The sequence below is a fragment of the Kogia breviceps genome, chromosome 9, assembly GCF_026419965.1.
Source record: "Kogia breviceps isolate mKogBre1 chromosome 9, mKogBre1 haplotype 1, whole genome shotgun sequence".
Lineage (NCBI taxonomy): Eukaryota > Metazoa > Chordata > Mammalia > Artiodactyla > Physeteridae > Kogia > Kogia breviceps.
In genome coordinates, this window is record NC_081318.1 from 105,629,261 (window position 1) to 105,773,439 (window position 144,179).

Here is a 144,179-nt window from a genome sequence, read left to right on the forward strand (position 1 = left end):
AATGCACAGCTTAGGAGGAAAGATTTACCCGCATGCTACGAATTTGATCACTTGATGGTGCCCCGGAAATGAACTCTGGCACTTGTACTTCCCAAGTGAGCTTAGCCGGGATCTTCACGAGACTCTATCCACAAAATGGACACCTTCAAGCTGGCTGCGAATGCACAGCTTAGGAGGAAAGCAGTATCCGCATGCTACGAATTTGATCTCTTCATGGTGCCCGGGAAAGGAACTCTGGCACTTGTACTTCTCAAGTGAGCTTAGTCGGCATCTCCACGAGAGTATAACCACAAAAGCAACACCTTGAAGCTGGCTGCGAATGCACAGCTTAGGAGGAAAGCTTTACCCGCATGCTACGAATTTGATCTCTTCATGGTGCCCCGGAAAGGAACTCTGGCACTTGTGCTTCACAAGTGAGCATAGCCGGCATCTCCACGACACTCTATCCAAAAAATGAACACCTTCATGCTCCTGCGAATGCACAGCTTAGGAGGAAGCAGTACCCGCATGCTACGAATTTGATCCCTTGATGGTGCCCCGGAAAGGAACTCTGGCACTTGTACTACCCAAGTGAGCTTAGCCGGCCACCCCAAAAGACTCTATCCACAAAATGAAAACCTTCAGGGTGGCTGCGAATGAACAGCTTAGGAGGAAAGCAGTACCCGCATGCTACGAATTTGATCTATTCATGGTGCCCGGGAAAGGAACTCTGGCACTTGTACTTCCCAAGTGAGCTTAGCCGGACTCTACACCAGAGTGTAACCACAAAACATCAACTTGAAGCTGGCTGCGAATGCACAGCTTAGCAGGAAAGCTTTACCCGCATGCTACGAATTTGATCACTTGATGGTGCCCCGGAAAGGAACTCTGGCACTTGTACTTCCCAAGTAAGCTTAGCCGGCATCTTCACGAGACTCTATCCACAAAATGGACACATTCAAGCTGGCTGCGAATGCACAGCTTAGGAGGAAAGCAGTACCCGCATGCTACGAATTTAATCTCTTCATGGTGCCTGGGAAAGGAACTCTGGCACTTGTATTTCTCAAGTGAGCTTAGTCGGCATCTCCACGAGAGTATAACCACAAAAGCAACACCTTGAAGCTGGCTGCGAATGCACAGCTTAGGAGGAAAGCTTTACCCGCATGCTACGAATTTGATCTCTTGATGGTGCTCCGGAAAGGAACTCTGGCAGTTGTACTTCTCAAGTGAGCTTGGTCGGCATCTCCACGAGAGTATAACCACAAAAGCAACACCTTGAACCTGGCTGCGAATGCACAGCTTAGGAGGAAAGCTTTAACCGCATTCTACGAGTTTGATCTCTTGATGGTGCCCCGGAAAGGAACTCTGGCACTTGTACTTCCCAAGTGAGCTTAGCCGGCATCTTCACGAGACTCTATCCAAAAAATGGACACCTTCAAGCTGGCTGCGAATGCACAGCTTAGGAGGAAAGCAGTACCCGCATGGTAGGAATTTGATGACTTGATGGTGCCCCAGAAAGGAACTCTGGCACTTGTACTTCCCAAGTGAGCTTAGCCGGCAACCCCAAGAGACTCTATCCACAAAATGAACACCTTCAGGGTGGCTGCGAATGCACAGCTGCGGAGGAAAGCTTTACCCGCATGCTACGAATTTGATCTCTTGATGGTGCCCCGGAAAGGAACTCTGCCACTTGTACTTTCGAAGTGACCTTAGCCGGCATGTCCACAAAACTCTATCCACAAAATGAACACCTTCAGGCTGGCTGCGAATGCACAGCTTAGGAGGAAAGCAGTACCCGCATGCTACGAATTTTATCTCTTCATGGTGCCCGGGAACGGAACTCTGGCACTTGTACTTCCCAAGTGAGCTTAGCCGGACTCTACACCAGAGTGTAACCACAAAACAACAACTTGAAGCTGGCTGCGAATGCACAGCTTAGGAGGAAAGCTTTACCCGCATGCTACGAATTTGATCACTTGATGGTGCCCCGGAAAGGAACTCTGGCACTTGTACTTCCCAAGTGAGCTTAGCCGGCATGTTCAGGATACTTTATCCACAAAATGAACACCTTCAAGCTGGCTGCGAATGCACAGCATAGGAGGAAAGCAGTACGCGCATGCTACGAATTTGATCCCTTGATGGTGCCCCGGAAAGGAACTCTGGCACTTGTACTACCCAAGTGAGGTTAGCCGGCCACCCCAAGAGACTCTATCCACAAAATGAACACCTTCAGGGTGGCTGCAAATGCACAGATTAGGAGGAAAGCTTTACCCGCATGCTACGAATTTGATCTCTTGATGGTGCCCGGAAAGGAACTCTGGCACTTGTACTTCCCAAGTGAGCTTAGCCGGACGCTACACCAGAGTGTAACCACAAAACAACAACTTGAAGCTGGCTGCGAATGCACAGCTTAGGAGGAAATCGTTACCCGCATGCTACGAATTTGATCACTTGATGGTGCCCCGGAAAGGAACTCTGGCACTTGTACTTCCCAAGTGAGCTTAGCCGGCATCTTCACGAGACTCTATCCACAGAATGAACACCTTCAAGCTGGGTGTTAATGCACAGCCGAGGAGGAAACCAGTACCCGCATGCTACGAATTTGATCTCTTGATGGTGCCCGGGAAAGGAACTCTGGCACTTGTACTTCCCAAGTGAGATTAGCCGGACTCTATACCAGAGTGTAACCACAAAACAACAACTTGAAGCTGGCTGCGAATGCACAGCTTTGGAGGAAAACTTTACCTGCATGGTACGAATTTGATCACTTGATGGTGCCCCGGAAAGGAACTCTGGCACTTGTACTTCCCAAGTGAGCTTAGCCGGCATCTTCAGGAGACTCTCTCCACAAAATGGACACCTTCAAGCTGGCTGCGAATGCACAGCTTAGGAGGAATGCAGTACCCGCATGCTACGAATTTGATCCCTTGATGGTGCCCCGGAAAGGAACTCTGGCACTTGTACTTCCCAAGTGAGCTTTGCCGGCATCTTCACGAGACTGTATCCAAAAAATGAACACCTTCAAGCTGGCTGCGAATGCACAGCATACGAGGAAAGCAGTAACTGCATGCTACGAATTTGATCCCATGATGGTGCCCCGGAAAGGAACTCTGTCACTTGTACTACCCAAGTGAGCTTAGCCGGCCACCCCAAGAGACTCTATCCAAAAAATGAACACCTTCAGGGTGGCTGCGAATGCACAGCTTAGGAGGAATGCTTTACCCTCATGCTACGAATTTGATCACTTGATGGTGCCCGGAAAGGAACTCTGGCACTTGTACTTCCCAAGTGAGCCTAGCCGGCATCTCCACGAGACTCTATCAACAAAATGGACACATTCAAGCGGGCTGCGAATGCACAGTTTAGGAGGAAAGCAGTACCCGCATGCTACGAATTTAATCTCTTCATGGTGCCCGGGAAAGGAACTCTGGCACTTGTACTTCTCAAGTGAGCTTAGTCGGCATCTCCACGAGAGTATAACCACAAAAGCAACACCTTGAAGCTGGCTGCGAATGCACAGCTTAGGAGGAAAGCTTTACCCGCATGCTACGAATTTGATCACTTGATGGTGCCCCGGAAAGGAACTCTGGCACTTGTACTACCCAAGTGAGCTTAGCCGGCCACCCCAAGAGACTCTATCCAGAAAATGAACACCTTCAGGGTGGCTGCGAATGCACAGCTCCGGTGGAAACCTTTACCCTCATGCTACGAATTTGATCACTTGATGGTGCCCGGAAAGGAATTCTGGCACTTGTACTTCCCAAGTGAGCTTAGCCGGGATCTCCATGAGACTCTATCCACAAAATGAAAACCTTCAGGCTGGCTGCGAATGCACAAGGTGGGAGGAAACCTTTACCCGCATGCTACGAATTTGATCTCTTCATGGTGCCCCGGAAAGGAACTCTGGCACTTGTACTTCCCAAGTGAGCTTAGCCGGCAACCCCAAGAGACTCTTTCCACAAAATGAACACCTTCAGGGTGGCTGCGATTGCACAGCTTAGGTGGAAAGCAGTACCCGCATGCTACGAATTTTATCTCTTCATGGTGCCCGGGAAAGGAACTCTGGCACTTGTACTTCCCAAGTGAGCTTAGCCGGACGCTACACCAGAGTGTAACCACAAAACAACAACTTGAAGCTGGCTGCGAATGCACAGCTTAGGAGGAAATCGTTACCCGCATGCTACGAATTTGATCACTTGATGGTGCCCCGGAAAGGAACTCTGGCACTTGTACTTCCCAAGTGAGCTTAGCCGGCATCTTCCCGAGGCTCTATCCACAGAATGAACACCTTCAAGCTGGCTGTTAATGCACAGCCGAGGAGGAAACCAGTACCCGCATGCTACGAATTTGATCTCTTGATGGTGCCCGGGAAAGGAACTCTGGCACTTGTACTTCCCAAGTGAGATTAGCCGGACTCTATACCAGAGTGTAACCACAAAACAACAACTTGAAGCTGGCTGCGAATGCACAGCTTTGGAGGAAAACTTTACCCGCATGGTACGAATTTGATCCCTTGATGGTGCCCCGGAAAGGAACTCTGGCACTTGTACTTCCCAAGTGAGCTTAGCCGGCATCTTCAGGAGACTCTCTCCACAAAATGGACACCTTCAAGCTGGCTGCGAATGCACAGCTTAGGAGGAATGCAGTACCCGCATGCTACGAATTTGATCCCTTGATGGTGCCCCGGAAAGAAACTCTGGCACTTGTACTTCCCAAGTGAGCTTTGCCGGCATCTTCACGAGACTCTATCCACAAAATGGACACCTTCAAGCTGGCTGCGAATGCACAGCATAGGAGGAAAGCAGTACCCGCATGCTACGAATTTGATCCCTTGATGGTGCCCCGGAAAGGAACTCTGGCACTTGTACTTCCCAAGTGAGCTTAGCCGGGATCTCCATGAGACTCTATCCACAAAATGAACACCTTCAGGCTGGCTGCGAATGCACAGCGTGGGAGGAAACCTTTACCCGCATGCTACGAATTTGATCTCTTGATGGTGCCCCGGAAAGGAACTCTGTCAGTTGTACTACTCAAGTGAGCTTAGTCGGCATCTCCATGAGAGTATTACCACAAAAGCAACACCTTGAAGCTGGCTGTGAATGCACAGATTAGGAGGAAAGCTTTACCCGCATGCTACGAATTTCATCTCTTGATGGTGCCCCGGAAAGGAACTCTGGCACTTGTACTTCCCAAGTGAGCTTAGCCGGCATCTCCACGAGACTCTATCAACAAAATGGACACATTCAAGCTGGCTGCGAATGCACAGTTTAGGAGGAAAGCAGTACCCGCATGCTACGAATTTAATCTCTTCATGGTGCCCGGGAAAGAAACTCTGGCACTTGTACTTCTCAAGTGAGCTTAGTCAGCATCTCCACGAGAGTATAACCACAAAAGCAACACCTTGAAGCTGGCTGCGAATGCCCAGCTTAGGAGGAAAGCTTTACCCGCATGCTACGAATTTGATCACTTGATGGTGCCCGGAAAGGAATTCTGGCACTTCTACTTCCCAAGTGAGCTTAGCCGGGATCTCCATGAGACTCTATCCACAAAATGAAAACCTTCAGGCTGGCTGCGAATGCACAGCGTGGGAGGAAACCTTTACCCGCATGCTACGAATTTGATCTCTTCATGGTGCCCCGGAAAGGAACTCTGGCACTTGTACTTCCCAAGTGAGCTTAGCCGGCAACCCCAAGAGACTCTTTCCACAAAATGAACACCTTCAGGGTGGCTGCGAATGCACAGCTTAGGTGGAAAGCAGTACCCGCATGCTACGAATTTGATCTTTTGATGGTGCCCGGGAAAGGAACTCTGGCACTTGTACTTCCCAAGTGAGCTTAGCCGGACTCTACACCAGAGTGTAACCACAAAACAACAACATGATGCTGGCTGCGAATGCACAGCTTAGGAGGAAAGCTTTACCCGCATGCTACGAATTTGATCACTTGATGGTGCCCCGGAAAGGAACTCTGGCACTTGTCCTTCCCAAGTGAGCTTAGCCGGCATCTTCACGAGACTCTATCCACAAAATTAACACCTTCAAGCTGGCTGTGAATGCACAGCTTAGGAGGAAAGCAGTACCCGCATGCTACGAATTTGATCTCTTCATGGTGCCCGGGAAAGGAACTCTGGCACTTGTACTTCCCAAGTGAGCTTAGCCGGACTCTACACCAGAGTGTAACCACAAAACAACAACTTGAAGCTGGCTGCGAATGCACAGCTTAGTAGGAAAGCTTTACCCGCATACTACGAATTTGATCTCTTGATGGTGCCCGGAAAGGAACTCTGGCACTTGTACTTCCCAAGTGAGCTTAGCCGGACTCTACACCAGAGTGTAACCACATAACAACAACTTGAAGCTGGCTGCGAATGCACAGCTTAGGAGGAAAGCTTTACCTGCATGCTACGAATTTGATCACTTGATGGTGCCCCAGAAAGGAACTCTGGCACTTGTACTTCCGAAGTGAGCTTAGCCGGCATCTTCACGAGACTCTATCCACAAAATGGACACCTTCAAGCTGGCTGCGAATGCACTGCTTAGGAGGATACCAGTACCCGCATGCTACGAATTTCATCTCTTGATGGTGCCCCGGAAAGGAACTCTGGCACTTGTACTTCCCAAGTGAGCTTAGCCGGCATCTCCACGAGACTCTATACACAAAATGAACACCTTCAGGCTGGCTGTGAATGCACAGCTTAGGAGGAAAGCGGTACCCGCATGCTACGAATTTGATCTCTTCCTGGTGCCCCGGAAAGGAACTCTGGCACTTGGACTTCTCAAGTGAGCTTAGCCGGACTCTCCACCAGAGTGTAACCACAAAACAACAACTTGAATCTGGCTGCGAACGCACAGCTGTGGAGGAAAGCTTGACCCGCATGCTACGAATTTGTTCACTTGATGGTGCCCCGGAAAGGAACTCTGGCACTTGTACTTCCCAAGTGAGCTTAGCCGGCATCTTCACGAGACTCTATCCACAGAATGAACACCTTCAAGCTGGCTGTTAATGCACAGCTGAGGAGGAAAGCAGTACCCGCATGCTACGAATATGATCTCTTCATGGTGCCCGGGAAAGGAACTCTGGCACTTGTACTTCCCTCGTGAGCTTAGCCGGACTCTACACCAGAGTGTAACCACAAAACAACAACTTGAAGCTGGCTGCGAATGCACAGCTTAGGAGGAAAGCTTTACCCGCATGCTACGAATTTGATCCCTTGATGGTGCCCCGGAAAGGAACTCTGGCACTTGTACTACCCAAGTGAGCTTAGCCGGCCACCCCAAGAGACTCTATCTACAAAATGAACACCTTCAGGGTGGCTGCGAATGCACAGCTCAGGTGGAAAGCTTTACCCTCATGCTACGAATTTGATCACTTCATGGTGCCCGGAAAGGAATTCTGGCACTTGTACTTCCCAAGTGAGCTTAGCCGGGATCTCCATGAGACTCTATCCACAAAATGAAAACCTTCAGGCTGGCTGCGAATGCACAGCGTGGGAGGAAACCTTTACCCGCATGCTACGAATTTGATCTCTTCATGGTGCCCCGGAAAGGAACTCTGGCACTTGTACTTCCCAAGTGAGCTTAGCCGGCAACCCCAAAAGACTCTTTCCACAAAATGAACACCTTCAGGGTGGCTGCGAATGGACAGCTTAGGAGGAAAGCAGTACCCGCATGCTACGAATTTGATCTTTTGATGGTGCCCGGGAAAGGAACTCTGGCACTTGTACTTCCCAAGTGAGCTTAGCCGGACTCTACACCAGAGTGTAACCACAAAACAACAACTTGAAGCTGGCTGCGAATGCACAGCTTAGGAGGAAAGCTTTACCCGCATGCTACGAATTTGATCACTTGATGGTTCCCCGGAAAGGAACTCTGGCACTTGTCCTTCCCAAGTGAGCTTAGCCGGCATCTTCACGAGACTCTATCCACAAAATTAACACCTTCAAGCTGGCTGTGAATGCACAGCTTAGGAGGAAAGCAGTACCCGCATGCTACGAATTTGATCTCTTCATGGTGCCCGGGAAAGGAACTCTGGCACTTGTACTTCCCAAGTGAGCTTAGCCGGACTCTACACCAGAGTGTAACCACAAAACAACAACTTGAAGCTGGCTGCGAATGCACAGCTTAGGAGGAAAGCTTTACCCGCATGCTACGAATTTGATCTCTTGATGGTGCCCGGAAAGGAACTCTGGCACTTGTACTTCCCAAGTGAGCTTAGCCGGACTCTACACCAGAGTGTAACCACATAACAACAACTTGAAGCTGGCTGCGAATGCAAAGCTTAGGAGGAAAGCTTTACCTGCATGCTACGAATTTGATCACTTGATGGTGCCCCAGAAAGGAACTCTGGCACTTGTACTTCCGAAGTGAGCTTAGCCGGCATCTTCACGAGACTCTATCCACAAAATGGACACCTTCAAGCTGGCTGCGAATGCACTGCTTAGGAGGATACCAGTACCCGCATGCTACGAATTTCATCTCTTGATGGTGCCCCGGAAAGGAACTCTGGCACTTGTACTTCCCAAGTGAGCTTAGCCGGCATCTCCACGAGACTCTATACACAAAATGAACACCTTCAGGCTGGCTGCGAATGCACAGCTTAGGAGGAAAGCGGTACCCGCATGCTACGAATTTGATCTCTACCTGGTGCCCCGGAAAGGAACTCTGGCACTTGGACTTCTCAAGTGAGCTTAGCCGGACTCTACACCAGAGTGTAACCACAAAACAAGAACTTGAATCTGGCTGCGAACGCACAGCTGTGGAGGAAAGCTTGACCCGCATGCTACGAATTTGTTCACTTGATGGTGCCCCGGAAAGGAACTCTGGCACTTGTACTTCCCAAGTGAGCTTAGCCGGCATCTTCACGAGACTCTATCCACAGAATGAACACCTTCAAGCTGGCTGTTAATGCACAGCTGAGGAGGAAAGCAGTACCCGCATGCTACGAATTTGATCTCTTCATGGTGCCCGGGAAAGGAACTCTGGCACTTGTACTTCCCTCGTGAGCTTAGCCGGACTCTACACCAGAGTGTAACCACAAAACAACAACTTGAAGCTGGCTGCGAATGCACAGCTTTGGAGGAAAGCTTTACCCGCATGCTACGAATTTGATCCCTTGATGGTGCCCCGGAAAGGAACTCTGGCACTTGTACTACCCAAGTGAGCTTAGCCGGCCACCCCAAGAGACTCTATCCACAAAATGAACACCTTCAGGGTGGCTGCGAATGCACAGCTTAGGAGGAAAGCTTTACCCGCATGCTACGAATTTGATCTCTTGATGGTGCCCGTAAAGGTACTCTGGGACTTGTACTTCCCAAGTGAGCTTAGCCGGGATCTCCATGAGACTCTATCCACAAAATGAACACCTTCAGGCTGGCTGCGAATGCACAGCTTAGGAGGAAAGCAGTACCCGCATGCTACGAATTTGATCTCTTCATGGTGCCCGGGAAAGGAACTCTGGCACTTGTACTTCCCAAGTGAGCTTAGCCGGACTCTACACCAGAGTGTAACCACAAAACAACAACTTGAAGCTGGCTGCGAATGCACAGCTTAGGAGGAAAGCTTTACCCGCATGCTACGAATTTGATCTCTTGATTGTGTCCCGGAAAGGAACTCTGGCACTTGTACTTCCCAAGTGAGCTTAGCCGGCATCTTAACGAGACTCTCTCCACAAAATGGACACCTTCAAGCTGGCTGCGAATGCACAGCTTAGGAGGAAAGCAGTACCCGCATGCTACGAATTTGATCCCTTGATGGTGCCCCGGAAAGGAACTCTGGCACTTGTTCTTCCCAAGTGAGCTTAGCCGGCATCTTCACGAGACTCTATCCACAAAATGAACACCTTCAAGCTGGCTGCGAATGCACAGCATAAGAGGAAAGCAGTACCCGCATGCTACGAATTTGATCCCTTGATGGTGCCCCGGAAAGGAACTCTGGCACTTGTACTACCCAAGTGAGCTTAGCCGGCCACCCCAAGAGACTCTATCCACAAAATGAACACCTTCAGGGTGGCTGCGAATGCACAGCTTAGGAGGAAAGCTTTACCCTCATGCTACGAATTTGATCACTTGATGGTGCCTGGAAAGGAACTATGGCACTTATACTTCCCAAGTGAGCTTAGCCGGGATCTCCATGAGACTCTATCCACAAAATGAACACCTTCAGGCTGGCTACGAATGCACAGCGTGGGAGGAAAACTTTACCCGCATGCTACGAATTTGATCTCTTGATGATGCCCCGGAAAGGAACTCTGGCACTTGTACTACCCAAGTGAGCTTAGCCGGCATCTCCACGAGACTCTATACACAAAATGAACACCTTAAGGCTGGCTGCGAATGCACAGCTTAGGAGGAAAGCGGTACCCGCATGCTACGAATTTGATCTCTTCATGGTGCCTCGGAAAGGAACTCTGGCACTTGGACTTCTGAAGTGAGCTTTGCCGGACTCTCCACCAGAGTGTAACCACAAAACAACAACTTGAATCTGGCTGCGAACGCACAGCTGCGGAGGAAAGCTTTACCCGCATGCTACGAATTTGATCCCTTGATTGTGCCCCGGAAAGGAACTCTAGCACTTGTACTTACCAAGTGACCTTAGCCGGCATCTTCACGAGACTCTATCCACAAAATGAACACCTTCAAGCTGGCTGCGAATGCACAGCATAGGAGGAAAGCAGTACCCGCATGCTACGAATTTGATCCCTTGATGGTGCCCCGGAAAGGAACTCTGGCACTTGTACTACCCAAGTGATCTTAGCCGGCCACCCCAGGAGACTCTATCCACAAAATGAACACCTTCAGGGTGGCTGCGAATGCACAGCTTAGGAGGAAAGCTTTACCCTCATGCTACGAATTTGATCACTTGATGGTGCCCGGAAAGGAACTCTGGCACTTGTACTTCCCAAGTGATCTTAGCCGGGATCTCCATGAGACTCTATCCACAAAATGAACACCTTCAGGCTGGCTGCGAATGCACAGCTTAGGAGGAAAGCAGTACCCGCATGCTACGAATTTGATCTCTTCATGGTGCCCGGGAAAGGAACTCTGGCACTTGTACTTCCCAAGTGAGCTTAGCGGGACTCTACACCAGAGTGTAACCACAAAACCACAACTTGAAGCTGGCTGCGAATGCACAGCTTAGGAGGAAAGATTTACCCGCATGCTACGAATTTGATCACTTGATGGTGCCCCGGAAATGAACTCTGGCACTTGTACTTCCCAAGTGAGCTTAGCCGGGATCTTCACGAGACTCTATCCACAAAATGGACACCTTCAAGCTGGCTGCGAATGCACAGCTTAGGAGGAAAGCAGTATCCGCATGCTACGAATTTGATCTCTTCATGGTGCCCGGGAAAGGAACTCTGGCACTTGTACTTCTCAAGTGAGCTTAGTCGGCATCTCCACGAGAGTATAACCACAAAAGCAACACCTTGAAGCTGGCTGCGAATGCACAGCTTAGGAGGAAAGCTTTACCCGCATGCTACGAATTTGATCTCTTCATGGTGCCCCGGAAAGGAACTCTGGCACTTGTGCTTCACAAGTGAGCATAGCCGGCATCTCCACGACACTCTATCCAAAAAATGAACACCTTCATGCTCCTGCGAATGCACAGCTTAGGAGGAAGCAGTACCCGCATGCTACGAATTTGATCCCTTGATGGTGCCCCGGAAAGGAACTCTGGCACTTGTACTACCCAAGTGAGCTTAGCCGGCCACCCCAAAAGACTCTATCCACAAAATGAAAACCTTCAGGGTGGCTGCGAATGAACAGCTTAGGAGGAAAGCAGTACCCGCATGCTACGAATTTGATCTATTCATGGTGCCCGGGAAAGGAACTCTGGCACTTGTACTTCCCAAGTGAGCTTAGCCGGACTCTACACCAGAGTGTAACCACAAAACATCAACTTGAAGCTGGCTGCGAATGCACAGCTTAGCAGGAAAGCTTTACCCGCATGCTACGAATTTGATCACTTGATGGTGCCCCGGAAAGGAACTCTGGCACTTGTACTTCCCAAGTAAGCTTAGCCGGCATCTTCACGAGACTCTATCCACAAAATGGACACATTCAAGCTGGCTGCGAATGCACAGCTTAGGAGGAAAGCAGTACCCGCATGCTACGAATTTAATCTCTTCATGGTGCCTGGGAAAGGAACTCTGGCACTTGTATTTCTCAAGTGAGCTTAGTCGGCATCTCCACGAGAGTATAACCACAAAAGCAACACCTTGAAGCTGGCTGCGAATGCACAGCTTAGGAGGAAAGCTTTACCCGCATGCTACGAATTTGATCTCTTGATGGTGCTCCGGAAAGGAACTCTGGCAGTTGTACTTCTCAAGTGAGCTTGGTCGGCATCTCCACGAGAGTATAACCACAAAAGCAACACCTTGAACCTGGCTGCGAATGCACAGCTTAGGAGGAAAGCTTTAACCGCATTCTACGAGTTTGATCTCTTGATGGTGCCCCGGAAAGGAACTCTGGCACTTGTACTTCCCAAGTGAGCTTAGCCGGCATCTTCACGAGACTCTATCCAAAAAATGGACACCTTCAAGCTGGCTGCGAATGCACAGCTTAGGAGGAAAGCAGTACCCGCATGGTAGGAATTTGATGACTTGATGGTGCCCCAGAAAGGAACTCTGGCACTTGTACTTCCCAAGTGAGCTTAGCCGGCAACCCCAAGAGACTCTATCCACAAAATGAACACCTTCAGGGTGGCTGCGAATGCACAGCTGCGGAGGAAAGCTTTACCCGCATGCTACGAATTTGATCTCTTGATGGTGCCCCGGAAAGGAACTCTGCCACTTGTACTTTCGAAGTGACCTTAGCCGGCATGTCCACAAAACTCTATCCACAAAATGAACACCTTCAGGCTGGCTGCGAATGCACAGCTTAGGAGGAAAGCAGTACCCGCATGCTACGAATTTTATCTCTTCATGGTGCCCGGGAACGGAACTCTGGCACTTGTACTTCCCAAGTGAGCTTAGCCGGACTCTACACCAGAGTGTAACCACAAAACAACAACTTGAAGCTGGCTGCGAATGCACAGCTTAGGAGGAAAGCTTTACCCGCATGCTACGAATTTGATCACTTGATGGTGCCCCGGAAAGGAACTCTGGCACTTGTACTTCCCAAGTGAGCTTAGCCGGCATGTTCAGGATACTTTATCCACAAAATGAACACCTTCAAGCTGGCTGCGAATGCACAGCATAGGAGGAAAGCAGTACGCGCATGCTACGAATTTGATCCCTTGATGGTGCCCCGGAAAGGAACTCTGGCACTTGTACTACCCAAGTGAGGTTAGCCGGCCACCCCAAGAGACTCTATCCACAAAATGAACACCTTCAGGGTGGCTGCAAATGCACAGATTAGGAGGAAAGCTTTACCCGCATGCTACGAATTTGATCTCTTGATGGTGCCCGGAAAGGAACTCTGGCACTTGTACTTCCCAAGTGAGCTTAGCCGGACGCTACACCAGAGTGTAACCACAAAACAACAACTTGAAGCTGGCTGCGAATGCACAGCTTAGGAGGAAATCGTTACCCGCATGCTACGAATTTGATCACTTGATGGTGCCCCGGAAAGGAACTCTGGCACTTGTACTTCCCAAGTGAGCTTAGCCGGCATCTTCACGAGACTCTATCCACAGAATGAACACCTTCAAGCTGGGTGTTAATGCACAGCCGAGGAGGAAACCAGTACCCGCATGCTACGAATTTGATCTCTTGATGGTGCCCGGGAAAGGAACTCTGGCACTTGTACTTCCCAAGTGAGATTAGCCGGACTCTATACCAGAGTGTAACCACAAAACAACAACTTGAAGCTGGCTGCGAATGCACAGCTTTGGAGGAAAACTTTACCTGCATGGTACGAATTTGATCACTTGATGGTGCCCCGGAAAGGAACTCTGGCACTTGTACTTCCCAAGTGAGCTTAGCCGGCATCTTCAGGAGACTCTCTCCACAAAATGGACACCTTCAAGCTGGCTGCGAATGCACAGCTTAGGAGGAATGCAGTACCCGCATGCTACGAATTTGATCCCTTGATGGTGCCCCGGAAAGGAACTCTGGCACTTGTACTTCCCAAGTGAGCTTTGCCGGCATCTTCACGAGACTGTATCCAAAAAATGAACACCTTCAAGCTGGCTGCGAATGCACAGCATACGAGGAAAGCAGTAACTGCATGCTACGAATTTGATCCCATGATGGTGCCCCGGAAAGGAACTCTGTCACTTGTACTACCCAAGTGAGCTTAGCCGGCCACCCCAAGAGACTCTATCCAAAAAATGAACACCTTCAGGGTGGCTGCGAATGCACAGCTTAGGAGGAATGCTTTACCCTCATGCTACGAATTTGATCACTTGATGGTGCCCGGAAAGGAACTCTGGCACTTGTACTTCCCAAGTGAGCCTAGCCGGCATCTCCACGAGACTCTATCAACAAAATGGACACATTCAAGCGGGCTGCGAATGCACAGTTTAGGAGGAAAGCAGTACCCGCATGCTACGAATTTAATCTCTTCATGGTGCCCGGGAAAGGAACTCTGGCACTTGTACTTCTCAAGTGAGCTTAGTCGGCATCTCCACGAGAGTATAACCACAAAAGCAACACCTTGAAGCTGGCTGCGAATGCACAGCTTAGGAGGAAAGCTTTACCCGCATGCTACGAATTTGATCACTTGATGGTGCCCCGGAAAGGAACTCTGGCACTTGTACTACCCAAGTGAGCTTAGCCGGCCACCCCAAGAGACTCTATCCAGAAAATGAACACCTTCAGGGTGGCTGCGAATGCACAGCTCCGGTGGAAACCTTTACCCTCATGCTACGAATTTGATCACTTGATGGTGCCCGGAAAGGAATTCTGGCACTTGTACTTCCCAAGTGAGCTTAGCCGGGATCTCCATGAGACTCTATCCACAAAATGAAAACCTTCAGGCTGGCTGCGAATGCACAAGGTGGGAGGAAACCTTTACCCGCATGCTACGAATTTGATCTCTTCATGGTGCCCCGGAAAGGAACTCTGGCACTTGTACTTCCCAAGTGAGCTTAGCCGGCAACCCCAAGAGACTCTTTCCACAAAATGAACACCTTCAGGGTGGCTGCGATTGCACAGCTTAGGTGGAAAGCAGTACCCGCATGCTACGAATTTGATCTTTTGATGGTGCCCGGGAAAGGAACTCTGGCACTTGTACTTCCCAAGTGAGCTTAGCCGGACTCTACACCAGAGTGTAACCACAAAACAACAACTTGAAGCTGTCTGCGAATGCACAGCTTAGGAGGAAAGCTTTACCCGCATGCTACGAATTTGATCTCTTGATGGTGCCCCGGAAAGGAACTCTGGCACTTGTCCTTCCCAAGTGAGCTTAGCCGGCATCTTCACGAGACTCTATCCACAAAATTAACACCTTCAAGCTGGCTGTGAATGCACAGCTTAGGAGGAAAGCAGTACCCGCATGCTACGAATTTGATCTCTTCATGGTGCCCCGGAAAGGAACTCTGGCACTTGTACTTCCCAAGTGAGCTTAGCCAGACTCTACACCAGAGTGTAACCACAAAACAACAACTTGAAGCTGGCTGCGAATGCACAGCTTAGGAGGAAAGCTTTACCCGCATGCTACGAATTTGATCTCTTCATGGTGCCCGGAAAGGAACTCTGGCACTTGTACTTCCCAAGTGAGCTTAGCCGGACTCTACACCAGAGTGTAACCACATAACAACAACTTGAAGCTGGCTGCGAATGCACAGCTTAGGAGGAAAGCTTTACCTGCATGCTACGAATTTGATCACTTGATGGTGCCCCAGAAAGGAACTCTGGCACTTGTACTTCCGAAGTGAGCTTAGCCGGCATCTTCACGAGACTCTATCCACAAAATGGACACCTTCAAGCTGGCTGCGAATGCACTGCTTAGGAGGATACCAGTACCCGCATGCTACGAATTTCATCTCTTGATGGTGCCCCGGAAAGGAACTCTGGCACTTGTACTTCCCAAGTGAGCTTAGCCGGCATCTCCACGAGACTCTATACACAAAATGAACACCTTCAGGCTGGCTGCGAATGCACAGCTTAGGAGGAAAGCGGTACCCGCATGCTACGAATTTGATCTCTTCCTGGTGCCCCGGAAAGGAACTCTGGCACTTGGACTTCTCAAGTGAGCTTAGCCGGACTCTCCACCAGAGTGTAACCACAAAACAACAACTTGAATCTGGCTGCGAACGCACAGCTGTGGAGGAAAGCTTGACCCGCATGCTACGAATTTGTTCAATTGATGGTGCCCCGGAAAGGAACTCTGGCACTTGTACTTCCCAAGTGAGCTTAGCCGGCATCTTCACGAGACTCTATCCACAGAATGAACACCTTCAAGCTGGCTGTTAATGCACAGCTGAGGAGGAAAGCAGTACCCGCATGCTACGAATTTAATCTCTTCATCGTGCCTGGGAAAGGAACTCTGGCACTTGTACTTCTCAAGTGAGCTTAGTCGGCATCTCCACGAGAGTATAACTACAAAAGCAACACCTTGAAGCTGGCTGCGAATGCACAGCTTAGGAGGAAAGCTTTACCCGCATGCTACGAATTTGATCTCTTGATGGTGCTCCGGAAAGGAACTCTGGCAGTTGTACTTCTCAAGTGAGCTTGGTCGGCATCTCCACGAGAGTATAACCACAAAAGCAACACCTTGAAGCTGGCTGCGAATGCACAGCTTAGGAGGAAAGCAGTACCCGCATGGTAGGAATTTGATCACTTGATGGTGCCCCAGAAAGGAACTCTGGCATTTGTACTTCCCAAGTGAGCTTAGCCGGCAACCCCAAGAGACTCTATCCACAAAATGAACACCTTCAGGGTGGCTGCGAATGCACAGCTGCGGAGGAAAGCTTTACCCGCATGCTACGAATTTGATCTCTTGATGGTGCCCCGGAAAGGAACCCTGGCACTTGTACTTCCGAAGTGACCTTAGCCGGCATGTCCACAAAACTATATCCACAAAATGAACACCTTCAGGCTGGCTGCGAATGCACAGCTTAGGAGGAAAGCAGTACCCGCATGCTACGAATTTTATCTCTTCATGGTTCCCGGGAAAGGAACTCTGGCACTTGTACTTCCCAAGTGAGCTTAGCCGGACTCTACACCAGAGTGTAACCACAAAACAACAACTTGAAGCTGGCTGCGAATGCACAGCTTAGGAGGAAAGCTTTACCCGCATGCTACGAATTTGATCACTTGATGGTGCCCCGGAAAGGAACTCTGGCACTTGTACTTCCCAAGTGAGCTTAGCCGGCATGTTCAGGATACTTTATCCACAAAATGAACATCTTCAAGCTGGCTGCGAATGCACAGCGTGGGAGGAAACCTTTACCCGCATGCTACGAATTTGATCTCTTCATGGTGCCCCGGAAAGGAACTCTGGCACATGTAATTCCCAAGTGAGCTTAGCCGGCAACCCCAAGAGACTCTATCCACAAAATGAACACCTTCAGGGTGGCTGCGAATGCACAGCTTAGGAGGAAAGCTTTACCCGCATGCTACGAATTTAATCTCTTGATGGTGCCCCAGAAAGGAACTCTGGCACTTGTACTTCCCAAGTGAGCTTAGCCGGCATCTCCACGAGACTCTATCCACAAAATGAACACCTTCAGGCTGGCTGCGAATGCACAGCTTAGGAGGAAAGCAGTACCCGCATGCTACGAATTTTATCTCTTCATGGTGCCCGGGAAAGGAACTCTGGCAATTGTACTTCCCAAGTGAGCTTAGCCGGACTCTACACCAGAGTGTAACCACAAAAGAACAACTTGAAGCTGGCTGCGAATGCACAGCTTAGGAGGAAATCTTTACCCGCATGCTACGAATTTGATCACTTGATGGTGCCCAGAAAGGAACTCTGGCACTTGTACTTCCCAAGTGACCTTAGCCGGCAACCCCAAGAGACTCTATCCACAAAATGAACACCATCAGGGTGGCTGCGAATGCACAGCTTAGGAGGAAAGCAGTACCCGCATTCTACGAATTTGATCTCTTGATGGTGCCCGGGAAAGGAACTCTGGCACTTGTACTTCCCAAGTGAGCTTAGCCGGACTCTACACCAGAGTGTAACCACAAAACAACAACTTGAAGCTGGCTGCGAATGCACAGCTTTGGAGGAAAGCTTTACCCGCATGCTACGAATTTGATCACTTGATGGTGCCCCGGAAAGGAACTCTGGCACTTGTTCTTCCCAAGTGAGCTTAGCCGGCATGTTCACGAGACTATCACCACAAAATGGACACCTTCAACCTGGCTGCGAATGCACAGCTTAGGAGGAAAGCAGTACCCGCATGCTACGAATTTGATCCCTTGATGGTGCCCCGGAAAGGAACTCTGGCACTTGTACTTCCCAAGTGAGCTTAGCCGGCATGTTCAGGATACTCTATCCACAAAATGAACACCTTCAAGCTGGCTGCGAATGCACAGCATAGGAGGAAAGCAGTACCCGCATGCTACGAATTTGATCCCTTGATGGTGCCCCGGAAAGGAACTCTGGCACTTGTACTACCCAAGTGAGCTTAGCCGGCCACCCCAAGAGACTCTATCCACAAAATGAACACCTTCAGGGTGGCTGCGAATGCACAGCTTAGGAGGAAAGCTTTACCCTCATGCTACGAATTTGATCATTTGATGGTGCCAGGAAAGGAATTCTGGCACTTGTACTTCCCAAGTGAGCTTAGCCGGGATCTCCATGAGACTCTATCCACAAAATGAACACCTTCAGGCTGGCTGCGAATGCACAGCGTGGGAGGAAACCTTTACCCGCATGCTACGAATTTGATCTCTTCATGGTGCCCCGGAAAGGAACTCTGGCACTTGTACTTCCCAAGTGAGCTTAGCCGGCAACCCCAAGAGACTCTATCCACAAAATGAACACCTTCAGGGTGGCTGCGAATGCACAGCTTAGGAGGAAAGCTTTACCCGCATGCTACGAATTTAATCTCTTGATGGTGCCCCGGAAAGGAACTCTGGCACTTGTACTTCCCAAGTGAGCTTAGCCGGCATCTCCACGAGACTCTATCCACAAAATGAACACCTTCAGGCTGGCTGCGAATGCACAGCTTAGGAGGAAAGCAGTACCCGCATGCTACGAATTTTATCTCTTCATGGTGCCCGGGAAAGGAACTCTGGCACTTGTACTTCCGAAGTGAGCTTAGCCGGCATCTTCACGAGACTCTATCCACAAAATGGACACCTGCAAGCTGGCTGCGAATGCACTGCTTAGGAGGATACCAGTACCCGCATGCTACGAATTTGATCTCTTCCTGGTGCCCCGGAAAGGAACTCTGGCACTTGGACTTCTCAAGTGAGCTTAGCCGGACTCTCCACCAGAGTGTAACCACAAAACAACAACTTGAATCTGGCTGCGAACGCACAGCTGTGGAGGAAAGCTTGACCCGCATGCTACGAATTTGTTCACTTGATGGTGCCCCGGAAAGGAACTCTGGCACTTGTACTTCCGAAGTGAGCTTAGCCGGCATCTTCACGAGACTCTATCCACAGAATGAACACCTTCAAGCTGGCTGTTAATGCACAGCTGAGGAGGAAAGCAGTACCCGCATGCTACGAATTTGATCTCTTCATGGTGCCCGGGAAAGGAACTCTGGCACTTGTACTTCCCTCGTGAGCTTAGCCGGACTTTACACCAGAGTGTAACCACAAAACAACAACTTGAAGCTGGCTGCGAATGCACAGCTTTGGAGGAAAGCTTTACCCGCATGCTACGAATTTGATCCCTTGATGGTGCCCCGGAAAGGAACTCTGGCACTTGTACTACCCAAGTGAGCTTAGCCGGCCACCCCAAGAGACTCTATCCACAAAATGAACACCTTCAGGGTGGCTGCGAATGCACAGATTAGGAGGAAAGCTTTACCCGCATGCTACGAATTTGATCACTAGATGGTGCCCGGAAAGGAATTCTGGCACTTGTACTTCGCAAGTGAGATTAGCCGGGATCTCCATGAGACTCTATCCACAAAATGAACACCTTCAGGGTGGCTGCGAATGCACAGCTTAGGAGCATAGCTTTACCCGCATGCTACGAATTTGATCTCTTGATGGTGCCCCAGAAAGGAACTCTGGCACTTGTACTTCCCAAGTGAGCTTAGCCGGCATCTCCACGAGACTCTATCCACAAAATGAACACCTTCAGGCTGGCTGCGAATGCACAGCTTAGGAGGAAAGCAGTACCCGCATGCTACGAATTTTATCTCTTCATGGTGCCCGGGAAAGGAACTCTGGCACTTGTTCTTCCCAAGTGAGCTTAGCCGGACTCTACACCAGAGTGTAACCAGAAAACAACAACTTGAAGCTGGCTGCGAATGCACAGCTTAGGAGGAAAGCTTTACCCGCATGCTACGAATTTGATCTCTTCATGGTGCCCAGAAAGGAACTCTGGCACTTGTACTTCCCAAGTGAGCTTAGCCGGCAACCCCAAGAGACTCTATCCACAAAATGAACACCTTCAGGGTCTCTGCGAATGCACAGCTTAGGAGGAATACTTTACCCGCATGCTACGAATTTTATCTCTTCATGGTGCCCAGGAAAGGAACTCTGGCACTTGTACTTCCCAAGTGAGCTTAGCCGGCATCTCCACGAGACTCTATCCACAAAATGAACACCTTCAGGCTGGCTGCGAATGCACAGCTTAGGAGGAAAGCAGTACCCGCATGCTACGAATTTTATCTCTTCATGGTGCCCTGGAAAGGAACTCTGGCACTTGTACTTCCCAAGTGAGCTTAGCCGGACTCTACACCAGAGTGTAACCACAAAACAACAACTTGAAGCTGGCTGCGAATGCACAGCTTATGAGGAAAGCTTTACCTGCATGCTACGAATTTGATCACTTGATGGTGCCCTGGAAAGGTACTCTGGCACTTGTACTTCCCAAGTGAGCTTAGCCGGCATGTTCAGGATACTCTATCCACAAAATGAACACCTTCAAGCTGGTTGCGAATGCACAGCATAGGAGGAAAGCAGTACCCGCATGCTACGAATTTGATCCCTTGATGGTGCCCCGGAAAGGAACTCTGGCACTTGTACTACCCAAGTGAGCTTAGCCGGCCACCCCAAGAGACTCTATCCACAAAATGAACACCTTCAGGGTGGCTGCAAATGCACAGCTTAGGAGGAAAGCTTTACCCGCATGCTACGAATTTGATCTCTTGATGGTGCCCGGAAAGGAACTCTGGCACTTGTACTTCCCAAGTGAGCTTAGCCGGCATCTTCACGAGACTCTATACACAAAATGAACACCTTCAGGCTGGCTGCGAATGCACAGCTTAGGTGGAAAGCAGTACCCGCATGCTACGAATTTGATCTTTTGATGGTGCCCGGGAAAGGAACTCTGGCACTTGTACTTCCCAAGTGAGCTTAGCCGGACTCTACACCAGAGTGTAACCACAAAACAACAACTTGAAGCTGGCTGCGAATGCACAGCTTAGGAGGAAAGCTTTACCCGCATGCTACGAATTTGATCACTTGATGGTGCCCCGGAAAGGAACTCTGGCACTTGTATTTCCCTAGTGAGCTTAGCCGGCATATTCACGAGACTCTATCCACAAAATTAACACCTTCAAGCTCGCTGTGAATGCACAGCTGAGGAGGAAAGCAGTACCCGCATTCTACGAATTTGATCTCTTGATGGAGCCCGGGAAAGGAACTCTGGCACTTGTACTTCCCAAGTGAGCTTAGCCGGACTCTACACCAGAGTGTAACCACAAAACAACAACTTGAAGCTGGCTGCGAATGCACAGCTTTGGAGGAAAGCTTTACCCGCATGCTACGAATTTGATCACCTGATGGTGCCCCGGAAAGGAACTCTGGCACTTGTTCTTCCCAAGTGAGCTTAGCCGGCATGTTCACGAGACTCTCTCCACAAAATGGACACCTTCAACCTGGCTGCGAATGCACAGCTTAGGCGGAAAGCAGTACCCGCATGCTACGAATTTGATCCCTTGATGGTGCCCCGGAAAGGAACTCTGGCACTTGTACTTCCCAAGTGAGCTTAGCCGGCATGTTCAAGATACTCTATCCACAAAATGAACACCTTCAGGCTGGCTGCGAATGCACAGCGTGGGAGGAAACCTTTACCCGCATGCTACGAATTTGATCTCTTCATGGTGCCCCGGAAAGGAACTCTGGCACTTGTACTTCCCAAGTGAGCTTAGCCGGCAACCCCAAGAGACTCTATCCACAAAATGAACACTTTCAGGGTGGCTGCGAATGCACAGCTTAGGAGGATAGCTTTACCCGCATGCTACGAATTTGATCTCTTGATGGTGCCCCAGAAAGGAACTCTGGCGCTTGTACTTCCCAAGTGAGCTTAGCCGGCATCTCCACGAGACTCTATCCACAAAATGAACACCTTCAGGCTGGCTGCGAATGCACAGCTTAGGAGGAAAGCAGTACCCGCATGCTACGAATTTTATCTCTTCATGGTGCCCTGGAAAGGAACTCTGGCACTTGTACTTCCCAAGTGAGCTTAGCCAGACTCTACACCAGAGTGTAACCACAAAACAACAACTTGAAGCTGGCTGCGAATGCACAGCTTAGGAGGAAAGCTTTACCCGCATGCTACGAGTTTGATCACTTGATGGTGCCCTGGAAAGGTACTCTGGCACTTGTACTTCCCAAGTGAGCTTAGCCGGCATGTTCAGGATACTCTATCCACAAAATGAACACCTTCAAGCTGGCTGCGAATGCACAGCATAAGAGGAAAGCAGTACCCGCATGCTACGAATTTGATCCCTTGATGGTGCCCCGGAAAGGAACTCTGGCACTTGTACTACCCAAGTGAGCTTAGCCGGCCACCCCAAGAGACTCTATCCACAAAATGAACACCTTCAGGGTGGCTGCAAATGCACAGCTTAGGAGGAAAGCTTTACCCGCATGCTACGAATTTGATCTCTTGATGGTGCCCGGAAAGGAACTCTGGCACTTGTACTTCCCAAGTGAGCTTAGCCGGCATCTTCACGAGACTCTATCCACAAAATGAACACCTTCAGGCTGGCTGTGAATGCACAGCTTAGGAGGAAAGCAGTACCCGCATGCTACGAATTTGATCCCTTGATGGTGCCCCGGAAAGGAACTCTGGCACTTGTACTACCCAAGTGAGCTTAGCCGGCCACCCCAAGAGACTCTATCCACAAAATGAACACCTTCAGGGTGGCTGCGAATGCACAGCTTAGGAGGAAAGCTTTACCCTCATGCTACGAATTTGATCATTTGATGGTGCCAGGAAAGGAATTCTGGCACTTGTACTTCCCAAGTGAGCTTAGCCGGGATCTCCATGAGACTCTATCCACAAAATGAACACCTTCAGGCTGCCTGCGAATGCACAGCGTGGGAGGAAACCTTTACCCGCATGCTACGAATTTGATCTCTTCATGGTGCCCCGGAAAGGAACTCTGGCACATGTAATTCCCAAGTGAGCTTAGCCGGCAACCCCAAGAGACTCTATCCACAAAATGAACACCTTCAGGGTGGCTGCGAATGCACAGCTTAGGAGGAAAGCTTTACCCGCATGCTACGAATTTAATCTCTTGATGGTGCCCCGGAAAGGAACTCTGGCACTTGTACTTCCCAAGTGAGCTTAGCCGGCATCTCCACGAGACTCTATCCACAAAATGAACACCTTCAGGCTGGCTGCGAATGCACAGCTTAGGAGGAAAGCCGAACCCGCATGCTACGAATTTTATCGCTTCATGGTGCCCGGGAAAGGAACTCTGGCACTTGTACTTCCCAAGTGAGCTTAGCCGGACTCTACACCAGAGTGTAACCACAAAAGAACAACTTGAAGCTGGCTGCGAATGCACAGCTTAGGAGGAAATCTTTACCCGCATGCTACGAATTTGATCACTTGATGGTGCCCAGACAGGAACTCTGGCACTTGTACTTCCCAAGTGGGCTTAGCCGGCAACCCCAAGAGACTCTATCCACAAAATGAACACCATCAGGGTGGCTGCGAATGCACAGCTTAGGAGGAAAGCTTTACCCGCATGCTACGAATTGGATCTCTTCATGGTGCCCGGAAAGGAACTCTGGCACTTGTACTTTCCAAGTGAGCTTAGCCGGCATCTCCACGAGACTCTATCCATAAAATGAACACCTTCAGGCTGGCTGCGAATGCACAGCTTAGGAGGAAAGCAGTACCCGCATGCTACGAATTTTATCACTTCATGGTGCCCTGGAAAGGAACTCTGGCACTTGTACTTCCCAAGTGAGCTTAGCCGGCATCTCCACGAGACTCTATCCACAAAATGAACACCTTCAGCCTGGCTGCGAATGCACAGCTGAGGAGGAAAGCAGTACCCGCATTCTACGAATTTGATCTCTTGATGGTGCCCGGGAAAGGAACTCTGGCACTTGTACTTCCCAAGTGAGCTTAGCCGGACTCTACACCAGAGTGTAACCACAAAACAACAACTTGAAGCTGGCTGCGAATGCACAGCTTTGGAGGAAAGCTTTACCCGCATGCTACGAATTTGATCACTTGATGGTGCCCCGGAAAGGAACTCTGGCACTTGTTCTTCCCAAGTGAGCTTAGCCGGCATGTTCACGAGACTATCACCACAAAATGGACACCTTCAACCTGGCTGCGAATGCACAGCTTAGGAGGAAAGCAGTACCCGCATGCTACGAATTTGATCCCTTGATGGTGCCCCGGAAAGGAACTCTGGCACTTGTACTTCCCAAGTGAGCTTAGCCGGCATGTTCAGGATACTCTATCCACAAAATGAACACCTTCAAGCTGGCTGCGAATGCACAGCATAGGAGGAAAGCAGTACCCGCATGCTACGAATTTGATCCCTTGATGGTGCCCCGGAAAGGAACTCTGGCACTTGTACTACCCAAGTGAGCTTAGCCGGCCACCCCAAGAGACTCTATCCACAAAATGAACACCTTCAGGGTGGCTGCGAATGCACAGCTTAGGAGGAAAGCTTTACCCTCATGCTACGAATTTGATCATTTGATGGTGCCAGGAAAGTAATTCTGGCACTTGTACTTCCCAAGTGAGCTTAGCCGGGATCTCCATGAGACTCTATCCACAAAATGAACACCTTCAGGCTGGCTGCGAATGCACAGCGTGGGAGGAAACCTTTACCCGCATGCTACGAATTTGATCTCTTCATGGTGCCCCGGAAAGGAACTCTGGCACTTGTACTTCCCAAGTGAGCTTAGCCGGCAACCCCAAGAGACTCTATCCACAAAATGAACACCTTCAGGGTGGCTGCGAATGCACAGCTTAGGAGGAAAGCTTTACCCGCATGCTACGAATTTAATCTCTTGATGGTGCCCTGGAAAGGAACTCTGGCACTTGTACTTCCCAAGTGAGCTTAGCCGGCATCTCCACGAGACTCTATCCACAAAATGAACACCTTCAGGCTGGCTGCGAATGCACAGCTTAGGAGGAAAGCAGTACCCGCATGCTACGAATTTTATCTCTTCATGGTGCCCGGGAAAGGAACTCTGGCACTTGTACTTCCCAAGTGAGCTTAACCGGACTCTACACCAGAGTGTAACCACAAAAGAACAACTTGAAGCTGGCTGCGAATGCACAGCTTAGGAGGAAATCTTTACCCGCATGCTACGAATTTGATCACTTGATGGTGCCCAGAAAGGAACTCTGGCACTTGTACTTCCCAAGTGAGCTTAGCCGGCAACCCCAAGAGACTCTATCCACAAAATGAACACCATCAGGGTGGCTGCGAATGCACAGCTTAGGAGGAAAGCTTTACCCGCATGCTACGAATTGGATCTCTTCATGGTGCCCGGAAAGGAACTCTGGCACTTGTACTTCCCAAGTGAGCTTAGCCGGCATCTCCACGAGACTCTATCCATAAAATGAACACCTTCAGGCTGGCTGCGAATGCACAGCTTAGGAGGAAAGCAGTACCCGCATGCTACGAATTTTATCACTTCATGGTGCCCTGGAAAGGAACTCTGGCACTTGTACTTCCCAAGTGAGCTTAGCCGGCATCTCCACGAGACTCTATCCACAAAATGAACACCTTCAGCCTGGCTGTGAATGCACAGCTGAGGAGGAAAGCAGTACCCGCATTCTACGAATTTGATCTCTTCATGGTGCCCGGGAAAGGAACTCTGGCACTTGTACTTCCCTCGTGAGCTTAGCCGGACTTTACACCAGAGTGTAACCACAAAACAACAACTTGAAGCTGGCTGCGAATGCACAGCTTTGGAGGAAAGCTTTACCCGCATGCTACGAATTTGATCCCTTGATGGTGCCCCGGAAAGGAACTCTGGCACTTGTACTACCCAAGTGAGCTTAGCCGGCCACCCCAAGAGACTCTATCCACAAAATGAACACCTTCAGGATGGCTGCGAATGCACAGATTAGGAGGAAAGCTTTACCCTCATGCTACGAATTTGATCACTAGATGGTGCCAGGAAAGTAATTCTGGCACTTGTACTTCCCAAGTGAGATTAGCCGGGATCTCCATGAGACTCTATCCACAAAATGAACACCTTCAGGCTGGCTGCGAATGCACAGCGTGGGAGGAAACCTTTACACGCATGCTACGAATTTGATCTCTTCATGGTGCCCCGGAAAGGAACTATGGCACTTGTACTTCCCAAGTGAGCTTAGCCGGCATCTCCACGAGACTCTATCCACAAAATGAACACCTTCAGGCTGGCTGCGAATGCACAGCTTAGGAGGAAAGCAATACCCGCATGCTACGAATTTTATCTCTTCATGGTGCCCGGGAAAGGAACTCTGGCACTTGTTCTTCCAAAGGGAGCTTAGCCGGACTCTACACCAGAGTGTAACCAGAAAACAACAACTTGAAGCTGGCTGCGAATGCACAGCTTAGGAGGAAAGCTTTACCCGCATGCTACGAATTTGATCTCTTCATGGTGCCCAGAAAGGAACTCTGGCACTTGTACTTCCCAAGTGAGCTTAGCCGGCAACCCCAAGAGACTCTATCCACAAAATGAACACTTTCAGGGTGGCTGCGAATGCACAGCTTAGGAGGATAGCTTTACCCGCATGCTACGAATTTGATCTCTTGATGGTGCCCCAGAAAGGAACTCTGGCGCTTGTACTTCCCAAGTGAGCTTAGCCGGCATCTCCACGAGACTCTATCCACAAAATGAACACCTTCAGGCTGGCTGCGAATGCACAGCTTAGGAGGAAAGCAGTACCCGCATGCTACGAATTTTATCTCTTCATGGTGCCCTGGAAAGGAACTCTGGCACTTGTACTTCCCAAGTGAGCTTAGCCAGACTCTACACCAGAGTGTAACCACAAAACAACAACTTGAAGCTGGCTGCGAATGCACAGCTTAGGAGGAAAGCTTTACCCGCATGCTACGAGTTTGATCACTTGATGGTGCCCTGGAAAGGTACTCTGGCACTTGTACTTCCCAAGTGAGCTTAGCCGGCATGTTCAGGATACTCTATCCACAAAATGTACACCTTCAAGCTGGCTGCGAATGCACAGCATAAGAGGAAAGCAGTACCCGCATGCTACGAATTTGATCCCTTGATGGTGCCCCGGAAAGGAACTCTGGCACTTGTACTACCCAAGTGAGCTTAGCCGGCCACCCCAAGAGACTCTATCCACAAAATGAACACCTTCAGGGTGGCTGCAAATGCACAGCTTAGGAGGAAAGCTTTACCCGCATGCTACGAATTTGATCTCTTGATGGTGCCTGGAAAGGAACTCTGGCACTTGTACTTCCCAAGTGAGCTTAGCCGGCATCTTCACGAGACTCTATCCACAAAATGAACCCCTTCAGGCTGGCTGTGAATGCACAGCTTAGGAGGAAAGCAGTACCCGCATGCTACGAATTTGATCCCTTGATGGTGCCCGGAAAGGAACTCTGGCACTTGTACTTCCCAAGTGAGCTTAGCCGGGATCTCCATGAGACTCTATCCACAAAATGAACACCTTCAGGCTGGCTGCGAATGCACAGCGTGGGAGGAAACCTTTACCCGCATGCGACGAATTTGATCTCTTCATGGTGCCCCGGAAAGGAACTCTGGCACATGTAATTCCCAAGTGAGCTTAGCCGGCAACCCCAAGAGACTCTATCCACAAAATGAACACCTTCAGGGTGGCTGCGAATGCACAGCTTAGGAGGAAAGCTTTACCCGCATGCTACGAATTTAATCTCTTGATGGTGCCCCGGAAAGGAACTCTGGCACTTGTACTTCCCAAGTGAGCTTAGCCGGCATCTCCACGAGACTCTATCCACAAAATGAACACCTTCAGGCTGGCTGCGAATGCACAGCTTAGGAGGAAAGCCGTACCCGCATGCTACGAATTTTATCTCTTCATGGTGCCCGGGAAAGGAACTCTGGCACTTGTACTTCCCAAGTGAGCTTAACCGGACTCTACACCAGAGTGTAACCACAAAAGAACAACTTGAAGCTGGCTGCGAATGCACAGCTTAGGAGGAAATCTTTACCCGCATGCTACGAATTTGATCACTTGATGGTGCCCAGAAAGGAACTCTGGCACTTGTACTTCCCAAGTGAGCTTAGCCGGCAACCCCAAGAGACTCTATCCACAAAATGAACACCATCAGGGTGGCTGCGAATGCACAGCTTAGGAGGAAAGCTTTACCCGCATGCTACGAATTGGATCTCTTCATGGTGCCCGGAAAGGAACTCTGGCACTTGTACTTCCCAAGTGAGCTTAGCCGGCATCTCCACGAGACTCTATCCATAAAATGAACACCTTCAGGCTGGCTGCGAATGCACAGCTTAGGAGGAAAGCAGTACCCGCATGCTACGAATTTTATCACTTCATGGTGCCCTGGAAAGGAACTCTGGCACTTGTACTTCCCAAGTGAGCTTAGCCGGCATCTCCACGAGACGCTATCCACAAAATGAACACCTTCAGCCTGGCTGTGAATGCACAGCTGAGGAGGAAAGCAGTACCCGCATTCTACGAATTTGATCTCTTCATGGTGCCCGGGAAAGGAACTCTGGCACTTGTACTTCCCAAGTGAGCTTAGCCGGACTCTACACCAGAGTGTAACCACAAAACAACAACTTGAAGCTGGCTGCGAATGCACAGCTTTGGAGGAAAGCTTTACCCGCATGCTACGAATTTGATCACTTGATGGTGCCCCGGAAAGGAACTCTGGCACTTGTTCTTCCCAAGTGAGCTTAGCCGGCATGTTCACGAGACTATCACCACAAAATGGACACCTTCAACCTGGCTGCGAATGCACAGCTTAGGAGGAAAGCAGTACCCGCATGCTACGAATTTGATCCCTTGATGGTGCCCCGGAAAGGAACTCTGGCACTTGTACTTCCCAAGTGAGCTTAGCCGGCATGTTCAGGATACTCTATCCACAAAATGAACACCTTCAAGCTGGCTGCGAATGCACAGCATAGGAGGAAAGCAGTACCCGCATGCTACGAATTTGATCCCTTGATGGTGCCCCGGAAAGGAACTCTGGCACTTGTACTACCCAAGTGAGCTTAGCCGGCCACCCCAAGAGACTCTATCCACAAAATGAACACCTTCAGGGTGGCTGCGAATGCACAGCTTAGGAGGAAAGCTTTACCCTCATGCTACGAATTTGATCATTTGATGGTGCCAGGAAAGGAATTCTGGCACTTGTACTTCCCAAGTGAGCTTAGCCGGGATCTCCATGAGACTCTATCCACAAAATGAACACCTTCAGGCTGGCTGCGAATGCACAGCGTGGGAGGAAACCTTTACCCGCATGCTACGAATTTGATCTCTTCATGGTGCCCCGGAAAGGAACTCTGGCACTTGTACTTCCCAAGTGAGCTTAGCCGGCAACCCCAAGAGACTCTATCCACAAAATGAACACCTTCAGGGTGGCTGCGAATGCACAGCTTAGGAGGAAAGCTTTACCCGCATGCTACGAATTTAATCTCTTGATGGTGCCCCGGAAAGGAACTCTGGCACTTGTACTTCCCAAGTGAGCTTAGCCGGCATCTCCACGAGACTCTATCCACAAAATGAACACCTTCAGGCTGGCTGCGAATGCACAGCTTAGGAGGAAAGCAGTACCCGCATGCTACGAATTTTATCTCTTCATGGTGCCCGGGAAAGGAACTCTGGCACTTGTACTTCCGAAGTGAGCTTAGCCGGCATCTTCACGAGACTCTATCCACAAAATGGACACCTTCAAGCTGGCTGCGAATGCACTGCTTAGGAGGATACCAGTACCCGCATGCTACGAATTTCATCTCTTGATGGTGCCCCGGAAAGGAACTCTGGCACTTGTACTTCCCAAGTGAGCTTAGCCGGCATCTCCACGAGACTCTATACACAAAATGAACACCTTCAGGCTGGCTGCGAATGCACAGCTTAGGAGGAAAGCAGTACCCGCATGCTACGAATTTGATCTCTTCCTGGTGCCCCGGAAAGGAACTCTGGCACTTGGACTTCTCAAGTGAGCTTAGCCGGACTCTCCACCAGAGTGTAACCACAAAACAACAACTGGAATCTGGCTGCGAACGCACAGCTGTGGAGGAAAGCTTGACCCGCATGCTACGAATTTGTTCACTTGATGGTGCCCCGGAAAGGAACTCTGGCACTTGTACTTCCCAAGTGAGCTTAGCCGGCATCTTCACGAGACTCTATCCACAGAATGAACACCTTCAAGCTGGCTGTTAATGCACAGCTGAGGAGGAAAGCAGTACCCGCATGCTACGAATTTGATCTCTTCATGGTGCCCGGGAAAGGAACTCTGGCACTTGTACTTCCCTCGTGAGCTTAGCCGGACTTTACACCAGAGTGTAACCACAAAACAACAACTTGAAGCTGGCTGCGAATGCACAGCTTAGGAGGAAAGCTTTACCCGCATGCTACGAATTTGATCCCTTGATGGTGCCCCGGAAAGGAACTCTGGCACTTGTACTACCCAAGTGAGCTTAGCCGGCCACCCCAAGAGACTCTATCCACAAAATGAACACCTTCAGGGTGGCTGCGAATGCACAGATTAGGAGGAAAGCTTTACCCTCATGCTACGAATTTGATCACTAGATGGTGCCCGGAAAGGAATTCTGGCACTTGTACTTCGCAAGTGAGATTAGCCGGGATCTCCATGAGACTCTATCCACAAAATGAACACCTTCAGGCTGGCTGCGAATGCACAGCGTGGGAGGAAACCTTTACCCGCATGCTACGAATTTGATCTCTTCATGGTGCCCCGGAAAGGAACTCTGGCACTTGTACTTCCCAAGTGAGCTTAGCCGGCAACCCCAAGAGACTCTATCCACAAAATGAACACCTTCAGGGTGGCTGCGAATGCACAGCTTAGGAGCATAGCTTTACCCGCATGCTACGAATTTGATCTCTTGATGGTGCCCCAGAAAGGAACTCTGGCACTTGTACTTCCCAAGTGAGCTTAGCCGGCATCTCCACGAGACTCTATCCACAAAATGAACACCTTCAGGCTGGCTGCGAATGCACAGCTTAGGAGGAAAGCAATACCCGCATGCTACGAATTTTATCTCTTCATGGTGCCCGGGAAAGGAACTCTGGCACTTGTTCTTCCCAAGTGAGCTTAGCCGGACTCTACAGCAGAGTGTAACCAGAAAACAACAACTTGAAGCTGGCTGCGAATGCACAGCTTAGGAGGAAAGCTTTACCCGCATGCTACGAATTTGATCTCTTCATGGTGACCAGAAAGGAACTCTGGCACTTGTACTTCCCAAGTGAGCTTAGCCGGCAACCCCAAGAGACTCTATCCACAAAATGAACACCTTCAGGGTGGCTGCGAATGCACAGCTTAGGAGGAATACTTTACCCGCATGCTACAAATTTTATCTCTTCATGGTGCCCGGGAAAGGAACTCTGGCACTTGTACTTCCCAAGTGAGCTTAGCCGGCATCTCCACGAGACTCTATCCACAAAATGAACACCTTCAGGCTGGCTGCGAATGCACAGCTTAGGAGGAAAGCAGTACCCGCATGCTACGAATTTTATCTCTTCATGGTGCCCTGGAAAGGAACTCTGGCACTTGTACATCCCAAGTGAGCTTAGCCGGACTCTACACCAGAGTGTAACCACAAAACAACAACTTGAAGCTGGCTGCGAATGCACAGCTTAGGAGGAAAGCTTTACCCGCATGCTACGAATTTGATCACTTGATGGTGCCCTGGAAAGGTACTCTGGCACTTGTACTTCCCAAGTGAGCTTAGCCGGCATGTTCAGGATACTCTATCCACAAAATGAACACCTTCAAGCTGGTTGCGAATGCACAGCATAGGAGGAAAGCAGTACCCGCATGCTACGAATTTGATCCCTTGATGGTGCCCCGGAAAGGAACTCTGGCACTTGTACTACCCAAGTGAGCTTAGCCGGCCACCCCAAGAGACTCTATCCACAAAATGAACACCTTCAGGGTGGCTGCAAATGCACAGCTTAGGAGGAAAGCTTTACCCGCATGCTACGAATTTGATCTCTTGATGGTGCCCGGAAAGGAACTCTGGCACTTGTACTTCCCAAGTGAGCTTAGCCGGCATCTTCACGAGACTCTATACACAAAATGAACACCTTCAGGCTGGCTGCGAATGCACAGCTTAGGTGGAAAGCAGTACCCGCATGCTACGAATTTGATCTTTTGATGGTGCCCGGGAAAGGAACTCTGGCACTTGTACTTCCCAAGTGAGCTTAGCCGGACTCTACACCAGAGTGTAACCACAAAACAACAACTTGAAGCTGGCTGCAAATGCACAGCTTAGGAGGAAAGATTTACCCGCATGCTACGAATTTGATCACTTGATGGTGCCCCGGAAAGGAACTCTGGCACTTGTACTTCCCTAGTGAGCTTAGCCGGCATCTTCACGAGACTCTATCCACAAAATTAACACCTTCAAGCTCGCTGTGAATGCACAGCTGAGGAGGAAAGCTGTACCCGCATTCTACGAATTTGATCTCTTGATGGTGCCCGGGAAAGGAACTCTGGCACTTGTACTTCCCAAGTGAGCTTAGCCGGACTCTACACCAGAGTGTAACCACAAAACAACAACTTGAAGCTGGCTGCGAATGCACAGCTTTGGAGGAAAGCTTTACCCGCATGCTACGAATTTGATCACCTGATGGTGCCCCGGAAAGGAACTCTGGCACTTGTTCTTCCCAAGTGAGCTTAGCCGGCATGTTCACGAGACTCTCTCCACAAAATGGACACCTTCAACCTGGCTGCGAATGCACAGCTTAGGCGGAAAGCAGTACCCGCATGCTACGAATTTGATCCCTTGATGGTGCCCCGGAAAGGAACTCTGGCACTTGTACTTCCCAAGTGAGCTTAGCCGGCATGTTCAAGATACTCTATCCACAAAATGAACACCTTCAGGCTGGCTGCGAATGCACAGCGTGGGAGGAAACCTTTACCCGCATGCTACGAATTTGATCTCTTCATGGTGCCCCGGAAAGGAACTCTGGCACTTGTACTTCCCAAGTGAGCTTAGCCGGCATGTTCACGAGACTATCACCACAAAATGAACACCTTCAGCCTGGCTGTGAATGCACAGCTGAGGAGGAAAGCAGTACCCGCATTCTACGAATTTGATCTCTTGATGGTGCCCGGGAAAGGAACTCTGGCACTTGTACTTCCCAAGTGAGCTTAGCCGGACTCTACACCAGAGTGTAACCACAAAACAACAACTTGAAGCTGGCTGCGAATGCACAGCTTTGGAGGAAAGCTTTACCCGCATGCTACGAATTTGATCACTTGATGGTGCCCCGGAAAGGAACTCTGGCACTTGTTCTTCCCAAGTGAGCTTAGCCGGCATGTTCACGAGACTATCACCACAAAATGGACACCTTCAACCTGGCTGCGAATGCACAGCTTAGGAGGAAAGCAGTACCCGCATGCTACGAATTTGATCCCTTGATGGTGCCCCGGAAAGGAACTCTGGCACTTGTACTTCCCAAGTGAGCTTAGCCGGCATGTTCAGGATACTCTATCCACAAAATGAACACCTTCAAGCTGGCTGCGAATGCACAGCATAGGAGGAAAGCAGTACCCGCATGCTACGAATTTGATCCCTTGATGGTGCCCCGGAAAGGAACTCTGGCACTTGTACTACCCAAGTGAGCTTAGCCAGCCACCCCAAGAGACTCTATCCACAAAATGAACACCTTCAGGGTGGCTGCGAATGCACAGCTTAGGAGGAAAGCTTTACCCTCATGCTACGAATTTGATCATTTGATGGTGCCAGGAAAGGAATTCTGGCACTTGTACTTCCCAAGTGAGCTTAGCCGGGATCTCCATGAGACTCTATCCACAAAATGAACACCTTCAGGCTGGCTGCGAATGCACAGCGTGGGAGGAAACCTTTACCCGCATGCTACGAATTTGATCTCTTCATGGTGCCCCGGAAAGGAACTCTGGCACTTGTACTTCCCAAGTGAGCTTAGCCGGCAACCCCAAGAGACTCTATCCACAAAATGAACACCTTCAGGGTGGCTGCGAATGCACAGCTTAGGAGGAAAGCTTTACCCGCATGCTACGAATTTAATCTCTTGATGGTGCCCCGGAAAGGAACTCTGGCACTTGTACTTCCCAAGTGAGCTTAGCCGGCATCTCCACGAGACTCTATCCACAAAATGAACACCTTCAGGCTGGCTGCGAATGCACAGCTTAGGAGGAAAGCAGTACCCGCATGCTACGAATTTTATCTCTTCATGGTGCCCGGGAAAGGAACTCTGGCACTTGTACTTCCGAAGTGAGCTTAGCCGGCATCTTCATGAGACTCTATCCACAAAATGGACACCTGCAAGCTGGCTGCGAATGCACTGCTTAGGAGGATACCAGTACCCGCATGCTACGAATTTCATCTCTTGATGGTGCCCCGGAAAGGAACTCTGGCACTTGTACTTCCCAAGTGAGCTTAGCCGGCATCTCCACGAGACTCTATACACAAAATGAACACCTTCAGGCTGGCTGCGAATGCACAGCTTAGGAGGAAAGCAGTACCCGCATGCTACGAATTTGATCTCTTCCTGGTGCCCCGGAAAGGAACTCTGGCACTTGGACTTCTCAAGTGAGCTTAGCCGGACTCTCCACCAGAGTGTAACCACAAAACAACAACTGGAATCTGGCTGCGAACGCACAGCTGTGGAGGAAAGCTTGACCCGCATGCTACGAATTTGTTCACTTGATGGTGCCCCGGAAAGGAACTCTGGCACTTGTACTTCCCAAGTGAGCTTAGCCGGCATCTTCACGAGACTCTATCCACAGAATGAACACCTTCAAGCTGGCTGTTAATGCACAGCTGAGGAGGAAAGCAGTACCCGCATGCTACGAATTTGATCTCTTCATGGTGCCCGGGAAAGGAACTCTGGCACTTGTACTTCCCTCGTGAGCTTAGCCGGACTTTACACCAGAGTGTAACCACAAAACAACAACTTGAAGCTGGCTGCGAATGCACAGCTTAGGAGGAAAGCTTTACCCGCATGCTACGAATTTGATCCCTTGATGGTGCCCCGGAAAGCAACTCTGGCACTTGTACTACCCAAGTGAGCTTAGCCGGCCACCCCAAGAGACTCTATCCACAAAATGAACACCTTCAGGGTGGCTGCGAATGCACAGATTAGGAGGAAAGCTTTACCCTCATGCTACGAATTTGATCACTAGATGGTGCCCGGAAAGGAATTCTGGCACTTGTACTTCGCAAGTGAGATTAGCCGGGATCTCCATGAGACTCTATCCACAAAATGAACACCTTCAGGCTGGCTGCGAATGCACAGCGTGGGAGGAAACCTTTACCCGCATGCTACGAATTTGATCTCTTCATGGTGCCCCGGAAAGGAACTCTGGCACTTGTACTTCCCAAGTGAGCTTAGCCGGCAACCCCAAGAGACTCTATCCACAAAATGAACACCTTCAGGGTGGCTGCGAATGCACAGCTTAGGAGCATAGCTTTACCCGCATGCTACGAATTTGATCACTTGATGGTGCCCCAGAAAGGAACTCTGGCACTTGTACTTCCCAAGTGAGCTTAGCCGGCATCTCCACGAGACTCTATCCACAAAATGAACACCTTCAGGCTGGCTGCGAATGCACAGCTTAGGAGGAAAGCAATACTCGCATGCTACGAATTTTATCTCTTCATGGTGCCCGGGAAAGGAACTCTGGCACTTGTTCTTCCCAAGTGAGCTTAGCCGGACTCTACACCAGAGTGTAACCAGAAAACAACAACTTGAAGCTGGCTGCGAATGCACAGCTTAGGAGGAAAGCTTTACCCGCATGCTACGAATTTGATCTCTTCATGGTGACCAGAAAGGAACTCTGGCACTTGTACTTCCCAAGTGAGCTTAGCCGGCAACCCCAAGAGACTCTATCCACAAAATGAACACCTTCAGGGTGGCTGCGAATGCACAGCTTAGGAGGAATACTTTCCCGCATGCTACGAATTTTATCTCTTCATGGTGCCCGGGAAAGGAACTCTGGCACTTGTACTTCCCAAGTGAGCTTAGCCGGCATCTCCACGAGACTCTATCCACAAAATGAACACCTTCAGGCTGGCTGCGAATGCACAGCTTAGGAGGAAAGCAGTACCCGCATGCTACGAATTTTATCTCTTCATGGTGCCCTGGAAAGGAACTCTGGCACTTGTACTTCCAAAGTGAGCTTAGCCGGACTCTACACCAGAGTGTAACCACAAAACAACAACTTGAAGCTGGCTGCGAATGCACAGCTTAGGAGGAAAGCTTTACCCGCATGCTACGAATTTGATCACTTGATGGTGCCCTGGAAAGGTACTCTGGCACTTGTACTTCCCAAGTGAGCTTAGCCGGCATGTTCAGGATACTCTATCCACAAAATGAACACCTTCAAGCTGGTTGCGAATGCACAGCATAGGAGGAAAGCAGTACCCGCATGCTACGAATTTGATCCCTTGATGGTGCCCCGGAAAGGAACTCTGGCACTTGTACTACCCAAGTGAGCTTAGCCGGCCACCCCAAGAGACTCTATCCACAAAATGAACACCTTCAGGGTGGCTGCAAATGCACAGCTTAGGAGGAAAGCTTTACCCGCATGCTACGAATTTGATCTTTTGATGGTGCCCGGGAAAGGAACTCTGGCACTTGTACTTCCCAAGTGAGCTTAGCCGGCATCTTCACGAGACTCTATACACAAAATGAACACCTTCAGGCTGGCTGCGAATGCACAGCTTAGGTGGAAAGCAGTACCCGCATGCTACGAATTTGATCTTTTGATGGTGCCCGGGAAAGGAACTCTGGCACTTGTACTTCCCAAGTGAGCTTAGCCGGACTCTACACCAGAGTGTAACCACAAAACAACAACTTGAAGCTGGCTGCGAATGCACAGCTTAGGGGGAAAGCCTTACCCGCATGCTACGAATTTGATCACTTGATGGTGCCCCGGAAATGAACTCTGGCACTTGTACTTCCCTAGTGAGCTTAGCCGGCATCTTCACGAGACTCTATCCACAAAATTAACACCTTCAAGCTCGCTGTGAATGCACAGCTGAGGAGGAAAGCAGTACCCGCATTCTACGAATTTGATCTCTTGATGGTGCCCGGGAAAGGAACTCTGGCACTTGTACTTCCCAAGTGAGCTTAGCCGGACTCTACACCAGAGTGTAACCACAAAACAACAACTTGAAGCTGGCTGCGAATGCACAGCTTTGGAGGAAAGCTTTACCCGCATGCTACGAATTTGATCACCTGATGGTGCCCCGGAAAGGAACTCTGGCACTTGTTCTTCCCAAGTGAGCTTAGCCGGCATGTTCACGAGACTCTCTCCACAAAATGGACACCTTCAACCTGGCTGCGAATGCACAGCTTAGGCGGAAAGCAGTACCCGCATGCTACGAATTTGATCCCTTGATGGTGCCCCGGAAAGGAACTCTGGCACTTGTACTTCCCAAGTGAGCTTAGCCGGCATGTTCAAGATACTCTATCCACAAAATGAACACCTTCAGGCTGGCTGCGAATGCACAGCGTGGGAGGAAACCTTTACCCGCATGCTACGAATTTGATCTCTTCATGGTGCCCCGGAAAGGAACTCTGGCACTTGTACTTCCCAAGTGAGCTTAGCCGGCAACCCCAAGAGACTCTATCCACAAAATGAACACCTTCAGGGTGGCTGCGAATGCACAGCTTAGGAGGATAGCTTTACCCGCATGCTACGAATTTGATCTCTTGATGGTGCCCCAGAAAGGAACTCTGGCGCTTGTACTTCCCAAGTGAGCTTAGCCGGCATCTCCACGAGACTCTATCCACAAAATGAACACCTTCAGGCTGGCTGCGAATGCACAGCTTAGGAGGAAAGCAGTACCCGCATGCTACGAATTTTATCTCTTCATGGTGCCCTGGAAAGGAACTCTGGCACTTGTACTTCCCAAGTGAGCTTAGCCAGACTCTACACCAGAGTGTAACCACAAAACAACAACTTGAAGCTGGCTGCGAATGCACAGCTTAGGAGGAAAGCTTTACCCGCATGCTACGAGTTTGATCACTTGATGGTGCCCTGGAAAGGTACTCTGGCACTTGTACTTCCCAAGTGAGCTTAGCCGGCATGTTCAGGATACTCTATCCACAAAATGAACACCTTCAAGCTGCCTGCGAATGCACAGCATAAGAGGAAAGCAGTATCCGCATGCTACGAATTTGATCCCTTGATGGTGCCCCGGAAAGGAACTCTGGCACTTGTACTACCCAAGTGAGCTTAGCCGGCCACCCCAAGAGACTCTATCCACAAAATGAACACCTTCAGGGTGGCTGCAAATGCACAGCTTAGGAGGAAAGCTTTACCCGCATGCTACGAATTTGATCTCTTGATGGTGCCCGGAAAGGAACTCTGGCACTTGTACTTCCCAAGTGAGCTTAGCCGGCATCTTCACGAGACTCTATCCACAAAATGAACACCTTCATGCTGGCTGCGAATACACAGCTTAGGTGGAAAGCAGTACCCGCATGCTACGAATTTGATCTTTTGATGGTGCCCGGGAAAGGAACTCTGGCACTTGTACTTCCCAAGTGAGCTTAGCCGGACTCTACACCAGAGTGTAACCACAAAACAACAACTTGAAGCTGGCTGCGAATGCACAGCTTAGGAGGAAAGCTTTACCCGCATGCTACGAATTTGATCACTTGATGGTGCCCCGGAAAGGAACTCTGGCACTTGTACTTCCCTAGTGAGCTTAGCCGGCATCTTCATGAGACTCTATCCACAAAATTAACACCTTCAAGCTCGCTGTGAATGCACAGCTGAGGAGGAAAGCAGTACCCGCATTCTACGAATTTGATCTCTTGATGGTGCCCGGGAAAGGAACTCTGGCACTTGTACTTCCCAAGTGAGCTTAGCCGGACTCTACAACAGAGTGTAACCACAAAACAACAACTTGAAGCTGGCTGCGAATGCACAGCTTTGGAGGAAAGCTTTACCCGCATGCTACGAATTTGATCACTTGATGGTGCCCCGGAAAGGAACTCTGGCACTTGTTCTTCCCAAGTGAGCTTAGCTGGCATGTTCACGAGACTCTCTCCACAAAATGGACACCTTCAACCTGGCTGCGAATGCACAGCTTAGGAGGAAAGCAGTACCCGCATGCTACGAATTTGATCCCTTGATGGTGCCCCGGAAAGGAACTCTGGCACTTGTACTTCCCAAGTGAGCTTAGCCGGCATGTGCAGGATACTCTATCCACAAAATGAACACCTTCAAGCTGGCTGCGAATGCACAGCATAGGAGGAAAGCAGTACCCGCATGCTACGAATTTGATCCCTTGATGGTGCCCCGGAAAGGAACTCTGGCACTTGTACTACCCAAGTGAGCTTAGCCGGCCACCCCAAGAGACTCTATCCACAAAATGAACACCTTCAGGGTGGCTGCGAATGCACAGCTTAGGAGGAAAGCTTTACGCTCATGCTACGAATTTGATCATTTGATGGTGCCAGGAAAGGAATTCTGGCACTTGTACTTCCCAAGTGAGCTTAGCCGGGATCTCCAAGAGACTCTATCCACAAAATGAACACCTTCAGGCTGGCTGCAAATGCACAGCGTGGGAGGAAACCTTTACCCGCATGCTACGAATTTGATCTCTTCATGGTGCCCCGGAAAGGAACTCTGGCACATGTAATTCCCAAGTGAGCTTAGCCGGCAACCCCAAGAGACTCTATCCACAAAATGAACACCTTCAGGGTGGCTGCGAATGCACAGCTTAGGAGGAAAGCTTTACCCGCATGCTACGAATTTAATCTCTTGATGGTGCCCCGGAAAGGAACTCTGGCACTTGTACTTCCCAAGTGAGCTTAGCCGGCAACCCCAAGAGACTCTATCCACAAAATGAACACCTTCAGGGTGGCTGCGAATGCACAGCTTAGGAGGATAGCTTTACCCGCATGCTACGAATTTGATCTCTTGATGGTGCCCCAGAAAGGAACTCTGGCGCTTGTACTTCCCAAGTGAGCTTAGCCGGCATCTCCACGAGACTCTATCCACAAAATGAACACCTTCAGGCTGGCTGCGAATGCACAGCTTAGGAGGAAAGCAGTACCCGCATGCTACGAATTTTATCTCTTCATGGTGCCCTGGAAAGGAACTCTGGCACTTGTACTTCCCAAGTGAGCTTAGCCAGACTCTACACCAGAGTGTAACCACAAAACAACAACTTGAAGCTGGCTGCGAATGCACAGCTTAGGAGGAAAGCTTTACCCGCATGCTACGAGTTTGATCACTTGATGGTGCCCTGGAAAGGTACTCTGGCACTTGTACTTCCCAAGTGAGCTTAGCCGGCATGTTCAGGATACTCTATCCACAAAATGAACACCTTCAAGCTGGCTGCGAATGCACAGCATAAGAGGAAAGCAGTATCCGCATGCTACGAATTTGATCCCTTGATGGTGCCCCGGAAAGGAACTCTGGCACTTGTACTACCCAAGTGAGCTTAGCCGGCCACCCCAAGAGACTCTATCCACAAAATGAACACCTTCAGGGTGGCTGCAAATGCACAGCTTAGGAGGAAAGCTTTACCCGCATGCTACGAATTTGATCTCTTGATGGTGCCCGGAAAGGAACTCTGGCACTTGTACTTCCCAAGTGAGCTTAGCCGGCATCTTCACGAGACTCTATCCACAAAATGAACACCTTCATGCTGGCTGCGAATACACAGCTTAGGTGGAAAGCAGTACCCGCATGCTACGAATTTGATCTTTTGATGGTGCCCGGGAAAGGAACTCTGGCACTTGTACTTCCCAAGTGAGCTTAGCCGGACTCTACACCAGAGTGTAACCACAAAACAACAACTTGAAGCTGGCTGCGAATGCACAGCTTAGGAGGAAAGCTTTACCCGCATGCTACGAATTTGATCACTTGATGGTGCCCCGGAAAGGAACTCTGGCACTTGTACTTCCCTAGTGAGCTTAGCCGGCATCTTCATGAGACTCTATCCACAAAATTAACACCTTCAAGCTCGCTGTGAATGCACAGCTGAGGAGGAAAGCAGTACCCGCATTCTACGAATTTGATCTCTTGATGGTGCCCGGGAAAGGAACTCTGGCACTTGTACTTCCCAAGTGAGCTTAGCCGGACTCTACACCAGAGTGTAACCACAAAACAACAACTTGAAGCTGGCTGCGAATGCACAGCTTTGGAGGAAAGCTTTACCCGCATGCTACGAATTTGATCACTTGATGGTGCCCCGGAAAGGAACTCTGGCACTTGTTCTTCCCAAGTGAGCTTAGCTGGCATGTTCACGAGACTCTCTCCACAAAATGGACACCTTCAACCTGGCTGCGAATGCACAGCTTAGGAGGAAAGCAGTACCCGCATGCTACGAATTTGATCCCTTGATGGTGCCCCGGAAAGGAACTCTGGCACTTGTACTTCCCAAGTGAGCTTAGCCGGCATGTGCAGGATACTCTATCCACAAAATGAACACCTTCAAGCTGGCTGCGAATGCACAGCATAGGAGGAAAGCAGTACCCGCATGCTACGAATTTGATCCCTTGATGGTGCCCCGGAAAGGAACTCTGGCACTTGTACTACCCAAGTGAGCTTAGCCGGCCACCCCAAGAGACTCTATCCACAAAATGAACACCTTCAGGGTGGCTGCGAATGCACAGCTTAGGAGGAAAGCTTTACGCTCATGCTACGAATTTGATCATTTGATGGTGCCAGGAAAGGAATTCTGGCACTTGTACTTCCCAAGTGAGCTTAGCCGGGATCTCCAAGAGACTCTATCCACAAAATGAACACCTTCAGGCTGGCTGCAAATGCACAGCGTGGGAGGAAACCTTTACCCGCATGCTACGAATTTGATCTCTTCATGGTGCCCCGGAAAGGAACTCTGGCACATGTAATTCCCAAGTGAGCTTAGCCGGCAACCCCAAGAGACTCTATCCACAAAATGAACACCTTCAGGGTGGCTGCGAATGCACAGCTTAGGAGGAAAGCTTTACCCGCATGCTACGAATTTAATCTCTTGATGGTGCCCCGGAAAGGAACTCTGGCACTTGTACTTCCCAAGTGAGCTTAGCCGGCATCTCCACGAGACTCTATCCACAAAATGAACACCTTCAGGCTGGCTGCGAATGCACAGCTTAGGAGGAAAGCAGTACCCGCATGCTACGAATTTTATCTCTTCATGGTGCCCGGGAAAGGAACTCTGGCACTTGTACTTCCCAAGTGAGCTTAGCCGGACTCTACACCAGAGTGTAACCACAAAAGAACAACTTGAAGCTGGCTGCGAATGCACAGCTTAGGAGGAAATCTTTACCCGCATGCTACGAATTTGATCACTTGATGGTGCCCAGAAAGGAACTCTGGCACTTGTACTTCCCAAGTGAGCTTAGCCGGCAACCCCAAGAGACTCTATCCACAAAATGAACACCATCAGGGTGGCTGCGAATGCACAGCTTAGGAGTAAAGCTTTACCCGCATGCTACCAATTGGATCTCTTCATGGTGCCCAGAAAGGAACTCTGGCACTTGTACTTCCCAAGTGAGCTTAGCCAGCATCTCCACGAGACTCTATCCATAAAATGAACACCTTCAGGCTGGCTGCGAATGCACAGCTTAGGAGGAAAGCAGTACCCGCATGCTACGAATTTTATCACTTCATGGTGCCCTGGAAAGGAACTCCTGCACTTGTACTTCCCAAGTGAGCTTAGCCGGCATCTCCACGAGACTCTATCCACAAAATGAACACCTTCAGCCTGGCTGTGAATGCACAGCTGAGGAGGAAAGCAGTACCCGCATTCTACGAATTTGATCTCTTGATGGTGCCCGGGAAAGGAACTCTGGCACTTGTACTTCCCAAGTGAGCTTAGCCGGACTCTACACCAGAGTGTAACCACAAAACAACAACTTGAAGCTGGCTGCGAATGCACAGCTTTGGAGGAAAGCTTTACCCGCATGCTACGAATTTGATCACTTGATGGTGCCCCGGAAAGGAACTCTGGCACTTGTTCTTCCCAAGTGAACTTAGCCGGCATGTTCACGAGACTATCACCACAAAATGGACACCTTCAACCTGGCTGCGAATGCACAGCTTAGGAGGAAAGCAGTACCCGCATGCTACGAATTTGATCCCTTGATGGTGCCCCGGAAAGGAACTCTGGCACTTGTACTTCCCAAGTGAGCTTAGCCGGCATGTTCAGGATACTCTATCCACAAAATGAACACCTTCAAGCTGGCTGCGAATGCACAGCATAGGAGGAAAGCAGTACCCGCATGCTACGAATTTGATCCCTTGATGGTGCCCCGGAAAGGAACTCTGGCACTTGTACTACCCAAGTGAGCTTAGCCGGCCACCCCAAGAGACTCTATCCACAAAATGAACACCTTCAGGGTGGCTGCGAATGCACAGCTTAGGAGGAAAGCTTTACCCTCATGCTACGAATTTGATCATTTGATGGTGCCAGGAAAGGAATTCTGGCACTTGTACTTCCCAAGTGAGCTTAGCCGGGATCTCCATGAGACTCTATCCACAAAATGAACACCTTCAGGCTGGCTGCGAATGCACAGCGTGGGAGGAAACCTTTACCCGCATGCTACGAATTTGATCTCTTCATGGTGCCCCGGAAAGGAACTCTGGCACTTGTACTTTCCAAGTGAGCTTAGCCGGCAACCCCAAGAGACTCTATCCACAAAATGAACACCTTCAGGGTGGCTGCGAATGCACAGCTTAGGAGGAAAGCTTTACCCGCATGCTACGAATTTAATCTCTTGATGGTGCCCCGGAAAGGAACTCTGGCACTTGTACTTCCCAAGTGAGCTTAGCCGGCATCTCCACGAGACTCTATCCACAAAATGAACACCTTCAGGCTGGCTGCGAATGCACAGCTTAGGAGGAAAGCAGTACCCGCATGCTACGAATTTTATCTCTTCATGGTGCCCGGGAAAGGAACTCTGGCACTTGTACTTCCCAAGTGAGCTTAGCCGGACTCTACACCAGAGTGTAACCACAAAAGAACAACTTGAAGCTGGCTGCGAATGCACAGCTTAGGAGGAAATCTTTACCTGCATGCTACGAATTTGATCACTTGATGGTGCCCAGAAAGGTACTCTGGCACTTGTACTTCCCAAGTGAGCTTAGCCAGCAACCCCAAGAGACTTTATCCACAAAATGAACACCTTCAGGGTGGCTGCGAATGCACAGCTTAGGAGGAAAGCTTTACCCTCATGCTACGAATTGGATCTCTTCATGGTGCCCGGAAAGGAACTCTGGCACTTGTACTTCCCAAGTGAGCTTAGGCGGCATCTCCACGAGACTCTATCCACAAAATGAACACCTTCAGGCTGGCTGCGAATGCACAGCTTAGGAGGAAAGCAGTACCCGCATGCTACGAATTTTATCTCTTCATGGTGCCCTGGAAAGGAACTCTGGCACTTGTACTTCCCAAGTGAGCTTAGCCGGCATCTCCACGAGACTCTATCCACAAAATGAACACCTTCAGCCTGGCTGTGAATGCACAGCTGAGGAGGAAAGCAGTACCCGCATTCTACGAATTTGATCTCTTGATGGTTCCCGGGAAAGGAACTCTGGCACTTGTACTTCCCAAGTGAGCTTAGCCGGACTCTACACCAGAGTGTAACCACAAAACAACAACTTGAAGCTGGCTGCGAATGCACAGCTTAGGAGGAAAGCTTTACCCGCATGCTACGAATTTAATCTTTTGATGGTGCCCCGGAAAGGAACTCTGGCACTTGTACTTCCCAAGTGAGCTTAGCCGGCATCTCCACGAGACTCTATCCGAAAAATGAACACCTTCAGGCTGGCTGCGAATGCACAGCTTAGGAGGAAAGCAGTACACGCATGCTACGAATTTTATCTCTTCATGGTGCCCGGGAAAGGAACTCTGGCACTTGTACTTCCCAAGTGAGCTTAGCCGGACTCTACACCAGAGTGTAACCACAAAAGAACAACTTGAAGCTGGCTGCGAATGCACAGCTTAGGAGGAAAGCTTTACCCGCATGCTACTAATTTGATCCCTTGATAGTGCCCCGGAAAGGAACTCTGGCACTTGTACTTCCCAAGTGAGCTTAGCCGGCATGTTCAGGATACTCTATCCACAAAAAGAACACCTTCAAGCTGGCTGCGAATGCACAGCATAGGAGGAAAACAGTACCCGCATGCTACGAATTTGATCCCTTGATGGTGCCCCGGAAAGGAACTCTGGCACTTGTACTACCCAAGTGAGGTTAGCCGGCCACCCCAAGAGACTCTATCCACAAAATGAACACCTTCAGTGTGGCTGCAAATGCACAGCTTAGGAGGAAAGCTTTACCCGCATGCTACGAATTTGATCTCTTGATGGTGCCCGGAAAGGAACTCTGGCACTTGTACTTCCCAAGTGAGCTTAGCCGGACGCTACACCAGAGTGTAACCACAAAACAACAACTTGAAGCTGGCTGCGAATGCACAGCTTAGGAGGAAAGCTTTACCCGCATGCTACGAATTTGATCACTTGATGGTGCCCCGGAAAGGAACTCTGGCACTTGTACTTCCCAAGTGAGCTTAGCCGGCATCTTCACGAGACTCTATCCACAGAATGAACACCTTCAAGCTCGCTGTTAATGCACAGCTGAGGAGGAAACCAGTACCCGCATGCTACGAATTTGATCTCTTGATGGTGCCCGGGAAAGGAACTCTGGCACTTGTACTTCCCAAGTGAGCTTAGCCGGACTCTATACCAGAGTGTAACCACAAAACAACAACTTGAAGCTGGCTGCGAATGCACAGCTTTGGAGGAAAGGATTACCCGCATGGTACGAATTTGATCACTTTATGGTGCCCCGGAAAGGAACTCTGGCACTTGTACTTCCCAAGTGAGCTTAGCCGGCATCTTCAGGAGACTCTCTCCACAAAATGGACACCTTCAAGCTGGCTGCGAATGCAAAGCTTAGGAGGAATGCAGTACCCGCATGCTACGAATTTGATCCCTTGAGGGTGCCCCGGAAAGGAACTCTGGCACTTGTACTTCCCAAGTGAGCTTTGCCGGCATCTTCACGAGACTCTATCCACAAAATGAACACCTTCAAGCTGGCTGCGAATGCACAGCATAGGAGGAAAGCAGTACCCGCATGCTACGAATTTGATCCCTTGATGGTGCCCCGGAAAGGAACTCTGGCACTTGTACTACCCAAGTGAGCTTAGCCGGCCACCCCAAGAGACTCTATCAACAAAATGAACACCTTCAGGGTGGCTGCGAATGCACAGCTTAGGAGGAAAGCTTTACCCGCATGCTACGAATTTGATCACTTGATGGTTCCCGGAAAGGAACTCTGGCACTTGTACTTCCCAAGTGAGCTTAGCCGGGATCTCCATGAGACTCTATCCACAAAATGAACACCTTCAGGCTGGCTGCGAATGCACAGCGTGGGAGGAAACCTTTACCCGCATGCTACGAATTTCATCTGTTGATGGTGCCCCGGAAAGGAACTCTGGCACTTGTACTTCCCAAGTGAGCTTAGCCGGCATCTCCACGAGACTCTATCAACAAAATGGACACATTCAAGCTGGCTGCGAATGCACAGCTTAGGAGGAAAGCAGTACCCGCATGCTACGAATTTAATCTCTTCATGGTGCCCGGGAAAGGAACTCTGGCACTTGTACTTCTCAAGTGAGCTTAGTCGGCATCTCCACGAGAGTATAACCACAAAAGCAACACCTTGAAGCTGGCTGCGAATGCACAGCTCAGGAGGAAAGCTTTACCCGCATGCTACGAATTTGATCCCTTGATGGTGCCCCGGAAAGGAACTCTGGCACTTGTACTTCCCAAGTGAGCTTAGCCCGCATGTTCAGGATACTCTATCCACAAAATGAACACCTTCAACCTGGCTGCGAATGCACAGCATAGGAGGAAAGCAGTACCCGCATGCTACGAATTTGATCCCTTGATGGTGCCCCGGAAAGGAACTCTGGCACTTGTACTACCCAAGTGAGCTTAGCCGGCCACCCCAAGAGACTCTATCCACAAAATGAACACCTTCAGCGTGGCTGCGAATGCACAGCTTCGGAGGAAAGCTTTACCCGCATGCTACGAATTTGATCACTTGATGGCGCCCCGGAAAGGAACTCTGGCACTTGTACATCCCAAGTGAGCTTAGCCGGCATGTTCCGGATACTCTATCCACAAAATGAACACCTTCAAGGTGGCTGCGAATGCACAGCTTAGGAGGAAAACAGTACCCGCATGCTACGAATTTAATCTCTTGATGGTGCCCGGGAAAGGAACTCTGGCACTTGTACTTCTCAAGTGAGCTTAGTCGGCATCTCCACGAGAGTATAACCACAAAAGCAACACCTTGAAGCTGGCTGCGAATGCACAGCTTAGGAAGAAAGCTTTACCCGCATGCTACGAATTTGATCTCTTGATGGTGCCCCGGAAAGGAACTCTGGCACTTGTACTTCCCAAGTGAGCTTAGCCAGCATGTCCACGAAACTCTATCCACAAAATGAACACCTTCAGGCTGGGTGCGAATGCACAGCTTAGGAGGAAAGCAGTACCCGCATGCTACGAATTTGATCTCTTGATGGTGCCCGGGAAAGGAACTCTGGCACTTGTACTTCCCAAGTGAGCTTAGCCGGACTCTACACCAGAGTGTAACCACAAAACAACAACTTGAAGCTGACTGCGAATGCACAGCTTAAGAGGAAAGCTTTACCTGCATGCTACGAATTTGATCACTTGATGGTGCCCCAGAAAGGAACTCTGGCACTTGTACTTCCCAAGTGAGCTTAGCCGGCATCTTCACGAGACTCTATCCACAAAATTAACACCTTCAAGCTGGCTGTGAATGCACAGCTTAGGAGGAAACCAGTACCCGCCTGCTACGAATTTGATCTCTTGATGGTGCCCGGGAAAGGAACTCTGGCACTTGTACTTCCGAAGTGAGCTTAGCCGCACTCTACACCAGAGTGTAACCACAAAACAGCAACTTGAAGCTGGCTGCGAATGCACAGCTTTGGATGAAAGCTTTACCCGCATGGTACGAATTTGATCACTTCATGGTGCCACGGAAAGGAACTCTGGCACTTGTACTTCCCAAGTGAGCTTTGCCGGCATCTTCACGAGACGCTCTCCACTAAATGGACACCTTCAAGCTGGCTGCGAATGCACAGCTTAGGAGGAAAGCAGTACCCGCATGCTACGAATTTGATCCCTTGATGGTGCCCCGGAAAGGAACTCTGGCACTTGTACTTCCCAAGTGAGCTTAGCCGGCATCTTCACGAGACTCTATCCACAAAATGAACACCTTCAAGCTGGCTGCGAATGCACAGCATAGGAGGAAAGCAGTACCCGCATGCTACGAATTTGATCCCTTGATGGTGCCCCGGAAAGGAACTCTGGCACTTGTACTACCCATGTGAGCTTAGCCGGCCACCCCAAGAGACTCTATCCACAAAATGAACACCTTCAGGGTGGCTGCGAATGCACAGCTTAGGAGGAAAGCTTTACCCTCATGCTACGAATTTGATCACTTGATGGTGCCCGGAAAGGAACTCTGGCACTTGTACTTCCCACGTGAGCTTAGCCGGGATCTCTATGAGACTCTATCCACAAAATGTACACCTTCAGGCTGGCTGCGAATGCACAGCGTGGGAGGAAACCTTTACCCGCATGCTACGAATTTGATCTCTTGATGGTGCACCGGAAAGGAACTCTGTCAGTTGTACTTCTCAAGTGAGCTTTGTCGGCATCTCCACGAGAGTATTACCACAAAAGCAACACCTTGAAGCTGGCTGCGAATGCACAGCTTAGGAGGAAAGCTTTACCCGCATGGTACGAATTTCATCTCTTGATGGTGCCCCGGAAAGGAACTCTGGCACTTGGACTTCCCAATTGAGCTTAGCCGGCATCTCCACGAGACTCTATCCACAAAATGGACACATTCAAGCTGGCTGCGAATGCACAGCTTAGGAGGAAAGCAGTACCCGCATGCTACGAATTTAATCTCTTCATGGTGCCCGGGAAAGGAACTCTGGCACTTGTACTTCTCAAGTGAGCTTAGTCGGCATCTCCACGAGAGTATAACCACAAAAGCAACACCTTGAAGCTGGCTGCGAATGCACAGCTTAGGAGGAAAGCTTTACCCGCATGCTACGAATTTGATCACTTGATGGCGCCCCGGAAAGGAACTCTGGCACTTGTACATCCCAAGTGAGCTTAGCCGGCATGTTCAGGATACTCTATCCACAAAATGAACACCTTCAAGGTGGCTGCGAATGCACAGCATAGGAGGAAAGCAGTACCCGCATGCTACGAATTTCATCCCTTGATGGTGCCCGGGAAAGGAACTCTGGCACTTGTTCTTCCCAAGTGAGCTTAGCCGGACTCTACACCAGAGTGTAACCACAAAACAACAACTTGAAGCTGGCTGCGAATGCACAGCTTTGGATGAAAGCTTTACCCGCATGGTACGAATTTGATCACTTGATGGTGCCCCGGAAAGGAACTCTGGCACTTGTACTTCCCAAGTGAGCTTAGCCGGCATCTTCACGAGACTCTCTCCACTAAATGGACACCTTCAAGCTGGCTGCGAATGCACAGCTTAGGAGGAAAGCAGTACCCGCATGCTACGAATTTGATCCCTTGATGGTGCCCCGGAAAGGAACTCTGGCACTTGTACTTCCCAAGTGAGCTTAGCCGGCATCTTCACGAGACTCTCTCCACTAAATGGACACCTTCAAGCTGGCTGCGAATGCACAGCTTAGGAGGAAAGCAGTACCCGCATGCTACGAATTTGATCCCTTGATGGTGCCCCGGAAAGGAACTCTGGCACTTGTACTACCCATGTGAGCTTAGCCGGCAACCCCAAGAGACTCTATCCACAAAATGAACACCTTCAGGGTGGCTGCGAATGCACAGCTTAGGAGGAAAGCTTTACCCTCATGCTACGAATTTGATTACTTGATGGTGCCCGGAAAGGAACTCTGGCACTTGTACATCCCAAGTGAGCTTAGCCAGGATCTCCATGAGACTCTATCCACAAAATGAACACCTTCAGGCTGGCTGCGAATGCACAGCGTGGGAGGAAATCTTTACCCGCATGCTACGAATTTGATCTCTTGATGGTGCCCCGGAAAGGAACTCTGTCAGTTGTACTTCTCAACTGAGCTTAGTCGGCATTTCCACGAGAGTTTTACCACAAAAGCAACACCTTGAAGCTGGCTGTGAATGCACAGCTTAGGAGGAAAGCTTTACCCGCATGCTACGAATTTCATCTCTTGATGGTGCCCCGGAAAGGAACTCTGGCACTTGTACTTCCCAAGTGAGCTTAGCCGGCATCTCCACGAGACTCTATCCACAAAATAGACACATTCAAGCTGGCTGCAAATGCACAGCTTAGGAGGAAAGCAGTACCCGCATGCTACGAATTTAATCTCTTCATGGTGCCCGGGAAAGGAACTCTGGCACTTATACTTCTCAAGTGAGCTTAGTCGGCATCTCCACGAGAGTATAACCACAAAAGCAACACCTTGAAGCTGGCTGCGAATGCACAGCTTAGGAGGAAAGCTTTACCCGCATGCTACGAATTTGATCACTTGATGGCGCCCCGGAAAGGAACTCTGGCACTTGTACTTCCCAAGTGAGCTTAGCCGGCATGTTCAGGATACTCTATCCACAAGATGAACACCTTCAAGCTGGCTGCGAATGCACAGTATAGGAGGAAAGCAGTACCCGCCTGCTACGAATTTGATCTCTTGATGCTGCCCGGAAAGGAACTCTGGCACTTGTACTTTCCAAGTGAGCTTAGCCGGCATCTTCACGAGACTCTATCCACAAAATGAACACCTTCAGGCTGGCTGCGAATGCACAGCTTAGGAGGAATGCTTTACCCGGATGCTACGAATTTGATTACTTGATGGTGCCCCGGAAAGGAACTCTGGCACTTGTACTTCCCAAGTGAGCTTAGCCGGCATCTTCACGAGACTCTATCCACAGAATGAACACCTTCAAGCTGGCTGTTAATGCACAGCTGAGGAGGAAAGCAGTACCCGCATGCTACGAATTTGATCTCTTGATGGTGCCCGGGAAAGGAACTCTGGCACTTGTACTTCCCAAGTGAGCTTAGCCGGACTCTACACCAGAGTGTAACCACAAAACAACAACTTGAAGCTGGCTGCGAATGCACAGCTTTGGATGAAAGCTTTACCCGCATGGTACGAATTTGATCAGTTGATGGTGTCCCGGAAAGGAACTCTGGCACTTGTACTTCCCAAGTGAGCTTAGCCGGCATCTTCACGAGACTCTCTCCACTAAATGGACACCTTCAAGCTGGCTGCGAATGCACAGCTTAGGAGGAAAGCAGTACCCGCATGCTACGAATTTGATCCCTTGATGGTGCCCCGGAAAGGAACTCTGGCACTTGTACTTCCCAAGTGAGCTTAGCCGGCATCTTCACGAGACTCTATCCACAAAATGAACACCTTCAAGCTGGCTGCGAATGCACAGCATAGGAGGAAAGCAGTACCCGCATGCTACGAATTTGATGTCTTGATGGTGCCCCGGAAAGGAACTCTGTCAGTTGTACTTCTCAAGTGAGCTTACCCGGCCACCCCAAGAGACTCTATCCACAAAATGAACACCTTCAGGGTGGCTGCGAATGCACAGCTTAGGAGGAAAGCTTTACCCTCATGCTACGAATTTGATCACTTGATGGTGCCCGGAAAGGAACTCTGGCACTTGTACTTCCCAAGTGAGCTTAGCCGGGATCTCCAAGAGACTCTATCCACAAAATGAACACCTTCAGGCTGGCTGGGAATGCACAGCGTGGGAGGAAACCTTTACCCGCATGCTACGAATTTGATCTCTTGATGGTGCCCCGGAAAGGAACTCTGTCAGTTGTACTTCTCAAGTGAGCTTAGTCGGCATCTCCACGAGAGTATTACCACAAAAGCAACACCTTGAAGCTGGCTGCGAATGCACAGCTTAGGAGGAAATCTTTACCCGCATGGTACGAATTTCATCTCTTGATGGTGCCCCGGAAAGGAACTCTGGCACTTGTACTTCCCAAGTGAGCTTAGCCGGCATCTCCACGAGAGTATAACCACAAAATGGACACATTCAAGCTGGCTGCGAATGCACAGCTTAGGAGGAAAGCAGTACCCGCATGCTACGAATTTAATCTCTTCATGGTGCCCGGGAAAGGAACTCTGGCACTTGTACTTCTCAAGTGAGCTTAGTCGGCATCTCCACGAGAGTATAACCACAAAAGCAACACCTTGAAGCTGGCTGCGAATGCACAGCTTACGAGGAAAGCTTTACCCGCATGCTACGAATTTGATCACTTGATGGCGCCCCGGAAAGGAACTCTGGCACTTGTACTTCCCAAGTGAGCTTAGCCGGCATGTTCAGGATAATCTATCCACAAAATGAACACCTTCAAGGTGGCTGTGAATGCACAGCATAGGAGGAAAGCAGTACCCGCATGCTACGAATTTGATCCCTTGATGGTGCCCCGGAAAGGAACTCTGGCACTTGTACTTCCCAAGTGAGCTTAGCCGGCATCTTCACGAGACCCTATCCACAAAATGAACACCTACAGGCTGGCTGCGAATGCACAGCTTAGGTGGAAAGCAGTACCCGCATGCTACGAATTTGATCTCTTCATGGTGCCCGGGAAAGGAACTCTGGCACTTGTACTTCCCAAGTGAGCTTAGCCGGATTCTACACCAGAGTGTAACCACAAAACAACAACTTGAAGCTGGCTGCTAATGCACAGCTTAGGAGGAAAGCTTTACCCACATGCTACGAATTTGATCACTTGATGGTGCCCCAGAAAGGAACTCTGGCACTTGTACTTCCCAAGTGAGCTTAGCCGGCATCTTCACGAGACTCTATCCACAAAATTAACACCTTCAAGCTGGCTGTGAATGCACAGCTTAGGAGGAAAGCAGTACCCGCCTGCTACGAATTTGATCTCTTGATGGTGCCCGGGAAAGGAACTCTGGCACTTGTACTTCCCAAGTGAGCTTAGCCGGACTCTAAACCAGAGTGTAACCGCAAAACAACAACTTGAAGCTGGCTGTGAATGCACAGCTTAAGAGGAAAGCTTTACCCGCATGCTACGAATTTGATCACTTGATGGTGCCCCCGAAAGGAACTCTGGCACTTGTACTTCCCAAGTGAGCTTAGCCGGCATCTTCACGAGACTCTATCCACAGAATGAACACATTCAAGCTGGCTGTTAATGCACAGCTGAGGAGGAAAGCAGTACCCGCATGCTACGAATTTGATCTCTTGATGGTGCCCTGGAAAGGAACTCTGGCACTTGTTCTTCCCAAGTGAGCTTAGCCGGACTCTACACCAGAGTGTAACCACAAAACAACAACTTGAAGCTGGCTGCGAATGCACAGCTTTGGATGAAAGCTTTACCCGCATGGTACGAATTTGATCACTTGATGGTGCCCCGGAAAGGAACTCTGGCACTTGTACTTCCCAAGTGAGCTTAGCCGGCATCTTCACGAGACTCTATCCACAAAATGAACACCTTCAAGCTGGCTGCGAATGCACAGCATAGGAGGAAAGCAGTACCCGCATGCTACGAATTTGATCCCTTGATGGTGCCCCGGAAAGGAACTCTGGCACTTGTACTACCCAAGTGAGCTTAGCCGGCCACCCCAAGAGACTCTATCCACAAAATGAACACCTTCATGGTGGCTGCGAATGCACAGCTTAGGAGGAAAGCTTTACCCTCATGCTACGAATTTGATTACTTGATGGTGCCCGGAAAGGAACTCTGGCACTTGTACTTCCCAAGTGAGCTTAGCCGGGATCTCCATGAGACTCTATCCACAAAATGAACACCTTCAGGCTGGCTGCGAATGCACAGCGTGGGAGGAAACCTTTACCCGCATGCTACGAATTTGATCTCTTGATGGTGCCCGGGAAAGGAACTCTGGCACTTGTTCTTCCCAAGTGAGCTTAGCCGGACTCTACACCAGAGTGTAACCACAAAACAACAACTTGAAGCTGGCTGCGAATGCACAGCTTTGGATGAAAGCTTTACCCGCATGGTACGAATTTGATCACTTGATGGTGCCCCGGAAAGGAACTCTGGCACTTGTACTTCCCAAGTGAGCTTAGCCGGCATCTTCACGAGACTCTCTCCACTAAATGGACACCTTCAAGCTGGCTGCGAATGCACAGCTTAGGAGGAAAGCAGTACCCGCATGCTACGAATTTGATCCCTTGATGGTGCCCCGGAAAGGAACTCTGGCACTTGTACTTCCCAAGTGAGCTTAGCCGGCATCTTCACGAGACTCTATCCACAAAATGAACACCTTCAAGCTGGCTGCGAATGCACAGCATAGGAGGAAAGCAGTACCCGCATGCTACGAATTTGATCCCTTGATGGTGCCCCGGAAAGGAACTCTGGCACTTGTACTACCCATGTGAGCTTAGCCGGCCACCCCAAGAGACTCTATCCACAAAATGAACACCTTCATGGTGGCTGCGAATGCACAGCTTAGGAGGAAAGCTTTACCCTCATGCTACGAATTTGATTACTTGATGGTGCCCGGAAAGGAACTCTGGCACTTGTACTTCCCAAGTGAGCTTAGCCGGGATCTCCATGAGCCTCTATCCACAAAATGAACACCTTCAGGCTGGCTGCGAGTGCACAGCTTAGGTGGAAAGCAGTACCCGCATGCTACGAATTTGATCTTTTGATGGTGCCCGGGAAAGGAACTCTGGCACTTGTACTTCCCAAGTGAGCTTAGCCGGACTCTACACCAGAGTGTAACCACAAAACAACAACTTGAAGCTGGATGCTAATGCACAGCTTAGGAGGAAAGCTTTACCCATATGCTACGAATTTGATCACTTGATGGTGCCCCGGAAAGGAACTCTGGCACTTGTACTTCCCAAGTGAGCTTAGCCGGCATCTCCACGAGACTCCATCCACAAAATGGACACATTCAAGCTGGCTGCGAATGCACAGCTTAGGAGGAAAGCAGTACCCGCATGCTACGAATTTAATCTCTTCATGGTGCCCGGGAAAGGAACTCTGGCACTTATACTTCTCAAGTGAGCTTAGTCGGCATCTCCACGAGAGTATAACCACAAAAGCAACACCTTGAAGCTGGCTGCGAATGCACAGCTTAGGAGGAAAGCTTTACCCGCATGCTACGAATTTGATTACTTGATGGCGCCCCGGAAAGGAACTCTGGCACTTGTACTTCCCAAGTGAGCTTAGCCGGCATGTTCAGGATACTCTATCCACAAAATGAACACCTTCAAGCTTGCTGCGAATGCACAGTATAGGAGGAAAGCAGTACCCGCATGCTACGAATTTGATCTCTTGATGCTGCCCGGAAAGGAACTCTGGCACTTGTACTTTCCAAGTGAGCTTAGCCGGCATCTTCACGAGACTCTATCCACAAAATGAACACCTTCAGGCTGGCTGTGAATGCACAGCTTGGGAGGAATGCTTTACCCGCATGCTACGAATTTGATCACTTGATGGTGCCCCGGAAAGGAACTCTGGCACTTGTACTTCCCAAGTGAGCTTAGCCGGCATCTTCACGAGACTCTATCCACAGAATGAACACCTTGAAGCTGGCTGTTAATGCACAGCTGAGGAGGAAAGCAGTACCCGCATGCTACGAATTTGATCTCTTGATGGTGCCCGGGAAAGGAACTCTGGCACTTGTACTTCCCAAGTGAGCTTAGCCGGACTCTACACCAGAGTGTAACCACAAAACAACAACTTGAAGCTGGCTGCGAATGCACAGCTTTGGAGGAAAGCTTTACCCGCATGCTACGAATTTGATCACTTGATGGTGCCCCGGAAAGGAACTCTGGCACTTGTACTTCCCAAGTGAGCTTAGCCGGCATCTTCACGAGACTCTCTCCACAAAATGGACACCTTCAAGCTGGCTGCGAATGCACAGCTTAGGAGGAAAGCAGTACCCGCATGCTACGAATTTGATCCCTTGATGGTGCACCGGAAAGGAACTCTGGCACTTGTACTTCCCAAGTGAGCTTAGCCGGCATCTTCACGAGGCTCTATCCAGAAAATGAACACCTTCAAGCTGGCTGCGAATGCACAGCATAGGAGGAAAGCAGTACCAGCATGCTACGAATTTGATCCCTTGATGGTGCCCCGGAAAGGAACTCTGGCACTTGTACTACCCATGGGAGCTTAGCCGGCCACCCCAAGAGACTCTATCCACAAAATGAACACCTTCAGGTTGGCTGCGAATGCACAGCTTAGGAGGAAAGCTTTACCCTCATGCTACGAATTTGATCACTTGATGGTGACCGGAAAGGAACTCTGGCACTTGTACTTCCCAAGTGAGCTTAGCCGGGATCTCCATGAGACTCTATCCACAAAATGAACACCTTCAGGCTGGCTGCGAATGCACAGCATGGGAGGAAACCTTTACCCGCATGCTACGAATTTGATCTCTTGATGGTGCCTCGGAAAGGAACTCTGTCAGTTGTACTTCTCAAGTGAGCTTAGTCGGCATCTCCACGAGAGTATTACCACAAAAGCAACACCTTGAAGCTGGCTGCGAATGCACAGCTTAGGAGGAAAGCTTTAACCGCATGCTACGAATTTCATCTCTTGATGGTGCCCCGGAAAGGAACTCTGGCACTTGTACTTCCCAAGTGAGCTTAGCCGGCATCTCCACGAGACTCTATCCACAAAATGGACACATTCAAGCTGGCTGCGAATGCACAGCTTAGGAGGAAAGCAGTACCCGCATGCTACGAATTTAATCTCTTCATGGTGCCCGGGAAAGGAACTCTGGCACTTGTACTTCTCAAGTGAGCTTAGTCGGCATCTCCACGAAAGTATAACCACAAAAGCAACACCTTGAAGCTGGCTGCGAATGCACAGCTTAGGAGGAAAGCTTTACCCGCATGCTACGAATTTGATCACTTGATGGCGCCCCGGAAAGGAACTCTGGCACTTGTACTTCCCAAGTGAGCTTAGCCGGCATGTTCAGGATACTCTATCCACAAAATGAACACCTTCAAGCTGGCTGCGAATGCACAGTATAGGAGGAAAGCAGTACCCGCATGCTACGAATTTGATCCCTTGATGGTGCCCCGGAAAGGAACTCAGGCACTTGTACTACCCAAGTGAACTTAGCCGGCCACCCCAAGAGACTCTATCCACAAAATGAACACCTTCAGGGTGGCTGCAAATGCACAGCTTAGGAGGAAAGCTTTACCCGCATGCTACGAATTTGATCTCTTGATGGTGCCCGGAAAGGAACTCTGGCACTTGTACTTCCCAAGTGAGCTTAGCCAGCATCTTCACGAGACTCTATCCACAAAATGAACACCTTCAGGCTGGCTGCGAATGCACAGCTTAGGTGGAAAGCAGTACCCGCATGCTACGAATTTGATCTTTGATGGTGCCCGGGAAAGGAACTCTGGCACTTGTACTTCCCAAGTGAGCTTAGCCGGACTCTACACCAGAGTGTAACCACAAAACAACAACTTGAAGCTGGCTGCGAATGCACAGCTTAGGAGGAAAGCTTTACCCGCATGCTACGAATTTGATCACTTGATGGTGCCCCGAAAGGAACTCTGGCACTTGTACTTCCCAAGTGAGCTTAGCCGGCATCTTCACGAGACTCTATCCACAAAATTAACACCTTCAAGCTGGCTGTGAATGCACAGCTTAGGAGGAAAGCAGTACCCGCATGCTACGAATTTGATCTCTTCATGGTGCCCGGGAAAGGAACTCTGGCACTTGTACTTCCCAAGTGAGCTTAGCCGGACTCTACACCAGAATGTAACCGCAAAACAACAACTTGAAGCTGGCTGCGAATACACAGCTTAGGAGGAAAGCTTTACCCGCATGCTACGAATTTGATCACTTGATGGTGCCCCGGAAAGGAACTCTGGCACTTGTACTTCCCAAGTGAGCTTAGCCGGCATCTTCACGAGACTCTATCCACAGAATGAACACCTTCAAGCTGGCTGTTAATGCACAGCTGAGGAGGAAAGCAGTACCCACATGCTACGAATTTGATCTCTTGATGGTGCCCGGGAAAGGAACTCTGGCACTTGTACTTCCCAAGTGAGCTTAGCCGGACTCTACACCAGAGTGTAACCACAAAACAACTTGAAGCTGGCTGCGAATGCACAGCTTTGGAGGAAAGCTTTACCCGCATGGTACGAATTTGATCACTTGATGGTGCCCCGGAAAGGAACTCTGGCACTTGTACTTCCCAAGTGAGCTTAGCCGGCATCTTCACGAGACTCTATCCACAAAATGAACACCTTGAAGCTGGCTGCGAATGCACAGCTTAGGAGGAAATCTTCACCCGCATGCTACGAATTTCATCTCTTGATGGTGCCCCGGAAAGGAACTCTGGCACTTGTACTTCCCAAGTGAGCTTAGCCGGCATCTCCACGAGACTCTATACACAAAATGAACAGCTTCAGGCTGGCTGCGAATGCACAGCTTAGGAGGAAAGCGGTACCCGCATGCTACGAATTTGATCTCTTCATGGTGCCCCGGAAAGGAACTCTGGCACTTGGACTTCTCAAGTGAGCTTAGCCGGACTCTCCACCAGAGTGTAACCACAAAACAACAACTTGAATCTGGCTGCGAACGCACAGCTGCGTAGGAAAGCTTTACCCGCATGCTACAAATTTGATCACTTGATGGTGCCCCGGAGAGGAACTCTGGCACTTGTACTTCCCAAGTGAGCTTAGCCGGCATCTTCACGAGACTCTATCCACAGAGTGAGCACCTTCAAGCTGGCTGTTAATGCACAGCTGAGGAGGAAAGCAGTACCCGCATGCTACGAATTTGATCTCTTGATGGTTTCCGGGAAAGGAACTCTGGCACTTGTACTTCCCAAGTGAGCTTAGTCGGCATCTCCACGAGAGTATAACCACAAAAGCAACACCTTGAAGCTGGCTGCGAATGCACAGCTTAGCAGGAAAGCTTTACCCGCATGCTACGAATTTGATCTCTTGATGGTGCTCTGGAAAGGAACTCTGGCACTTGTACTTCTCAAGTGAGCTTGGTCGGCATCTCCACGAGAGTATAACCACAAAAGCAACACCTGGAAGCTGGCTGCGAATGCACAGCTTAGGAGGAAAGCTTCACCCGCATGCTACGAATTTGATCTCTTGATGGTGCCCCGGAAAGGAACTCTGGCACTTGTACTTCCCAAGTGAGCTTAGCCGGCATCTCCACGAGACTCTATCCACAAAATGGACACATTCAAGCTGGCTGCGAATGCACAGCTTAGGAGGAAAGCAGTACCCGCATGCTACGAATTTAATCTCTTCATGGTGCCCGGGAAAGGAACTCTGGCACTTGTACTTCTCAAGTGAGCTTAGTCGGCATCTCCACGAAAGTATAACCACAAAAGCAACACCTTGAAGCTGGCTGCGAATGCACAGCTTAGGAGGAAAGCTTTACCCGCATGCTACGAATTTGATCACTTGATGGCGCCCCGGAAAGGAACTCTGGCACTTGTACTTCCCAAGTGAGCTTAGCCGGCATGTTCAGGATACTCTATCCACAAAATGAACACCTTCAAGCTGGCTGCGAATGCACAGTATAGGAGGAAAGCAGTACCCGCATGCTACGAATTTGATCCCTTGATGGTGCCCCGGAAAGGAACTCTGGCACTTGTACTACCCAAGTGAACTTAGCCGGCCACCCCAAGAGACTCTATCCACAAAATGAACACCTTCAGGGTGGCTGCAAATGCACAGCTTAGGAGGAAAGCTTTACCCGCATGCTACGAATTTGATCTCTTGATGGTGCCCGGAAAGGAACTCTGGCACTTGTACTTCCCAAGTGAGCTTAGCCGGCATCTTCACGAGACTCTATCCACAAAATTAACACCTTCAAGCTGGCTGTGAATGCACAGCTTAGGAGGAAAGCAGTACCCGCATGCTACGAATTTGATCTCTTCATGGTGCCCGGGAAAGGAACTCTGGCACTTGTACTTCCCAAGTGAGCTTAGCCGGACTCTACACCAGAATGTAACCGCAAAACAACAACTTGAAGCTGGCTGCGAATACACAGCTTAGGAGGAAATCTTTACCCGCATGCTACGAATTTGATCACTTGATGGTGCCCCGGAAAGGAACTCTGGCACTTGTACTTCCCAAGTGAGCTTAGCCGGCATCTTCACGAGACTCTATCCACAGAATGAACACCTTCAAGCTGGCTGTTAATGCACAGCTGAGGAGGAAAGCAGTACCCACATGCTACGAATTTGATCTCTTGATGGTGCCCGGGAAAGGAACTCTGGCACTTGTACTTCCCAAGTGAGCTTAGCCGGACTCTACACCAGAGTGTAACCACAAAACAACTTGAAGCTGGCTGCGAATGCACAGCTTTGGAGGAAAGCTTTACCCGCATGGTACGAATTTGATCACTTGATGGTGCCCCGGAAAGGAACTCTGGCACTTGTACTTCCCAAGTGAGCTTAGCCGGCATCTTCACGAGACTCTATCCACAAAATGAACACCTTGAAGCTGGCTGCGAATGCACAGCTTAGGAGGAAATCTTCACCCGCATGCTACGAATTTCATCTCTTGATGGTGCCCCGGAAAGGAACTCTGGCACTTGTACTTCCCAAGTGAGCTTAGCCGGCATCTCCACGAGACTCTATACACAAAATGAACAGCTTCAGGCTGGCTGCGAATGCACAGCTTAGGAGGAAAGCGGTACCCGCATGCTACGAATTTGATCTCTTCATGGTGCCCCGGAAAGGAACTCTGGCACTTGGACTTCTCAAGTGAGCTTAGCCGGACTCTCCACCAGAGTGTAACCACAAAACAACAACTTGAATCTGGCTGCGAACGCACAGCTGCGTAGGAAAGCTTTACCCGCATGCTACAAATTTGATCACTTGATGGTGCCCCGGAGAGGAACTCTGGCACTTGTACTTCCCAAGTGAGCTTAGCCGGCATCTTCACGAGACTCTATCCACAGAGTGAGCACCTTCAAGCTGGCTGTTAATGCACAGCTGAGGAGGAAAGCAGTACCCGCATGCTACGAATTTGATCTCTTGATGGTTTCCGGGAAAGGAACTCTGGCACTTGTACTTCCCAAGTGAGCTTAGTCGGCATCTCCACGAGAGTATAACCACAAAAGCAACACCTTGAAGCTGGCTGCGAATGCACAGCTTAGCAGGAAAGCTTTACCCGCATGCTACGAATTTGATCTCTTGATGGTGCTCTGGAAAGGAACTCTGGCAGTTGTACTTCTCAAGTGAGCTTGGTCGGCATCTCCACGAGAGTATAACCACAAAAGCAACACCTGGAAGCTGGCTGCGAATGCACAGCTTAGGAGGAAAGCTTCACCCGCATGCTACGAATTTGATCTCTTGATGGTGCCCCGGAAAGGAACTCTGGCACTTGTACTTCCCAAGTGAGCTTAGCCGGCATCTCCACGAGACTCTATCCACAAAATGGACACATTCAAGCTGGCTGCGAATGCACAGCTTAGGAGGAAAGCAGTACCCGCATGCTACGAATTTAATCTCTTCATGGTGCCCGGGAAAGGAACTCTGGCACTTGTACTTCTCAAGTGAGCTTAGTCGGCATCTCCACGAAAGTATAACCACAAAAGCAACACCTTGAAGCTGGCTGCGAATGCACAGCTTAGGAGGAAAGCTTTACCCGCATGCTACGAATTTGATCACTTGATGGCGCCCCGGAAAGGAACTCTGGCACTTGTACTTCCCAAGTGAGCTTAGCCGGCATGTTCAGGATACTCTATCCACAAAATGAACACCTTCAAGCTGGCTGCGAATGCACAGTATAGGAGGAAAGCAGTACCCGCATGCTACGAATTTGATCCCTTGATGGTGCCCCGGAAAGGAACTCTGGCACTTGTACTACCCAAGTGAACTTAGCCGGCCACCCCAAGAGACTCTATCCACAAAATGAACACCTTCAGGGTGGCTGCAAATGCACAGCTTAGGAGGAAAGCTTTACCCGCATGCTACGAATTTGATCTCTTGATGGTGCCCGGAAAGGAACTCTGGCACTTGTACTTCCCAAGTGAGCTTAGCCAGCATCTTCACGAGACTCTATCCACAAAATGAACACCTTCAGGCTGGCTGCGAATGCACAGCTTAGGTGGAAAGCAGTACCCGCATGCTACGAATTTGATCTTTGATGGTGCCCGGGAAAGGAACTCTGGCACTTGTACTTCCCAAGTGAGCTTAGCCGGACTCTACACCAGAGTGTAACCACAAAACAACAACTTGAAGCTGGCTGCGAATGCACAGCTTAGGAGGAAAGCTTTACCCGCATGCTACGAATTTGATCACTTGATGGTGCCCCGAAAGGAACTCTGGCACTTGTACTTCCCAAGTGAGCTTAGCCGGCATCTTCACGAGACTCTATCCACAAAATTAACACCTTCAAGCTGGCTGTGAATGCACAGCTTAGGAGGAAAGCAGTACCCGCATGCTACGAATTTGATCTCTTCATGGTGCCCGGGAAAGGAACTCTGGCACTTGTACTTCCCAAGTGAGCTTAGCCGGACTCTACACCAGAATGTAACCGCAAAACAACAACTTGAAGCTGGCTGCGAATGCACAGCTTAGGAGGAAAGCTTTACCCGCATGCTACGAATTTGATCACTTGATGGTGCCCCGGAAAGGAACTCTGGCACTTGTACTTCCCAAGTGAGCTTAGCCGGCATCTTCACGAGACTCTATCCACAGAATGAACACCTTCAAGCTGGCTGTTAATGCACAGCTGAGGAGGAAAGCAGTACCCGCATGCTACGAATTTGATCTCTTGATGGTGCCCGGGAAAGGAACTCTGGCACTTGTACTTCCCAAGTGAGCTTAGCCGGACTCTACACCAGAGTGTAACCACAAAACAACTTGAAGCTGGCTGCGAATGCACAGCTTTGGAGGAAAGCTTTACCCGCATGGTACGAATTTGATCATTGATGGTGCCCCGGAAAGGAACTCTGGCACTTGTACTTCCCAAGTGAGCTTAGCCGGCATCTTCACGAGACTCTATCCACAAAATGAACACCTTGAAGCTGGCTGCGAATGCACAGCTTAGGAGGAAAGCTTCACCCGCATGCTACGAATTTCATCTCTTGATGGTGCCCCGGAAAGGAACTCTGGCACTTGTACTTCCCAAGTGAGCTTAGCCGGCATCTCCACGAGACTCTATACACAAAATGAACAGCTTCAGGCTGGCTGCGAATGCACAGCTTAGGAGGAAAGCGGTACCCGCATGCTACGAATTTGATCTCTTCATGGTGCCCCGGAAAGGAACTCTGGCACTTGGACTTCTCAAGTGAGCTTAGCCGGACTCTCCACCAGACTGTAACCACAAAACAACAACTTGAATCTGGCTGCGAACGCACAGCTGCGGAGGAAAGCTTTACCCGCATGCTACAAATTTGATCACTTGATGGTGCCCCGGAGAGGAACTCTGGCACTTGTACTTCCCAAGTGAGCTTAGCCGGCATCTTCACGAGACTCTATCGACAGAATGAACACCTTCAAGCTGGCTGTTAATGCACAGCTGAGGAGGAAAGCTTTACCCGCATGCTACAAATTTGATCACTTGATGGTGCCCCGGAAAGGAACTCTGGCACTTGGACTTCTCAAGTGAGCTTAGTCGGCATCTCCACGAGAGTATAACCACAAAAGCAACACCTTGAAGCTGGCTGCGAATGCACAGCTTAGCAGGAAAGCTTTACCCGCATGCTACGAATTTGATCTCTTGATGGTGCTCCGGAAAGGAACTCTGGCAGTTGTACTTCTCAAGTGAGCTTGGTCGGCATCTCCACGAGAGTATAACCACAAAAGCAACACCTGGAAGCTGGCTGCGAATGCACAGCTTAGGAGGAAAGCTTTACCCGCATGCTACGAATTTGATCTCTTGATGGTGCCCCGGAAAGGAACTCTGGCACTTGTAATTCCCAAGTGAGCTTAGCTGGCATCTTCACGAGACTCTATCCACAAAATGGACACCTTCAAGCTGGCTGCGAATGCACAGCTTAGGAGGAAAGCAATACCCGCATGGTACGAATTTGATCACTTGATGGTGCCCCAGAAAGGAACTCTGGCACTTGTACTTCCCAAGTGAGCTTAGCCGGCAACCCCAAGAGACTCTATCCACAAAATGAACACCTTCAGGGTGGCTGCGAATGCACAGCTTAGGAGGAAAGCTTTACCCGCATGCTACGAATTTGATCTCTTGATGGTGCCCCGGAAAGGAACTCTGGCACTGGTCCTTCCCAAGTGAGCTTAGCCGGCATGTCCACGAAACTCTATCCACAAAATGAACACCTTCAGGCTGGCTGCGAATGCACAGCTTAGGAGGAAAGCAATACCCGCATGCTACGAATTTTATCTCTTCATGGTGCCCGGGAAAGGAACTCTGGCACTTGTACTTCCCAAGTGAGCTTAGCCGGACTCTACACCAGAGTGTAACCACAAAACAACAACTTGAAGCTGGCTGCGAATGCACAGCTTAGGAGGAAAGCTTTACCCGCACGCTACGAATTTGATCACTTGATGGTGCCCCGGAAAGGAACTCTGGCACTTGTACTTCCCAAGTGAGCTTAGCCGGCATGTTCAGGATACTCTATCCACAAAATGAACACCTTCAAGCTGGCTGCGAATGCACAGTATAGGAGGTAAGCAGTACCCGCATGCTACGAATTTGATCCCTAGATGGTGCCCCGGAAAGGAACTCTGGCACTTGTACTACCCAAGTGAGCTTAGCCGGCCACCCCAAGAGACTCTATCCACAAAATGAGCACCAACAGGGTGGCTGCAAATGCACAGCTTAGGAGGAAACCTTTACCCTCATGCTACGAATTTCATCTCTTGATGGTGCCCGGAAAGGAACTCTGGCACTTGTACTTCCCAAGTGAGCTTAGCCGGCATCTTCACGAGTCGCTATCCACAAAATGAACACCTTCAGGCTGGCTGCGAATGCACAGCTTAGGTGGAAAGCAGTACCCGCATGCTACGAATTTGATCTTTTGATGGTGCCCGGGAAAGGAACTCTGGCACTTGTACTTCCCAAGTGAGCTTAGCCGGACTCTCCACCAGAGTGTAACCACAAACCAACAACTTGAAGCTGGCTGCGAATGCACAGCTTAGGAGGAAAGCTTTACCCGCATGCTACGAATTTGATCACTTGATGGTGCCCCGGAAAGGAACTCTGGCACTTGTACTTCCCAAGTGAGCTTAGCCGGCATCTTCACGAGACTCTATCCACAAAATTAACACCTTCAAGCTGGCTGTGAATGCACAGCTTAGGAGGAAAGCAGTACCCGCATGCTACGAATTTGATCTCTTCATGGTGCCCGGGAAAGGAACTCTGGCACTTGTACTTCCCAAGTGAGCTTAGCCGGACTCTACACCACAGTGTAACCGCAAAACAACAACTTGAAGCTGGCTGCGAATGCACAGCTTAGGAGGAAAGCTTTACGCGCATGCTACGAATTTGATCACTTGATGGTGCCCCGGAAAGGAACTCTGGCACTTGTACTTCCCAAGTGAGCTTAGCCGGCATCTTCACGAGACTCTATCCACAGAATGAACACCTTCAAGCTGGCTGTTAATGCACAGCTGAGGAGGAAAGCAGTACCCGCATGCTACGAATTTGATCTCTTGATGGTGCCGGGGAAAGGAACTCTGGCACTTGTACTTCCCAAGTGAGCTTAGCCGGACTCTACACCAGAGTGTAACCACAAAACAACAACTTGAAGCTGGCTGCGAATGCACAGCTTTGGAGGAAAGCTTTACCCGCATGGTACGATTTTGATCACTTGATGGTGCCCCGGAAAGGAACTCTGGCACTTGTACTTCCCAAGTGAGCTTAGCCGGCATCTTCACGAGACTCTCTCCACAAAATGAACACCTTCAAGCTGGCTGCGAATGCACAGCTTAGGCGGAAAGCAGTACCCGCATGCTACGAATTTGATCCCTTGATGGTGCCCCGGAAAGGACCTCTGGCACTTGTACTTCCCAAGTGAGCTTAGCCGGCATCTTCACGAGACTCTATCCACAAAATGAACACCTTCAAGCTGGCTGCGAATGCACAGCATAGGAGGAAAGCAGTACCAGCATGCTACGAATTTGATCCCTTGATGGAGCCCCGGAAAGGAACTCTGGCACTTGTACTACCCAAGTGAGCTTAGCCGGCCACCCCAAGAAACTCTATCCAGAAAATGAACACCTTCAGGGTGGCTGCGAATGCACAGCTTAGGAGGAAAGCTTTACCCTCATGCTACGAATTTGATCACTTGATGGTGCCCGGAAAGGAACTCTGGCACTTGTACTTCCCAAGTGAGCTTAGCCGGCATCTTCACGAGACTCTATCCACAAAATGAACACCTTCAGGGTGGCTGTGAATGCACAGCTTAGGAGGAAAGCAGTACCTGCATGCTACGAATTTGATCTCTTCATGGTGCCCCGGAAAGGAACCCTGGCACTTGGACTTCCTAAGTGAGCTTAGCCGGCATCTCTACGAGACTCTATCCACAAAATGAACACCTTCAGGCTGGCTGGGAATGCACAGCTTTCGAGGAAAGCAGTACCCGCATGCTACGAATATGATCTCTTCATGGTGCCCAGGAAAGGAACTCTGGCACTTGTACTTCCCAAGTGAGCTTAGCCGGACTCTACACTAGAGTGTAACCACAAAACAACAACTTGAAGCTGGCTGCGAATGCACAGCTTAGGAGGAAAGCTTTACACGCATGCTACGAATTTGATCTCTTCATTGTGCCCCGGAAAGGAATTCTGGCACTTGGAATTCTCAAGTGAGCTTAGCCTGACTCTCCACCAGAGTGTAACCACAAAACAACAACTTGAAGCTGGCTGCGAATGAACAGCTTAGGAGGAAATCTTTACCCGCATGCTACGAATTTGCTCACTTGATCGTGCCCCAGAAAGGAACTCTGGCACTTGTACTTCCCAAGTGAGCTTAGCCGGCATCTTCACGAGACTCTATCCACAAAATGAACACCTTCAAGCTGGCTGCGAATGCACAGCTTAGCAGGAAATCAGTACCCGCATGCTACGAATTTGATATCTTGGTGGTGCCCCGGAAAGGATCACTGGCACTTGTACTTCCCAAGTGAGATTAGCCGGCAACCCCAAGAGACTGTATCCAAAGAATGAACACCTTCAGGCTGACTGCGAATGCACAGCTTAGGAGGAAAGCAGTACCCGCATGCTACGAATATGATCTCTTCAAGGTGTCCCGGAAAGGAACTCTGGCACTTGTACTTCTCAAGTGAGCTTAGCCGGCATCTCCACGAGTGTCCAACCACAAAAGGAACACCGTGAACCTGGCTGCGAATGCACAGCGTAGGAGGAAACCTTTACCTACATGCTCCGAATTTGATCTCTTGATGGTGCCCCGGAAAGGAATTCTGGCACTTGTACTTCTCAAGTGAGCTTAGTCGGCATCTCCACGAGAGTATAACCACAAAAGCAACACCTTGAAGCTGGCTGCGAATGCACAGCTTAGGAGGAAAGTTTTACCCGCATGCTATGAATTTGACCTCTTGATGGTGCCCCGGAAAGGAACTCTGGCACTTGTACTTCCCAAGTGAGCTTAGCCGGCATCTTCACGAGACTCTATCCACAAAATGAACACCTTCAAGCTGGCTGCGAATGCACAGCTTAGGAGGAAAGCAGTACCCGCATGCTACGAATTTGATCTCTTGATGGTGCCCGGGAAAGGAACTCTGGCACTTGTACTTCCCAAGTGAGCTTAGCCGGCAACCCCAAGAGACTATCCACAAAATGAACACCTTCAGGGTGGCTGCGAATGCACAGCTTTCGAGGAAAGCAGTACCCGCCTGCTACGAATTTGATCTCTTCATGGTGCCCCGGAAAGGAACCCTGGCACTTGGACTTCCCAAGTGAGCTTAGCCGGCATCTCTACGAGACTCTATCCACAAAATGAACACCTTCAGGCTGGCTGCGAATGCACAGCTTAGGAGGAAAGCAGTACCCGCATGCTACGAATATGATCTCTTCATGGTGCCCGGGAAAGGAACTCTGACACTTGTACTTCCCAAGTGAGCTTAGCCGGACTCTACACTAGAGTGTAACCACAAAACAACAACTTGAAGCTGGCTGCGAATGAACAGCTTAGGAGGAAAGCTTTACCCGCATGCTACGAATTTGATCACTTGATGGTGCCCCGGAAAGGAACTCTGGCACTTGTACTTCCCAAGTGAGCTTAGCCGGCATCTTCACGAGACTCTATCCACAAAATGAACACCTTCAAGCTGGCTGCGAATGCACAGCTTAGCAGGAAAGCAGTACCCGCATGCTACGAATTTGATATCTTGATGGTGCCCCAGAAAGGATCTGTGGCACTTGTACTTCCCAAGTGAGCTTAGCCGGCAACCCCAAGTGCCTGTATCCACAGAATGAACACCTTCAGGCTGACTGCGAATGCACAGCTTAGGAGGAAAGCAGTACCCGCATGCTACGAATATGATCTCTTCATGGTGCCCCGGAAAGGAACTCTGGCACTTGTACTTCTCAAGTGAGCTTAGCCGGCATCTCCACGAGTGTCCAACCACAAAAGGAACACCGTGATCCTGGCTGTGAATGCACAGCGTAGGAGGAAACCTTTACCTACATGCTACGAATTTGATCCCTTGATGGTGCCCCGGAAAGGAATTCTGGCACTTGTACTTCTCAAGTGAGCTTAGTCGGCATCTCCACGAGAGTATAACCACAAAAGCAACACCTTGAAGCTGGCTGCGAATGCACAGCTTAGGAGGAAAGTTTTACCCGCATGCTATGAATTTGACCTCTTGATTGTGCCCCGGAAAGGAACTCTGGCACTTGTACTTCCCAAGTGAGCTTAGCCGGCATCTCCACGAGAATCTATCCACAAAATGAACACCTTTTGGCTGGCTGCGAATGCACTGCTTAGGAGGAAAGCAATACCCGCATGCTACGAATTTGATCTCTTAATTGTGACGCGGAAAGGAATTCTGGCACTTATACTTCTCAAGTGAGCTTAGCCGGCATCTCCACGAGAGTCTAACCACAAAAGTAACACCATGAACCTGGCTGCGAATGCACAGCGTAGGAGGAAACCTTTACCCGCATGCTGTGATCTCTTGATGGTGCCCCGGAAAGGAACTCCGGCACTTGTACTTCCCAAGTGAGCTTAGCCGGCATCTCCACGAGACTCTCTCCACAAAATGAACACCTTCAAGCTGCCTGCGAATGCAGAGCTTAGGAGGAAAGCGGTACCCGCATGCTACGAATTTGATCTCTTGATGGTGCCCCGGAAATGAACTCTGGCACTTGTACTTCTCAAGTGAGCTTAGCCTGCATCTCCCCGAGAGTCTAAACCACAAAAGCAGCACCTTGAACCTGGCTGTGAATGCACAGCTTAGGTGGAAAGATTTACCTGCATGCTACGAATTTGACCTCTTGATGGTGCCCCGGAAAGGAACTCTGGCACTTGTACTTCCCAAGTGTGCTTAGCCGGCATATCCACGAGACGCTATCCACAAAATTAACACCTTCAGGCTGTCTGCGAATGCACAGCTTAGGAGGAAAGCAGTACCCGCATGCTACGAAGTTGATCTCTTGATGGTGCCCCCGAAAGGATCTCTGGCACTTGTACTTCCCAAGTGAGCTTAGCCGGACTCTACACTAGAGTGTAACCACAAAACAACAACTTGAAGCTGGCTGCGAATGAACAGCTTAGGAGGAAAGCTTTACCCGCATGCTACGAATTTGATCACTTGATGGTACCCCGGAAAGGAACTCTGGCACTTGTACTTCCCAAGTGAGCTTAGCCGGCATCTTCACGAGACTCTATCCAGAAAATGAACACCTTCAAGCTGGCTGCGAATGCACAGCTTAGCAGAAATCAGTACCCGCATGCTACGAATTTGATATCTTGATGGTGCCTCGGAAAGGATCTCTGGCACTTGTACTTCCCAAGAGAGCTTAGCCGGCAACCCCAAGAGCCTGTATCCACAGAATGAACACCTTCAGGCTGACTGTGAATGCATAGCTTAGGAGGAAAGCAGTACCCGCATGCTACGAATATGATCTCTTCATGGTGCCCCGGAAAGGAACTCTGGCACTTGTACTTCTCAAGTGAGCTTAGCCGGCATCTCCACGAGTGTCCAACCACAAAAGGAACACCGTGAACCTGGCTGTGAATGCACCGCGTAGGAGGAAACCTTTACCTACATGCTACGAATTTGATCTCTTGATGGTGCCCCGGAAATGAATTCTGGCACTTGTACTTCTCAAGTGAGCTTTGTCGGCATCTCCACGAGAGTATAACCACAAAAGCAACACCTTGAAGCTGGCTGCGAATGCACAGCTTAGGAGGAAAGTTTTACCCGCATGCTATGAATTTGACCTCTTGATGGTGCCCCGGAAAGGAACTCTGGCACTTGTACTTCCCAAGTGAGCTTAGCCGGCATCTTCAAGAGACTCTATCCACAAAATGAACACCTTCAAGCTGGCTGCGAATGCACAGCTTAGGAGGAAAGCAGTACCCGCATGCTACGAATTTGATCTCTTGATGGTGCCCGGGAAAGGAACTCTGGCACTTGTACTTCCCAAGTGAGCTTAGCCGGCAACCCCAAGAGACTATCCACAAAATGAACACCTTCAGGGTGGCTGCGAATGCACAGCTTTGGAGGAAAGCAGTACCCGCATGCTACGAATTTGATCTCTTCATGGTGCCCCGGAAAGGAACCCTGGCACTTGGACTTCCCAAGTGAGCTTAGCCGGCATCTCTACGAGACTCTATCCACAAAATGAACACCTTCAGGCTGGCTGCGAATGCACAGCTTAGGAGGAAAGCAGTACCCGCATGCTACGAATTTGATCTATTGATGGTGCCCGGGAAAGGAACTCTGGCACTTGTACGTCCCAAGTGAGCTTAGCCGGCAACCCCAAGAGACTCTAACCACAAAATGAACACCTTCGGGCTGGCTGCGAATGCACAGCTTAGGAGGAAAGCAGTACCCGCATGCTAGGAATTTGATATTTTCATGGTCCCCCGGAAAGGAACTCTGGCACTTGTACTTCCCAAGTGAGCTTAGCCGGCATCTCCACGAGACTCTATCCACAAAATGAAGACCTTCAAGCTGCCTGCGAATGCACAGCGTAGGAGGAAACCTTTACCCGCATGCTACAAATTTGATCTCTTGATGGTGCCCCGGAAAGGAACTCTGGCACTTGTACTTCTCAAGTGAGCTTATCCGGCATCTCCACGAGACTCTCTCCACAAAATGAGCACCTTCAAGCTGCCTGCGAATGCATAGCTTATGAGGAAAGCGGTACACGCATGCTACGAATTTCATCTCTTGATGGTGCCCCGGAAATGAACTCTGGCACTTGTACTTCTCAAGTGAGCCTAGCTGGCATCTCCCCGAGAGTCTAACCACAAAAGCAGCACCTTGAACCTGCCTGTGAATGCACAGCTTAGGAGGAAAGTTTTACCCGCATGCTACGAATTTGACTTCTTGATGGTGCCCCGGAAAGGAACTCTGGCACTTGTACTTCCCAAGTGAGCTTACCCGGCATATCCACGAGACGCTATCCACAAAACGAAAACCCTCAGGCTGGCTGTGAATGCACAGCTTAGGAGGAAAGCAGTACCCGCATGCTACGAAGTTGATCTCTTGATGGTGCCCCGGAAAGGAACTCTGGCACTTGTACTTGCGAAGTGAGCTTCGCGAGCATCTGCCCGAGACTCTATCCACAAATGGAACACCTTGAAGCTGGCTGCGAATGCACAGCTTAGGAGGAAAGCTTTACCCGCATGCTACGAACTTGATCTCTTGATGATGCCGCGGAAATGAACTCTGGCACTTGTACTTCTCAAGTGAGCTTAGCCGGCATCTCCATGAGACTCTATCCACAAAATGAACACCTTCAAGCTGCCTGCGAATGCACAGCTTAGGAGGAAAGCGGTACCCGCATGCTACGAATTTGATCTCTTCATGGTGCCCCGGAAAGGAACTCTGGCACTTGGACTTCTCAAGTGAGATTAGCCGGACTCTCCACCAGAGTGTAACCACAAAACAACAACTTGAAGCTGCCTGCGAATGCAGAGCTTAGGAGGAAAGCTTTACCCGCATACTACGAATTTGATCACTTGATGGTGCCCCGGAAAGGAACTCTGGCACTTGTACTTCCCAAGTGAGCTTAGCCGGCATCTTCACGAGACTCTATCCACAAAATGAACACCTTAAAGCTGGCTGCGAATGCACAGCTTAGGAGGAAAGCAGTACCCGCATGCTACGAATTTGATCTCTTGATGGTGCCCGGGAAAGGAACTCTGGCACTTGTACTTCCCAAGTGAGCTTAGCCGGCAACCCCAAGAGACTCTATCCACAAAATGAACACCTTCAGGGTGGCTGTGAATGCACAGCTTAGGAGGAAAGCAGTACCTGCATGCTACGAATTTGATCTCTTCATGGTGCCCCGGAAAGGAACCCTGGCACTTGGACTTCCCAAGTGAGCTTAGCCGGCATCTCTACGAGACTCTATCCACAAAATGAACACCTTCAGGCTGGCTGGGAATGCACAGCTTTCGAGGAAAGCAGTACCCGCATGCTACGAATATGATCTCTTCATGGTGCCCAGGAAAGGAACTCTGGCACTTGTACTTCCCAAGTGAGCTTAGCCGGACTCTACACTAGAGTGTAACCACAAAACAACAACTTGAAGCTGGCTGCGAATGCACAGCTTAGGAGGAAAGCTTTACACGCATGCTACGAATTTGATCTCTTCATTGTGCCCCGGAAAGGAATTCTGGCACTTGGAATTCTCAAGTGAGCTTAGCCTGACTCTCCACCAGAGTGTAACCACAAAACAACAACTTGAAGCTGGCTGCGAATGAACAGCTTAGGAGGAAATCTTTACCCGCATGCTACGAATTTGATCACTTGATCGTGCCCCAGAAAGGAACTCTGGCACTTGTACTTCTCAAGTGAGCTTAGTCGGCATCTCCACGAGAGTATAACCACAAAAGCAACACCTTGAAGCTGGCTGCGAATGCACAGCTTAGGAGGAAAGTTTTACCCGCATGCTATGAATTTGACCTCTTGATGGTGCCCCGGAAAGGAACTCTGGCACTTGTACTTCCCAAGTGAGCTTAGCCGGCATCTTCACGAGACTCTATCCACAAAATGAACACCTTCAAGCTGGCTGCGAATGCACAGCTTAGGAGGAAAGCAGTACCCGCATGCTACGAATTTGATCTCTTGATGGTGCCCGGGAAAGGAACTCTGGCACTTGTACTTCCCAAGTGAGCTTAGCCGGCAACCCCAAGAGACTATCCACAAAATGAACACCTTCAGGGTGGCTGCGAATGCACAGCTTTCGAGGAAAGCAGTACCCGCATGCTACGAATTTGATCTCTTCATGGTGCCCCGGAAAGGAACCCTGGCACTTGGACTTCCCAAGTGAGCTTACCCGGCATCTCTACGAGACTCTATCCACAAAATGAACACCTTCAGGCTGGCTGCGAATGCACAGCTTAGGAGGAAAGCAGTACCCGCATGCTACGAATATGATCTCTTCATGGTGCCCGGGAAAGGAACTCTGGCACTTGTACTTCCCAAGTGAGCTTAGCCGGACTCTACACTAGAGTGTAACCACAAAACAACAACTTGAAGCTGGCTGCGAATGCACAGCTTAGGAGGAAAGCTTTACCCGCATGCTACGAATTTGATCTCTTCATTGTGCCCCAGAAAGGAATTCTGGCACTTGGAATTCTCAAGTGAGCTTAGCCGGACTCTCCACCAGAGTGTAACCACAAAACAACAACTTGAAGCTGGCTGCGAATGAACAGCTTAGGAGGAAAGCTTTACCCGCATGCTACGAATTTGATCACTTGATGGTGCCCCGGAAAGGAACTCTGGCACTTGTACTTCCCAAGTGAGCTTAGCCGGCATCTTCACGAGACTCTATCCACAAAATGAACACCTTCAAGCTGGCTGCGAATGCACAGCTTAGCAGGAAAGCAGTACCCCCATGCTACGAATTTGATATCTTGATGGTGCCCCGGAAAGGATCTGTGGCACTTGTACTTCCCAAGTGAGCTTAGCCGGCAACCCCAAGTGCCTGTATCCACAGAATGAACACCTTCAGGCTGACTGCGAATGCACAGCTTAGGAGGAAAGCAGTACCCGCATGCTACGAATATGATCTCTTCATGGTGCCCCGGAAAGGAACTCTGGCACTTGTACTTCTCAAGTGAGCTTAGCCGGCATCTCCACGAGTGTCCAACCACAAAAGGAACACCGTGATCCTGGCTGTGAATGCACAGCGTAGGAGGAAACCTTTACCTACATGCTACGAATTTGATCCCTTGATGGTGCCCCGGAAAGGAACTCCGGCACTTGTACTTCCCAATTGAGCTTAGCCGGCATGTTCAAGAGACTCTATCCACAAAATGAACACCTTCAAGCTGCCTGCGAATGCAGAGCTTAGGAGGAAAGCGGTACCCGCATGCTACGAATTTGATCTCTTGATGGTGCCCCGGAAATGAACTCTGGCACTTGTACTTCTCAAGTGAGCTTAGCCTGCATCTCCCCGAGAGTCTAAACCACAAAAGCAGCACCTTGAACCTGGCTGTGAATGCACAGCTTAGGTGGAAAGATTTACCTGCATGCTACGAATTTGACCTCTTGATGGTGCCCCGGAAAGGAACTCTGGCACTTGTACTTCCCAAGTGTGCTTAGCCGGCATATCCACGAGACGCTATCCACAAAATTAACACCTTCAGGCTGTCTGCGAATGCACAGCTTAGGAGGAAAGCAGTACCCGCATGCTACGAAGTTGATCTCTTGATGGTGCCCCGTAAAGGATCTCTGGCACTTGTACTTCCCAAGTGAGCTTAGCCGGACTCTACACTAGAGTGTAACCACAAAACAACAACTTGAAGCTGGCTGCGAATGAACAGCTTAGGAGGAAAGCTTTACCCGCATGCTACGAATTTGATCACTTGATGGTACCCCGGAAAGGAACTCTGGCACTTGTACTTCCCAAGTGAGCTTAGCCGGCATCTTCACGAGACTCTATCCAGAAAATGAACACCTTCAAGATGGCTGCGAATGCACAGCTTAGCAGAAATCAGTACCCGCATGCTACGAATTTGATATCTTGATGGTGCCTCGGAAAGGATCTCTGGCACTTGTACTTCCCAAGAGAGCTTAGCCGGCAACCCCAAGAGCCTGTATCCACAGAATGAACACCTTCAGGCTGACTGTGAATGCATAGCTTAGGAGGAAAGCAGTACCCGCATGCTACGAATATGATCTCTTCATGGTGCCCCGGAAAGGAACTCTGGCACTTGTACTTCTCAAGTGAGCTTAGCCGGCATCTCCACGAGTGTCCAACCACAAAAGGAACACCGTGAACCTGGCTGTGAATGCACCGCGTAGGAGGAAACCTTTACCTACATGCTACGAATTTGATATCTTGATGGTGCCCCGGAAAGGAATTCTGGCACTTGTACTTCTCAAGTGAGCTTTGTCGGCATCTCCACGAGAGTATAACCACAAAAGCAACACCTTGAAGCTGGCTGCGAATGCACAGCTTAGGAGGAAAGTTTTACCCGCATGCTATGAATTTGACCTCTTGATGGTGCCCCGGAAAGGAACTCTGGCACTTGTACTTCCCAAGTGAGCTTAGCCGGCATCTTCAAGAGACTCTATCCACAAAATGAACACCTTCAAGCTGGCTGCGAATGCACAGCTTAGGAGGAAAGCAGTACCCGCATGCTACGAATTTGATCTCTTGATGGTGCCCGGGAAAGGAACTCTGGCACTTGTACTTCCCAAGTGAGCTTAGCCGGCAACCCCAAGAGACTATCCACAAAATGAACACCTTCAGGGTGGCTGCGAATGCACAGCTTTCGAGGAAAGCAGTACCCGCATGCTACGAATTTGATCTCTTCATGGTGCCCCGGAAAGGAACCCTGGCACTTGGACTTCCCAAGTGAGCTTAGCCGGCATCTCTACGAGAATCTATCCACAAAATGAACACCTTCAGGCTGGCTGCGAATGCACAGCTTAGGAGGAAAGCAGTACCCGCATGCTACGAATATGATCTCTTCATGGTGCCCGGGAAAGGAACTCTGGCACTTGTACTTCCCAAGTGAGCTTAGCCGGACTCTACACTAGAGTGTAACCACAAAACAACAACTTGAAGCTGGCTGGGAATGCACAGCTTAGGAGGAAAGCAGTACCCGCATGCTACGAATATGATCTCTTCATGGTACCCCGGAAAGGAACTCTGGCACTTGTACTTCCCAAGTGAGCTTAGCCGGCATTTTCACGAGACTCTATCCACAAAATGAACACCTTCAAGCTGGCTGCGAATGCACAGCTTAGCAGGAAAGCAGTACCCGCATGCTACGAATTTGATATCTTGATGGTGCCCCGGAAAGGGTCTCTGGCACTTGTACTTCCCAAGTGAGCTTAGCCAGCAACCCCAAGAGACTGTATCCACAGAATGAACACCTTCAGGCTGGCTGCGAATGCACAGCTTAGGAGGAAAGCAGTACCCGCATGCTACGAATATGATCTCTTCATGGTGCCCCGGAAAGGAACTCTGGCACTTGTACTTCCCAAGTGAGCTTAGCCGGCATCTCCACGCGTGTCCAACCACAAAAGGAACACCGTGAACCTGGCTGTGAATGCACAGCGTAGGAGGAAACCTTTACCTGCATGCTACGAATTTGATCTCTTTATGGTGCCCCGGAAAGGAACTCTGGCACTTGTACTTCCCAAGTGAGCTTAGCCGGCATCTCCACGCGTGTCCAACCACAAAAGGAACACCGTGAACCTGGCTGTGAATGCACAGCTTAGGAGGAAATTTTTACCCGCATGCTATGAATTTGACCTCTTGATGGTGCCCCGGAAAGGAACTCTGGAACTTGTACTTCCCAAGTGAGCTTAGCCGGCATCTTCACGAGACTCTATCCATAAAATGAACACCTTCAAGCTGGCTGCGAATGCACAGCGTTCGAGGAAAGCAGCACCCGCATGCTACGAATTTGATCTCTTCATGGTGCCCCGGAAAGGAACCCTGGCACTTGGACTTCCCAAGTGAGCTTAGCCGGCATCTCTACGAGACTCTATCCACAAAATGAACACCTTCAGGCTGGCTGCGAATGCACAGCTTAGGAGGAAAGCAGTACCCGCATGCTACGAATATGATCTCTTCATGGTGCCTGGGAAAGGAACTCTGGCACTTGTACTTCCCAAGTGAGCTTAGCCGGACTCTACACCAGAGTGTAACCACAAAACAACATCTTGAAGCTGGCTGCGAATGCACTGCTTAGGAGGAAAGCTTTACCCGCATGCTACGAATTTGATCTCTTCATGGTGCCCCGGAAAGGAACTCTGGCACTTGGACTTCTCAAGTGAGCTTAGCCGGACTCTCCAACAGAGTGTAACCACAAAACAACAACTTGAAGCTGGCTGCGAATGAACAGCTTAGGAGGAAAGCTTTACCCGCATGCTATGAATTTGATCTCTTCATGGTGGCCCGGAAAGGAACTCTGGCACTTGTACTTCCCAAGTGAGCTTAGCCGGCATCTTCACGAGACTCTATCCACAAAATGAACACCTTCAAGCTGGCTGCGAATGCACAGCTTAGGGGGAAAGCAGTACCCGCATGCTACGAATTTGATATCTTGATGGTGCCCCGGAAAGGATCTCTGGCACTTGTACTTCCCAAGTGAGCTTAGCCGGCAACCCCAAGAGACTGTATCCACAAAATGAACACCTTCAGGCTGGCTGCGAATGCACAGCTTAGGAGGAAAGCAGTACCCGCATGCTACGAATTTGATCTCTTCATGGTGCCCCGGAAAGGAACTCTGGCACTTGTACTTCTCAAGTGAGCTTAGCCGGCATCTCCACGAGTGTCCAACCACAAAAGGAACACCGTGAACCTGGCTGCGAATGCACAGCGTAGGAGGAAACCTTTACCGGCATGCTACGAATTTGATCTCTTGATGGTGCCCCGGAAAGGAACTCTGGCACTTGTGCTTCCCAAGTGAGCTTAGCCGGCATATCCACGAGACGCTATCCACAAAATTAACACCTTCAGGCTGTCTGCGAATGCACACCTTAGGAGGAAAGCAGTACCCGCATGCTACGAAGTTGATCTCTTGATGGTGCCCCGGAAAGGAACTCTGGCACTTGTACTTCCCAAGTGAGCTTAGCCGGCATCTTCACGAGACGCTACCCACAAAATGAACACCTTCAAGCTGGCTGCGAATGCACAGCTGAGAAGGAAAGCAGTACCCGCATGCTACAAATTTGATCTCTTGATGGTGCCCCGGAAAGGGACTCTGGCACTTGTACTTCCCAAGTGAGCTTAGCCGGACTCTACACCATAGTGTAACCACAAAAACAACACCTTGAAGCTGGCTGCGAATGCATAGCTTAGGAGGAAGCTTTACCCGCATGCTACGAATTTTATCTCTTGATAGTGCCCCGGAAAGGAACTCTGGCACTTGTACTTCCCATGTGAGCTTAGCCGGCATCTCCACAAGACTATATCCACAAAATGAACACCTTCAGGCTGGCTGCGAATGCATAGCTTAGGAGGAAAGCGGTACCCGCATGCTACGAATTTGATGTCTTCATGGTGCCCCGGAAAGGAACTCTGGCACTTGGACTTCTCAAGTGAGATTAGCCGGACTCTCCAACAGAGTGTAACCACAAAAGAACAACTTGAAGCTGGCTGCGAATGAACAGCTTAGGAGGAAATCTTTACCCGCATGCTACGAATTTGATCACTTGATCGTGCCCTGGAAAGGAACTCGGGCACTTTTACTTCCCAAGTGAGCTTAGCCGGCATATCCACAAGACGCTATCCACAAAATGAACACCTTCTGGCTGGCTGCGAATGCACTGCTTAGGAGGAAAGCAGTACCCGCATGCTACGAATTTGATCTCTTCATGGTGACACGGAAAGGAATTCTGGCACTTGTACTTCCCAAGTGAGCTTAGCCGGCATCTCCCCGAGAGTCTAAACCATAAAAGTAGCACCTTGAACCTGGCTGCGAATGCACAGCGTAGGAGGAAACCTTTACCCGCATGCTGTGATCTCTTGATGGTGCCACGGAAAGGAACTCTGGCACTTGTACTTCTCAAGTGAGCTTAGCCGGCATCTCCACGAGACTCTCTCCACAAAATGAACACCTTCAAGCTGCCTGCGAATGCAGAGCTTAGGAGGAAAGTGGTACCCACATGCTACGATTTTGATCTCTTGATGGTGCCCCGGAAATGAACTCTGGCACTTGTACTTCCCAAGTGAGCTTAGCCGGCATCTCCACGAGAGTCTAAACCATAAATGCAGCACCTTGAACCTGGCTGTGAATGCACAGCTTAGGAGGAAAGTTTTACCCGCATGCTACGAATTTGACCTCTTGATGGTGCCCCGGAAAGGAACTCTGGCACTTGTACTTCCGAAGTGAGCTTCGCGAGCATCTGCCCGAGAGTCCATCCACAAATGGAACACCTTGAAGCTGGCTGCGAATGCACAGCTTAGGAGGAAAGCTTTACCCGCATGCTACGAATTTGATCTCTTGATGATGCCGCGAAAATGAACTCTGGCACTTGTACTTCTCAAGTGAGCTTAGCCGGCATCTCCATGGGACTATATCCACAAAATGAACACCTTCAAGCTGCCTGCGAATGCACAGCTTAGGAGGAAAGCGGTACCCGCATGCTACGAATTTGATCTCTTCATGGTACCCCGGAAAGGAACTCTGGCACTTGGACTTCTCAAGTGAGATTAGCCGGACTCTCCACCAGAGTGTAACCACAAAACAACAACTTGAAGCTGCCTGCGAATGCAGAGCTTAGGAGGAAAGCTTTACCCGCATACTACGAATTTGATCACTTGATGGTGCCCCGGAAAGGAACTCTGGCACTTGTACTTCCCAAGTGAGCTTAGCCGGCATCTTCCCGAGACTCTGTCCACAAAATGAACACCTTAAATCTGGCTGCGAATGCACAGCTTAGGAGGAAAGCAGTACCCGCATGCTACGAATTTGATCTCTTGATGGTGCCCGGGAAAGGAACTCTGGCACTTGTACTTCCCAAGTGAGCTTAGCCGGCAACCCCAAGAGACTCTATCCACAATATGAACACCTTCAGGGTGGCTGCGAATGCACAGCTTAGGAGGAAAGCAGTACCCGCATGCTACGAATTTGATCTCTTCATGGTGCCCCGGAAAGGAACCCTGGCACTTGGACTTCCCAAGTGAGCTTAGCCGGCATCTCTACGAGACTCTATCCACAAAATGAACACCTTCAGGCTGGCTGGGAATGCACAGCTTAGGAGGAAAGCAGTACCCGCATGCTACGAATATGATCTCTTCATGGTGCCCGGGAAAGGAACTCTGGCACTTGTACTTCCCAAGTGAGCTTAGCCGGACTCTACACTAGAGTGTAACCACAAAACAACAACTTGAAGCTGGCTGCGAATGCAAAGCTTAGGAGGAAAGCTTTACCCGCATGCTACGAATTTGATCTCTTCATTGTGCCCCAGAAAGGAATTCTGGCACTTGGACTTCTCAAGTGAGCTTAGCCGGACTCTCCACCAGAGTGTAACCACAAAACAACAACTTGAAGCTGGCTGCGAATGAACAGCTTAGGAGGAAAGCTTTACCCGCATGCTACGAATTTGATCACTTGATGGTGCCCCGGAAAGGAACTCTGGCACTTGTACTTCCCAAGTGAGCTTAGCCGGCATCTTCACGAGACTCTATCCACAAAATGAACACCTTCAAGCTGGCTGCGAATGCACAGCTGAGGAGGAAAGCAGTACCCGCATGCTACGAATTTGATCTCTTGATGGTGCCCGGGAAAGGAACTCTGGCACTTGTACTTCCCAAGTGAGGTTAGCTGGCAACCCCAAGAGACTCGATCCACAAAATGAACACCTTCAGGGTGGCTGCGAATGCACAGCTTTCGAGGAAAGCAGTACCCGCATGCTACGAATTTGATCTCTTCATGGTGCCCCGGAAAGGAACCCTGGCACTTGGACTTCCCAAGTGATCTTAGCCGGCATCTCTACGAGACTCTATCCACAAAATGAACACCTTCAGGCTGGCTGGGAATGCACAGCTTAGGAGGAAAGCAGTACCCGCATGCTACGAATATGATCTCTTCATGGTGCCCGGGAAAGGAACTCTGGCACTTGTACTTCCCAAGTGAGCTTAGCCGGACTCTACACTAGAGTGTAACCACAAAACAACAACTTGAAGCTGGCTGCGAATGCACAGCTTAGGAGGAAAGCTTTACCCGCATGCTACGAATTTGATCTCTTCATTGTGCCCCAGAAAGGAATTCTGGCACTTGGAATTCTCAAGTGAGCTTAGCCGGACTCTCCACCAGAGTGTAACCACAAAACAACAATTTGAAGCTGGCTGCGAATGAACAGCTTAGGAGGAAAGCTTTACCCGCATGCTACGAATTTGATAACTTGATGGTGCCCCGGAAAGGAACTCTGGCACTTGTACTTCCCAAGTGAGCTTAGCCGGCATCTTCACGAGACTTTATCCACAAAATGAACATCTTCAAGCTGGCTGCGAATGCACAGCTTATTAGGAAAGCAGTACCCGCATGCTACGAATTTGATCTCTTCATGGTGCCCCGGAAAGGATCTCTGGCACTTGTACTTCCCAAGTGAGCTTAGCCGGCAACCCCAAGAGCCTGTATCCACAGAATGAACACCTTCAGGCTGACTGTGAATGCACAGCTTAGGAGGAAAGCAGTACCCGCATGCTACGAATATGATCTCTTCATGGTGCCCCGGAAAGGAACTCTGGCACTTGTACTTCTCAAGTGAGCTTAGCCGGCATCTCCACGAGTGTCCAAACCCAAAAGGAACACCGTGAACCTGGCTGTGAATGCACAGCGTAGGAGGAAACCTTTACCTACATGCTACGAATTTGATCTCTTGATGGTGCCCCGGAAAGGAACTCTGGCACTTGTACTTCCCAAGTGAGCCTAGCCGGCATATCCACGAGACGCTATCCACAAAATTATCACCTTCAGGCTGTCTGCGAATGCACACCTTAGGAGGAAAGCAGTACCCGCATGCTACGAAGTTGATCTCTTGATGGTGCCCCGGAAAGGAACTCTGGCACTTGTACTTCCCAAGTGAGCTTAGCCGGCATCTTCACGAGACGCTACCCACAAAATGAACACCTTCAAGCTGGCTGCGAATGCACAGCTGAGAAGGAAAGCAGTACCCGCATGCTACAAATTTGATCTCTTGATGGTGCCCGGGAAAGGAACTCTGGCACTTGTACTTCCCAAGTGAGCTTAGCCGGACTCTACACCAGAGTGTAACCACAAAACAACAACTTGAAGCTGCCTGCGAATGCACAGCTTAGGAGGAAAGCTTTACCCGCATGGTACGAATTTGATCACTTGATGGTGCCCCAGAAAGGAACTCTGGCACTTGTACTTCCCAAGTGAGCTTAGCCGGCATCTTCACGAGACTCTCTCCACAAAATGGTCACCTTCAAGCTGGCTGCGAATGCACAGCTTAGGAGGAAAGCAGTACCCACATGCTACGAATTTGATCCCTTGATGGTGCCCCGGAAAGGAACTCTGGCACTTGTACTTCCCAAGTGAGCTTAGCTGGCATCTTCACGAGACTCTATCCACAAAATGAACACCTTCAAGCTGGCTGCGAATGCACAACATAGGAGGAAAGCAGTACCCGCATGCTACGAATTTGATCCCTTGATGGTGCCCCGGAAAGGAACTCTGGCACTTGTACTACCCATGTGAGCTTAGCCGGCCACCCCAAGAGACTCTAAACACAAAATGAACACCTTCAGGTTGGCTGCGAATGCACAGCTTAGGAGGAAAGCCTTACCCTCATGCTACGAATTTGATCACTTGATGGTGCCCGGAAAGGAACTCTGGCACTTATACTTCCCAAGTGAGCTTAGCCGGGATCTCCATGCGCCTCTATCCACAAAATGAACACCTTCAGGCTGGCTGCGAAGGCACAGCGTGGGAGGAAACCTTTACCCACATGCTACGAATTTGATCACTTGATGGTGCCCCGGAAAGGAACTCTGTCAGTTGTACTTCTCAAGTGAGCTTAGTCGGCATCTCCACGAGAGTATTACCACAAAAGCAACACCTTGAAGCTGGCTGCGAATGCACAGCTTAGGAGGAAAGCTTTACCCGCATGGTACGAATTTCATCTCTTGATGGTGCCCCAGAAAGGAACTCTGGCACTTGTACTTCCCAAGTGAGCTTAGCCGGCATCTCCACGAGACTCTATCCACAAAATGGACACATTCAAGCTGGCTGCGAATGCACAGCTTAGGAGGAAAGCAGTACCCGCATGCTACGAATTTAATCTCTTCATGGTGCCCGGGAAAGGAACTCTGGCACTTGTACTTCTCAAGTGAGCTTAGTCGGCATCTCCACGAGAGTATAACCACAAAAGCAACACCTTGAAGCTGGCTGTGAATGCACAGCTTAGGAGGAAAGCTTTACCCGCATGCTACGAATTAGATCACTTGATGGCGCCCCGGAAAGGAACTCTGGCACTTGTACTTCCCAAGTGAGCTTAGCCGGCATGTTCAGGATACTCTATCCACAAAATGAACACCTTCAAGGTGGCTGCGAATGCACAGCATAGGAGGAAAGCAGTACCCGCATGCTACGAATTTGATCCCTTGATGGTGCCCCGGAAAGGAACTCTGGCACTTGTACTTCCCATGTGAGCTTAGCTGGCATCTTCACGAGACTCTATCCACAAAATGAACACCTTCAAGCTGGCTGCGAATGCACAGCATAGGAGGAAAGCAGTACCCGCATGCTACGAATTTGATCCCTTGATGGTGCCCCGGAAAGGAACTCTGGCACTTGTACTACACATGTGAGCTTAGCCGGCCACCCCAAGAGACTCTAAACACAAAATGAACACCTTCATGGTGGCTGCGAATGCACAGCTTAGGAGGAAAGCCTTACCCTCATGCTACGAATTTGATCACTTGATGGTGCCCGGAAAGGAACTCTGGCACTTATACTTCCCAAGTGAGCTTAGCCGGGATCTCCATGAGCCTCTATCCACAAAATGAACACCTTCAGGCTGGCTGCGAAGGCACAGCGTGGGAGGAAACCTTTACCCCCATGCTACGAATTTGATCTCTTGATGGTGCCCCGGAAAGGAACTCTGTCAGTTGTACTTCTCAAGTGAGCTTAGTCGGCATCTCCACGAGAGTATTACCACAAAAGCAACACCTTGAAGCTGGCTGCGATTGCACAGCTTAGGAGGAAAGCTTTACCCGCATGCTACGAATTTCATCTCTTGATGGTGCCCCGGAAAGGAACTCTGGCACTTGTACTTCCCAAGTGAGCTTAGCCGGCATCTCCACGAGACTCTATCCACAAAATGGACACATTCAAGCTGGCTGCGAATGCACAGCTTAGGAGGAAAGCAGTACCCGCATGCTACGAATTTGATCTTTTGATGGTGCCCGGGAAAGGAACTCTGGCACTTGTACTTCCCAAGTGAGCTTAGCCGGACTCTACACCAGAGTGTAACCACAAAACAACAACTTGAAGCTGGCTGCTAATGCACAGCTTAGGAGGAAAGCTTTACCCACATGCTACGAATTTGATCACTTGATGGTGCCCCGGAAAGGAACTCTGGCACTTGTACTTCCCAAGTGAGCTTAGCCGGCATCTTCACGAGACTCTATCCACAAAATTAACACCTTCAAGCTGGCTGTGAATGCACAGCTTAGGAGGAAAGCAGTACCCGCCTGCTACGAATTTGATCTCTTGATGGTGCCCGGGAAAGGAACTCTGGCACTTGTACTTCCCAAGTGAGCTTAGCCGCACTCTACACCAGAGTGTAACCGCAAAACAACAACTTGAAGCTGGCTGTGAATGCACAGCTTAGGAGGAAAGCTTTACCCGCATGCTACGAATTTGATCACTTGATGGTGCCCCGGAAGGGAACTCTGGCACTTGTACTTCCCAAGTGAGCTTAGCCGGCATCTTCATGAGACTCTATCCACAGAATGAACACCTTCAAGCTGGCTGTTAATGCACAGCTGAGGAGGAAAGCAGTACCCGCATGCTACGAATTTGATCTCTTGATGGTGCCCGGGAAAGGAACTCTGGCACTTGTTCTTCCCAAGTGAGCTTAGCCGGACTCTACACCAGAGTGTAACCACAAAACAACAACTTGAAGCTGGCTGCGAATGCACAGCTTTGGATGAAAGCTTTACCCGCATGGTACGAATTTGATCACTTCATGGTGCCCCGGAAAGGAACTCTGGCACTTGTACTTCCCAAGTGAGCTTAGCCGGCATCTTCACGAGACGCTCTCCACTAAATGGACACCTTCAAGATGGCTGCGAATGCACAGCTTAGGAGGAAAGCAGTACCCGTATGCAACGAATTTGATCCCTTGATGGTGCCCCGGAAAGGAACTCTGGCACTTGTACTTCCCAAGTGAGCTTAGCCGGCATCTTCACGAGACTCTATCCACAAAATGAACACCTTCAAGCTGGCTTCGAATGCACAGCATAGGAGGAAAGCAGTACCCGCATGCTACGAAATTGATCTCTTGATGGTGCCCCGGAAAGGAACTCTGGCACTTGTACTACCCATGTGAGCTTAGCCGGCCACCCCAAGAGACTCTATCCACAAAATGAACACCTTCAGGGTGGCTGCGAATGCACAGCTTAGGAGGAAAGCTTTACCCTCATGCTACGAATTTGATCACTTGATGGTGCCCGGAAAGGAACTCTGGCACTTGTACTTCCCACGTGAGCTTAGCCGGGATCTCTATGAGACTCTATCCACAAAATGTACACCTTCAGGCTGGCTGCGAATGCACAGCGTGGGAGGAAACCTTTACCCGCATGCTACGAATTTGATCTCTTGATGGTGCCCCGGAAAGGAACTCTGTCAGTTGTACTTCTCAAGTGAGCTTTGTCGGCATCTCCACGAGAGTATTACCACAAAAGCAACACCTTGAAGCTGGCTGCGAATGCACAGCTTAGGAGGAAAGCTTTACCTGCATGGTACGAATTTCATCTCTTGATGGTGCCCCGGAAAGGAACTCTGGCACTTGGACTTCCCAAGTGAGCTTAGCCGGCATCTCCACGAGACTCTATCCACAAAATGGACACATTCAAGCTGGCTGCGAATGCACAGATTAGGAGGAAAGCAGTACCCGCATGCTACGAATTTAATCTCTTCATGGTGCCCGGGAAAGGAATTCTGGCACTTGTACTTCCCAAGTGAGCTTAGTCGGCATCTCCACGAGAGTATAACCACAAAAGCAACACCTTGAAGCTGGCTGCGAATGCACAGCTTAGGAGGAAAGCTTTACCCGCATGCTACGAATTTGATCACTTGATGGCGCCCCGGTAAGGAACTCTGGCACTTGTACATCCCAAGTGACCTTAGCCGGCATGTTCAGGATACTCTATCCACAAAATGAACACCTTCAAGGTGGCTGCGAATGCACAGCATAGGAGGAAAGCAGTACCCGCATGCTACGAATTTGATCCCTTGATGGTGCCCCGGAAAGGAACTCTGGCACTTGTACTTCCCAAGTGAGCTTAGCTGGCATCTTCACGAGACTCTATCCACAAAATGAACACCTTCAAGCTGGCTGCGAATGCACAGCATAGGAGGAAAGCAGTACCCGCATGCTACGAATTTGATCCCTTGATGGTGCCCCGGAAACGAACTCTGGCACTTGTACTACACATGTGAGCTTAGCCGGCCACCCCAAGAGACTCTAAACACAAAATGAACACCTTCAGGGTGGCTGCGAATGCACAGCTTAGGAGGAAAGCCTTACCCTCATGCTACGAATTTGATCACTTGATGGTGCCCGGAAAGGAACTCTAGCACTTATACTTCCCAAGTGAGCTTAGCCGGGATCTCCATGAGCCTCTATCCACAAAATGAACACCTTCAGGCTGGCTGCGAATGCACAGCGTGGGAAGAAACCTTTACCCGCATGCCACGAATTTGATCTCTTGATGGTGCCCCGGAAAGGAACTCTGTCAGTTGTACTTCTCAAGTGAGCTTAGTCGGCATCTCCACGAGAGTATTACCACAAAAGCAACACCTTGAAGCTGGCTGCGAATGCACAGCTTAGGAGGAAAGCTTTACCCGCATGCTACGAATTTGATCACTTGATGGCGCCCCGGAAAGGAACTCTGGCACTTGTACTTCCCAAGTGAGCTTAGCCGGCATGTTCAGGATAATCTATCCACAAAATGAACACCTTCAAGGTGGCTGCGAATGCACAGCATAGGAGGAAAGCAGTACCCGCATGCTACGAATTTGATCCCTTGATGGTGCCCCGGAAAGGAACTCTGGCACTTGTACTACACATGTGAGCTTAGCCGGCCACCCCAAGAGACTCTAAACACAAAATGAACACCTTCATGGTGGCTGCGAATGCACAGCTTAGGAGGAAAGCCTTACCCTCATGCTACGAATTTGATCTTTTGATGGTGCCCGGGAAAGGAACTCTGGCACTTGTACTTCCCAAGTGAGCTTAGCCGGACTCTACACCAGAGTGTAACCACAAAACAACAACTTGAAGCTGGCTGCTAATGCACAGCTTAGGAGGAAAGCTTTACCCACATGCTGCGAATTTGATCACTTGATGGTGCCCCGGAAAGGAACTCTGGCACTTGTACTTCCCAAGTGAGCTTAGCCGGCATCTTCACGAGACTCTATCCACAAAATTAACACCTTCAAGCTGGCTGTGAATGCACAGCTTAGGAGGAAAGCAGTACCCGCCTGCTACGAATTTGATCTCTTGATGGTGCCCGGGAAAGGAACTCTGGCACTTGTACTTCCCAAGTGAGCTTAGCCGGACTCTACACCAGAGTGTAACCGCAAAACAACAACTTGAAGCTGGCTGTGAATGCACAGCTTAGGAGGAAAGCTTTACCCGCATGCTACGAATTTGATCACTTGATGGTGCCCCGGAAAGGAACTCTGGCACTTGTACTTCCCAAGTGAGCTTAGCCGGCATCTTCACGAGACTCTATCCACAGAATGAACACCTTCAAGCTGGCTGTTAATGCACAGCTGAGGAGGAAAGCAGTACCCGCATGCTACGAATTTGATCTCTTGATGGTGCCCGGGAAAGGAACTCTGGCACTTGTTCTTCCCAAGTGAGCTTAGCCGGACTCTACACCAGAGTGTAACCACAAAACAACAACTTGAAGCTGGCTGCGAATGCACATCTTTGGATGAAAGCTTTACCCGCATGGTACGAATTTGATCACTTGATGGTGCCCCGGAAAGGAACTCTGGCACTTGTACTTCCCAAGTGAGCTTAGCCGGCATCTTCACGAGACTCTCTCCACTAAATGGACACCTTCAAGCTGGCTGCGAATGCACAGCTTAGGAGGAAAGCAGTACCCGCATGCTACGAATTTGATCCCTTGATGGTGCCCCGGAAAGGAACTCTGGCACTTGTACTTCCCAAGTGAGCTTAGCCGGCATCTTCACGAGACTCTATCCACAAAATGAACACCTTCAAGCTGGCTGCGAATGCACAGCATAGGAGGAAAGCAGTACCCGCATGCTACGAATTTGATCCCTTGATGGTGCCCCGGAAAGGAACTCTGGCACTTGTACTACCCATGTGAGCTTAGCCGGCAACCCCAAGAGACTCTATCCACAAAATGAACACCTTCAGGGTGGCTGCGAATGCACAGCTTAGGAGGAAAGCTTTACCCTCATGCTACGAATTTGATTACTTGATGGTGCCCGGAAAGGAACTCTGGCACTTGTACTTCCCAAGTGAGCTTAGCCGGGATCTCCATGAGACTCTATCCACAAAATGAACACCTTCAGGCTGGCTGCGAATGCACAGCGTGGGAGGAAACCTTTACCCGCATGCTACGAATTTGATCTATTGATGGTGCCCCGGAAAGGAACTCTGTCAGTTGTACTTCTCAAGTGAGCTTAGTCGGCATTTCCACGAGAGTTTTACCACAAAAGCAACACCTTGAAGCTGGCTGTGAATGCACAGCTTAGGAGGAAAGCTTTACCCGCATGCTACGAATTTCATCTCTTGATGGTGCCCCGGAAAGGAACTCTGGCACTTGTACTTCCCAAGTGAGCTTAGCCGGCATCTCCACGAGACTCTATCCACAAAATGGACACATTCAAGCTGGCTGCGAATGCACAGCTTAGGAGGAAAGCAGTACCCGCATGCTACGAATTTAATCTCTTCATGGTGCCCGGGAAAGGAACTCTGGCACTTATACTTCTCAAGTGAGCTTAGTCGGCATCTCCACGAGAGTATAACCACAAAAGCAACACCTTGAATCTGGCTGCGAATGCACAGCTTAGGAGGAAAGCTTTACCCGCATGCTACGAATTTGATCACTTGATGGCGCCCCGGAAAGGAACTCTGGCACTTGTACTTCCCAAGTGAGCTTAGCCGGCATGTTCAGGATACTCTATCCACAAGATGAACACCTTCAAGCTGGCTGCGAATGCACAGTATAGGAGGAAAGCAGTACCCGCATGCTACGAATTTGATCTCTTGATGCTGCCCGGAAAGGAACTCTGGCACTTGTACTTTCCAAGTGAGCTTAGCCGGCATCTCCACGAGACTCTATCCACAAAATGGACACATTCAAGCTGGCTGCGAATGCACAGCTTAGGAGGAAAGCAGTACCCGCATGCTACGAATTTAATCTCTTCATGGTGCCCGGGAAAGGAACTCTGGCACTTGTACTTCTCAAGTGAGCTTAGTCGGCATCTCCACGAGAGTATAACCACAAAAGCAACACCTTGAAGCTGGCTGCGAATGCACAGCTTAGGAGGAAAGCTTTACCCGCATGCTACGAATTTGATCACTTGATGGCGCCCCGGAAAGGAACTCTGGCACTTGTACATCCCAAGTGAGCTTAGCCGGCATGTTCAGGATACTCTATCCACAAAATGAACACCTTCAAGGTGGCTGCGAATGCACAGCATAGGAGGAAAGCAGTACCCGCATGCTACGAATTTGATCCCTTGATGGTGCCCCGGAAAGGAACTCTGGCACTTGTACTTCCCAAGTGAGCTTAGCTGGCATCTTCACGAGACTCTATCCACAAAATGAACACCTTCAAGCTGGCTGCGAATGCACAGCATAGGAGGAAAGCAGTACCCGCATGCTACGAATTTGATCCCTTGATGGTGCCCCGGAAAGGAACTCTGGCACTTGTACTACACATGTGAGCTTAGCCGGCCACCCCAAGAGACTCTAAACACAAAATGAACACCTTCAGGGTGGCTGCGAATGCACAGCTTAGGAGGAAAGCCTTACCCTCATGCTACGAATTTGATCACTTGGTGGTGCCCGGAAAGGAACTCTGGCACTTATACTTCCCAAGTGAGCTTAGCCGGGATCTCCATGAGCCTCTATCCACAAAATGAACACCTTCAGGCTGGCTGCGAATGCACAGCGTGGGAGGAAACCTTTACCCGCATGCTACGAATTTGATCTCCTGATGGTGCCCCGGAAAGGAACTCTGTCAGTTGTACTTCTCAAGTGAGCTTAGTCGGCATCTCCACGAGAGTATTACCACAAAAGCAACACCTTGAAGCTGGCTGCGAATGCACAGCTTAGGAGGAAAGCTTTACCCGCATGATACGAATTTCATCTCTTGATGGTGCCCCGGAAAGGAACTCTGGCACTTGTACTTCCGAAGTGAGCTTAGCCGGCATCTCCACGAGACTCTATCCACAAAATGGACACATTCAAGCTGGCTGCGAATGCACAGCTTAGGAGGAAAGCAGTACCCGCATGCTACGAATTTAATCTCTTCATGGTGCCCGGGAAAGGAACTCTGGCACTTGTACTTCTCAAGTGAGCTTAGTCGGCATCTCCACGAGAGTATAACCACAAAAGCAACACCTTGAAGCTGGCTGCGAATGCACAGCTTACGAGGAAAGCTTTACCCGCATGCTACGAATTTGATCACTTGATGGCGCCCCGGAAAGGAACTCTGGCACTTGTACTTCCCAAGTGAGCTTAGCCGGCATGTTCAGGATAATCTATCCAAAAAATGAACACCTTCAAGGTGGCTGCAAATGCACAGCATAGGAGGAAAGCAGTACCCGCATGCTACCAATTTGATCCCTTGATGGTGCCCCGGAAAGGAACTCTGGCACTTGTACTTCCCAAGTGAGCTTAGCCGGCATCTTCACGAGACTCTATCCACAAAATGAACACCTACAGGCTGGCTGCGAATGCACAGCTTAGGTGGAAAGCAGTACCCGCATGCTACGAATTTGATCTCTTCATGGTGCCCGGGAAAGGAACTCTGGCACTTGTACTTCCCAAGTGAGCTTAGCCGGACTCTACACCAGAGTGTAACCACAAAACAACAACTTGAAGCTGGCTGCTAATGCACAGCTTAGGAGGAAAGCTTTACCCACATGCTACGAATTTGATCACTTGATGGTGCCCTGGAAAGGAACTCTGGCACTTGTACTTCCCAAGTGAGCTTAGCCGGCATCTTCACGAGACTCTATCCACAAAATTAACACCTTCAAGCTGGCTGTGAATGCACAGCTTAGGAGGAAAGCAGTACCCTCCTGCTACGAATTTGATCTCTTGATGGTGCCCGGGAAAGGAACTCTGGCAGTTGTACTTCCCAAGTGAGCTTAGCCGGACTCTAAACCAGAGTGTAACCGCAAAACAACAACTTGAGGCTGGCTGTGAATGCACAGCTTAAGAGGAAAGCTTTACCCGCATGCTACGAATTTGATCACATGATGGTGCCCCCGAAAGGAACTCTGTCACTTGTACTTCCCAAGTGAGCTTAGCCGGCATCTTCACGAGACTCTATCCACAGAATGAACACCTTCAAGCTGGCTGTTAATGCACAGCTGAGGAGGAAAGCAGTACCCGCATGCTACGAATTTGATCTCTTGATGGTGCCCGGGAAAGGAACTCTGGCACTTGTTCTTCCCAAGTGAGCTTAGCCGGACTCTACACCAGAGTGTAACCACAAAACAACAACTTGAAGCTGGCTGCGAATGCACAGCTTTGGATGAAAGCTTTACCCGCATGGTACGAATTTGATCACTTGATGGTGCCCCGGAAAGGAACTCTGGCACTTGTACTTCCCAAGTGAGCTTAGCCGGCATCTTCACGAGACTCTATCCACAAAATGAACACCTTCAAGCTGGCTGCGAATGCACAGCATAGGAGGAAAGCAGTACCCGCATGCTACGAATTTGATCCCTTGATGGTGCCCCGGAAAGGAACTCTGGCACTTGTACTACCCAAGTGAGCTTAGCCGGCCACCCCAAGAGACTCTATCCACAAAATGAACACCTTCATGGTGGCTGCGAATGCACAGCTTAGGAGGAAAGCTTTACCCTCATGCTACGAATTTGATTACTTGATGGTGCCCGGAAAGGAACTCTGGCACTTGTACTTTCCAAGTGAGCTTAACCGGGATCTCCATGAGACTCTATCCACAAAATGAACACCTTCAGGCTGGCTGCGAATGCACAGCGTGGGAGGAAACCTTTACCCGCATGCTACGAATTTGATCTCTTGATGGTGCCCCGGAAAGGAACTCTGTCAGTTGTACTTCTCAAGTGAGCTCAGTCGGCATTTCCACGAGAGTTTTACCACAAAAGCAACACCTTGAAGCTGGCTGTGAATGCACAGCTTAGGAGGAAAGCTTTACCCGCATGCTACGAATTTAATCTCTTGATGGTGCCCCGGAAAGGAACTCTGGCACTTGTACTTCCCAAGTGAGCTTAGCCGGCATCTCCACGAGACTCTATCCACAAAATGGACACATTCAAGCTGGCTGCGAATGCACAGCTTAGGAGGAAAGCAGTACCCGCATGCTACGAATTTAATCTCTTCATGGTGCCCGGGAAAGGAACTCTGGCACTTATACTTCTCAAGTGAGCTTAGTCGGCATCTCCACGAGAGTATAACCACAAAAGCAACACCTTGAAGCTGGCTGCGAATGCACAGCTTAGGAGGAAAGCTTTACCCGCATGCTACGAATTTGATCACTTGATGGCGCCCCGGAAAGGAACTCTGGCACTTGTACTTCCCAAGTGAGCTTAGCCGGCATGTTCAGGATACTCTATCCACAAAATGAACACCTTCAAGCTGGCTGCGAATGCACAGTATAGGAGGAAAGCAGTACCCGCATGCTACGAATTTGATCTCTTGATGCTGCCCGGAAAGGAACTCTGGCACTTGTACTTTCCAAGTGAGCTTAGCCGGCATCTTCACGAGACTCTATCCACAAAATGAACACCTTCAGGCTGGCTGCGAATGCACAGCTTAGGAGGAATGCTTTACCCGCATGCTACGAATTTGATCACTTGATGGTGCCCCGGAAAGGAACTCTGGCACTTGTACTTCCCAAGTGAGCTTAGCCGGCATCTTCACGAGACTCTATCCACAGAATGAACACCTTCAAGCTGGCTGTTAATGCACAGCTGAGGAGGAAAGCAGTACCCGCATGCTACGAATTTGATCTCTTGATGGTGCCCGGGAAAGGAACTCTGGCACTTGTACTTCCCACGTGAGCTTAGCCGGACTCTACACCATAGTGTAACCACAAAACAACAACTTGAAGCTGGCTGCGAATGCACACCTTAGGAGGAAAGCTTTACCCGCATTCTACGAATTTGATCCCTTTATGGTGCCCGGAAAGGAACTCTGGCACTTGTACTTCCCAAGTGAGCTTAGCCGGCATCTTCACGAGACTCTCTCCACTAAATGGACACCTTCAAGCTGGCTGCGAATGCACAGCTTAGGAGGAAAGCAGTACCCGCATGCTACGAATTTGATCCCTTGATGGTGCCCCGGAAAGGAACTCTGGCACTTGTACTTCCCAAGTGAGCTTAGCCGGCATCTTCACGAGACTCTATCCACAAAATGAACACCTTCAAGCTGGCTGCGAATGCACAGCATAGGAGGAAAGCAGTACCCGCATGCTACGAATTTGATCCCTTGATGGTGCCCCGGAAAGGAACTCTGGCACTTGTACTTCCCAAGTGAGCTTAGCCGGCATCTTCACGAGACTCTATCCACAGAATGAACACCTTCAAGCTGGCTGTTAATGCACAGCTGAGGAGGAAATCAGTACCCGCATGCTACGAATTTGATCTCTTGATGGTGCCCGGGAAAGGAACTCTGGCACTTGTACTTCCCAAGTGAGCTTAGCCGGCATCTTCACGAGACTCTATCCACAAAATGAACACCTACAGGCTGGCTGCGAATGCACAGCTTAGGTGGAAAGCAGTACCCGCATGCTACGAATTTGATCTTTTGATGGTGCCCGGGAAAGGAACTCTGGCACTTGTACTTCCCAAGTGAGCTTAGCCGGACTCTACACCAGAGTGTAACCACAAAACAACAACTTGAAGCTGGCTGCTAATGCACAGCTTAGGAGGAAATCTTTACCCACATGCTACGAATTTGATCACTTGATGGTGCCCCGAAAGGAACTCTGGCACTTGTACTTCCCAAGTGAGCTTAGCCGGCATCTTCACGAGACTCTATCCACAAAATTAACACCTTCAAGCTGGCTGTGAATGCACAGCTTAGGAGGAAAGCAGTACCCGCCTGCTACGAATTTGATCTCTTGATGGTGCCCGGGAAAGGAACTCTGGCACTTTTACTTCCCAAGTGAGCTTAGCCGGACTCTCCACCAGAGTGTAACCGCAAAACAACAACTTGAAGCTGGCTGTGAATGCACAGCTTAGGAGGAAAGCTTTACCCGCATGCTACGAATTTGATCACTTGATGGTGCTCCGGAAAGGAACTCTGGCACTTGTACTTCCCAAGTGAGCTTAGCCGGCATCTTCACGAGACTCTATCCACAGAATGAACACCTTCAAGCTGGCTGTTAATGCACAGCTGAGGAGGAAAGCAGTACCCGCATGCTACGAATTTGATCTCTTGATGGTGCCCGGGAAAGGAACTCTGGCACTTGTTCTTCCCAAGTGAGCTTAGCCGGCATGTTCAGGATACTCTATCCACAAAATGAACACCTTCAAGCTGGCTGCGAATGCACAGTATAGGAGGAAAGCAGTACCCGCATGCTACGAATTTGATCTCTTGATGCTGCCCGGAAAGGAACTCTGGCACTTGTACTTTCCAAGTGAGCTTAGCCGGCATCTTCACGAGACTCTATCCACAAAATGAACACCTTCAGGCTGGCTGCGAATGCACAGCTTGGGAGGAATGCTTTACCCGCATGCTACGAATTTGATCACTTGATGGTGCCCCGGAAAGGAACTCTGGCACTTGTACTTCCCAAGTGAGCTTAGCCGGCATCTTCACGAGACTCTACCCACAGAATGAACACCTTCAAGCTGGCTGTTAATGCACAGCTGAGGAGGAAAGCAGTACCCGCATGGTACGAATTTGATCTCTTGATGGTGCCCGGGAAAGGAACTCTGGCACTTGTACTTCCCAAGTGAGCTTAGCCGGACTCTACACCAGAGTGTAACCACAAAACAACAACTTGAAGCTGGCTGCGAATGCCCAGCTTTGGAGGAAAGCTTTACCCGCATGCTACGAATTTGATCCCTTGATGGTGCCCCGGAAAGGAACTCTGGCACTTGTACTTCCCAAGTGAGCTTTGCCGGCATCTTCACGAGACTCTCTCCACAAAATGGACACCTTCAAGCTGGCTGCGAATGCACAGCTTAGGAGGAAAGCAGTACCCGCATGCTACGAATTTGATCCCTTGATGGTGCCCCGGAAAGGAACTCTGGCACTTGTACTTCCCAAGTGAGCTTAGCCGTCATCTTCACGAGGCTCTATCCAGAAAATGAACACCTTCAAGCTGGCTGTGAATGCACAGCATAGGAGGAAAGCAGTACCAGCATGCTACGAATTTGATCCCTTGATGGTGCCCCGGAAAGGAACTCTGGCACTTGTACTACCCATGTGAGCTTAGCCGGCCACCCCAAGAGACTCTATCCACAAAATGAACACCTTCAGGGTGGCTGCGAATGCACAGCTTAGGAGGAAAGCTTTACCCTCATGCTACGAATTTGATCACTTGATGGTGCCCGGAAAGGAACTCTGGCACTTGTACTTCCCAAGTGAGCTTAGCCGGGATCTCCATGAGACTCTATCCACAAAATGAACACCTTCAGGCTGGCTGCGAATGCACAGCATGGGAGGAAACCTTTACCCGCATGCTACGAATTTGATCTCTTGATGGTGCCTCGGAAAGGAACTCTGTCAGTTGTACTTCAAAAGTGAGCTTAGTCGGCATCTCCACGAGAGTATTACCACAAAAGCAACACCTTGAAGCTGGCTGCGAATGCACAGCTTAGGAGGAAATCTTTACCCGCATGCTACGAATTTCATCTCTTGATGGTGCCCCGGAAAGGAACTCTGGCACTTGTACTTCCCAAGTGAGCTTAGCCGGCATCTCCACGAGACTCTATCCACAAAATGGACACATTCAAGCTGGCTGCGAATGCACAGCTTAGGAGGAAAGCAGTACCCGCATGCTACGAATTTAATCTCTTCATGGTGCCCGGGAAAGGAACTCTGGCACTTGTACTTCTCAAGTGAGCTTAGTCGGCATCTCCACGAAAGTATAACCACAAAAGCAACACCTTGAAGCTGGCTGCGAATGCACAGCTTAGGAGGAAAGCTTTACCCGCATGCTACGAATTTGATCACTTGATGGCGCCCCGGAAAGGAACTCTGGCACTTGTACTTCCCAAGTGAGCTTAGCCGGCATGTTCAGGATACTCTATCCACAAAATGAACACCTTCAAGCTGGCTGCGAATGCACAGTATAGGAGGAAAGCAGTACCCGCATGCTACGAATTTGATCCCTTGATGGTGCCCCGGAAAGGAACTCTGGCACTTGTACTACCCAAGTGAACTTAGCCGGCCACCCCAAGAGACTCTATCCTCAAAATGAACACCTTCAGGGTGGCTGCAAATGCACAGCTTAGGAGGAAAGCTTTACCCGCATGCTACGAATTTGATCTCTTGATGGTGCCCGGAAAGGAACTCTGGCACTTGTACTTCCCAAGTGAGCTTAGCCAGCATCTTCACGAGACTCTATCCACAAAATGAACACCTTCAGGCTGGCTGCGAATGCACAGCTTAGGTGGAAAGCAGTACCCGCATGCTACGAATTTGATCTTTGATGGTGCCCGGGAAAGGAACTCTGGCACTTGTACTTCCCAAGTGAGCTTAGCCGGACTCAACACCAGAGTGTAACCACAAAACAACAACTTGAAGCTGGCTGCGAATGCACAGCTTAGGAGGAAAGCTTTACCCGCATGCTACGAATTTGATCACTTGATGGTGCCCCGAAAGGAACTCTGGCACTTGTACTTCCCAAGTGAGCTTAGCCGGCATCTTCACGAGACTCTATCCACAAAATTAACACCTTCAAGCTGGCTGTGAATGCACAGCTTAGGAGGAAAGCTGTACCCGCATGCTACGAATTTGATCTCTTCATGATGCCCGGGAAAGGAACTCTGGCACTTGTACTTCCCAAGTGAGCTTAGCCGGACTCTACACCAGAATGTAACCGCAAAACAACAACTTGAAGCTGGCTGCGAATGCACAGCTTAGGAGGAAAGCTTTACCCGCATGCTACGAATTTGATCACTTGATGGTGCCCCGGAAAGGAACTCTGGCACTTGTACTTCCCAAGTGAGCTTAGCCGGCATCTTCACGAGACTCTATCCACAAAATGAACACCTTGAAGCTGGCTGCGAATGCACAGCTTAGGATGAAAGCTTCACCCGCATGCTACGAATTTCATCTCTTGATGGTGCACCGGAAAGGAACTCTGGCACTTGTACTTCCCAAGTGAGCTTAGCCAGCATCTCCACGAGACTCTATACACAAAATGAACAGCTTCAGGCTGGCTGCGAATGCACAGCTTAGGAGGAAAGCGGTACCCGCATGCTACGAATTTGATCGCTTCATGGTGCCCCGGAAAGGAACTCTGGCACTTGGACTTCTCAAGTGAGCTTAGCCGGACTCTCCACCAGAGTGTAACCACAAAACAACAACTTGAATCTGGCTGCGAACGCACAGCTGCGGAGGAAAGCTTTACCCGCATGCTACAAATTTGATCACTTGATGGTGCCCCGGAAAGGAACTCTGGCACTTGTACTTCCGAAGTGAGCTTAGCCGGCACCTTCACGAGACTCTATCCACAGAATGAACACCTTCAAGCTGGCTCTTAATGCACAGCTGAGGAGGAAAGCTTTACCCGCATGCTACAAATTTGATCACTTGATGGTGCCCTGGAAAGGAACTCTGGCACTTGGATTTCTCAAGTGAGCTTAGTCGGCATCTCCACGAGAGTATAACCACAAAAGCAACACCTTGAAGCTGGCTGCGAATGCACAGCTTAGGAGGAAAGCCTTACCCGCATGCTACAAATTTGATCTCTTGATGGTGCTCCGGAAAGGAACTCTGGCAGTTGTACTTCTCAAGTGAGCTTGGTCGGCATCTCCACGAGAGTATAACCACAAAAGCAACACCTTGAAGCTGGCTGCGAATGCACAGCTTAGGAGGAAATCTTTACCCGCATGCTACGAATTTGATCTCTTGATGGTGCCCCGGAAAGGAACTCTGGCACTTGTACTTCCCAAGTGAGCTTAGCTGGCATCTTCACGAGACTCTATCCACAAAATGGACACCTTCAAGCTGGCTGCGAATGCACAGCTTAGGAGGAAAGCAATACCCGCATGGTACGAATATGATCTCTTCATGGTGCCCGGGAAAGGAACTCTGGCACTTGTACTTCCCAAGTGAGCTTAGCCGGACTCTACACTAGAGTGTAACCACAAAACAACAACTTGAAGCTGGCTGCGAATGCACAGCTTAGGAGGAAAGCTTTACCCGCATGCTACGAATTTGATCTCTTCATTGTGCCCCAGAAAGGAATTCTGGCACTTGGAATTCTCAAGTGAGCTTAGCCGGACTCTCCACCAGAGTGTAACCACAAAACAACAACTTGAAGCTGGCTGCGAATGAACAACTTAGGAGGAAAGCTTTACCCGCATGCTACGAATTTGATCACTTGATGGTGCCCCGGAAAGGAACTCTGGCACTTGTACTTCCCAAGTGAGCTTAGCCGGCATCTTCACGAGACTCTATCCACAAAATGAACACCTTCAAGCTGGCTGCGAATGCACAGCTTAGCAGGAAAGCAGTACCCCCATGCTACGAATTTGATATCTTGATGGTGCCCCGGAAAGTATCTGTGGCACTTGTACTTCCCAAGTGAGCTTAGCCGGCAACCCCAAGTGCCTGTATCCACAGAATGAACACCTTCAGGCTGACTGCGAATGCACAGCTTAGGAGGAAAGCAGTACCCGCATGCTACGAATATGATCTCTTCATGGTGCCCCGGAAAGGAACTCTGGCACTTGTACTTCTCAAGTGAGCTTAGCCGGCATCTCCACGAGTGTCCAACCACAAAAGGAACACCGTGATCCTGGCTGTGAATGCACAGCGTAGGAGGAAACCTTTACCTACATGCTACGAATTTGATCCCTTGATGGTGCCCCGGAAAGGAACTCCGGCACTTGTACTTCCCAAGTGAGCTTAGCCGGCATGTTCAAGAGACTCTATCCACAAAATGAACACCTTCAAGCTGCCTGCGAATGCAGAGCTTAGGAGGAAAGCGGTACCCGCATGCTACGAATTTGATCTCTTGATGGTGCCCCGGAAATGAACTCTGGCACTTGTACTTCTCAAGTGAGCTTAGCCTGCATCTCCCCGAGAGTCTAAACCACAAAAGCAGCACCTTGAACCTGGCTGTGAATGCACAGCTTAGGTGGAAAGATTTACCTGCATGCTACGAATTTGACCTCTTGATGGTGCCCCGGAAAGGAACTCTGGCACTTGTACTTCCCAAGTGTGCTTAGCCGGCATATCCACGAGACGCTATCCACAAAATTAACACCTTCAGGCTGTCTGCGAATGCACAGCTTAGGAGGAAAGCAGTACCCGCATGCTACGAAGTTGATCTCTTGATGGTGCCCCGGAAAGGATCTCTGGCACTTGTACTTCCCAAGTGAGCTTAGCCGGACTCTACACTAGAGTGTAACCACAAAACAACAACTTGAAGCTGGCTGCGAATGAACAGCTTAGGAGGAAAGCTTTACCCGCATGCTACGAATTTGATCACTTGATGGTACCCCGGAAAGGAACTCTGGCACTTGTACTTCCCAAGTGAGCTTAGCCGGCATCTTCACGAGACTCTATCCAGAAAATGAACACCTTCAAGATGGCTGCGAATGCACAGCTTAGCAGAAATCAGTACCCGCATGCTACGAATTTGATATCTTGATGGTGCCTCGGAAAGGATCTCTGGCACTTGTACTTCCCAAGAGAGCTTAGCCGGCAACCCCAAGAGCCTGTATCCACAGAATGAACACCTTCAGGCTGACTGTGAATGCATAGCTTAGGAGGAAAGCAGTACCCGCATGCTACGAATATGATCTCTTCATGGTGCCCCGGAAAGGAACTCTGGCACTTGTACTTCTCAAGTGAGCTTAGCCGGCATCTCCACGAGTGTCCAACCACAAAAGGAACACCGTGAACCTGGCTGTGAATGCACCGCGTAGGAGGAAACCTTTACCTACATGCTACGAATTTGATATCTTGATGGTGCCCCGGAAAGGAATTCTGGCACTTGTACTTCTCAAGTGAGCTTTGTCGGCATCTCCACGAGAGTATAACCACAAAAGCAACACCTTGAAGCTGGCTGCGAATGCACAGCTTAGGAGGAAAGTTTTACCCGCATGCTATGAATTTGACCTCTTGATGGTGCCCCGGAAAGGAACTCTGGCACTTGTACTTCCCAAGTGAGCTTAGCCGGCATCTTCAAGAGACTCTATCCACAAAATGAACACCTTCAAGCTGGCTGCGAATGCACAGCTTAGGAGGAAAGCAGTACCCGCATGCTACGAATTTGATCTCTTGATGGTGCCCGGGAAAGGAACTCTGGCACTTGTACTTCCCAAGTGAGCTTAGCCGGCAACCCCAAGAGACTATCCACAAAATGAACACCTTCAGGGTGGCTGCGAATGCACAGCTTTCGAGGAAAGCAGTACCCGCATGCTACGAATTTGATCACTTCATGGTGCCCCGGAAAGGAACCCTGGCACTTGGACTTCCCAAGTGAGCTTAGCCGGCATCTCTACGAGAATCTATCCACAAAATGAACACCTTCAGGCTGGCTGCGAATGCACAGCTTAGGAGGAAAGCAGTACCCGCATGCTACGAATATGATCTCTTCATGGTGCCCGGGAAAGGAACTCTGGCACTTGTACTTCCCAAGTGAGCTTAGCCGGACTCTACACTAGAGTGTAACCACAAAACAACAACTTGAAGCTGGCTGGGAATGCACAGCTTAGGAGGAAAGCAGTACCCGCATGCTACGAATATGATCTCTTCATGGTACCCCGGAAAGGAACTCTGGCACTTGTACTTCCCAAGTGAGCTTAGCCGGCATTTTCACGAGACTCTATCCACAAAATGAACACCTTCAAGCTGGCTGCGAATGCACAGCTTAGCAGGATAGCAGTACCCGCATGCTACGAATTTGATATCTTGATGGTGCCCCGGAAAGGATCTCTGGCACTTGTACTTCCCAAGTGAGCTTAGCCAGCAACCCCAAGAGACTGTATCCACAGAATGAACACCTTCAGGCTGGCTGCGAATGCACAGCTTAGGAGGAAAGCAGTACCCGCATGCTACGAATATGATCTCTTCATGGTGCCCCGGAAAGGAACTCTGGCACTTGTACTTCCCAAGTGAGCTTAGCCGGCATCTCCACGCGTGTCCAACCACAAAAGGAACACCGTGAACCTGGCTGTGAATGCACAGCGTAGGAGGAAACCTTTACCTGCATGCTACGAATTTGATCTCTTTATGGTGCCCCGGAAAGGAATTCTGGCACTTGTACTTCTCAAGTGAGCTTTGTCGGCATCTCCACGAGAGTATAACCACAAAAGCAACACCTTGAAGCTAGCTGCGAATGCACAGCTTAGGAGGAAATTTTTACCCGCATGCTATGAATTTGACCTCTTGATGGTGCCCCGGAAAGGAACTCTGGAACTTGTACTTCCCAAGTGAGCTTAGCCGGCATCTTCACGAGACTCTATCCATAAAATGAACACCTTCAAGCTGGCTGCGAATGCACAGCGTTCGAGGAAAGCAGCACCCGCATGCTACGAATTTGATCTCTTCATGGTGCCCCGGAAAGGAACCCTGGCACTTGGACTTCCCAAGTGAGCTTAGCCGGCATCTCTACGAGACTCTATCCACAAAATGAACACCTTCAGGCTGGCTGCGAATGCACAGCTTAGGAGGAAAGCAGTACCCGCATGCTACGAATATGATCTCTTCATGGTGCCTGGGAAAGGAACTCTGGCACTTGTACTTCCCAAGTGAGCTTAGCCGGACTCTACACCAGAGTGTAACCACAAAACAACATCTTGAAGCTGGCTGCGAATGCACAGCTTAGGAGGAAAGCTTTACCCGCATGCTACGAATTTGATCTCTTCATGGTGCCCCGGAAAGGAACTCTGGCACTTGGACTTCTCAAGTGAGCTTAGCCGGACTCTCCAACAGAGTGTAACCACAAAACAACAACTTGAAGCTGGCTGCGAATGAACAGCTTAGGAGGAAAGCTTTACCCGCATGCTATGAATTTGATCTCTTCATGGTGGCCCGGAAAGGAACTCTGGCACTTGTACTTCCCAAGTGAGCTTAGCCGGCATCTTCACGAGACTCTATCCACAAAATGAACACCTTCAAGCTGGCTGCGAATGCACAGCTTAGGGGGAAAGCAGTACCCGCATGCTACGAATTTGATATCTTGATGGTGCCCCGGAAAGGATCTCTGGCACTTGTACTTCCCAAGTGAGCTTAGCCGGCAACCCCAAGAGACTGTATCCACAAAATGAACACCTTCAGGCTGGCTGCGAATGCACAGCTTAGGAGGAAAGCAGTACCCGCATGCTACGAATTTGATCTCTTCATGGTGCCCCGGAAAGGAACTCTGGCACTTGTACTTCTCAAGTGAGCTTAGCCGGCATCTCCACGAGTGTCCAACCACAAAAGGAACACCGTGAACCTGGCTGCGAATGCACAGCGTAGGAGGAAACCTTTACCGGCATGCTACGAATTTGATCTCTTGATGGTGCCCCGGAAAGGAACTCTGGCACTTGTGCTTCCCAAGTGAGCTTAGCCGGCATATCCACGAGACGCTATCCACAAAATTAACACCTTCAGGCTGTCTGCGAATGCACACCTTAGGAGGAAAGCAGTACCCGCATGCTACGAAGTTGATCTCTTGATGGTGCCCCGGAAAGGAACTCTGGCACTTGTACTTCCCAAGTGAGCTTAGCCGGCATCTTCACGAGACGCTACCCACAAAATGAACACCTTCAAGCTGGCTGCGAATGCACAGCTGAGAAGGAAAGCAGTACCCGCATGCTACAAATTTGATCTCTTGATGGTGCCCCGGAAAGGGACTCTGGCACTTGTACTTCCCAAGTGAGCTTAGCCGGACTCTACACCATAGTGTAACCACAAAAACAACACCTTGAAGCTGGCTGCGAATGCATAGCTTAGGAGGAAGCTTTACCCGCATGCTACGAATTTTATCTCTTGATAGTGCCCCGGAAAGGAACTCTGGCACTTGTACTTCCCATGTGAGCTTAGCCGGCATCTCCACAAGACTATATCCACAAAATGAACACCTTCAGGCTGGCTGCGAATGCATAGCTTAGGAGGAAAGCGGTACCCGCATGCTACGAATTTGATGTCTTCATGGTGCCCCGGAAAGGAACTCTGGCACTTGGACTTCTCAAGTGAGATTAGCCGGACTCTCCAACAGAGTGTAACCACAAAAGAACAACTTGAAGCTGGCTGCGAATGAACAGCTTAGGAGGAAATCTTTACCCGCATGCTACGAATTTGATCACTTGATCGTGCCCTGGAAAGGAACTCGGGCACTTTTACTTCCCAAGTGAGCTTAGCCGGCATATCCACAAGACGCTATCCACAAAATGAACACCTTCTGGCTGGCTGCGAATGCACTGCTTAGGAGGAAAGCAGTACCCGCATGCTACGAATTTGATCTCTTCATGGTGACACGGAAAGGAATTCTGGCACTTGTACTTCCCAAGTGAGCTTAGCCGGCATCTCCCCGAGAGTCTAAACCATAAAAGTAGCACCTTGAACCTGGCTGCGAATGCACAGCGTAGGAGGAAACCTTTACCCGCATGCTGTGATCTCTTGATGGTGCCACGGAAAGGAACTCTGGCACTTGTACTTCTCAAGTGAGCTTAGCCGGCATCTCCACGAGACTCTCTCCACAAAATGAACACCTTCAAGCTGCCTGCGAATGCAGAGCTTAGGAGGAAAGTGGTACCCACATGCTACGATTTTGATCTCTTGATGGTGCCCCGGAAATGAACTCTGGCACTTGTACTTCCCAAGTGAGCTTAGCCGGCATCTCCACGAGAGTCTAAACCATAAATGCAGCACCTTGAACCTGGCTGTGAATGCACAGCTTAGGAGGAAAGTTTTACCCGCATGCTACGAATTTGACCTCTTGATGGTGCCCCGGAAAGGAACTCTGCCACTTGTACTTCCGAAGTGAGCTTCGCGAGCATCTGCCCGAGAGTCCATCCACAAATGGAACACCTTGAAGCTGGCTGCGAATGCACAGCTTAGGAGGAAAGCTTTACCCGCATGCTACGAATTTGATCTCTTGATGATGCCGCGAAAATGAACTCTGGCACTTGTACTTCTCAAGTGAGCTTAGCCGGCATCTCCATGGGACTATATCCACAAAATGAACACCTTCAAGCTGCCTGCGAATGCACAGCTTAGGAGGAAAGCGGTACCCGCATGCTACGAATTTGATCTCTTCATGGTACCCCGGAAAGGAACTCTGGCACTTGGACTTCTCAAGTGAGATTAGCCGGACTCTCCACCAGAGTGTAACCACAAAACAACAACTTGAAGCTGCCTGCGAATGCAGAGCTTAGGAGGAAAGCTTTACCCGCATACTACGAATTTGATCACTTGATGGTGCCCCGGAAAGGAACTCTGGCACTTGTACTTCCCAAGTGAGCTTAGCCGGCATCTTCCCGAGACTCTGTCCACAAAATGAACACCTTAAATCTGGCTGCGAATGCACAGCTTAGGAGGAAAGCAGTACCCGCATGCTACGAATTTGATCTCTTGATGGTGCCCGGGAAAGGAACTCTGGCACTTGTACTTCCCAAGTGAGCTTAGCCGGCAACCCCAAGAGACTCTATCCACAATATGAACACCTTCAGGGTGGCTGCGAATGCACAGCTTAGGAGGAAAGCAGTACCCGCATGCTACGAATTTGATCTCTTCATGGTGCCCCGGAAAGGAACCCTGGCACTTGGACTTCCCAAGTGAGCTTAGCCGGCATCTCTACGAGACTCTATCCACAAAATGAACACCTTCAGGCTGGCTGGGAATGCACAGCTTAGGAGGAAAGCAGTACCCGCATGCTACGAATATGATCTCTTCATGGTGCCCGGGAAAGGAACTCTGGCACTTGTACTTCCCAAGTGAGCTTAGCCGGACTCTACACTAGAGTGTAACCACAAAACAACAACTTGAAGCTGGCTGCGAATGCAAAGCTTAGGAGGAAAGCTTTACCCGCATGCTACGAATTTGATCTCTTCATTGTACCCCAGAAAGGAATTCTGGCACTTGGACTTCTCAAGTGAGCTTAGCCGGACTCTCCACCAGAGTGTAACCACAAAACAACAACTTGAAGCTGGCTGCGAATGAACAGCTTAGGAGGAAAGCTTTACCCGCATGCTACGAATTTGATCACTTGATGGTGCCCCGGAAAGGAACTCTGGCACTTGTACTTCCCAAGTGAGCTTAGCCGGCATCTTCACGAGACTCTATCCACAAAATGAACACCTTCAAGCTGGCTGCGAATGCACAGCTGAGGAGGAAAGCAGTACCCGCATGCTACGAATTTGATCTCTTGATGGTGCCCGGGAAAGGAACTCTGGCACTTGTACTTCCCAAGTGAGGTTAGCCGGCAACCCCAAGAGACTCGATCCACAAAATGAACACCTTCAGGGTGGCTGCGAATGCACAGCTTTCGAGGAAAGCAGTACCCGCATGCTACGAATTTGATCTCTTCATGGTGCCCCGGAAAGGAACCCTGGCACTTGGACTTCCCAAGTGATCTTAGCCGGCATCTCTACGAGACTCTATCCACAAAATGAACACCTTCAGGCTGGCTGGGAATGCACAGCTTAGGAGGAAAGCAGTACCCGCATGCTACGAATATGATCTCTTCATGGTGCCCGGGAAAGGAACTCTGGCACTTGTACTTCCCAAGTGAGCTTAGCCGGACTCTACACTAGAGTGTAACCACAAAACAACAACTTGAAGCTGGCTGCGAATGCACAGCTTAGGAGGAAAGCTTTACCCGCATGCTACGAATTTGATCTCTTCATTGTGCCCCAGAAAGGAATTCTGGCACTTGGAATTCTCAAGTGAGCTTAGCCGGACTCTCCACCAGAGTGTAACCACAAAACAACAATTTGAAGCTGGCTGCGAATGAACAGCTTAGGAGGAAAGCTTTACCCGCATGCTACGAATTTGATCACTTGATGGTGCCCCGGAAAGGAACTCTGGCACTTGTACTTCCCAAGTGAGCTTAGCCGGCATCTTCACGAGACTTTATCCACAAAATGAACATCTTCAAGCTGGCTGCGAATGCACAGCTTATTAGGAAAGCAGTACCCGCATGCTACGAATTTGATCTCTTCATGGTGCCCCGGAAAGGATCTCTGGCACTTGTACTTCCCAAGTGAGCTTAGCCGGCAACCCCAAGAGCCTGTATCCACAGAATGAACACCTTCAGGCTGACTGTGAATGCACAGCTTAGGAGGAAAGCAGTACCCGCATGCTACGAATATGATCTCTTCATGGTGCCCCGGAAAGGAACTCTGGCACTTGTACTTCTCAAGTGAGCTTAGCCGGCATCTCCACGAGTGTCCAAACACAAAAGGAACACCGTGAACCTGGCTGTGAATGCACAGCGTAGGAGGAAACCTTTACCTACATGCTACGAATTTGATCTCTTGATGGTGCCCCGGAAAGGAACTCTGGCACTTGTACTTCCCAAGTGAGCCTAGCCGGCATATCCACGAGACGCTATCCACAAAATTATCACCTTCAGGCTGTCTGCGAATGCACACCTTAGGAGGAAAGCAGTACCCGCATGCTACGAAGTTGATCTCTTGATGGTGCCCCGGAAAGGAACTCTGGCACTTGTACTTCCCAAGTGAGCTTAGCCGGCATCTTCACGAGACGCTACCCACAAAATGAACACCTTCAAGCTGGCTGCGAATGCACAGCTGAGAAGGAAAGCAGTACCCGCATGCTACAAATTTGATCTCTTGATGGTGCCCGGGAAAGGAACTCTGGCACTTGTACTTCCCAAGTGAGCTTAGCCGGACTCTACACCAGAGTGTAACCACAAAACAACAACTTGAAGCTGCCTGCGAATGCACAGCTTAGGAAGAAAGCTTTACCCGCATGGTACGAATTTGATCACTTGATGGTGCCCCAGAAAGGAACTCTGGCACTTGTACTTCCCAAGTGAGCTTAGCCGGCATCTTCACGAGACTCTCTCCACAAAATGGTCACCTTCAAGCTGGCTGCGAATGCACAGCTTAGGAGGAAAGCAGTACCCACATGCTACGAATTTGATCCCTTGATGGTGCCCCGGACAGGAACTCTGGCACTTGTACTTCCCAAGTGAGCTTAGCTGGCATCTTCACGAGACTCTATCCACAAAATGAACACCTTCAAGCTGGCTGCGAATGCACAACATAGGAGGAAAGCAGTACCCGCATGCTACGAATTTGATCCCTTGATGGTGCCCCGGAAAGGAACTCTGGCACTTGTACTACCCATGTGAGCTTAGCCGGCCACCCCAAGAGACTCTAAACACAAAATGAACACCTTCAGGGTGGCTGCGAATGCACAGCTTAGGAGGAAAGCCTTACCCTCATGCTACGAATTTGATCACTTGATGGTGCCCGGAAAGGAACTCTGGCACTTATACTTCCCAAGTGAGCTTAGCCGGGATCTCCATGCGCCTCTATCCACAAAATGAACACCTTCAGGCTGGCTGCGAAGGCACAGCGTGGGAGGAAACCTTTACCCACATGCTACGAATTTGATCACTTGATGGTGCCCCGGAAAGGAACTCTGTCAGTTGTACTTCTCAAGTGAGCTTAGTCGGCATCTCCACGAGAGTATTACCACAAAAGCAACACCTTGAAGCTGGCTGCGAATGCACAGCTTAGGAGGAAAGCTTTACCCGCATGGTACGAATTTCATCTCTTGATGGTGCCCCAGAAAGGAACTCTGGCACTTGTACTTCCCAAGTGAGCTTAGCCGGCATCTCCACGAGACTCTATCCACAAAATGGACACATTCAAGCTGGCTGCGAATGCACAGCTTAGGAGGAAAGCAGTACCCGCATGCTACGAATTTAATCTCTTCATGGTGCCCGGGAAAGGAACTCTGGCACTTGTACTTCTCAAGTGAGCTTAGTCGGCATCTCCACGAGAGTATAACCACAAAAGCAACACCTTGAAGCTGGCTGTGAATGCACAGCTTAGGAGGAAAGCTTTACCCGCATGCTACGAATTAGATCACTTGATGGCGCCCCGGAAAGGAACTCTGGCACTTGTACTTCCCAAGTGAGCTTAGCCGGCATGTTCAGGATACTCTATCCACAAAATGAACACCTTCAAGGTGGCTGCGAATGCACAGCATAGGAGGAAAGCAGTACCCGCATGCTACGAATTTGATCCCTTGATGGTGCCCCGGAAAGGAACTCTGGCACTTGTACTTCCCATGTGAGCTTAGCTGGCATCTTCACGAGACTCTATCCACAAAATGAACACCTTCAAGCTGGCTGCGAATGCACAGCATAGGAGGAAAGCAGTACCCGCATGCTACGAATTTGATCCCTTGATGGTGCCCCGGAAAGGAACTCTGGCACTTGTACTACACATGTGAGCTTAGCCGGCCACCCCAAGAGACTCTAAACACAAAATGAACACCTTCATGGTGGCTGCGAATGCACAGCTTAGGAGGAAAGCCTTACCCTCATGCTACGAATTTGATCACTTGATGGTGCCCGGAAAGGAACTCTGGCACTTATACTTCCCAAGTGAGCTTAGCCGGGATCTCCATGAGCCTCTATCCACAAAATGAACACCTTCAGGCTGGCTGCGAAGGCACAGCGTGGGAGGAAACCTTTACCCCCATGCTACGAATTTGATCTCTTGATGGTGCCCCGGAAAGGAACTCTGTCAGTTGTACTTCTCAAGTGAGCTTAGTCGGCATCTCCACGAGAGTATTACCACAAAAGCAACACCTTGAAGCTGGCTGCGATTGCACAGCTTAGGAGGAAAGCTTTACCCGCATGCTACGAATTTCATCTCTTGATGGTGCCCCGGAAAGGAACTCTGGCACTTGTACTTCCCAAGTGAGCTTAGCCGGCATCTCCACGAGACTCTATCCACAAAATGGACACATTCAAGCTGGCTGCGAATGCACAGCTTAGGAGGAAAGCAGTACCCGCATGCTACGAATTTGATCTTTTGATGGTGCCCGGGAAAGGAACTCTGGCACTTGTACTTCCCAAGTGAGCTTAGCCGGACTCTACACCAGAGTGTAACCACAAAACAACAACTTGAAGCTGGCTGCTAATGCACAGCTTAGGAGGAAAGCTTTACCCACATGCTACGAATTTCATCACTTGATGGTGCCCCGGAAAGGAACTCTGGCACTTGTACTTCCCAAGTGAGCTTAGCCGGCATCTTCACGAGACTCTATCCACAAAATTAACACCTTCAAGCTGGCTGTGAATGCACAGCTTAGGAGGAAAGCAGTACCCGCCTGCTACGAATTTGATCTCTTGATGGTGCCCGGGAAAGGAACTCTGGCACTTGTACTTCCCAAGTGAGCTTAGCCGCACTCTACACCAGAGTGTAACCGCAAAACAACAACTTGAAGCTGGCTGTGAATGCACAGCTTAGGAGGAAAGCTTTACCCGCATGCTACGAATTTGATCACTTGATGGTGCCCCGGAAGGGAACTCTGGCACTTGTACTTCCCAAGTGAGCTTAGCCGGCATCTTCATGAGACTCTATCCACAGAATGAACACCTTCAAGCTGGCTGTTAATGCACAGCTGAGGAGGAAAGCAGTACCCGCATGCTACGAATTTGATCTCTTGATGGTGCCCGGGAAAGGAACTCTGGCACTTGTTCTTCCCAAGTGAGCTTAGCCGGACTCTACACCAGAGTGTAACCACAAAACAACAACTTGAAGCTGGCTGCGAATGCACAGCTTTGGATGAAAGCTTTACCCGCATGGTACGAATTTGATCACTTCATGGTGCCCCGGAAAGGAACTCTGGCACTTGTACTTCCCAAGTGAGCTTAGCCGGCATCTTCACGAGACGCTCTCCACTAAATGGACACCTTCAAGATGGCTGCGAATGCACAGCTTAGGAGGAAAGCAGTACCCGTATGCAACGAATTTGATCCCTTGATGGTGCCCCGGAAAGGAACTCTGGCACTTGTACTTCCCAAGTGAGCTTAGCCGGCATCTTCACGAGACTCTATCCACAAAATGAACACCTTCAAGCTGGCTTCGAATGCACAGCATAGGAGGAAAGCAGTACCCGCATGCTACGAAATTGATCTCTTGATGGTGCCCCGGAAAGGAACTCTGGCACTTGTACTACCCATGTGAGCTTAGCCGGCCACCCCAAGAGACTCTATCCACAAAATGAACACCTTCAGGGTGGCTGCGAATGCACAGCTTAGGAGGAAAGCTTTACCCTCATGCTACGAATTTGATCACTTGATGGTGCCCGGAAAGGAACTCTGGCACTTGTACTTCCCACGTGAGCTTAGCCGGGATCTCTATGAGACTCTATCCACAAAATGTACACCTTCAGGCTGGCTGCGAATGCACAGCGTGGGAGGAAACCTTTACCCGCATGCTACGAATTTGATCTCTTGATGGTGCCCCGGAAAGGAACTCTGTCAGTTGTACTTCTCAAGTGAGCTTTGTCGGCATCTCCACGAGAGTATTACCACAAAAGCAACACCTTGAAGCTGGCTGCGAATGCACAGCTTAGGAGGAAAGCTTTACCTGCATGGTACGAATTTCATCTCTTGATGGTGCCCCGGAAAGGAACTCTGGCACTTGGACTTCCCAAGTGAGCTTAGCCGGCATCTCCACGAGACTCTATCCACAAAATGGACACATTCAAGCTGGCTGCGAATGCACAGCTTAGGAGGAAAGCAGTACCCGCATGCTACGAATTTAATCTCTTCATGGTGCCCGGGAAAGGAATTCTGGCACTTGTACTTCTCAAGTGAGCTTAGTCGGCATCTCCACGAGAGTATAACCACAAAAGCAACACCTTGAAGCTGGCTGCGAATGCACAGCTTAGGAGGAAAGCTTTACCCGCATGCTACGAATTTGATCACTTGATGGCGCCCCGGAAAGGAACTCTGGCACTTGTACATCCCAAGTGAGCTTAGCCGGCATGTTCAGGATACTCTATCCACAAAATGAACACCTTCAAGGTGGCTGCGAATGCACAGCATAGGAGGAAAGCATTACCCGCATGCTACGAATTTGATCCCTTGATGGTGCCCCGGAAAGGAACTCTGGCACTTGTACTTCCCAAGTGAGCTTAGCTGGCATCTTCACGAGACTCTATCCACAAAATGAACACCTTCAAGCTGGCTGCGAATGCACAGCATAGGAGGAAAGCAGTACCCGCATGCTACGAATTTGATCCCTTGATGGTGCCCCGGAAAGGAACTCTGGCACTTGTACTACACATGTGAGCTTAGCCGGCCACCCCAAGAGACTCTAAACACAAAATGAACACCTTCAGGGTGGCTGCGAATGCACAGCTTAGGAGGAAAGCCTTACCCTCATGCTACGAATTTGATCACTTGGTGGTGCCCGGAAAGGAACTCTGGCACTTATACTTCCCAAGTGAGCTTAGCCGGGATCTCCATGAGCCTCTATCCACAAAATGAACACCTTCAGGCTGGCTGCGAATGCACAGCGTGGGAGGAAACCTTTACCCGCATGCTACGAATTTGATCTCCTGATGGTGCCCCGGAAAGGAACTCTGTCAGTTGTACTTCTCAAGTGAGCTTAGTCGGCATCTCCACGAGAGTATTACCACAAAAGCAACACCTTGAAGCTGGCTGCGAATGCACAGCTTAGGAGGAAAGCTTTACCCGCATGATACGAATTTCATCTCTTGATGGTGCCCCGGAAAGGAACTCTGGCACTTGTACTTCCGAAGTGAGCTTAGCCGGCATCTCCACGAGACTCTATCCACAAAATGGACACATTCAAGCTGGCTGCGAATGCACAGCTTAGGAGGAAAGCAGTACCCGCATGCTACGAATTTAATCTCTTCATGGTGCCCGGGAAAGGAACTCTGGCACTTGTACTTCTCAAGTGAGCTTAGTCGGCATCTCCATGAGAGTATAACCACAAAAGCAACACCTTGAAGCTGGCTGCGAATGCACAGCTTACGAGGAAAGCTTTACCCGCATGCTACGAATTTGATCACTTGATGGCGCCCCGGAAAGGAACTCTGGCACTTGTACTTCCCAAGTGAGCTTAGCCGGCATGTTCAGGATAATCTATCCACAAAATGAACACCTTCAAGGTGGCTGCGAATGCACAGCATAGGAGGAAAGCAGTACCCGCATGCTACGAATTTGATCCCTTGATGGTGCCCCGGAAAGGAACTCTGGCACTTGTACTTCCCAAGTGAGCTTAGCCGGCATCTTCACGAGACTCTATCCACAAAATGAACACCTTCAGGCTGGCTGCGAATGCACAGCTTAGGTGGAAAGCAGTACCCGCATGCTACGAATTTGATCTTTTGATGGTGCCCGGGAAAGGAACTCTGGCACTTGTACTTCCCAAGTGAGCTTAGCCGGACTCTACACCAGAGTGTAACCACAAAACAACAACTTGAAGCTGGCTGCTAATGCACAGCTTAGGAGGAAAGCTTTACCCACATGCTGCGAATTTGATCACTTGATGGTGCCCCGGAAAGGAACTCTGGCACTTGTACTTCCCAAGTGAGCTTAGCCGGCATCTTCACGAGACTCTATCCACAAAATTAACACCTTCAAGCTGGCTGTGAATGCACAGCTTAGGAGGAAAGCAGTACCCGCCTGCTACGAATTTGATCTCTTGATGGTGCCCGGGAAAGGAACTCTGGCACTTGTACTTCCCAAGTGAGCTTAGCCGGACTCTACACCAGAGTGTAACCGCAAAACAACAACTTGAAGCTGGCTGTGAATGCACAGCTTAGGAGGAAAGCTTTACCCGCATGCTACGAATTTGATCACTTGATGGTGCCCCGGAAAGGAACTCTGGCACTTGTACTTCCCAAGTGAGCTTAGCCGGCATCTTCACGAGACTCTATCCACAGAATGAACACCTTCAAGCTGGCTGTTAATGCACAGCTGAGGAGGAAAGCAGTACCCGCATGCTACGAATTTGATCTCTTGATGGTGCCCGGGAAAGGAACTCTGGCACTTGTTCTTCCCAAGTGAGCTTAGCCGGACTCTACACCAGAGTGTAACCACAAAACAACAACTTGAAGCTGGCTGCGAATGCACATCTTTGGATGAAAGCTTTACCCGCATGGTACGAATTTGATCACTTGATGGTGCCCCGGAAAGGAACTCTGGCACTTGTACTTCCCAAGTGAGCTTAGCCGGCATCTTCACAAGACTCTCTCCACTAAATGGACACCTTCAAGCTGGCTGCGAATGCACAGCTTAGGAGGAAAGCAGTACCCGCATGCTACGAATTTGATCCCTTGATGGTGCCCCGGAAAGGAACTCTGGCACTTGTACTTCCCAAGTGAGCTTAGCCGGCATCTTCACGAGACTCTATCCACAAAATGAACACCTTCAAGCTGGCTGCGAATGCACAGCATAGGAGGAAAGCAGTACCCGCATGCTACGAATTTGATCCCTTGATGGTGCCCCGGAAAGGAACTCTGGCACTTGTACTACCCATGTGAGCTTAGCCGGCAACCCCAAGAGACTCTATCCACAAAATGAACACCTTCAGGGTGGCTGCGAATGCACAGCTTAGGAGGAAAGCTTTACCCTCATGCTACGAATTTGATTACTTGATGGTGCCCGGAAAGGAACTCTGGCACTTGTACTTCCCAAGTGAGCTTAGCCGGGATCTCCATGAGACTCTATCCACAAAATGAACACCTTCCGGCTGGCTGCGAATGCACAGCGTGGGAGGAAACCTTTACCCGCATGCTACGAATTTGATCTATTGATGGTGCCCCGGAAAGGAACTCTGTCAGTTGTACTTCTCAAGTGAGCTTAGTCGGCATTTCCACGAGAGTTTTACCACAAAAGCAACACCTTGAAGCTGGCTGTGAATGCACAGCTTAGGAGGAAAGCTTTACCCGCATGCTACGAATTTCATCTCTTGATGGTGCCCCGGAAAGGAACTCTGGCACTTGTACTTCCCAAGTGAGCTTAGCCGGCATCTCCACGAGACTCTATCCACAAAATGGACACATTCAAGCTGGCTGCGAATGCACAGCTTAGGAGGAAAGCAGTACCCGCATGCTACGAATTTAATCTCTTCATGGTGCCCGGGAAAGGAACTCTGGCACTTATACTTCTCAAGTGAGCTTAGTCGGCATCTCCACGAGAGTATAACCACAAAAGCAACACCTTGAATCTGGCTGCGAATGCACAGCTTAGGAGGAAAGCTTTACCCGCATGCTACGAATTTGATCACTTGATGGCGCCCCGGAAAGGAACTCTGGCACTTGTACTTCCCAAGTGAGCTTAGCCGGCATGTTCAGGATACTCTATCCACAAGATGAACACCTTCAAGCTGGCTGCGAATGCACAGTATAGGAGGAAAGCAGTACCCGCATGCTACGAATTTGATCTCTTGATGCTGCCCGGAAAGGAACTCTGGCACTTGTACTTTCCAAGTGAGCTTAGCCGGCATCTCCACGAGACTCTATCCACAAAATGGACACATTCAAGCTGGCTGCGAATGCACAGCTTAGGAGGAAAGCAGTACCCGCATGCTACGAATTTAATCTCTTCATGGTGCCCGGGAAAGGAACTCTGGCACTTGTACTTCTCAAGTGAGCTTAGTCGGCATCTCCACGAGAGTATAACCACAAAAGCAACACCTTGAAGCTGGCTGCGAATGCACAGCTTAGGAGGAAAGCTTTACCCGCATGCTACGAATTTGATCACTTGATGGCGCCCCGGAAAGGAACTCTGGCACTTGTACATCCCAAGTGAGCTTAGCCGGCATGTTCAGGATACTCTATCCACAAAATGAACACCTTCAAGGTGGCTGCGAATGCACAGCATAGGAGGAAAGCAGTACCCGCATGCTACGAATTTGATCCCTTGATGGTGCCCCGGAAAGGAACTCTGGCACTTGTACTTCCCAAGTGAGCTTAGCTGGCATCTTCACGAGACTCTATCCACAAAATGAACACCTTCAAGCTGGCTGCGAATGCACAGCATAGGAGGAAAGCAGTACCCGCATGCTACGAATTTGATCCCTTGATGGTGCCCCGGAAAGGAACTCTGGCACTTGTACTACACATGTGAGCTTAGCCGGCCACCACAAGAGACTCTAAACACAAAATGAACACCTTCAGGGTGGCTGCGAATGCACAGCTTAGGAGGAAAGCCTTACCCTCATGCTACGAATTTGATCACTTGGTGGTGCCCGGAAAGGAACTCTGGCACTTATACTTCCCAAGTGAGCTTAGCCGGGATCTCCATGAGCCTCTATCCACAAAATGAACACCTTCAGGCTGGCTGCGAATGCACAGCGTGGGAGGAAACCTTTACCCGCATGCTACGAATTTGATCTCCTGATGGTGCCCCGGAAAGGAACTCTGTCAGTTGTACTTCTCAAGTGAGCTTAGTCGGCATCTCCACGAGAGTATTACCACAAAAGCAACACCTTGAAGCTGGCTGCGAATGCACAGCTTAGGAGGAAAGCTTTACCCGCATGATACGAATTTCATCTCTTGATGGTGCCCCGGAAAGGAACTCTGGCACTTGTACTTCCGAAGTGAGCTTAGCCGGCATCTCCACGAGACTCTATCCACAAAATGGACACATTCAAGCTGGCTGCGAATGCACAGCTTAGGAGGAAAGCAGTACCCGCATGCTACGAATTTAATCTCTTCATGGTGCCCGGGAAAGGAACTCTGGCACTTGTACTTCTCAAGTGAGCTTAGTCGGCATCTCCACGAGAGTATAACCACAAAAGCAACACCTTGAAGCTGGCTGCGAATGCACAGCTTACGAGGAAAGCTTTACACGCATGCTACGAATTTGATCACTTGATGGCGCCCCGGAAAGGAACTCTGGCACTTGTACTTCCCAAGTGAGCTTAGCCGGCATGTTCAGGATAATCTATCCACAAAATGAACACCTTCAAGGTGGCTGCAAATGCACAGCATAGGAGGAAAGCAGTACCCGCATGCTACCAATTTGATCCCTTGATGGTGCCCCGGAAAGGAACTCTGGCACTTGTACTTCCCAAGTGAGCTTAGCCGGCATCTTCACGAGACTCTATCCACAAAATGAACACCTACAGGCTGGCTGCGAATGCACAGCTTAGGTGGAAAGCAGTACCCGCATGCTACGAATTTGGTCTCTTCATGGTGCCCGGGAAAGGAACTCTGGCACTTGTACTTCCCAAGTGAGCTTAGCCGGACTCTACACCAGAGTGTAACCACAAAACAACAACTTGAAGCTGGCTGCTAATGCACAGCTTAGGAGGAAAGCTTTACCCACATGCTACGAATTTGATCACTTGATGGTGCCCTGGAAAGGAACTCTGGCACTTGTACTTCCCAAGTGAGCTTAGCCGGCATCTTCACGAGACTCTATCCACAAAATTAACACCTTCAAGCTGGCTGTGAATGCACAGCTTAGGAGGAAAGCAGTACCCGCCTGCTACGAATTTGATCTCTTGATGGTGCCCGGGAAAGGAACTCTGGCACTTGTACTTCCCAAGTGAGCTTAGCCGGACTCTAAACCAGAGTGTAACCGCAAAACAACAACTTGAGGCTGGCTGTGAATGCACAGCTTAAGAGGAAAGCTTTACCCGCATGCTACGAATTTGATCACATGATGGTGCCCCCGAAAGGAACTCTGGCACTTGTACTTCCCAAGTGAGCTTAGCCGGCATCTTCACGAGACTCTATCCACAGAATGAACACCTTCAAGCTGGCTGTTAATGCACAGCTGAGGAGGAAAGCAGTACCCGCATGCTACGAATTTGATCTCTTGATGGTGCCCGGGAAAGGAACTCTGGCACTTGTTCTTCCCAAGTGAGCTTAGCCGGACTCTACACCAGAGTGTAACCACAAAACAACAACTTGAAGCTGGCTGCGAATGCACAGCTTTGGATGAAAGCTTTACCCGCATGGTACGAATTTGATCACTTGATGGTGCCCCGGAAAGGAACTCTGGCACTTGTACTTCCCAAGTGAGCTTAGCCGGCATCTTCACAAGACTCTCTCCACTAAATGGACACCTTCAAGCTGGCTGCGAATGCACAGCTTAGGAGGAAAGCAGTACCCGCATGCTACGAATTTGATCCCTTGATGGTGCCCCGGAAAGGAACTCTGGCACTTGTACTTCCCAAGTGAGCTTAGCCGGCATCTTCACGAGACTCTATCCACAAAATGAACACCTTCAAGCTGGCTGCGAATGCACAGCATAGGAGGAAAGCAGTACCCGCATGCTACGAATTTGATCCCTTGATGGTGCCCCGGAAAGGAACTCTGGCACTTGTACTACCCATGTGAGCTTAGCCGGCAACCCCAAGAGACTCTATCCACAAAATGAACACCTTCAGGGTGGCTGCGAATGCACAGCTTAGGAGGAAAGCTTTACCCTCATGCTACGAATTTGATTACTTGATGGTGCCCGGAAAGGAACTCTGGCACTTGTACTTCCCAAGTGAGCTTAGCCGGGATCTCCATGAGACTCTATCCACAAAATGAACACCTTCCGGCTGGCTGCGAATGCACAGCGTGGGAGGAAACCTTTACCCGCATGCTACGAATTTGATCTATTGATGGTGCCCCGGAAAGGAACTCTGTCAGTTGTACTTCTCAAGTGAGCTTAGTCGGCATTTCCACGAGAGTTTTACCACAAAAGCAACACCTTGAAGCTGGCTGTGAATGCACAGCTTAGGAGGAAAGCTTTACCCGCATGCTACGAATTTCATCTCTTGATGGTGCCCCGGAAAGGAACTCTGGCACTTGTACTTCCCAAGTGAGCTTAGCCGGCATCTCCACGAGACTCTATCCACAAAATGGACACATTCAAGCTGGCTGCGAATGCACAGCTTAGGAGGAAAGCAGTACCCGCATGCTACGAATTTAATCTCTTCATGGTGCCCGGGAAAGGAACTCTGGCACTTATACTTCTCAAGTGAGCTTAGTCGGCATCTCCACGAGAGTATAACCACAAAAGCAACACCTTGAATCTGGCTGCGAATGCACAGCTTAGGAGGAAAGCTTTACCCGCATGCTACGAATTTGATCACTTGATGGCGCCCCGGAAAGGAACTCTGGCACTTGTACTTCCCAAGTGAGCTTAGCCGGCATGTTCAGGATACTCTATCCACAAGATGAACACCTTCAAGCTGGCTGCGAATGCACAGTATAGGAGGAAAGCAGTACCCGCATGCTACGAATTTGATCTCTTGATGCTGCCCGGAAAGGAACTCTGGCACTTGTACTTTCCAAGTGAGCTTAGCCGGCATCTCCACGAGACTCTATCCACAAAATGGACACATTCAAGCTGGCTGCGAATGCACAGCTTAGGAGGAAAGCAGTACCCGCATGCTACGAATTTAATCTCTTCATGGTGCCCGGGAAAGGAACTCTGGCACTTGTACTTCTCAAGTGAGCTTAGTCGGCATCTCCACGAGAGTATAACCACAAAAGCAACACCTTGAAGCTGGCTGCGAATGCACAGCTTAGGAGGAAAGCTTTACCCGCATGCTACGAATTTGATCACTTGATGGCGCCCCGGAAAGGAACTCTGGCACTTGTACATCCCAAGTGAGCTTAGCCGGCATGTTCAGGATACTCTATCCACAAAATGAACACCTTCAAGTGGCTGCGAATGCACAGCATAGGAGGAAAGCAGTACCCGCATGCTACGAATTTGATCCCTTGATGGTGCCCCGGAAAGGAACTCTGGCACTTGTACTTCCCAAGTGAGCTTAGCTGGCATCTTCACGAGACTCTATCCACAAAATGAACACCTTCAAGCTGGCTGCGAATGCACAGCATAGGAGGAAAGCAGTACCCGCATGCTACGAATTTGATCCCTTGATGGTGCCCCGGAAAGGAACTCTGGCACTTGTACTACACATGTGAGCTTAGCCGGCCACCCCAAGAGACTCTAAACACAAAATGAACACCTTCAGGGTGGCTGCGAATGCACAGCTTAGGAGGAAAGCCTTAACCTCATGCTACGAATTTGATCACTTGGTGGTGCCCGGAAAGGAACTCTGGCACTTATACTTCCCAAGTGAGCTTAGCCGGGATCTCCATGAGCCTCTATCCACAAAATGAACACCTTCAGGCTGGCTGCGAATGCACAGCGTGGGAGGAAACCTTTACCCGCATGCTACGAATTTGATCTCCTGATGGTGCCCCGGAAAGGAACTCTGTCAGTTGTACTTCTCAAGTGAGCTTAGTCGGCATCTCCACGAGAGTATTACCACAAAAGCAACACCTTGAAGCTGGCTGCGAATGCACAGCTTAGGAGGAAAGCTTTACCCGCATGATACGAATTTCATCTCTTGATGGTGCCCCGGAAAGGAACTCTGGCACTTGTACTTCCGAAGTGAGCTTAGCCGGCATCTCCACGAGACTCTATCCACAAAATGGACACATTCAAGCTGGCTGCGAATGCACAGCTTAGGAGGAAAGCAGTACCCGCATGCTACGAATTTAATCTCTTCATGGTGCCCGGGAAAGGAACTCTGGCACTTGTACTTCTCAAGTGAGCTTAGTCGGCATCTCCACGAGAGTATAACCACAAAAGCAACACCTTGAAGCTGGCTGCGAATGCACAGCTTACGAGGAAAGCTTTACCCGCATGCTACGAATTTGATCACTTGATGGCGCCCCGGAAAGGAACTCTGGCACTTGTACTTCCCAAGTGAGCTTAGCCGGCATGTTCAGGATAATCTATCCACAAAATGAACACCTTCAAGGTGGCTGCAAATGCACAGCATAGGAGGAAAGCAGTACCCGCATGCTACCAATTTGATCCCTTGATGGTGCCCCGGAAAGGAACTCTGGCACTTGTACTTCCCAAGTGAGCTTAGCCGGCATCTTCACGAGACTCTATCCACAAAATGAACACCTACAGGCTGGCTGCGAATGCACAGCTTAGGTGGAAAGCAGTACCCGCATGCTACGAATTTGATCTCTTCATGGTGCCCGGGAAAGGAACTCTGGCACTTGTACTTCCCAAGTGAGCTTAGCCGGACTCTACACCAGAGTGTAACCACAAAACAACAACTTGAAGCTGGCTGCTAATGCACAGCTTAGGAGGAAAGCTTTACCCACATGCTACGAATTTGATCACTTGATGGTGCCCTGGAAAGGAACTCTGGCACTTGTACTTCCCAAGTGAGCTTAGCCGGCATCTTCACGAGACTCTATCCACAAAATTAACACCTTCAAGCTGGCTGTGAATGCACAGCTTAGGAGGAAAGCAGTACCCGCCTGCTACGAATTTGATCTCTTGATGGTGCCCGGGAAAGGAACTCTGGCACTTGTACTTCCCAAGTGAGCTTAGCCGGACTCTAAACCAGAGTGTAACCGCAAAACAACAACTTGAGGCTGGCTGTGAATGCACAGCTTAAGAGGAAAGCTTTACCCGCATGCTACGAATTTGATCACATGATGGTGCCCCCGAAAGGAACTCTGGCACTTGTACTTCCCAAGTGAGCTTAGCCGGCATCTTCACGAGACTCTATCCACAGAATGAACACCTTCAAGCTGGCTGTTAATGCACAGCTGAGGAGGAAAGCAGTACCCGCATGCTACGAATTTGATCTCTTGATGGTGCCCGGGAAAGGAACTCTGGCACTTGTTCTTCCCAAGTGAGCTTAGCCGGACTCTACACCAGAGTGTAACCACAAAACAACAACTTGAAGCTGGCTGCGAATGCACAGCTTTGGATGAAAGCTTTACCCGCATGGTACGAATTTGATCACTTGATGGTGCCCCGGAAAGGAACTCTGGCATTTGTACTTCCCAAGTGAGCTTAGCCGGCATCTTCACGAGACTCTATCCACAAAATGAACACCTTCAAGCTGGCTGCGAATGCACAGCATAGGAGGAAAGCAGTACCCGCATGCTACGAATTTGATCCCTTGATGGTGCCCCGGAAAGGAACTCTGGCACTTGTACTACCCAAGTGAGCTTAGCCGGCCACCCCAAGAGACTCTATCCACAAAATGAACACCTTCATGGTGGCTGCGAATGCACAGCTTAGGAGGAAAGCTTTACCCTCATGCTACGAATTTGATTACTTGATGGTGCCCGGAAAGGAACTCTGGCACTTGTACTTTCCAAGTGAGCTTAGCCGGGATCTCCATGAGACTCTATCCACAAAATGAACACCTTCAGGCTGGCTGCGAATGCACAGCGTGGGAGGAAACCTTTACCCGCATGCTACGAATTTGATCTCTTGATGGTGCCCCGGAAAGGAACTCTGTCAGTTGTACTTCTCAAGTGAGCTCAGTCGGCATTTCCACGAGAGTTTTACCACAAAAGCAACACCTTGAAGCTGGCTGTGAATGCACAGCTTAGGAGGAAAGCTTTACCCGCATGCTACGAATTTAATCTCTTGATGGTGCCCCGGAAAGGAACTCTGGCACTTGTACTTCCCAAGTGAGCTTAGCCGGCATCTCCACGAGACTCTATCCACAAAATGGACACATTCAAGCTGGCTGCGAATGCACAGCTTAGGAGGAAAGCAGTACCCGCATGCTACGAATTTAATCTCTTCATGGTGCCCGGGAAAGGAACTCTGGCACTTATACTTCTCAAGTGAGCTTAGTCGGCATCTCCACGAGAGTATAACCACAAAAGCAACACCTTAAAGCTGGCTGCGAATGCACAGCTTAGGAGGAAAGCTTTACCCGCATGCTACGAATTTGATCACTTGATGGCGCCCCGAAAAGGAACTCTGGCACTTGTACTTCCCAAGTGAGCTTAGCCGGCATGTTCAGGATACTCTATCCACAAAATGAACACCTTCAAGCTGGCTGCGAATGCACAGTATAGGAGGAAAGCAGTACCCGCATGCTACGAATTTGATCTCTTGATGCTGCCCGGAAAGGAACTCTGGCACTTGTACTTTCCAAGTGAGCTTAGCCGGCATCTTCACGAGACTCTATCCACAAAATGAACACCTTCAGGCTGGCTGCGAATGCACAGCTTAGGAGGAATGCTTTACCCGCATGCTACGAATTTGATCACTTGATGGTGCCCCGGAAAGGAACTCTGGCACTTGTACTTCCCAAGTGAGCTTAGCCGGCATCTTCACGAGACTCTATCCACAGAATGAACACCTTCAAGCTGGCTGTTAATGCACAGCTGAGGAGGAAAGCAGTACCCGCATGCTACGAATTTGATCTCTTGATGGTGCCCGGGAAAGGAACTCTGGCACTTGTACTTCCCACGTGAGCTTAGCCGGACTCTACACCATAGTGTAACCACAAAACAACAACTTGAAGCTGGCTGCGAATGCACACCTTAGGAGGAAAGCTTTACCCGCATTCTACGAATTTGATCCCTTTATGGTGCCCGGAAAGGAACTCTGGCACTTGTACTTCCCAAGTGAGCTTAGCCGGCATCTTCACGAGACTCTCTCCACTAAATGGACACCTTCAAGCTGGCTGCGAATGCACAGCTTAGGAGGAAAGCAGTACCCGCATGCTACGAATTTGATCCCTTGATGGTGCCCCGGAAAGGAACTCTGGCACTTGTACTTCCCAAGTGAGCTTAGCCGGCATCTTCACGAGACTCTATCCACAAAATGAACACCTTCAAGCTGGCTGCGAATGCACAGCATAGGAGGAAAGCAGTACCCGCATGCTACGAATTTGATCCCTTGATGGTGCCCCGGAAAGGAACTCTGGCACTTGTACTTCCCAAGTGAGCTTAGCCGGCATCTTCACGAGACTCTATCCACAGAATGAACACCTTCAAGCTGGCTGTTAATGCACAGCTGAGGAGGAAATCAGTACCCGCATGCTACGAATTTGATCTCTTGATGGTGCCCGGGAAAGGAACTCTGGCACTTGTACTTCCCAAGTGAGCTTAGCCGGCATCTTCACGAGACTCTATCCACAAAATGAACACCTACAGGCTGGCTGCGAATGCACAGCTTAGGTGGAAAGCAGTACCCGCATGCTACGAATTTGATCTTTTGATGGTGCCCGGGAAAGGAACTCTGGCACTTGTACTTCCCAAGTGAGCTTAGCCGGACTCTACACCAGAGTGTAACCACAAAACAACAACTTGAAGCTGGCTGCTAATGCACAGCTTAGGAGGAAATCTTTACCCACATGCTACGAATTTGATCACTTGATGGTGCCCCGAAAGGAACTCTGGCACTTGTACTTCCCAAGTGAGCTTAGCCGGCATCTTCACGAGACTCTATCCACAAAATTAACACCTTCAAGCTGGCTGTGAATGCACAGCTTAGGAGGAAAGCAGTACCCGCCTGCTACGAATTTGATCTCTTGATGGTGCCCGGGAAAGGAACTCTGGCACTTTTACTTCCCAAGTGAGCTTAGCCGGACTCTCCACCAGAGTGTAACCGCAAAACAACAACTTGAAGCTGGCTGTGAATGCACAGCTTAGGAGGAAAGCTTTACCCGCATGCTACGAATTTGATCACTTGATGGTGCTCCGGAAAGGAACTCTGGCACTTGTACTTCCCAAGTGAGCTTAGCCGGCATCTTCACGAGACTCTATCCACAGAATGAACACCTTCAAGCTGGCTGTTAATGCACAGCTGAGGAGGAAAGCAGTACCCGCATGCTACGAATTTGATCTCTTGATGGTGCCCGGGAAAGGAACTCTGGCACTTGTTCTTCCCAAGTGAGCTTAGCCGGCATGTTCAGGATACTCTATCCACAAAATGAACACCTTCAAGCTGGCTGCGAATGCACAGTATAGGAGGAAAGCAGTACCCGCATGCTACGAATTTGATCTCTTGATGCTGCCCGGAAAGGAACTCTGGCACTTGTACTTTCCAAGTGAGCTTAGCCGGCATCTTCACGAGACTCTATCCACAAAATGAACACCTTCAGGCTGGCTGCGAATGCACAGCTTGGGAGGAATGCTTTACCCGCATGCTACGAATTTGATCACTTGATGGTGCCCCGGAAAGGAACTCTGGCACTTGTACTTCCCAAGTGAGCTTAGCCGGCATCTTCACGAGACTCTACCCACAGAATGAACACCTTCAAGCTGGCTGTTAATGCACAGCTGAGGAGGAAAGCAGTACCCGCATGGTACGAATTTGATCTCTTGATGGTGCCCGGGAAAGGAACTCTGGCACTTGTACTTCCCAAGTGAGCTTAGCCGGACTCTACACCAGAGTGTAACCACAAAACAACAACTTGAAGCTGGCTGCGAATGCCCAGCTTTGGAGGAAAGCTTTACCCGCATGCTACGAATTTGATCCCTTGATGGTGCCCCGGAAAGGAACTCTGGCACTTGTACTTCCCAAGTGAGCTTTGCCGGCATCTTCACGAGACTCTCTCCACAAAATGGACACCTTCAAGCTGGCTGCGAATGCACAGCTTAGGAGGAAAGCAGTACCCGCATGCTACGAATTTGATCCCTTGATGGTGCCCCGGAAAGGAACTCTGGCACTTGTACTTCCCAAGTGAGCTTAGCCGTCATCTTCACGAGGCTCTATCCAGAAAATGAACACCTTCAAGCTGGCTGTGAATGCACAGCATAGGAGGAAAGCAGTACCAGCATGCTACGAATTTGATCCCTTGATGGTGCCCCGGAAAGGAACTCTGGCACTTGTACTACCCATGTGAGCTTAGCCGGCCACCCCAAGAGACTCTATCCACAAAATGAACACCTTCAGGGTGGCTGCGAATGCACAGCTTAGGAGGAAAGCTTTACCCTCATGCTACGAATTTGATCACTTGATGGTGCCCGGAAAGGAACTCTGGCACTTGTACTTCCCAAGTGAGCTTAGCCGGGATCTCCATGAGACTCTATCCACAAAATGAACACCTTCAGGCTGGCTGCGAATGCACAGCATGGGAGGAAACCTTTACCCGCATGCTACGAATTTGATCTCTTGATGGTGCCTCGGAAAGGAACTCTGTCAGTTGTACTTCAAAAGTGAGCTTAGTCGGCATCTCCACGAGAGTATTACCACAAAAGCAACACCTTGAAGCTGGCTGCGAATGCACAGCTTAGGAGGAAATCTTTACCCGCATGCTACGAATTTCATCTCTTGATGGTGCCCCGGAAAGGAACTCTGGCACTTGTACTTCCCAAGTGAGCTTAGCCGGCATCTCCACGAGACTCTATCCACAAAATGGACACATTCAAGCTGGCTGCGAATGCACAGCTTAGGAGGAAAGCAGTACCCGCATGCTACGAATTTAATCTCTTCATGGTGCCCGGGAAAGGAACTCTGGCACTTGTACTTCTCAAGTGAGCTTAGTCGGCATCTCCACGAAAGTATAACCACAAAAGCAACACCTTGAAGCTGGCTGCGAATGCACAGCTTAGGAGGAAAGCTTTACCCGCATGCTACGAATTTGATCACTTGATGGCGCCCCGGAAAGGAACTCTGGCACTTGTACTTCCCAAGTGAGCTTAGCCGGCATGTTCAGGATACTCTATCCACAAAATGAACACCTTCAAGCTGGCTGCGAATGCACAGTATAGGAGGAAAGCAGTACCCGCATGCTACGAATTTGATCCCTTGATGGTGCCCCGGAAAGGAACTCTGGCACTTGTACTACCCAAGTGAACTTAGCCGGCCACCCCAAGAGACTCTATCCTCAAAATGAACACCTTCAGGGTGGCTGCAAATGCACAGCTTAGGAGGAAAGCTTTACCCGCATGCTACGAATTTGATCTCTTGATGGTGCCCGGAAAGGAACTCTGGCACTTGTACTTCCCAAGTGAGCTTAGCCAGCATCTTCACGAGACTCTATCCACAAAATGAAAACCTTCAGGCTGGCTGCGAATGCACAGCTTAGGTGGAAAGCAGTACCCGCATGCTACGAATTTGATCTTTGATGGTGCCCGGGAAAGGAACTCTGGCACTTGTACTTCCCAAGTGAGCTTAGCCGGACTCTACACCAGAGTGTAACCACAAAACAACAACTTGAAGCTGGCTGCGAATGCACAGCTTAGGAGGAAAGCTTTACCCGCATGCTACGAATTTGATCACTTGATGGTGCCCCGAAAGGAACTCTGGCACTTGTACTTCCCAAGTGAGCTTAGCCGGCATCTTCACGAGACTCTATCCACAAAATTAACACCTTCAAGCTGGCTGTGAATGCACAGCTTAGGAGGAAAGCAGTACCCGCATGCTACGAATTTGATCTCTTCATGGTGCCCGGGAAAGGAACTCTGGCACTTGTACTTCCCAAGTGAGCTTAGCCGGACTCTACACCAGAATGTAACCGCAAAACAACAACTTGAAGCTGGCTGCGAATGCACAGCTTAGGAGGAAAGCTTTACCCGCATGCTACGAATTTGATCACTTGATGGTGCCCCGGAAAGGAACTCTGGCACTTGTACTTCCCAAGTGAGCTTAGCCGGCATCTTCACGAGACTCTATCCACAGAATGAACACCTTCAAGCTGGCTGTTAATGCACAGCTGAGGAGGAAAGCAGTACCCGCATGCTACGAATTTGATCTCTTCATGGTGCCCGGGAAAGGAACTCTGGCACTTGTACTTCCCAAGTGAGCTTAGCCAGACTCTACACCAGAGTGTAACCACAAAACAACTTGAAGCTGGCTGCGAATGCACAGCTTTGGAGGAAAGCCTTACCCGCATGGTACGAATTTGATCACTTGATGGTGCCCCGGAAAGGAACTCTGGCACTTGTACTTCCCAAGTGAGCTTAGCCGGCATCTTCACGAGACTCTATCCACAAAATGAACACCTTGAAGCTGGCTGCGAATGCACAGCTTAGGATGAAAGCTTCACCCGCATGCTACGAATTTCATCTCTTGATGGTGCACCGGAAAGGAACTCTGGCACTTGTACTTCCCAAGTGAGCTTAGCCAGCATCTCCACGAGACTCTATACACAAAATGAACAGCTTCAGGCTGGCTGCGAATGCACAGCTTAGGAGGAAAGCGGTACCCGCATGCTACGAATTTGATCTCTTCATGGTGCCCCGGAAAGGAACTCTGGCACTTGGACTTCTCAAGTGAGCTTAGCCGGACTCTCCACCAGAGTGTAACCACAAAACAACAACTTGAATCTGGCTGCGAACGCACAGCTGCGGAGGAAAGCTTTACCCGCATGCTACAAATTTGATCACTTGATGGTGCCCCGGAAAGGAACTCTGGCACTTGTACTTCCGAAGTGAGCTTAGCCGGCATCTTCACGAGACTCTATCCACAGAATGAACACCTTCAAGCTGGCTCTTAATGCACAGCTGAGGAGGAAAGCTTTACCCGCATGCTACAAATTTGATCACTTGATGGTGCCCTGGAAAGGAACTCTGGCACTTGGATTTCTCAAGTGAGCTTAGTCGGCATCTCCACGAGAGTATAACCACAAAAGCAACACCTTGAAGCTGGCTGCGAATGCACAGCTTAGGAGGAAAGCCTTACCCGCATGCTACAAATTTGATCTCTTGATGGTGCTCCGGAAAGGAACTCTGGCAGTTGTACTTCTCAAGTGAGCTTGGTCGGCATCTCCACGAGAGTATAACCACAAAAGCAACACCTTGAAGCTGGCTGCGAATGCACAGCTTAGGAGGAAATCTTTACCCGCATGCTACGAATTTGATCTCTTGATGGTGCCCCGGAAAGGAACTCTGGCACTTGTACTTCCCAAGTGAGCTTAGCTGGCATCTTCACGAGACTCTATCCACAAAATGGACACCTTCAAGCTGGCTGCGAATGCACAGCTTAGGAGGAAAGCAATACCCGCATGGTACGAATTTGATCACTTGATGGTGCCCCAGAAAGGAACTCTGGCACTTGTACTTCCCAAGTGAGCTTAGCCGGCTACCCCAAGAGACTCTATCCACAAAATGAACACCTTCAGGGTGGCTGCGAATGCACAGCTTAGGAGGAAAGCTTTACCCGCATGCTACGAATTTGATCTCTTGATGGTGCCCCGGAAAGGAACTCTGGCACTTGTCCTTCCCAAGTGAGCTTAGCCGGCATGTCCACGAGACTCTATCCACAAAATGAACACCTTCAGGCTGGCTGCGAATGCACAGCTTAGGAGGAAAGCAATACCCGCATGCTACGAATTTTATCTCTTCATGGTGCCCGGGAAAGGAACTCTGGCACTTGTACTTCCCAAGTGAGCTTAGCCGGACTCTACACCAGAGTGTAACCACAAAACAACAACTTGAAGCTGGCTGCGAATGCACAGCTTAGGAGGAAAGCTTTACCCGCACGCTACGAATTTGATCACTTGATGGTGCCCCGGAAAGGAACTCTGGCACTTGTACTTCCCAAGTGAGCTTAGCCGGCATGTTCAGGATACTCTATCCACAAAATGAACACCTTCAAGCTGGCTGCGAATGCACAGTATAGGAGGTAAGCAGTACCCGCATGCTACGAATTTGATCCCTTGATGGTGCCCCGGAAAGGAACTCTGGCACTTGTACTTCCCAAGTGAGCTTAGCCGGCCACCCCAAGAGACTCTATCCACAAAATGAGCACCAACAGGGTGGCTGCAAATGCACATTTAGGAGGAAAGCTTTACCCTCATGCTACGACTTTGATCTCTTGATGGTGCCCGGAAAGGAACTCTGGCACTTGTACTTCCCAAGTGAGCTTAGCCGGCATCTTCACGAGTCGCTATCCACAAAATGAACACCTTCAGGCTGGCTGCGAATGCACAGCTTAGGTGGAAACCAGTACCCGCATGCTACGAATTTGATCTTTTGATGGTGCCCGGGAAAGGAACTGTGGCACTTGTACTTCCCAACTGAGCTTAGCCGGACTCTACACCAGAGTGTAACCACAAACCAACAACTTGAAGCTGGCTGCGAATGCACAGCTTAGGAGGAAAGCTTTACCCGCATGCTACGAATTTGATCACTTGATGGTGCCCCGGAAAGGAACTCTGGCACTTGTACTTCCCAAATGAGCTTAGCCGGCATCTTCTCGAGACTCTATCCACAAAATTAACACCTTCAAGCTGGCTGTGAATGCACAGCTTAGGAGGAAAGCAGTACCCGCATGCTACGAATTTGATCTCTTGATGGTGCCGGGGAAAGGAACTCTGGCACTTGTACTTCCCAAGTGAGCTTAGCCGGACTCTACACAAGAGTGTAACCACAAAACAACAACTTGAAGCTGGCTGCGAATGCACAGCTTTGGAGGCAAGCTTTACCCGCATGGTACGAATTTGATCACTTGATGGTGCCCCGGAAAGGAACTCTGGCACTTGTACTTCCCAAGTGAGCTTAGCCGGCATCTTCACGAGACTCTCTCCACAAAATGAACACCTTCAAGCTGGCTGCGAATGCACAGCTTAGGCGGAAAGCAGTACCCGCATGCTACGAATTTGATCTCTTGATGGTGCCGGGGAAAGGAACTCTGGCACTTGTACTTCCCAAGTGAGCTTAGCCGGACTCTACACAAGAGTGTAACCACAAAACAACAACTTGAAGCTGGCTGCGAATGCACAGCTTTGGAGGCAAGCTTTACCCGCATGGTACGAATTTGATCACTTGATGGTGCCCCGGAAAGGAACTCTGGCACTTGTACTTCCCAAGTGAGCTTAGCCGGCATCTTCACGAGACTCTCTCCACAAAATGAACACCTTCAAGCTGGCTGCGAATGCACAGCTTAGGCGGAAAGCAGTACCCGCATGCTACGAATTTGATCCCTTGATGGTGCCCCGGAAAGGAACTCTGGCACTTGTACTTCCCAAGTGAGCTTAGCCGGCATCTTCACGAGACTCTATCCACAAAATGAACACCTTCAAGCTGGCTGCGAATGCACAGCATAGGAGGAAAGCAGTACCAGCATGCTACGAATTTGATCCCTTGATGGTGCCCCGGAAAGGAACTCTGGCACTTGTACTACCCAAGTGAGCTTAGCCGGCCACCCCAAGAAACTCTATCCAGAAAATGAACACCTTCAGGGTGGCTGCGAATGCACAGCTTAGGAGGAAAGCTTTACCCTCATGCTACGAATTTGATCACTTGATGGTGCCCGGAAAGGAACTCTGGCACTTGTACTTCCCAAGTGAGCTTAGCCGGGATCTCCATGAGACTCTATCCACAAAATGAACACCTTCAGGCTGGCTGCGAATGCACACCATGGGAGGAAACCTTTACCCTCATGCTACGAATTTGATCTCTTGATGGTGCCTCGGAAAGGAACTCTGTCAGTTGTACTTCTCAAGTGAGCTTAGTCGGCATCTCCACGAGAGTATTACCACAAAAGCAACACCTTGAAGCTGGCTGCGAATGCACAGCTTAGGAGGAAAGCTTTACCCGCATGCTACGAATTTCATCTCTTGATGGTGCCCCGGAAAGGAACTCTGGCACTTGTACTTCCCAAGTGAGCTTAGCCGGCATCTCCACGAGACTCTATCCACAAAATGGACACATTCAAGCTGGCTGCGAATGCACAGCTTAGGAGGAAAGCAGTACCCGCATGCTACGAATTTAATCTCTTCATGGTGCCCGGGAAAGGAACTCTGGCACTTGTACTTCTCAAGTGAGCTTAGTCGGCATCTCCACGAAAGTATAACCACAAAAGCAACACCTTGAAGCTGGCTGCGAATGCACAGCTTAGGAGGAAAGCTTTACCCGCATGCTACGAATTTGATCACTTGATGGCGCCCCGGAAAGGAACTCTGGCACTTGTACTTCCCAAGTGAGCTTAGCCGGCATGTTCAGGATACTCTATCCACAAAATGAACACCTTCAAGCTGGCTGCGAATGCACAGTATAGGAGGAAAGCAGTACCCGCATGCTACGAGTTTGATCCCTTGATGGTGCCCCGGAAAGGAACTCTGGCACTTGTACTACCCAAGTGAACTTAGCCGGCCACCCCAAGAGACTCTATCCACAAAATGAACACCTTCAGGGTGGCTGCAAATGCACAGCTTAGGAGGAAAGCTTTACCCGCATGCTACGAATTTGATCTCTTGATGGTGCCCGGAAAGGAACTCTGGCACTTGTACTTCCCAAGTGAGCTTAGCCAGCATCTTCACGAGACTCTATCCACAAAATGAACACCTTCAGGCTGGCTGCGAATGCACAGCTTAGGTGGAAAGCAGTACCCGCATGCTACGAATTTGATCTCTTCATGGTGCCCGGGAAAGGAACTCTGGTACTTGTACTTCCCAAGTGAGCTTAGCCGGACTCTACACCAAAATGTAACCGCAAAACAACAACTTGAAGCTGGCTGCGAATGCACAGCTTAGGAGGAAAGCTTTACCCGCATGCTACGAATTTGATCACTTGATGGTGCCCCGGAAAGGAACTCTGGCACTTGTACTTCCCAAGTGAGCTTAGCCGGCATCTTCACGAGACTCTATCCACAGAATGAACACCTTCAAGCTGGCTGTTAATGCACAGCTGAGGAGGAAAGCAGTACCCGCATGCTACGAATTTGATCTCTTGATGGTGCCCGGGAAAGGAACTCTGGCACTTGTACTTCCCAAGTGAGCTTAGCCGGACTCTACACCAGAGTGTAACCACAAAACAACTTGAAGCTGGCTGCGAATGCAGAGCTTTGGAGGAAAGCTTTACCCGCATGGTACGAATTTGATCACTTGATGGTGCCCCGGAAAGGAACTCTGGCACTTGTACTTCCCAAGTGAGCTTAGCCGGCATCTCCACGAGACTCTATACACAAAATGAACAGCTTCAGGCTGGCTGCGAATGCACAGCTTAGGAGGAAAGCGGTACCCGCATGCTACGAATTTGATCTCTTCATGGTGCCCCGGAAAGGAACTCTGGCACTTGGACTTCTCAAGTGAGCTTAGCCGGACTCTCCACCAGAGTGTAACCACAAAACAACAACTTGAATCTGGCTGCGAACGCACAGCTGCGGAGGAAAGCTTTACCCGCATGCTACAAATTTGATCACTTGATGGGGCCCCGGAAAGGAACTCTGGCACTTGTACTTCCCAAGTGAGCTTAGCCGGCATCTTCACGAGACTCTATCCACAGAATGAACACCTTCAAGCTGGCTGTTAATGCACAGCTGAGGAGGAAAGCTTTACCCGCATGCTACAAATTTGATCACTTGATGGTGCCCGGGAAAGGAACTCTGGCACTTGGACTTCTCAAGTGAGCTTAGTCGGCATCTCCACGAGAGTATAACCACAAAAGCAACACCTTGAAGCTGGCTGCGAATGCACAGCTTAGGAGGAAAGCTTTACCCGCATGCTACGAATTTGATCTCTTGATGGTGCTCCGGAAAGGAACTCTGCCAGTTGTACTTCTCAAGTGAGCTTGGTCGGCATCTCCACGAGAGTATAACCACAAAAGCAACACCTTGAAGCTGGCTGCGAATGCACAGCTTAGGAGGAAAGCTTTACCCGCATGCTACGAATTTGATCTCTTGATGGTGCCCCGGAAAGGAACTCTGGCACTTGTACTTCCCAAGTGAGCTTAGCTGGCATCTTCACGAGACTCTATCCACAAAATGGACACCTTCAAGCTGGCTGCGAATGCACAGCTTAGGAGGAAAGCAATACCCGCATGGTACGAATTTGATCACTTGAGGGTGCCCCAGAAAGGAACTCTGGCACTTGTACTTCCCAAGTGAGCTTAGCCGGCAACCCCAAGAGACTCTATCCACAAAATGAACACCTTCAGGGTGGCTGCGAATGCACAGCTTAGGAGGAAAACTTTACCCGCATTCTACGAATTTGATCTCTTGATGGTGCCCCGGAAAGGAACTCTGGCACTTGTCCTTCCCAAGTGAGCTTAGCCGGCATGTCCACGAGACTCTATCCACAAAATGAACACCTTCAGGCTGGCTGCGAATGCACAGCTTAGGAGGAAAGCAATACCCGCATGCTACGAATTTTATCTCTTCATGGTGCCCGGGAAAGGAACTCTGGCACTTGTACTTCCCAAGTGAGCTTAGCCGGACTCTACACCAGAGTGTAACCACAAAACAACAACTTGAAGCTGGCTGCGAATGCACAGCTTAGGAGGAAAGCTTTACCCGCACGCTACGAATTTGATCACTTGATGGTGCCCCGGAAAGGAACTCTGGCACTTGTACTTCCCAAGTGAGCTTAGCCGGCATCTTCACGAGACTCTATCCACAAAATGAACACCTTCAAGCTGGCTGCGAATGCACAGTATAGGAGGTAAGCAGTACCCGCATGCTACGAATTTGATCCCTTGATGGTGCCCCGGAAAGGAACTCTGGCACTTGTACTACCCAAGTGAGCTTAGCCGGCCACCCCAAGAGACTCTATCCACAAAATGAGCACCAACAGGGTGGCTGCAAATGCACAGCTTAGGAGGAAAGCTTTACCCGCATGCTACGAATTTGATCACTTGATGGTGCCCCGGAAAGGAACTCTGGCACTTGTACTTCCCAAGTGAGCTTAGCCGGCATCTTCACGAGACTCTATCCACAAAATTAACACCTTCAAGCTGGCTGTGAATGCACAGCTTAGGAGGAAAGCAGTACCCGCATGCTACGAATTTGATCTCTTGATGGTGCCCGGGAAAGGAACTCTGGCACTTGTACTTCCCAAGTGAGCTTAGCCGGACTCTACACCAGAGTGTAACCGCAAAACAACAACTTGAAGCTGGCTGCGAATGCACAGCTTAGGAGGAAAGCTTTACCCGCATGCTACGAATTTGATCACTTGATGGTGCCCCGGAAAGGAACTCTGGCACTTGGACATCCCAAGTGAGCTTAGCCGGCATCTTCACGAGACTCTATCCACAGAATGAACACCTTCAAGCTGGCTGTTAATGCACAGCTGAGGAGGAAAGCAGTACCCGCATGCTACGAATTTGATCTCTTGATGGTGCCGGGGAAAGGAACTCTGGCACTTGTACTTCCCAAGTGAGCTTAGCCGGACTCTACACCAGAGTGTAACCACAAAACAACAACTTGAAGCTGGCTGCGAATGCACAGCTTTGGAGGAAAGCTTTACCCGCATGCTACGAATTTGATCCCTTGATGGTGCCCCGGAAAGGAACTCTGGCACTTGTACTTCCCAAGTGAGCTTAGCCGGCATGTTCAGGATACTCTATCCACAAAATGAACACCTTCAAGCTGGCTGCGAATGCACAGCATAGGAGGTAAGCAGTACCCGCATGCTACGAATTTGATCCCTTGATGGTGCCCCGGAAAGGAACTCTGGCACTTGTACTACCCAAGTGAGCTTAGCCGGCCACCCCAAGAGACTCTATCCACAAAATGAACACCAACAGGGTGGCTGCAAATGTACAGCTTAGGAGGAAAGCTTTACCCGCATGCTATGAATTTGATCTATTGATGGTTCCCGGAAAGGAACTCTGGCACTTGTACTTCCCAAGTGAGCTTAGCCGGCATCTTCACGAGTCTCTATCCACAAAATGAACACCTTCAGGCTGGCTGCGAATGCACAGCTTAGGTGGAAAGCAGTACCCGCATGCTACGAATTTGATCTTTTGATGGTGCCCGGGAAAGGAACTCTGGCACTTGTATTTCCTAAGTGAGCTTAGCCGGACTCTACACCAGAGTGTAACCACAAAACAACAACTTGAAGCTGGCTGCGAATGCACAGCTTTGGAGGAAAGCTTTACCCGCGTGTTACGAATTTGATCACTTGATGGTGCCCCGGAATGGAACTCTGGCACTTGTACTTCCCAAGTGAGCTTAGCCGGCATCTTCACGAGACTCTATCCACAAAATGAACGCCTTCAAGCTGGCTGCGAATGCACAGCTTAGGCGGAAAGCAGTACCCGCATGCTACGAATTTGATCCCTTGATGGTGCCCCGTAAAGGAACTCTGGCACTTGTACTTCCCAAGTGAGCTTAGCCGGCATCTTCACGAGACTCTATCCACAAAATGAACACCTTCAAGCTGGCTGCGAATGCACAGCTTAGCAGGAAAGCAGTACGCGCATGCTACGAATTTGATATCTTGATGGTGCCCCGGAAAGGATCTCTGGCACTTGTACTTCCCAAGTGAGCTTAGCCGGCCACCCCAAGAAACTCTATCCAGAAAATGAACACCTTCAGGGTGGCTGCGAATGCACAGCTTAGGAGGAAAGCTTTACCCTCATGCTACGAATTTGATCACTTGATGGTGCCCGGAAAGGAACTCTGGCACTTGTACTTCCCAAGTGAGCTTAGCCGGGATCTCCATGAGACTCTATCCACAAAATGAACACCTTCAGGCTGGCTGCGAATGCACAGCGTGGGAGGAAACCTTTACCCGCATGCTACGAATTTGATCTCTTGATGGTGCCCCGGAAAGGAACTCTGTCAATTGTACTTCTCAAGTGAGCTTAGTAGGCATCTCCACGAGAGTATTACCACAAAAGCAACACCTTGAAGCTGGCTGCGAATGCACAGGTTAGGAGGAAAGCTTTACCCGCATGCTACGAATTTGATCTCTTCATTGTGCCCCGGAAAGGAATTCTGGCACTTGGAATTCTCAAGTGAGCTTAGCCTGACTCTCCACCAGAGTGTAACCACAAAACAACAACTTGAAGCTGGCTGCGAATGAACAGCTTAGGAGGAAATCTTTACCCGCATGCTACGAATTTGATCACTTGATCGTGCCCCAGAAAGGAACTCTGGCACTTGTACTTCCCAAGTGAGCTTAGCCGGCATCTTCACGAGACTCTATCCACAAAATGAACACCTTCAAGCTGGCTGCGAATGCACAGCTTAGCAGGAAATCAGTACCCGCATGCTACGAATTTGATATCTTGGTGGTGCCCCGGAAAGGATCTCTGGCACTTGTACTTCCCAAGTGAGCTTAGCCGGCAACCCCAAGAGACTGTATCCAAAGAATGAACACCTTCAGGCTGACTGCGAATGCACAGCTTAGGAGGAAAGCAGTACCCGCATGCTACGAATATGATCTCTTCATGGTGCCCCGGAAAGGAACTCTGGCACTTGTACTTCTCAAGTGAGCTTAGCCGGCATCTCCACGAGTGTCCAACCACAAAAGGAACACCGTGAACCTGGCTGCGAATGCACAGCGTAGGAGGAAACCTTTACCTACATGCTCCGAATTTGATCTCTTGATGGTGCCCCGGAAAGGAATTCTGGCACTTGTACTTCTCAAGTGAGCTTAGTCGGCATCTCCACGAGAGTATAACCACAAAAGCAACACCTTGAAGCTGGCTGCGAATGCACAGCTTAGGAGGAAAGTTTTACCCGCATGCTATGAATTTGACCTCTTGATGGTGCCCCGGAAAGGAACTCTGGCACTTGTACTTCCCAAGTGAGCTTAGCCGGCATCTTCACGAGACTCTATCCACAAAATGAACACCTTCAAGCTGGCTGCGAATGCACAGCTTAGGAGGAAAGCAGTATCCGCATGCTACGAATTTGATCTCTTGATGGTGCCCGGGAAAGGAACTCTGGCACTTGTACTTCCCAAGTGAGCTTAGCCGGCAACCCCAAGAGACTATCCACAAAATGAACACCTTCAGGGTGGCTGCGAATGCACAGCTTTCGAGGAAAGCAGTACCCGCATGCTACGAATTTGATCTCTTCATGGTGCCCCGGAAAGGAACCCTGGCACTTGGACTTCCCAAGTGAGCTTAGCCGGCATCTCTACGAGACTCTATCCACAAAATGAACACCTTCAGGCTGGCTGGGAATGCACAGCTTAGGAGGAAAGCAGTACCCGCATGCTACGAATATGATCTCTTCATGGTGCCCGGGAAAGGAACTCTGGCACTTGTACTTCCCAAGTGAGCTTAGCCGGACTCTACACTAGAGTGTAACCACAAAACAACAACTTGAAGCTGGCTGCGAATGTACAGCTTAGGAGGAAAGCTTTACCCGCATGCTACGAATTTGATCTCTTCATTGTGCCCCAGAAAGGAATTCTGGCACTTGGAATTCTCAAGTGAGCTTAGCCGGACTCTCCACCAGAGTGTAACCACAAAACAACAACTTGAAGCTGGCTGCGAATGAACAGATTAAGAGGAAAGCTTTACCCGCATGCTACGAATTTGATCACTTGATCGTGCCCCGGAAAGGAACTCTGGCACTTGTACTTCCCAAGTGAGCTTAGCCGGCATCTTCACGAGACTCTATCCACAAAATGAACACCTTCAAGCTGGCTGCGAATGCACAGCTTAGCAGGAAAGCAGTACCCGCATGCTACGAATTTGATATCTTGATGGTGCCCCGGAAAGGATCTGTGGCACTTGTACTTCCCAAGTGAGCTTAGCCGGCAACCCCAAGTGCCTGTATCCACAGAATGAACACCTTCAGGCTGACTGCGAATGCACAGCTTAGGAGGAAAGCAGTACCCGCATGCTACGAATATGATCTCTTCATGGTGCCCCGGAAAGGAACTCTGGCACTTGTACTTCTCAAGTGAGCTTAGCCGGCATCTCCACGAGTGTCCAACCACAAAAGGAACACCGTGATCCTGGCTGTGAATGCACAGCGTAGGAGGAAACCTTTACCTGAATGCTACGAATTTGATCTCTTGATGGTGCCCCGGAAAGAAATTCTGGCACTTGTACTTCTCAAGTGAGCTTAGTCGGCATCTCCACGAGAGTATAACCACAAAAGCAACACCTTGAAGATGGCTGCGAATGCACAGCTTTGGAGGAAAGCTTTACCCGCATGGTACGAATTTGACCACTTGATTGTGCCCCGGAAAGGAACTCTGGCACTTGTACTTCCCAAGTGAGCTTAGCCGGCATCTCCACGAGAATCTATCCACAAAATGAACACCTTTTGGCTGGCTGCGAATGCACTGCTTAGGAGGAAAGCAATACCCGCATGCTACGAATTTGATCTCTTAATTGTGACGCGGAAAGGAATTCTGGCACTTATACTTCTCAAGTGAGCTTAGCCGGCATCTCCACGAGAGTCTAACCACAAAAGTACCACCATGAACCTGGCTGCGAATGCACAGCGTAGGAGGAAACATTTACCCGCATGCTGTGATCTCTTGATGGTGCCCCGGAAAGGAACTCCAGCACTTGTACTTCCCAAGTGAGCTTAGCCGGCATCTCCACGAGACTCTCTCCACAAAATGAACACCTTCAAGCTGCCTGCGAATGCAGAGCTTAGGAGGAAAGCGGTACCCGCATGCTACGAATTTGATCTCTTGATGGTGCCCCGGAAATGAACTCTGGCACTTGTACTTCTCAAGTGAGCTTAGCCGGCATCTCCCCGAGAGTCTAAACCACAAAAGCAGCACCTTGAACCTGGCTGTGAATGCACAGCTTAGGTGGAAAGATTTACCTGCATGCTACGAATTTGACCTCTTGATGGTGCCCCGGAAAGGAACTCTGGCACTTGTACTTCCCAAGTGTGCTTAGCCGGCATATCCACGAGACGCTATCCACAAAATTAACACCTTCAGGCTGTCTGCGAATGCACAGCTTAGGAGGAAAGCAGTACCCGCATGCTACGAAGTTGATCTCTTGATGGTGCCCCGGAAAGGATCTCTGGCACTTGTACTTCCCAAGTGAGCTTAGCCGGACTCTACACTAGAGTGTAACCACAAAACAACAACTTGAAGCTGGCTGCGAATGAACAGCTTAGGAGGAAAGCTTTACCCGCATGCTACGAATTTGATCACTTGATGGTACCCCGGAAAGGAACTCTGGCACTTGTACTTCCCAAGTGAGCTTAGCCGGCATCTTCACGAGACTCTATCCAGAAAATGAACACCTTCAAGCTGGCTGCGAATGCACAGCTTAGCAGAAATCAGTACCCGCATGCTACGAATTTGATATCTTGATGGTGCCCCGGAAAGGATCTCTGGCACTTGTACTTCCCAAGAGAGCTTAGCCGGCATCTCTACGAGACTCTATCCACAAAATGAACACCTTCAGGCTGGCTGGGAATGCACAGCTTAGGAGGAAAGCAGTACCCGCATGCTACGAATATGATCTCTTCATGGTGCCCGGGAAAGGAACTCTGGCACTTGTACCTCCCAAGTGAGCTTAGCCGGACTCTACACTAGAGTGTAACCACAAAACAACAACTTGAAGCTGGCTGCGAATGCACAGCTTAGGAGGAAAGCTTTACCCGCATGCTACGAATTTGATCTCTTCATTGTGCCCCAGAAAGGAATTCTGGCACTTGGAATTCTCAAGTGAGCTTAGCCGGACTCTCCACCAGAGTGTAACCACAAAACAACAACTTGAAGCTGGCTGCGAATGAACAGCTTAGGAGGAAAGCTTTACCCGCATGCTACGAATTTGATCACTTGATGGTGCCCCGGAAAGGAACTCTGGCACTTGTACTTCCCAAGTGAGCTTAGCCGGCATCTTCACGAGACTCTATCCACAAAATGAACACCTTCAAGCTGGCTGCGAATGCACAGCTTAGCAGGAAAGCAGTACCCGCATGCTACGAATTTGATATCTTGATGGTGCCCCGGAAAGGATCTCTGACACTTGTACTTCCCAAGTGAGCTTAGCCGGCAACCCCAAGAGACTGTATCCACAGAATGAACACCTTCAGGCTGGCTGCGAATGCACAGCTTAGGAGGAAAGCAGTACCCGCATGCTACGAATATGATCTCTTCATGGTGCCCCGGAAAGGAACTCTGGCACTTGTACTTCCCAAGTGAGCTTAGCCGGCATCTCCACGCGTGTCCAACCACAAAAGGAACACCGTGAACCTGGCTGTGAATGCACAGCGTAGGAGGAAACCTTTACCTGCATGCTACGAATTTGATCTCTTGATGGTGCCCCGGAAAGGAATTCTGGCACTTGTACTTCTCAAGTGAGCTTAGTCGGCATCTCCACGAGAGTATAACCACAAAAGCAACACCTTGAAGCTAGCTGCGAATGCACAGCTTATGAGGAAAGTTTTACACGCATGCTATGAATTTGACCTCTTGATGGTGCCCCGGAAAGGAACTCTGGAACTTGTACTTCCCAAGTGAGCTTAGCCGGCATCTTCACGAGACTCTATCCACAAAATGAACACCTTCAAGCTGGCTGCGAATGCACAGCTGAGGAGGAAAGCAGTACCCGCATGCTACGAATTTGATCTCTTGATGGTGCCCGGGAAAGGAACTCTGGCACTTGTACTTCCCAAGTGAGCTTAGCCGGCAACCGCAAGAGACTCTATCCACAAAATGAACACCTTCAGGGTGGCTGCGAATGCACAGCTTTCGAGGAAAGCAGTACCCGCATGCTACGAATTTGATCTCTTCATGGTGCCCCGGAAAGGAACCCTGGCACTTGGACTTCCCAAGTGAGCTTAGCCGGCATCTCTACGAGACTCTATCCACAAAATGAACACCTTCAGGCTGGCTGCGAATTCACAGCTTAGGAGGAAAGCAGTACCCGCATGCTACGAATATGATCTCTTCATGGTGCCTGGGAAAGGAACTCTGGCACTTTTACTTCCCAAGTGAGCTTAGCCGGACTCTACACCAGAGTGTAACCACAAAACAACATCTTGAAGCTGGCTGCGAATGCACAGCTTAGGAGGAAAGCTTTACCCGCATGCTACGAATTTGATCACTTGATGGTGCCCCGGAAAGGAACTCTGGCACTTGGACTTCTCAAGTGAGCTTAGCCGGACTCTCCAACAGAGTGTAAGCACAAAACAACAACTTGAAGCTGGCTGCGAATGAACAGCTTAGGAGGAAAGCTTTACCCGCATGCTATGAATTTGATCTCTTCATGGTGTCCCGGAAAGGAACTCTGGCACTTGTACTTCCCAAGTGAGCTTAGCCGGCATCTTCACGAGACTCTATCCACAAAATGAAAACCTTCAAGCTGGCTGCGAATGCACAGCTTACGGGGAAAGCAGTACCCGCATGCTACGAATTTGATATCTTGATGGTGCCCCGGAAAGGAACTCTGGCACTTGTGCTTCCCAAGTGAGCTTAGCCGGCATATCCACGAGACGGTATCCACAAAATTAACACCTTCAGGCTGTCTGCGAATGCACACCTTAGGAGGAAAGCAGTACCCGCATGCTACGAAGTTGATCTCTTGATGGTGCCCCGGAAAGGAACTCTGGCACTTGTACTTCCCAAGTGAGCTTAGCCGGCATCTTCACGAGACGCTACCCACAAAATGAACACCTTCAAGCTGGCTGCGAATGCACAGCTGAGAAGGAAAGCAGTACCCGCATGCTACAAATTTGATCTCTTGATGGTGCCCGGGAAAGGAACTCTGGCACTTGTACTTCCCAAGTGAGCTTAGCCGGACTCTACACCATAGTGTAACCACAAAAACAACACCTTGAAGCTGGCTGCGAATGCATAGCTTAGGAGGAAGCTTTACCCGCATGCTACGAATTTTATCTCTTGATAGTGCCCCGGAAAGGAACTCTGGCACTTGTACTTCCCATGTGAGCTTAGCCGGCATCTCCACAAGACTCTATCCACAAAATGAACACCTTCAGGCTGGCTGCGAATGCATAGCTTAGGAGGAAAGGGTTACCCGCATGCTACGAATTTGATGTCTTCATGGTGCCCCGGAAAGGAACTCTGGCACTTGGACTTCTCAAGTGAGATTAGCCGGACTCTCCAACAGAGTGTAACCACAAAAGAACAACTTGAAGCTGGCTGCGAATGAACAGCTTAGGAGGAAATCTTTACCCGCATGCTACGAATTTGTTCACTTGATCGTGCCCTGGAAAGGAATTCGGGCACTTTTACTTCCCAAGTGAGCTTAGCCGGCATATCCACAAGACGCTATCCACAAAATGAACACCTTCTGGCTGGCTGCGAATGCACTGCTTAGGAGGAAAGCAGTACCCGCATGCTACGAATTTGATCTCTTCATGGTGACGCGGAAAGGAATTCTGGCACTTGTACTTCCCAAGTGAGCTTAGCCGGCATCTCCCCGAGAGTCTAAACCATAAAAGTAGCACCTTGAACCTGGCTGCGAATGCACAGCGTAGGAGGAAACCTTTACCCGCATGCTGTGATCTCTTGATGGTGCCACGGAAAGGAACTCTGGCACTTGTACTTCTCAAGTGAGCTTAGCCGGCATCTCCACGAGACTCTCTCCACAAAATGAACACCTTCAAGCTGCCTGCGAATGCAGAGCTTAGGAGGAAAGTGGTACCCGCATGCTACGATTTTGATCTCTTGATGGTGCCCCGGAAATGAACTCTGGCACTTGTACTTCCCAAGTGAGCTTAGCCGGCATCTCCACGAGAGTCTAAACCATAAATGCAGCACCTTGAACCTGGCTGTGAATGCACAGCTTAGGAGGAAAGTTTTACCCGCATGCTACGAATTTGACCTCTTGATGGTGCCCCGGAAAGGAACTCTGGCACTTGTACTTCCGAAGTGAGCTTCGCGAGCATCGGCCCGAGAGTCCATCCACAAATGGAACACATTGAAGCTGGCTGCGAATGCACAGCTTAGGAGGAAAGCTTTACCCGCATGCTACGAATTTGATCTCTTGATGATGCCGCGAAAATGAACTCTGGCACTTGTACTTCTCAAGTGAGCTTAGCCGGCATCTCCATGGGACTCTATCCACAAAATGAACACCTTCAAGCTGCCTGCGAATTCACAGCTTAGGAGGAAAGCGGTACCCGCATGCTACGAATTTGATCTCTTCATGGTACCCCGGAAAGGAACTCTGGCACTTGGACTTCTCAAGTGAGATTAGCCGGACTCTCCACCAGAGAGTAACCACAAAACAACAACTTGAAGCTGCCTGCGAATGCAGAGCTTAGGAGGAAAGCTTTACCCGCATACTACGAATTTGATCACTTGATGGTGCCCCGGAAAGGAACTCTGGCACTTGTACTTCCCAAGTGAGCTTAGCTGGCATCTTCCCGAGACTCTGTCCACAAAATGAACACCTTAAATCTGGCTGCGAATGCACAGCTTAGGAGGAAAGCAGTACCCGCATGCTACGAATTTGATCTCTTGATGGTGCCCGGGAAAGGAACTCTGGCACTTGTACTTCCCAAGTGAGCTTAGCCGGCAACCCCAAGAGACTCTATCCACAAAATGAACAGCTTCAGGGTGGCTGCGAATGCACAGCTTAGGAGGAAAGCAGTACCCGCATGCTACGAATTTGATCTCTTCATGGTGCCCCGGAAAGGAACCCTGGCACTTGGACTTCCCAAGTGAGCTTAGCCGGCATCTCTACGAGACTCTATCCACAAAATGAACACCTTCAGGCTGGCTGGGAAT